At 40.7% G+C, this 144,179-nt stretch overlaps 1 protein-coding gene across 6 annotated transcripts; it reads left to right on the top strand.

The window, feature by feature from the left end:
• The first annotated feature begins 33,999 nt into the window (after nucleotides 1-33,999).
• CPEB2 (cytoplasmic polyadenylation element binding protein 2) lies at nucleotides 34,000-126,225 on the top strand. Of its 6 annotated transcripts, none has more exons than XM_073342478.1 (11): nucleotides 34,001-35,914; nucleotides 38,836-39,126; nucleotides 54,972-55,062; nucleotides 63,648-63,698; nucleotides 78,541-78,564; nucleotides 84,481-84,651; nucleotides 87,048-87,137; nucleotides 104,181-104,299; nucleotides 104,597-104,711; nucleotides 106,494-106,675; nucleotides 122,249-126,225. In XM_073342478.1, the coding sequence occupies exons 1-11, from the start codon at nucleotides 34,751-34,753 to the stop codon at nucleotides 122,474-122,476; spliced, it is 2,526 nt and encodes an 841-aa protein (XP_073198579.1). In that variant the 5' UTR covers nucleotides 34,001-34,750; the 3' UTR covers nucleotides 122,477-126,225. The 6 variants fall into 6 exon arrangements, with proteins under 6 accessions (XP_073198584.1, XP_073198579.1, XP_073198581.1 ...); XM_073342479.1 differs by having other exon boundaries at nucleotides 34,002-35,914; nucleotides 38,836-39,117; XM_073342483.1 differs by lacking the exon at nucleotides 106,494-106,675 and having other exon boundaries at nucleotides 34,000-35,914; nucleotides 122,249-122,360.
• Nucleotides 126,226-144,179: the final 17,954 nt, after the last annotated feature.

The following is a 144,179-nucleotide window of genomic DNA, read 5'->3' as shown; positions in this document are numbered from 1 at the left end:
GCTCGTTGATCTGTAAAGGAGAATGATAAAGGCTTTTCCTATCGTTACATTTGAGAGAAGAGGCAAAGTTACATTCTACCCTTGTACTTATAAATGGGGACTCCCACAGAGTTCCGTGGGCATCAGGCATCATCGGTCTCAGACCCTAGTCCAGAGGATACTGAGACACTAGCAAGTTCTGACCTACAAACAGTTGCTAGAACTAGAAGCTGGACTCTGACAGAGGACTCCAGTCCTGGGATTGGTTGATGGAATGCTGGGGGGTCCTAACTGGTTCACTTCTATTTGAACCAAACACAAGTCTATGCAACTGATTTCCCCTGCATAGGATGGCTTCCCTTACATTACCTGCTCCTACTGCCTGACAACTGGCTCTTGGTTTGCCCTCTGTCCTGGACTCTGATCTCCTGGTATCTAACCTGGCCTGGCTCCTGCTCAGACCACCAGGTCAGACTGCCCATGTCCCAGTTGTGACACTGGGACCCTATTCATATGCAGGAACATGGAATTTTGCATTCAAAGTAAATTAGTTTTGAGGAAGTTAGAAGTTGTCTTTAATATAATAAGAAAGAGGGCTGCTTCTGTCAGGCTGCAGGACCTTCAGGTTCCTCCCTCCCCACCTAGCAAGACTGTTCACTTTATCACCACACCAGCAGTGAATGGGAGAAAGCTGAGCTGCGCCCCATTGTCTCATTGAATCCCAAGGCTTTTTTGTCTCCAGTCTCTGCTGAGGCTAGATCTTCTCAGAGATGAGAACCATAAGGCAAGCACTGGGAAGGGGATATCTGGAGTTTAGGCTTGTGCATGAGGGGGATGGTGGGTTTGCTTTCCTCTCTGACTGCCAGTTGTCTTCCCTGAAACCCTCCTGCCTGCTTTTGCTGCTCCTGCCTTCCTTCGGGGTCCCCCATCCCTCCTGGCTTCCTTGGCTGCCCATGTCTGGAAGTTTCTTTCAGCACCCCTTCCCATTGCTGTTCCAGGCTGCCTACTGCTTCCCTGCATCTCCATGCCCCAGCCAGCCCATTCCCATCTTCCCTCATCTCTCTGCCAGCATTCCCTGCACTCCTTCCCCTCCCGAGTCAACATGCTTTAATATTTAGAAATTGTAGGTACTTAAAAAAAGCAAAATACAACACAACTTTAATGATGGAGGGAAGAGGGATTCAAATCATTCCACAGGAGGCCCTGCCTATCTTAAACCAGCCTTGATAAGAGAAACCATCAAACAATGAGCTGCACCTTGGTTGTGTGAATTAGAACATAGCAGCTATCACCACTGAAATAAACATTGAAGCAGGTCTGTCAGGTAATTTCTATTTGCTTAATCAGATCCTGAAATGTTAATTCAATAGAAATGTATCTTTAGAGCAGTGGTTCCCAAACTAGGGGTGCTGCTTGTTCAGGGAAAGCCCCTGACAGGCCGGGCCAGTTTGTTCACCTGCCGCGTCCGCAGGTTCGGCCGATCACAGCTCCCAGTGGCCGCGGTTTGTTCCAAACTGTCCTGTGCCCTCTGCCATCTTCTGTAATGCAGTTATGCATTGTTGGTACAAAAAGCCAGACCATATCAAAAACTAAAAGTTCAGACATTAAAATAAATTGAATATCAAAAAAAAAAACCACAGGAGCTATTGCATTGATTATATTAATTCATATCTAATTAATTAATTTTATTTCATTTAATTGAAAGTGCTATAGAATTTTCAGCCAGCTACAGCAATTTACTGTAGAATACAGAGACCCTGGCACACAATTTAGGTCCAGCTTTTTGTGGACAGTGTCACTAACTCTTGTGATTTTATTGTGAGTCTTGCAACATTTTATGTTTAATTTACAGTCCCAGCTCCTAGTGACATGACAGTAAAAATAACTAAATAAGAAAGTAAGTTTCTAGTCCTTGTGTTTACAGAGAAAAGATTGAAAATGTGACCCAAGTTCACCTTAAAAAGCTCAAAAACCAGAAGGCAAATGAAAAGAACCCAACACTTATTTTAAATCTCTATTTATTTAAGCCAATCTCATGATTCTTTGAGTACCTGATTCATGATTTGTGAATGTTTGGGGTTGGTGATACTATGTGGCGTACATGGCGGTAGGCAGTCCTCAACTATATTCATAGCTTTTATTATTTGTTTAGCATCATAACTGTGCAGGATGCTCTACAAGAATAAGACACACTGATCCTGACTCAAGCAGCTGACAATCTGAATTAGACAACAGCAGGAGACAACAAAGATATCAGAAAGGAAGAGGTTTACATCAAACTACAGTTATTTGTTTACTTTTGTTGCAAATGTAGATTTTTAGTTCTTTAAAAGAATATGGTCAGTCATGAGAAAAGGAGTAGCTGGAACTGGTAGTGCAGGTTACTGTTGTGGATGTGGTTTGTGAACAGAAAATAATCTTCTATTTTAACTTTTCAGTTTCTTAGACTCTTCTAGTTTTATCACTTCCAAAAGGGTAAATATTTTAAAGTTAGCCTGAAAAATGGCTGTACTTCCGCTCTGCATTACCAAAGCTGTAAGCATATATGTGATACAGCATGACCAGAGGGCACCAGGAGAGTGTTAGAAGAGAGCCTTATTCCCTGTAGAGGGAAGAAAGTTTGCTATAGATTAATTAAAGCATCTGAAGCCAGTCACCTGATAAAACCCCCCTACTTCAATCAGAGAAGGGAAGGCGTTGAAGCAGAGTGGATTGGTGTTAGAGCAGAGAGCAGTTTGAAGGAGTTGAAGCAGAGTGGATTGGTGCTGGAATACAGAGCAGTTTGGAGGAAAGCAGAGGAGAGTTTGGAGAAGTGCTGTGGTGGGCTAAGACGACCAAGACCCTAGGTAAAGAGACACCTGGTTTGTGCAGAGGGAGGGCAGGAAGCCCCACAAGCTGAAGGGCAGAAGAGGGAAGTAGCCCAGAGGAAGGAACCGCTAGTTCAAGTGGTTTACCGCTATCCCTAGGGCCCCTGGGCTGGGGCCCAGAGTAGAGGGTGGGTCGGGTCCCTCCCTCTCCACTCCCCTCCTCTAGGACACTAGTGGGGCAGTTAATACCCACAGTTCAGGGGCGAGAAATGTGTGCCCTGAATCCTCCCCAAGAAGAGAAAGTGTGAGACCCATCAAAGTAGTGCTGGCAATTATATATATATGCATGCAAATACTTTTACACCCACACTGTTCTCAAAATCTGATATTTTCATATTTGCCTTGGGGATTGTCTGACCCACTTTTAAATCATGAAAGTGGGAGGAGGGGAATTAAAGTGTGTGCTAGTTTACATGGCATACTTTAAATATAATACATCCCATTCCCACCCAATGCCCACATAAAATGTTACATCAAAAGAATAGGGTTTTCTTTCAGTAGGAAAAGAGGAGGCTACTAGTTCAGGATCTCTTTTTTTTTTACTATTATTTCTAGTTAGTCTAGCTTTTACTGGACTATCACTTACAACATTGAATTTCCCATTTACAGGCCAAAACTGCACTCTGATGTGCTTCCTTTTTAATCTCAATCTCTCTCTCAATTTAATTTTGAAGTATGAAATCATAATACTCCCAGTATATCTTCTAGTCCTTGCTCTGATTTTTCTGCCCTGGTTTGCACTTTTAATGGTTCATTATTGGAGCTGGGTGGAAAAGAAGACCGATATCTTCAGGGAAGCAATGGTTGCTTTGGTTCCCCAAAGATACTAGCCTTTTTTCCCCACCCTTCTCCACTAATGAGCTATTAAAAGTGCAAACCATGGAAAAAAATTAGAGCAAGGATTACAAAATACACTGTGAGTGTGGAAATCCAGAGGCAGATGCTAATGGAGCTTCCCATTCAAAAATACAAGCGAAAGCAGGCAGCACTTATCCTCTTCATGTATCAAGGGACAGTATCTGCCTATTAAAGAGTGTGCAGTTTAATAACTCAGGATGGACCCTCAGAAAGAAAAGACTAGTTAGAGACATGGGCAGCTGCTTTTAGGTGAGGAAAAGTACAGTATGTCTTCCTGCTGAGTTTCAGATCTTATTCTCGTGAAACTTTCTTTCTTTGTATGGAGCGTCCCATAACTCAAAAAAATGGATGCTCACTGCTATTTTATTTATGACATTTAAACATCACCAGAGTGGTGGATCTTTGTTAATTCTTTTTTGAGACTGGGCTTACTGGCAACACCTGTTACAAATCAGCCAGAAACTAGATGCTACCATATTTCCTGGTCTTCTGGTTTCAGTGGATAAATGAGAGAAACTAGCTAACTTTTTATTTGTTCTGGTGAACTAAGTTGTTATATCATTCCTGTTTTTTTCCTGCCCGCTACTGCTACTATAGCAGACTAATAAAATCATATCAACATTCAGGCAAAACATACGCATCATTTACAACAGTAATTTTCTATTTAGTCTTTGCCTACTGTTCAATGCACTTACCACTTTGGCCCTCCGTTACACTAAATCAACCCTTCAGAATATGTTATGTTAGACCCACCACTAGTGTACACTCACACAAAGTTTGGAGGTATTCCTTTGGTATCGAGATTAGACTGGAAACAGGTTTATGAGCGATCTACAGTTCTCAATTTTGGGAAGATCAGAAGTGCAACAAAAAATAGCCCTGTATGTATTCTAGAATGTGTGCTTCCATCTTGACCTTTGCACAGACATGAAGTACAGAAGTTGTTGAAAATTCAGAAATTGAAGTTATTCAGTTATTTCAAATGTTCAATTTCACGTTTGAGTTTAGGCAGAGGTTTCAGATGGTTCTTTCTTTATCTGAACCAGTTTGGCCATCCCTAGTTTACACATATTAATGTGCAAAGGTAGGTCATAATTTCATCTTTAAGACCCATCTCTGTATTGAAGGTGCACCTGCCTGAGAGATCCTGCAATTGTAATGCCTCACAGGGAGACAATGCATCCCAGAGCTCTGCAGAGTTTAGCTATTGTATCTTTTGACAGGATACAGCAAACTGAAATTGTACTGATACTTTGAAAACTTAAGGATTGCCACTGATTGGCCCATGCTTAGTGATACACCAAAAAGAAGGTTCAGTTGACAATACAACAAAAGTACACAAAAATAGTATTGGTCTTCAGATTTTAGAGAGAGTCCATGTTAAAAAGTAACATGTATGTAAATTGCTGCAGAGTCAATAATTTGTTTTACTCTGTATGCCAAGTGATATGGGTGCCTGGGTGCATAAATGTCTGCTCATAAAATAAGTTAGTCTTCCATATCGTCAAAAGATATTGAGTTTACCAGATCAGGTAAAATGTGCGTTGCTATGAAGTAAATGTGTTTCTGATAGGTTGGAAAGCCTTGCCATGTAGCTGTTGGAGTGCTTCATGAGTAAATTCCTCATGTGGTTGTTGGTATGTAGTATAGGAAACAAGTTGTAAATTATTGTGACTACTAGGTACCAGATTTGTGAGTATGTCTCAGATGCTACTGTATACTGCTATATAGAGTGCACTAAAAAACCTATACTGCTTTCTATTATGTGTGTACGTAATTTAGGAATGACAAATTAGGAAAGAGCTAAATTAATTACTGATTTACTTCCATTGATCCACTATTACCCTGTTGAAGGGCACAGAAGTAGTAAATGCATTAGGCAACAATTACAAACCAAAAACGTAAAATGCACACACAGATGTATGTATTTATATTTTAAAATATATCTTGACGCAGACAGAATTATGCTTACCAACAGAAGATCTGTAAAGCCACAAATATTAAATTTAGCATTTGTTTTATATTTTTATTTATTTGGATTTAATATAACACAAATACAACTATCCTGTGCTCTAGGCCAGTGGTCTCCAAAGTGGGATGCGCGCACTGCAGGGGGTGCGCAAGACTATTCCTGGGGGGGGTGTGGCAGGAGGAGCGCCGCCGGCCCAGTGGCAGCAGCACTCTTAGACCTTTGATTCTTTGGCGGCATGCCAGCTGCAGCTCTGCTCTCCCCACTCTGTCTTTTTGCTTCCCCAGAGCTGGACCTGGGGGTGTGCGATCCAAAAAGTTTGGAGACCCCTGCTCTAGGCACCTTTACCATGACTGAAAAATAAATTTCTGAAACAAGATGTACATAAATAAGCAGTCTCATCTCTCCCAACAATATTAGCCAAACAAAAACACACTACCCTCTCCCATAAACAAAGTTTTCAGCACCTTTCCCCAAAAGCCCACGATTATAGATGAGATTCAAAGCATGCCCTGAAGTTCAACAGATTCAAGCTATTTCAGACTGTGGGAGGCATGTATAAGATTCACATCCAAGGGTAATTCCTGGAGAACACTCAGCTAAGAACTTCCTCTCTTAAATGAAGGTGCTCAGACTTGAGCACCAACTCTGATTGTAAGATTGGTATATTTATATAGGGAGAGAGATGATCTCTCAAATAGGCAAGTCACAAGCCATTTAGCACTGTATAGGTCAAAAACCACTGGCAATCACTGCAGATCATGCACCCAGTTTCTACCAAACACTGACAGCATAAGGGTGACATCCTGGCCCCATTATAGTCAGTGGGAGCTCTGCCATTGACTTCAGTGGCACCTGGATTTCGCCCATGATGTTCAACTGTATCCAGTAAGTCTGTTAGAAAGAAACATAGATCTAAAAGGCACTGGCATAAAGAAAGCACTGTAGCATGTGTCTCCTTCTAACCTCCAGTAGTGGCCCCATTTATACACAGAAGGATAGACAGACAAGAAGTAACCCTGTGGAGCTCCACACAGAGATCCCACATGGAGAAAGAGCAATTGCCCAAAACAATTCTTCTGAAAAAGCTCATCAGAAAGACAGAAGCTGGCTGGAAGCAGCCCCATCTATTCCTACTCTGCTTCACAAGGGATCAACAGTATCAAAAGCAGCTTGACATAAATTTGTATTTTCAAAACCCTTTACAAATGGGAGTTAATAGAACTCCACTTTCAGAGTTTGCCTAATAAAACTGAGTTTAATGAATTTTAAAAAATGAATTTTAGGTCCAAAAAATTTTAAAGTTAAATGTTAAAAAACCATATTTGCTTGAGTACGTGGCAGATTTCTTGTAGAGTTCCCAGCTCTAAAAAATTACACACTAGAGTCTAGGGAAAATGCAGTTTTCCATAGGGGTCTGAGTAATTCAGATGAGTGGTATGTATCAGTACACACTGTGACAAAGCTCTGTCCTTGCCTCCATGGGTCCCGCATTTCCTGGCAGATTTCACTAGCTCAGAGGCTCACCATGACCCTGCACGTAACCCTTCTCTCTCTAGAGACAAGGGTCACAGTCTACGGAGCCATTTTCATCATAAGCCAGCGAGGGAGGTGGGGAGAAGTTATCCTTCCTTGCACAGTCTCTGTTGTCTCCCAGTCTCAGTGATTAATCAGGGGGCAACGGTGGGGGGTGGGGAGCCCAGGCCCACCCTCTACTCCAGGCTCCAGCCCAGGGACCCTAACAATATCAGCTATAGTAGCTGACCTTTTAGAAACATGACATGTGCAATTCCCTCAGCTACTTCCCCCACAGCAGCCCTCACTTCCTCAAGCTCCGCTTCACCCTTACCTCAGGGCCTCCTTCCTTGTGCCTGATATGGTGTGTACTACTTAGCCTCTCCAACAGCACAACATCCTCCCACAGCTCCTGACATGCACACCCACCTGACTAACTGGGAGGCTTTTAACTAGTTTCAGCCAGCCCCTGACTGGCTTCAGGTGTCCCAATCAACCTAGCCTTCTCCCTGCCTTCTGGAAAGTTCTTAATTGGCTCCAGGTGTCTTAATTGACCTGGAGCAGCTGCCATTTCACTTATCCTGGTATCAGGGATTTGTTTAGCCTGGAGCTAATATATCTCTCTCTCACTACTTTTCTATAGCCATCTGGCCTTGCCCCGTCACAATACCTAAATAAATACCAAATATAAGTATACACCAAAAATAAAAATCTACCCCTTAGCATATGTCCACAAACCTAAAAGTAGATTTGACAATGTGTGCTACATGCTATAAAAGATTATATCTACACCATATATTTTGTTGATCATATTGTGTTAGTCATTTGCAGCAAACAGTAGAAATCTTTGGGCCCTAGGAAATCTAAATTTGCCTCTCGGGTTCTTTCACCTTGCTCAAAAGACCAACCTGTCTTCCAGGTAGGTGGGCCTGGTATGTAGCCAAAACACACACATTTCCAGGAGATAGGTATTCCAGATGGCTAGATATATTTTCTGATGGATAAACCCTTTTGTATTTAAGTTCCTTTCATGAATTATAGTACAGATCAAAGATTGTAAGAGAGGGTTTGGTTTCTATTACATTTTTATTTTTTTCCCTTAGTGCACTTATTGTCCATATAATCATTTTGCTTAAAGTTAACAATTCATTAGATGGAACATGACAGCACTGCTGTAATTTAACTGGCTATTGGTTTTAGTCATTATAATTTAGAACTAAACCTGATCCAGTTTTGACTATGCAGTTCAGGCCCACCTCTGATAATTATAATGAATCAGTGTTAAGGAACCAAATAATAGCATGGAACTAATTTAAAGAGGTGCCTCACTTGAAATACAGTTACAAAAATGATGCAGTTTGAAGAACAAGTTATAGTGGATAATAAACTATACCATTAAATGTTATGTAAAGATTCATATTTCAAAAAATATTTCAATGCAATTTTTAAATTTGCACCTGCAATCCTTTGTTTCTTGACAATATCTGTTGAATGGAAAAAAGGCAATATACCAAAGCGCTACGAAGAAACTAGTTGTCTTTTAACGAATTACACATTTTTAGTTATTTACATGCCATGGATACTAGAGGGCTAAGTGGAATCAAATGAAAAGAGGATGAGATTCCAGTCCCACTGAAGTCAATGGCGAAACTCCCATTGATTTCAATGGGGACAGGATTTCACCCACAGCTTTTTGCTTCCAGGTTGTCAGTTCAAATCTGATTCATGTAAGTAGAGAATGCAAGTTATTATCTAACGGCTGACAGTGGTCTATGGGAACTGAGTTTGGTGGTCAACCCAGTTCCCAATTAACGTTGGCACCATAGTTGTCAGTCTCAGTAGAGAGCCAAGAAGTGGTAGCCCTACTGACTGAGGTACCTTTTCACTCCTGAAGGCTGTCCCCTCCCAGTCAGGCTTGAGATGCACAGAAAAGGAAGAGCAGGGAATTTTGCACTGCCATTACCCAGGCTTTACCTATTTTATGAATAAACACAGTACTTTGGTCCCAAGGGCATTACTTCAAGACTTTGTGTAACACCCAAAAAAATGAGGTAGGGGAGAACTTACCCTTCAAAGTGACTAATCATTTGGTGGCCAAATTTTGCCCTATTATGGGCATGCAGCTCCCAATTCAAGTCAATAGCAACTGTGTACATCACATGTAGACAGAATTTGGCCCAATGTTTGCAAAAAAAAATTTAAACAAGTCTAGATTTGCAGTGTTTATGTTTCAAATCTGCTAATTAGTGGCAGATTTTTGCAATATGCAGGAAGTTCATGCCATCTGAGGTAAAGTTTATCACCTTAGACTTCATTTCCTTAAATGTTTTGTGAGGAAGAGAAGAGAGGAAAATGTTGACAACATTTGCAATCAAATTTGCATTGCAAACCATATTGGGTTTTAGTCCCAGTTAAATTAGAACTAACATAGGTTTTATCATAATTTGATAGACCAAAAGAATTGGCTTTGTTCAACATTATCTTGGATATTAATGTGTCTTAAACTGATAACCATAATTCTGGAAGAGCATAACCTTAATTTTTTCATGGATGTTACAACTGAGGCATTACCTGATGATACATAATTAGACCTCCATTTCTTTAAAGCTTTCACAACATTTTTTTCAGGTGTTACAATTGACAGTAATTTTCTTACCAGAAGCATAATAGTCATCAAAAGATGAGACGTACTGTAACATTACTATAATAATTTTTTATCCCTTTAATACAAACTATGAAACCAAGAGTCACAGCTTATTCAGAACCAAATTCAAATGAACCACACCCCTATTTTCATAACATCGAGTTCTCACTCTGAAGTGGCTTCTTGGAATGTTGAATAAAAGCTTTGATGATTGGACATAAGTAGAAGGGAATAGAAACACTAAATATTTATCACTAAGAAAAAAATTGAAGCCAAAAATAATGTATCATATTAGTTTCTTGAAACACATAACATTTGCACCACACCCCATAAAGATCTGAAGATAAGTGAGGAAAGTCTTGCACAATACTGGTTTAGAAAGCAAACAGCAGAAGCTATTCAAATGGAAGTTGTGGGTTCTAAGCACCTCTAAAAATCAGGCCATTAGTGCACAGACAAGCCAGACCCAATTAAACTGAAAGACTTGTGTGCACCTGTGTGTAGGAGCGCATAGTTCTTTCCTGTGTATTTTAAAAATAAACTATAAAAAAACATGAGTTTTCAGGCCCTATGTCTATACTAGAAAACTTGTGCCAGTTACCTATTTTAAATTGATCTTGTTAAACTGGTGTAAAACCCCTAATAGAAGCATGCTTGATCTGATATAGCTTTGAATGAGGTCTTATGCTATGTGAGACAAAGGAGTAAAGTTGCCTCAAAGGCAACAAATCAATTTCTGAAAGGGAAGAGGAATTTAATTTAACTGATCTAAGGCTTTGTCTTTATACAAAAGCTGTACCTCCTTAACTATACCAGTGTGGTTAAAATTGTACAACTGCCCTAGTGGATACAATTATATTGGTATAAAATTGCTTATACCAGTACACATATTCCTGTAGGGGAAGGGGAATAACTATATTGTTACAAAAAGAAAAGGAGTACTTGTGGCACCTTAGAGACTCCTGCTGGTAATAGCTCAGCTTAAGTGATCACTCTCCTTACAGTGTGTATGACAACACCCATAGTTTCATGTTCTGTGTGTATATAAATCTCCCCACTGTATTTTCCACTGAATGCATCCGATGAAGTGAGCTGTAGCTCATGAAAGCTTATGCTCAAATAAATGTGTTAGTCTCTAAGGTGCCCCAAGTACTCCTTTTCTTTTTGCGAATACAGACTAACACGGCTGCTACTCTGAAACCTATATTGGTACAAGGCACACTATTACTAGTTTAACTGCATCCACACTAGGGGTTGAATCAGTATAACTATTTCAATTTAAAAAAATCAAACCCTTAACCAAAATAATTATACCACACGAAACTTGTGTGTAGAGCAGGTCTTAGAGGACACTGTAGAATAACAAGCAACAGTTTTTATGAGAGCCACATGGCACCACATCTATCTTTCCCAGCCAAAGGCTGTCACATTGTGGACTGATGTGTGCAGAGGAAACAGAAATGAAAGTTCTCTGCCCTGTCAGGCAGGAAACATTCTCCTAACGGTTCAAGAAGCAATGCAGAAGGTATGGAAAAGAGGGGAATATGTACAGAATCCCTGTCTGAACTCCAAAGTGTATAAATGAATCACTTTCATAGAAAGCATCATTGAGCTATGAACTGGTCTCTGGTGAGGTATAAGAGAGGGCTGACCTACAGTAGAAAATTATACATAAATAAGCTACTTACACATGTATTAAAGTTGCTTAATTTGAGTTTATTGTTGGCACCTTATCTCTTTATCTATGTTATCAGGGCATGAAGTTGGCAGCAGTTCTGCAGCCCCAGAAAATACCATGCACTTAAGAAATGGCCTTGAAATATAAATTTGCAGCAATAAGTATTTGACTTGTTTCCCTTCCTCTTGTCTCTCTATGTTTTGGAGACACTAAATAATAAGGTCTTGTCTATGCACAAATTGTACCAGTTCAACTAAATCTGTGTAGCAATTGACATGGTTAAATCAGTGCAACCCTCCCTATGTGGACACTCTGAAATCTGTTTAAATCAATGTAGCTCAAGCAGGTTCTTTAGGGTTGCTCTACACACAAACTTGCATTAAAATAACACGTTTTAATTCATGTGCTTTGTTATTTTGGTGTAAGTCTATGTGTGGGCACTTTTTTTATTCCAAAATAAGGTTTATTTCAATTTTGCTTAAGTGAAAAACTGACTGAAAAAGGATTCTTATTCTGAAATCAAAGTGTCCACATACAGAGCTGGCAACACCAGTTTAGCCACATATGCTTAAAAACATGCCTTCTAAGAGATTTCTCTATGATGAATTTAATTCAAAGAATATTAACACTGCAAATAACATATGACTTCAATTCAAACAGATGTAGTTGAATTTACTGACTCTAAGCAAATCTCAATAGAGAGAGGTTTTCTTACTTACTAGTAGTAAAGTCCTTTTAACATTAATGTATTCTGGAGAGTTTGGTGTGGTGAGGTGGAGACTGAGGGGATTCTAAATTTACTTCTTTATTTCTAAATGCTGGGAACTCTTACCATCATAAAGTCATAAAGATAAATCAAAAAAGAATTCTATATCATGTACTTGGTGTTTTCTTTATTCAGCTCTTTTATCGGCTCTATTTCTTAATTTAAATTATTAGAATCAATATCTCACCATACTGTTACTGTATGTGGCTTCCTCTCTTTTTGATATGATGAATACAGCGAAGTTCTCAGTTGTTTGGCACCAGTTTTCCCAGTCAAGTACTTTTTTTTTTCCCCTTCCCCTCTTCAACCCCAAACCTATTCTGGTCCACGTTTCCAGCTGTCCTTATTTTTGCATGAATGCAATAGCTGTGTACATACCCACTTATGAACACAATAAACTGTAGTCAGGTGCCCAACCATCCATTACAATTGCACAAATGTCAGCTTACACATACAAATGCAGATTTATGCACACAACAGAAACCAGCTGAAAATGTGGTACTCTGTGGCTCACACAAATTACAAGGTATATAATAGGTTGGAGGTCTTCTTGTCTTCACACTCTCAAGCAGAAAACAGGTTCATGTAGGAGAGGGCCTTTAGTAGTTTACTTTGTCCACCCAGACACAGCAGAATTCCAATGGGTGGCTGTTGACATCCTCAACTCTTCTTATGGAAATCAACACTGTGGTGGTGGTAAGCAACCATTTCCCCACCTCTCCTGAAAACCTGTTATGGAGAGTAGAGGTACCTGCCCTCTTCTTCTTTCAGAGGAGCAGGATCACAAGGGAGAATGCTAAAGACCAGTATACTATACCTCAATGGTATCCAGCCTGGCTTCTTGCCACCGTATAAGATCCCAATTCCACTCAGCCTTATTTTTTATTTCACCGATCTCAAAATATTTGACAGGTTTACTAAGAAAATCTTGATTTTTTTCCCCCTTCATTCAGGGATTGTAGTAGTGGTAAGACTTGCTATTTTTATTTTAGAGGGATTTTTTTTTTAAACAAAAGGTGGAACAACAACACAGGATTTAGTCAGAATTTATAAATAACACTGCTGAGAATGTAACAAAGCCTTTGTTAATGATCACACATAAAGCCAGTACACAGTGAGCAGTATGTGAGGAGCTCTGTAATCCCATAAAAATACTGGCCTTACTCAACCGAGTTTTGGGGATGAAGAAAAAAAAAAAAGCTTTACTGACTCAAAAGTCATTGCAGCAGTATTAAGCTTGCAGGGTCATATATGCCATTCCTTTCTTGACAGAGACAAAAGGGCAGACTAGACTAAGTCGAACTCAAAATTCTAAATTTGTGAACTTCTATTTAAGTTTCTGATGTTCCAAGAACAGTACTATAGATCCAGTACTTTTGCTGGGACTTCCCCACCATACTCAGGCTTTCACTATTTCTCATTGCTTCCATATCTGCAAGTGCAGTGTACTACAGAAAAGTCACATGCATCATTGTTATTGCCCTACGAACTTATCAGTGTTCATGTCTCTTAATTGTGGTAGCTGAATTCTAAAATAAACCAAATGCAGCACTGAATGTTGAAAAACATTTTAGCACTCAGTTAAACAATTTTTCTTAAAAAAACCTTCATATTTAGAAAAAAAATAAATATTTCACATCCTGACTCCTCTCTGGCAAACCAGATAGGTTTCTTAACTCACAATAGCTGTTACTATATTTAAGAGACAAAGATGCACAAGTGGAAAAAAGATATAAAGGAGTTCCAAACACCCAATAAATTTCACAGCCAATCACAGTGCAATGCATACCTATTGCTTTTTACTTAATTGAGATTGCTCCTACTTATACACCAGCATATACAGGATGGAAGTATTCAAGTCATTACTAAGAATTTAAGTCTAAAAATTTCAGTTCACATTTAGATCACAAGAGGTAGATGTAGAAATGTACTAGATCAGAGAGACCTCACCTCCTACAAGTGCAGAGTATAGTCTTTCAGTTCATCTTCTTCAAGAACTTGAGAAGATAATGTTATAAAATATTATTATTGATTCTCAACCAAAGGCAAATTTGGTTGATATCTGTGTTTGACATAATACTGTTACCCCTTTTGGCAGACCGTGGGGCTCCTCCAGTCATGCGGGGGCCCTCAGGGCTCCTCCTGATTTGGGGGTTCTCCAGTGTATGGGGAGCAGAGTCTCGGGCAGAAGGGGCACGGTCAGCAGGCTAGTCTCCCCAAAGTGGGAATTCACCTGCCGCCGCCCATGGTGGTCCCACTGGGATCTGTTCTTGGACCAATGCTATTCACTATCTTTATAAATGATTTGGAAGAAAACAATATCATTGCTTAGACTATTTGCAGATGACCCAAAAATTGGTGGAGTGATAATGATAAGAAAACACCCATTCTACAGAGTAATCTGGATTGTGGTAAATTGAATAATTTGAATACTGTGCATTTTAATACAGCCAAATACAAGGTCATACATTTATGAACAAAGTCCAAAATCCATCCCCCCTCCCTCCACACTCAGAGGAGGGAGGGGGGATGGATTTTGGAAAGCAGTGACTCTTGAAAGGGACTTAGGGTAATTATTGATAAACTCAGTATGATCTCAGTGCAATGTGGTCGCTGAGAGAGCAAACATGATCCTTGGAAATATAATACAGGGGAGTATCAAGTAGAAGGAGGGAAGTGGGATTACTGCCACATACAGTATTAACAAGACCATTACCAATATACTGTGTACACAGTTCTGGGATCCATACTTTAAGAAGGATGTTTATGTAATCCTTCTGCCAGGTGATGTCAGCAGCAGCAAGGATCAGCTTCAATATGTAGGGGTTCCTCTTAATACTGCAAAACAAAACCATCTCAAGACCCTGTCATAACAATACAGTTAAGAGTAGCCTAGAATTCCTCCTTACCTGTAAGGTATTAAGAAACTCAAATAACCTGGTTGGCACCTGACCAAAAGGACCAATGGAGAAAGAAGATACTTTCAAATCTTGTTGGGGGGGAGGGGAAGGCTTTGTGTGTGTTCTCGTGGGAAGCAGAGAAGCATCAGGTCAGAAAACTCCTTCTCCTATAAACCATCCTAAAAGTCTCTCATATTACAAAAATTGTGAGTAAAAGCCAGGCAAGGCATGTTTTATTTTTTGTTTTGCTTGTGAATTTTTCCTTTGCTGGAGGGAGGTTTATTCCTGATTTTTGTAACTTTGAAACTAAGCCTAGAAGAAGTTCTGCTGTGTTTTTTGAATCTTTTGTTACCCTGTAAAGTTATTTTCCATCCTGATTTTACAGAGGTGATTTTTACTTTTTTTTAAAAAAAAAAATAAAATCCTTCTTTTAAGAACCTGACTGATTCCTTTATTGTCCTAAGACCCAGGGGTTTGGGTCTGTGATCACTTTGTAACCAGTTGGTTAGGATATTATTCTCAAGCCTCCCCAGGAAAGGGGGTGTAAGGGTTTGGGGGATATTTTTGGGGAATAAGAACTCCAAGTGGTCCTTTCCCTGATTATCTGTTAAATCACTTGGTAGTGGCAGCATACCCTCCAAGGGCATAGAATTTGTGCCTTGGGGAAGTTTTAACCTATGCTGGTAGAAATAAGCTTAGGGGGTCTTTCATGCAGGTCCTCACATCTATACCCTACAGTTCAGAGTGGGGAGGGAACCCTGACAGACCCCAACTGAAACTTTGGAAAAACTAAACACCACCTGTAGGCCCCTCTCCTTCTCCATTCACAAGCACTGAGTTTGTGTATAACAAAATAAAACTTTTCTTAATAAAAGGAAACAGCATTATTTTGGGAAAACACCACAACAAGGATTCAAAAATATGCAAACAATAAGTAAACATGTGCCCCACAGTATCTTGAACAGTAGTCCTTTGCCTCAGTTTTCCACCTGGAACTGAGGAAGTCCAACAGAGGAATAAGAATGGCCACACTTGGTCAGACTGTTTAGGACATTATCCTATCTTCCATGATAGTGGCCAGCGCCAAATGCTTCAGAGGGAATGAACTGAACAGAACAATTTATTGAGAGATCCATCCCTGTCGTCCAGTCCCAGCTTCTGGCAGTCAGAGATTCAGGGACACACAGACCATGAGGTTGCATCCCTGACCATCTTGGCTAATAACCATTGATGGACCTATCCTCCATGAAATTATCTAATTCTTTTTTGAACCCTGTTATACTTTTGGCCTTCATAACATCCCCTGGCAACAAGTTCCAGAGGTTGATTGTGTGTTGTGTAAGAAGTACTTCTTTTTGTTAGTTTTAAAACTGCTGCATGTTAATTTCATTGGATGGCCCTTGGTTCTTGTGTTATGGAAAAGGATAAATAACGCTTACTTTCTTCACACCATTCAAGATTTTAACGCCTCTGTCATATCCCCATTTAGTCATCTCTCTTCTAAGCTGAAGAGTCCCAATCTTCTTCTTCATCTCTCCTCATATGGAAGCTGTTTCCTACCCCTAATAACTGTTGTTGCCCTTTTCTGTACTTTTTCCAATTCATATAGATAGATAGATATATTTATTTTTAGGGCTGTCAATTAATTGCAGTTAATTCACGTGATTAACTCAAAAAAAATAATCGTGATTAATCAGTTTTAATTGCAGTTAAACAATAGAATACCAATTGAAATTTATTACATATTTTGAATGTTTTTTTACATTTTCAAATATATGGATTTTAATTACAACACAGAATACAAAGTATACATTGCTTATTTTATATTTTTGATCAAATATTTGCACTGTAAAAATGATAAAGAAATAGTATTTTTAAATTTTCCACATACAAGTACTGTAGTGCAATCTCTAACATGAAAGGGCAACTTACAAATGTAGATTTTTTTTTAATATATAACTCAAAAACAAAATGTAAAACTTTAGAGCCTACAAGTCCACTCAGTCCTACTTCTTGTAGAGACAATCGCTAAGACAAACAAGTTTGTGTACATTTACGAGAGATAATGCTGCCTACTTTTTATTTATGTCACCAGAAAATGAGACCAGGCATTCACATGGCATTTTTGTAGCCAGCATTGCAAGGTAATTACACGCCAGATATGCTAAACATTCGTATGCCCCTTCATGTTTTGGCCACCATTTCAGAGGTCATGCTTCTATGATAATGACACTCATTAAACAAATGCATTAATTAAATTTCTGACTGAACTCCTTGAGGGAGAATTGTATGTCTCCTGCTCTGTTTTACCCGCATTCTGCCGTATATTTCATGTTACGGCAGTTTCAGATGATGACCCAGCACATGTTGTTCATTTTAAGAACGCTTTCACTGCAGATTTGACAAAACACAAAGAAGGTACCAATGTGAGATTTCTAAAGATAACTACAGCACTTGACCCAAGGTTTAACAATCTGAAGTATCTTCCAAAATCTGAGAGAGATGAGATATGGAGCATGCTTTCAGAATTCTTAAAAGAGCAACACTCCAATGCGAAAACTAGAGAACCCAAACCACCAAAAAAGAAAATCAACCTTCTGCTGTTGGCATCTGACTCAGATGATGAAAATGAACGTGCGTCAGTCTGCACTGCTTTGGATCACTGTCAAGTCGAACCTGTCATCAGCATGGATGCATGTCCTCTGGAATGGTGGCTGAAGCCTGACGGGACATATGACTCTTTAGTGCCTTTAGCATGTAAATATGTTGCGTCGCTGGCTAGAACAGTGCCATGCAAATGCCTGTTCTCACTTTCAGGTAACATTGTAAACAAGAAGCAGGCAGCATTATCGCCTGCAAATGTAAACAAACTTGTTTGTCTGAGCAACTGGCCAAACAAGATGTAGGACTGAGTGTACCTGTAGGCGCTAAAGTTTTTACATTGTTTTATTTTTAAATGCAGTTATTTTGTACTTAAAAGTCTATATTTGAAAGATCCACTTTCATGATAAAGAGATTGTACTGGATATACAAAATGATGGGGTCTACATTAGCTGTTACCACTCAACAAAGAGATCTTGGAATTATTATGGATCGTTCTCTGAGAACATCTGCTCAATGTGAAGCGGCAGTCAAAAAGGTAAAAGAAAGTTAGGAACCATTAGGAAAGGGATAGACCATAAGACACAAAGTATCATAATGCCACTATATAAATCCATAGTATGCCCACACCTTGAATACTGCATTTAGTTCTGGTTGCCCCATCTCAAAAAATATTAGAACTGTCAAACGATTAAAAATTAATCATGATTTATCATGCTATTAAGCAATAATAGAATACCATTTATTTATTGGATGTTTTCTACATTTTCAAATATATTGATTTCAATTACAACACAGAATACAAAGTGCATAGTGGTCATTTTATCTGCAAGTACGTACTTGAAGAGAAGATTTCTGATCATAAAGAGCTCTTTAATCTAGAAGGCAAAGGCATAACAAGATCCAATGGCTTGAAACTGAACGTAGACAAATTCAGATAAGAAATAAGGTGCAATTTTTTGACAGTGAGGATAATTAACTTTTGCTATGGATGTACTGGATTCTCCATTACCTGAAGGGTATTTAAATCAAGACTGGCTGGCTTTCTAGAAGATATGGTCTAGTTCAACTAGGAGTTATGGCCTTGATTCAGAAGTTACTGGATAATATTCTATGGCATGAGTTATTGACATAATAGTCCTTTCTAGCCTTAAAGATCTATAAAAGTGAGGCATGTTTATAGTTCACTCTAAGCACATTTTGGAAAACATTGCTTAAGATTTACCTTTATCATCTAACAGAGTCTTATTATTAAAGACTTCGTGAATACTATTTTCATGTAAGTTGGCTATTGTTGTACTTTTGACAACTGTCCTGTGCCCCACATATTTAAGGAACCCTAACTGTGATATAGGAGATGGAGAAATTACATAGTTGATGTGCTATGGTACTAGGCTACAAAGGACCTGCTGTAGAGACTAAAAAGCTTTCAAATCATTCCCTAGTGTTGTATTTGCCGGAAAACCCAGTTGCATTTTATGAGAGATAATGTTTTACCAATTTTTAGCTATTTGGTATATTAGTTTATGATCCTCAAAGAGAACAAAAAACTTTATTTATTACCCTTTTATTAAACCCAACAGAAATGCAAACATTGTAGAACAAGGACAATGTAATTTAAAGTGAATATTTTCATGAAACATATGTTTATTACTGTCTGGTTTCCTGAGAACCTGACAGCCTACTTATATACACTGAATTCTCACTGTTTTCATTGCCTTGATCCACTCTGTTTTAGTCCAGCACATGAATGAACTGAAATATGGAGAGCCAAAATAAATTGCTAGACAAAGGGAAAGGGCTTGTCAACACAGAGACATTTACATAAAAATTATACCACTATAATTATGTTGCTATAGTTATACTGATATAACTCCGCATGTGGACAATCTTATTCCAGTGTAATATATGACATAAGTTAAACTGGAAAAGGACCCCCTCGTACACTGGAATAATAGTGTCCACATGGGGAGTTATACCAGTCAAATTATAGCAACATAATTATACTGGTATAGTTCTGATGGTAAAAATCCCCATGAAGACAAGTCTTTTAAAGTGGTAAAGAGAGAGCAATTATTTCTTAGCCTTCAAACGTTGGTAGGGTTTTTCTCCTCTATAGTTACAACATACTAAATTATGGTAAAGCAGTCACAAAAAGCAATTGTTTAAAAATCTGGAAATTCAGAATTAAAGTTATGCAAACTAGTAACTTTGCCTGATGTCCTGCCAAATTACACACGATCCACTTGATGTGCAATGACATCCAAAATAACTATCACAATTACTCAAGAAATTTTTTCAAATGTATTGAGAAATTTTCAAGTTTTAAGTCATCTTCCCTTTATCCTCTGTGTGTATGTAACAGAAAAACTGTAGAATAGGTAATCTGTAAATATCGCCTATAGACTGTTTTGAGAATGAGGTACTCTGTCAGCTATGTCATTGGGTAGGATGGAAATAGATGTTCGGGTCTCAAATCCACAATGAGAGGGAGAATGAGATTATTAAAGTGGCCCTTGTGCTTTCCATACAAGTCTGTCACCTTGCAGCTTTTCAATTTGAATGTGTGACCCTACTCAGAAACCTATATTCAGAGTTAAATTTTCACTTAAAACCCAAACATGTTAATGTACGGAAATAAACAGTTATGGCATTCAAGCAACCTTAACTCTGCTTTGTAGAGACACCATGCGATTATGACGTAGTTATTTTAGTATTTGTAGTCACAGATTAAAAGTGATTTAAAATAGGTTTTTTGCATTGGTATTTCTCTCATTCTGACACTACAGGACAGAATAAGGTTGTTTTGATGTTTAACTTGGCATATCTTACCTTCACTTGTTTGGATTTCTTTAAAGAGTAATCTTAGCTCTGAATTTCCTGGGTTTGCAATGCTTGCTTTTGTGGCATCTACAACATCTCTGTAATGTAATTTTCTTGGGTGGTTGTTTTTTTGTTGGTTAAAAAATTTGTGCATGAACACAAAACAAGAAACCCAAAAAATACACTAATCAATATTTCTTATAATTTAAAGATATGTAATAATGAACAAATCATTGAAAATATTTTAAAGGCAGTTGCTTAAAGCAGACGGAGAGCACTGACCAGTTAAACTGGGTTTTCAGCCAATTTGCATTATCAGAGCAGCACAAAAGCAGCTACAGTGCACTGCTGAAACTGGCCCTTAATTTGCAATTGCCTATTGGTTTAGAGATCTGTGTCATGGAGATTGTATTATGTGAAAGGAGTGCTGGAGAGAGCCTGAAGTCCCAACATCTCTGCATTTTAAGGAAGCCCTGTGCTTCTGCTTCAATTCTCCCAGCAGTGATGCCTAAATACACAGTGGAGCTGACACAATAGGGAGCCTTTTCAAACTCTGGTGCCAAGCCAGTATGCAGCCATGGAATCTTTAGAGAGCAATGGCAGTTGAGTCAAATAATCTATCCGTGAGAATTCTTAACGTATGTCTAGTCTCCCTCATATCACTGAGTCATTATAACCAATAGAATTGTTGCATGAAAGTTACCTGTAGAGGTGACTGGTTCAGTTATCTCTGATGTCACAATGGTGTTACTTGAGTTACCTGAGCTGTTGTCCCGACCCTAGTGGTAGCCTATATAACAATTAGATACAAAATCATTAATAATGCAGCTTAATTTCAACATAAATTTCCTCAAATATATATTTCAATTAATTTTAACTATGTGAAAAGTTTGAAGAATATTTTTTCATTTAAGATAATTTAGAAGAAAAGACTTAGACTAAATTTCTTAAAGGACTCATTTTAAAATTAATTTTAACTCAAACTAATCAATGGATTTATTTGTAAATCTTCAGAAAATTAATTCTATACCTAGAGAGTAAATGCTGTAGCTATGGGGAGACGGTGCTGTCATTTACCCATAACAAAGAGGTTGAATCCCTGCTTTAAATGCAAAACAGATGTTACAGTTCTGAGGGTGAAGCTGTACTTTTGCCCATCTCTGTGAGCACCCTTTCCAAGTGACAGACCTATACCTGCACTCCTCTCATAATGGAATCCTGTGATTTGTCCCACTCTTAGACTGGACTGACAAGGCTACAACACCCCATTTACCAACCATATTCCCTCTTGCTGGCCCAACTGCATTAAAATCCTGCATAAACTTTTCTTCAGGAGCTTGTGACCAGTGTGAAGTTGCAGTGACTCAGAACAGCCTCTTCAAACAAAGAATTATTTATTTATCCACAGGAACATAGAGAGGAAAAGGGTTAAAACAACAAAAGACCTACATGCATACTCTCCTACCTTAACTTAGCCTTTCCACGCCAGTTTAAGTAGGCTCCACATTACCCAGGCGGTCCCAGCACTGGGGATGAACAAGACAGGCTTTACCCCTACAGCTTCTGCCCCTTTGATGGTCTGGCCCTCCAATCAGTGTGTCTCTCTTCAGTTCACAGGCATTCTTTTTTCCATTTCAAGGTTCCTTTGTTCAAGAGTTCCTTCACCAAGATCTGAGTTTTCCAGCAGAGCTCCTGCACTTGGTCAAACTGGTTTACACATTTCCCCAGAAGGGCTTGCAGTGAGTCTACCAACAGTAGATTCCTGGTATTGTCCATTTGAATTAGAGTCATTGAAGAATTCCTGGAGATCTATGGAGAGTTTCAGCTGAAGTTAAACCTTAGGGTTCCGTAGAGCCAGCCTCACCACAATACTCAAACAATCAGAGATGCGCTATTTCTTCACTATGGAATTCAAAACTTAATTATGGCATCGCAACCAACACCTCCATACTAATAGTAAATACTGGCAGATGTTTGAATTATACATAGAAAGTAAGATGGGAAAATATTGTGTTTGGACAAATGTGGGGCAGGAGCAAACTGTTGTTAGCCAGAGCTTGCAAAGCACAGGTTGCCACGTTGGTAAGTTTGTGGAGCAAGAATTGATGTTGGAAATCGGTGGTGAAGCCTAACAGGATCTTTTTTCCCCCTCTTATGGCAATAGCCCTATTTTAAATATCAGTCATGTGAGCAAAATAACCAATGGTATTGTAAGGGATAACATTCAGGCAATTTTAAACACACATTCACAAACTTTAAGTGCTACGAGGAGTAAGCAGAAGTTGACCGTGTCTATAATTTAGAATGCCATCTTCTCAGACACTCTATATTGTCACGAAATATATTACACTGTTGCCAGAGTTCCCACTCAGAATTGGGGCACATTGTGGTAGTCACTATACAAAACACAAAGGCAGGCACAGTCTCTTCCTCAAAGAGCTTACAATATATTTGCTTCACCAATGCTTTTGTTTGGTCTTCGATAAAAGTTGGTAAATGTCAGTTTCACCATACATACACAAACCAACAAAAGGATTTTCCTCAATAACTGAAATGTATTAGGGAATTAGTAGATAAGGAAAGTAAGAAAAGTGCTGCTTGAGAACTTATTAGAGTTTGATTTAAAGATATTTACTTTGTATATTTGGACATATGATGGTGACAACTTGTGTTTTAACAGTTATAAAGCTTCAACTTTTTGAATTTCAGTGTCATTAAATAATTATTGTCTGACCCACCACATAATTTTCTGCAACTGTGAAAATTTAAATTGATGAAACTCCCTTACCTGGAGTTATTCTGTCACTTTTTTTTAGTACCTTAAACTTACATCACATCTACAGAGTTATAGCCAGATGAGATAGTCACCGTTTACGCCTTTAAACTATCTATGCTGCAAATCTGTCAGCCTCCCTGTTCCTCTGAATGTTTAATCTCAGCTAAAAATTATCAATGCACATAGATAAGAGCAGAGAGATATACTGCTGGCAGTAATGCATTCCACCAGACAGGTTTTATGAATTTTTCAGCTGAACATTCATAGTATCTAGCTGTGACAAAGTCTTTGTTGTTCTTCCCAACCACACGCAGAACATTTTAGAGACAATAGCAAGCCCTTTAAGTTTCCCAAGCAAAAGCTCTATCCAACTTCAAAAAAATAAAATAAAAAAATAATAGGCTAAATAAGGTTTGACACCAAACTTGATCTTTTCCCAGGAGCGGATTAACCATAAAACAAACTCTTTGGTAGTACAGGACCCTCAAACAACAGGGGGGGGCCCAAAATGCAGGACAAATGTCTGACAACCTGCCCCCGAGTCCCAGCCAGTGGAGCAGTGGGGCTCAGGCAGGCAGGCTGCCTGCATGCTGTGGCCAGTGGCCCCATGCCGCTCCCGGAAGCGGCTGGCTGCCGGCATGTCTCTGTGTGCCCTTGGCAGGTGGGGGGACGTGGCTCTGCATGCTGCTCCTGCCCCAGGCAGCACACAAAAACCCGCTGCCCCCCTCCCTCCCTCCCAGGGGTGCTCAGAGATGTGCCAGCAATAGCACAGCAGGGCTAAGGTGGCTCCCTGCCCATTCTGCCCCCCTCCCTCCGTGCCGCTTTGCTCCCAGAAGTGGCTGGCATGTCCCTGCGGCCCCTGGGGGGGGGTCTCCATGCATCACCCCCGCCCTGAGCGCCAACTCCGCAGCTTTGATTGTCCAAGAACTGTGGCCAATGGGAGATGCAGGGGCGGCGCCTGTGGGCAGTGACGCGCAGAGACCCTCCTGACCCCCCCGCCTAGGAGCTGCTGCCGGATGGGGGTATGTACCACGCCGCCCGAGGTATGTGCCGCCCCCTGCCCAGAGCATGCACCCCACACCCAAACTTCCTCCCAGAGCCTGCACCCCTCACCCACTCCCAGCCCCCTGCCCCATTCAAGTTACCTCACTTTATTTTCATTTACTTCCCATTACTTATTATACAGGAGGAGGAGGGTGAAGAAAAAAAGAATGAAAAACAGGGGGGTGATAGAGAGAATGTTCTTTTTCTTGGCTGGGTCCCGAGGGGGCCCCCAAAAAAATGCAGCTGCCAACAAGGCTCCACTAACTCTAAATCTGCCACTGCCTTTTCCCTAAATAATAATTAACATCAAGAACGTGTGCTATATAACTGAAAAACTAAGATGTCCATGTATCCCAGATAAGTGGTTGCACTCACTTATCACACCAGGAGAGGCAAACTGAAGGAATAAATCAATACATTAAGGGAAATAGGACCCCCTTCACTCTGGTCCTCATAAACAGCTTTTTGTAAGGCATAGAATTTTGTATCCCAGGCATGCATTTTTACTTTCTTTCATGGAGAGGTTTGTTCACTTTGGCAGCATTGTGCGTGATGCTTTTGGGAGAAATCCTAATAATCTTCTCTACAAAAAAAAAAAAAACAAACCCACAAACAAAGGGGGACGGGAGGAGCCAGAAGCATACAAGAAAATATTAATGTAATAGGCTGATCAATCTGCATTGTTAAAAGATGAAAACAGAGTAAGACTACTGACTTGCCCTGTGGTACCAAGGATCCCAATCATGCAATTTACAACATACAGGTAGCCCGCCTAATGACATGAGTAGGCCTCATGGGAGAGGGCACAGGGGTCTGCCCATGTATTGTAAACTGCAAGACTGGGATCTGGATTCAGATTTATTTTTTTTTAATTACATACAAACTGCTCTATTCTCTATTTTACCATGCATAATATATATCTATTTGTGGTAGTTCTAACCAAATTTAAATTTGTGTTCTACCTATTCTGAATCTGAATTAATCTAACCAACAGAGGAAGGTTTACTTCCCAATTTCACAAGGTCTGGATCTTTAATAGACTTTAAAAATATATATATATGAAAGATAAGAGGAAAGGCACTGAATTAGTAGGCTGAGCATTAAAATTAAGATAGGCCAGTCCTATCTACCTCAGAAGGATGTGAGGATTAATTAATATTTGTACAGTGCTTTGAAAAAGTGCAATAAAAATACTAAGTAAAATATATGCCGGCATAAATTATGGGTCATGTTTTACTGTGAAAAGCAAAATCCTTGTTTTCCTCTGTTCTACACCAACATTGTATATCAATGACCTACAGCCCCAGCCAGCCTTTTGCTGATAGCCAAAACCCATTTTTATTTATTTAAAAACACACACAAGTTAATTTTCAGATTAAAGGGAAGCAAAACTACCAAACAGTATTGAGTCAGAAATGTTTGTAACCAGATATAATAGGGTGCTGCTCATAAGGTGTGTATGCCTTATGGGGCAGAGGGATAGCTCAGTGGTTTGAGCATTGGCCTTGCTCAACCCAGAGTTGTGAGTTCAATCCTTGAGGGGGCCATTTGGGATCTGGGGCAAAAATTGGGGATTGGTCCTGCTTTGAGCAGGGGGTTGGACTAGATGATCTCCTGAGGTCCCTTCCAACCCTGATATTCTGTGATACAGCACCCCATTTCAAGATTTGGGGTGGTGGATAAGTAAGATGACCCAGGGTCACGTGCCAGTAGTATGGAGGTGGTGTTTCCTCTAAGAAGAGTAGAGCATGGGAAAGACTGAGGTTGGTCTTTCCACAGAGGTGTTTCAGCTGGTGTGGGACTGGCAGAACTCCCTACCCAAAGAAAGCTGGGATAAGAGCCCAGGAAGGTACTGGTGGGTGAGCCCGAGGACAGGAGGTGAGACAATTGGCATCTGAAGGTAGCTGTCAAGCCCTGGGGAAAGGGTAAAATGGAATGGTGAAGCCCTGAAACAACGGTACTTGGGAAAGACTGTGGAAAAACCCTATTCTAAGGGTGCACCTGGTGAAAAATCTTTTAAAAAGTGCCAATCTTTTAAAAAGGGAAGGAGGAGGATCCTGGGAACTATAGGCCAGTCAGCCTCACCTCAGTCCCTGGAAAAATCATGGAGCAGGTCCTCAAAGAATCAATCCTGAAGCACTTACATGAGAGGAAAGTGATCAGGAACAGTCAGCATGGATTCACCAAGGGAAGGTCATGCCTGACTAATCTAATCGCCTTCTATGATGAGATTACTGGTTCTGTGGATGAAGGGAAAGCAGTGGATGTATTGTTTCTTGACTTTAGCAAAGCTTTTGACATGGTCTCCCAAAGTATTCTTGTCAGCAAGTTAAAGAAGTACAGGCTGGATGAATGCACTATAAGGTGGGTAGAAAGTTGGCTAGATTGTCGGGCTCAACGGATAGTGATCAATGGCTCCATGTCTAGTTGGCAGCCGGTGTCAAGTGGAGTGCCCCAGGGGTCGGTTTTGTTCAATATCTTCATAAATGATCTGGAGGATGGTGTGGATTGCACTCTCAGCAAATTTGCGGATGATACTAAACTGGGAGGAGTGGTAGATACGCTGGAGGGCAGGCATAGGATACAGAGGGACCTAGACAAATTGGAGGATTGGGCCAAAAGAAATCTGATGAGGTTCAATAAGGATAAGTGCAGGGTCCTGCACTTGGAACAGAAGAACCCAATGCACTGCTACAGACTAGGGACCGAATGGCTAGGCAGCAGTTCTGCAGAAAAGGACCTAGGGGCAACAGTGGACGAGAAGCTGGAGATGAGTCAACAGTGTACCCTTGTTGCCAAGAAGGCCAATGGCATTTTGGGATGTATAAGCAGGGGCATAGCGAGCAGATCGAGGGACGTGATCATTCCCCTCTATTCGACATTGGTGAGGCCTCATCTGGAGTACTGTGTCCAGTTTTGGGCCCCACACTACAAGAAGGATGTGGATAAATTGGAGAGAGTCCAGTGAAAGGCAACAAAAATGATTACGGGTCTGGAACACATGATTTATGAGGAGAGGCTGAGGGAACTGGGATTGTTTAGTTTGCAGAAGAGAAGAATGAGGGGGGATTTGATAGCTGCCTTCAACTACCTGAGAGGTGGTTCTAGAGAGGATGGTTCTAGACTATCCTCAGTGGTAGAAGAGGACAGGACAAGGAGTAATGGTCTCAAGTTGCAGTGGGGGAGGTTTAGGTTGGATATTAGGAAAAACTTTTTCACTAGGAGGGTGGTGAAACACTGGAATGCGTTGCCTAGGGAGGTGGTGGAATCTCCTTCCTTAGACGTTTTTAAGGTCAGGCTTGACAAAGCCCTGGCTGAGATGATTTAATTGGGGATTGGTCCTGCTTTGAGCAGGGGGTTGGACTAGATGACCTCCTGAGGTCCCTTCCAACCCTGATATTCTATGAAAAATGGAATACGTTTTTATTGTGTTTCACTAAGCAGCCACAAAGAAAGGGAACCTTAATTCCACCTGTGTGGAGTGTGCATGCTTCATGGGACTGACAGAGAACATACAGAGGTTGGGGTGACTGTCCTGGGAGGTGGCCTGCACACGACAGCACCCTACAATACCAAAACTACTAGTCAGCTACCACTGATTAGCTATGTCTGCTTTTACCAATGCAAGAATTTGCTGTAAAAGTAACCTTTTTGCACAGAAGTGCAAGCAAAATCAGTTACCATTTTATGTGCCACCCATATTTAAAATTTTAAGTGTGATTTCCCAAGTAACTAATGAGAGGGATAAAACAATGTATGACAACTGTTGGTGAGTTATTTTCTTATTTATATGCAGTACTACTGCAGTATTTCAATTCTAGTACACATAATGAGGAAGCACTGATGTAATTCTGCATGTACACTAAAATCCATAGTGTCTACATTTTATTTATACCAGGTGTATTATTAATTAAATTTCCAGTAGTGCCAACTACTGGAAAAAGAGAGAGACACACAAAGAGTTCCTGACTCAAAGAACTTAAAAGACAAAAACAAACTGTTCTGAGGCAGTTCCCATCTCAGCACAGTCCTTCACAACCCTCACTACTGAGCAGGGCTTCATAGCCTAGGAGGCAAGCAATGGTCATTCTTTCTTACCCCCTCCCCATTTTACAGATGGGATATGTTGTATTAATTTAGATGGAATGAACAGGTCCAAAGAGTCAAAGGTGTAAACAGGACCCTGGGACTATCACTGTCCAACATTAAAGAGTTGGAAACATGGAAATTGGAAACATGGAGTTGGAAATATGCTTTATGTACCCAATATACACATTATTTATAATTTTATTATGTACACCTCTATCTGATAGACACTATAGATGTACCATTTCTGGTACTGCTATCTCAAAGGCAGAGAACAAAAAGAGAGGGACTTGGCTTGATCATTTGTTTAGGACAACTGACACCTACTTTTATTGAGTGGTTTTATAATTGTCCAATTATTTATGGGTTTACATTTAACACTATTGTCACAGCCAATCCCAGTCAGGGACAAGAGCGATCAGTGTGTTTTAAGATCTCACTATCCAGCACATATCCCACAACTGGATTACATGCCCCGCAACCTCCATTGTGCATAAGTCACCCCCAGCCCACTTCTTAGGCTGTATCACAGGTTCAACCTGAACTCTAACATGAGCTGTCTAGGTCACAAGTCCCCAACTAGTTTCCTGTTTTGGGGCATGGAGCTCTGAGGAGTGTGCAATGCCTGCACCCACCCAGGAAGATGCCTGCCCTTACCTTTCCTAGGGGCCTGTGCAATCTTCCCTCTCCTACAGTCACAGCACATTTAAGTTGAGTAGATGGGTCCCATTTTGAATTCTCACCACTCCAGGAGTGTAGAGATATGTTTGTAGAAGATTATAATTTAGATATGCTTCCTGATAAGAGACAGTATTATGAACTATTACAAAGCTCTGTCCTTGCCTCCGTGGGTCCCGCGTTTCCTGGCGGATCTCGCTAGCTCAGAGGCTCACTGTGACCCTCCATATAACCCTTCTTTCACTAGAGAAAAGAGTCAAAGTCTACTGAGCCATTTTCATCACAAACCAGCGAAGGGAGGTGAAGAGAAGTTATCTTTCCTTGCACAGTCTCTGTTGTCTCCCAGTCTCAGTGATTAATCAGGGGACAAAGGTGGGGGGGGGGAGGGGAAGAGCCCAGGCCCACCCTCTACTCCAGGCTCCAGCCCAGGGATCCTAATAGTATCAGCTATGGTAGCTGACCTTTTAGAAACATGACATGTATAATCCCCTCAGCTACTTCCCCCACAGCAACCCTCACTTCCTCAAGCTCCACTTCACCCTTATCTCAGGACCTCCTTCCTTGTACCTGATATGGTGTGTACTACTCAGCCTCTCCAACAGCCTAATTTCCTTCCACAGCTCCTGACATGCACACCCACCTCACTAACTGGGAGGCTTTTAACTAGTTTCAGCCAGCCCCTGATAGGCTTCAGGTGTCCCAATCAACCTAGCCTTCTCCCTGCCTTCTGGAAAGTTCTTAATTGGTCCCAGGTGTCTTAATTGACCTGGAGCAGCTGCCATTTCACTTAACCTGGTACCAGGGATTTGTTTAGCCTGGAGCTAATATATCTATCTGCCACTACTTTTCTATTGCCATCTGGCCTTGCCCCGTCACAGAACATAGGAATTTGGAGATGTGTCCTGGAGGCAGGGATTGAGAACACCACATTGTGGTCAGCAGTTCACCAGAGACGCTCTCTAGTTTGTTTTATTCCTTTCTCATTCAGTGGTTTGTTATTTAATGAACCCCAAGATCATTACATGGTGTCAGAAGTGCTGAATGAGGAGGAAATGGCAGTGATTTTGAAGGTAACTCCTATATTTGCAACTGAAAGCAGAGATAAAGTGGGGCATGAGAGAATCATGTGGAGCACCAGGCACAGGAGCTTTTGCATGTATTTGGTGAGCACAATAGTAGTTGGGGGGGGGAATAAAAATAAATGGTATTGGGGTTCAGAACAGGAGAAATCATGGTTTAAACATGGGAAGGTTTAAACTGATACAAGAACCAATGCTGAAGTTCTATGCATCAGGAAGACCTATTAAAATTTCAGCAGATGCTTCAGAGTCTGGGTTAGGTGCAGTGATTTTACAGAAATGTGAGGATTGTCGGCAACCAGTGGCATATACATCCAAATCGCTGACTGAGGCAGAAACCAGATTGAGAAGGAGCTTTTAGGAATATTGTTTACCTGGGAGAGATTCAATGAGTATATTATTTATGGCCGGAAGGTGGAAGTTGAAAAAGACCACAAGCCTCTGATAGTGCTAGTTAGCAAATGGCTAAATGACTACATCTTAAGGATGATGAAGGTGCAAAAGTATGATTTGATTGTGACCAAAACGCCTTGTAAATTCATGATCACTGAAGATGCACTTTCCAGAGCAGTGGCTCCCACGACATCAGAGAAGACTTTAGAGACAGAGATGCAAGCCTATGTAGATTTGATTGTAAAGTCAATTCCCATAGTTACAGGAAACTGCAACAAATAAGAGAAGAAACAAAGAAAAATGAATCCTTGGGAATCCTTAAAGAAGTGATAATTAAAGGGTGGCCTGAAGAAATAAGGAGTTGCTGTCCAAGTATGAGAGACTATTGGAACTGCAGACATGAACTTACGGTGATAGATGGGGTGATTTTCAAGGGCAGTAAGGTTGTAATTCCAATGAGCCTCCGGAAAGAAATGCTACAGAAGATCCACGAGGGTCATTTAAGAATTGAGAAGTACAAACAACGAGCATGAGAGGTGCTGTATTGGCCACAGATCAATCACAACACTGCTAATGTGGTAAGAAACTGCTTTTCATGTTTGAAATACATGCCATGCCAATAGAGAGAGCCACGGAGACATCATCCAGTTCCATAAAGGCCTTAGAAGGTCAACACTGACTTATTTACCTTGCAATCAAAGCATTATTTAATAGTCACAGCTTATTATTCTCTGAATCCAGAAATTTGCACGCTGCATGGTACTAATAGAAAGTCAGTGACAGCTGGCATGAAGGGAATCTTCTTCAGACATTGGAATTCCAGATGAAGTCTTTAGCAATAATGGGCTGCAATTTTCCAGTGCAGATTTTAGATAATTTTCCATAGTTTGCAAAAAGAAAAGGAGTACTTGTGGCACCTTAGAGACTAACCAATTTATTTGAGCATGAGCTTTCGTGAGCTACAGCTCACTTCATTGGATGCATACCGTGAGCTGTAGCTCACGAAAGCTCATGCTCAAATAAATTGGTTAGTCTCTAAGGTGCCACAAGTACTCCTTTTCTTTTTGCGAATACAGACTAACACGGCTGTTACTCTGAAACCTTTCCATAGTTTGGAATTTTCATTACAAAACTTCCAGTCCAAATTACCCCCAAATCAAATGGACCTGTGGAAAGGACTAAACAGACAGTAAAGAACCTTATGAAAAAGACTTTTGACAGTGGGGGTGATTTGTATAAAGTGTTACTGAAATACACCCCTGGAGAATGGCTTTTCTCCATCTCAGCCGTTAATGGGAAGAAGCATCAGACCTAATTACCATTTACTGATATTTACTGAAATCTCATAACAATGAAAGACTAAAGAAAATCAGAAGTGGAAGCAGAAATATTATTTTGACAAAAGGGCCCATGAACTCCTCTCTCTTAACCCAGGTGATAAGAGTGTGCCTGAGGAATCACACCTCCAATACTTTGGAACACAGGGTACCATTAAAGAACAGCTGCATCCAAGGTTTTATGTAGCCCAGACAGACCAGGGGGACATATTTAGATGTAATCAAAGGGATCTACAAATAATCCCAAAAAGGTTCTACACATTGACAGTAGATATGGACTCTAGCATTTCCCATCAATGCACAAAGGAGAAAGGGTCAAGGCACAAGAGAACTCAGACTCTAAGATAAGGCAGTTTCTGAGATCAGAGCTGGAGATTAAACATCTTGAAAGACTCATAGAGACTTGCTAACCTGCCTGGAGACGGGAGGTTTGAGGAAAGTGAGTGGTAAAGACTCAGAGTGAAGTGCTGATAACCTCTCCTCTCTAGAGAGTTGACACATTAGGTTTATGGCAATGTACTACAGGGGTTGAAAATTGAATGCATGTGCTATTAGATAGCTGTTAGCTGTTTATATATATATGTATAAAAAAGTCAATTTTTTTCTTTAAGAGGGAAGACATAGAGAGATGTTTGTAGAAGATTGTAATTAGACACTCCCTCATAAGGGGCAGTATTATGAACATAGGAATTTGGAGAGTGGGGGAAGCAGGCGTTGGGAACACTGGATGCCTGTGGGCAGCAGTTCACCAGAGATGCTCTCTGGTTATTTTGATTAAAGTTTTAGTCTCTTCTCATTCACTGATTTGTTATTTAATGAACCCCTAGATCATTACAAGGAGGAATCGGGGTCACAGCCAAAAGCTTCTGGTAGAGTGACCAGATGTCTTGATTTTATAGGGACAGTCCCGATACTTGAGGCTTTTTCTTACATTGGTACCTTTTATCCCCCCACCCCAATTTTTCACACTTGCTCTCTGGTCACCCTAGCTTCTGGTGGCCTCCCAATCTCCTGCTCACCACTGCTTTAAAGCCACCGTAGGCTAACTGGGCTCATTCTGAATAGGCCCCAGGGGCCCAGCGCCCGCCTGCAAGGAGCCAGCCCAGGAAGCTCACGCGCTGATGAGGCTGAGCCGTCGGTGGCCACCAGAGACTGGACGAGTGCAGGGACGGCAGAGACAAGCTGCCCGAAAGCAAGGACTGAGGGGCGGGGGCACCCTAGGGCACTGGCAGCCGTAGCGAGGCTTTGCACAAGGCCCACAAGAGCGGGGGCGAGCAGAGCGTCACGCTTCCCAGGCTGGGCTCCCTCCCCGCAGCGTTGCCCCACCCACCTCCACGTCTCTCTCCTCCCAACCGGCTTCATTTTTCCCACGCCCAGCGGCGCTTGCGTCCTTGCCCCTCCTACAGCAGGCGGCTGCGTCAATGCAAATAAGCTCGGTAGGAGGGGTCTGGGAGGCGAGAGCAGTGACGACAGTTCTCTCCTTCCAGAGCCGGAGAAACAGTCCCTGGCAGAATCCACGGCAGTGGAAGAAACCATTTTTCAGCCTCTCCCACCCTGGCCGGGGGAAATCATCTCGCGTTTTGTTCCCCTCCGGCAAAATAGTTTCTTTAAGGAGCTGTATTCAAGTGTACATCTGCGGCCCACACAAATAAATATGTTCTTGGTTAAAGAAGCAGGCAGGTATACAGTGAATTACAATGTGGGGGAGGGATCGCATTTATCTACCCCTTATTGAAGTGGTAACGCCCGCCCTTTTGGTTGGTGCCGTCGCCCGCCCGGGCCTGCCCGTTCTCGCGCTCTGGCAGTTGGAGCAGCGCGAGAGCAGCCGGCACGACGGTACCGAACCCTCAGTGGAGCCGGCGATTAATGATTAACGAAGACTAGTAGCGTGCGCTCATGAATTAGTAATAAGGGGGCGGGACTCATGATTTATTAATGAGGTCCACCCGCCAGAAGGTGGGGATTGTGACGGGATCGTGACGAACGTTCCGGAGTTCTTAAGGGTGGTGCAGCCGGCTAGGAACCGGTACTGGGAGTGGGGGAGAAGGATAAGGGGCGGGGAAGAGCTGTACCCAGCCTCAGAAACAGGCCTATTTGATGGACATGTAAGAGAGGACGGTGACAGCCTCTCTTCACTCAGTGCCCAAGCTAGGGACCCCCCCCGTCCCCGCCCCGCCCCGGGGATTATAGAGAGTGGCGGGTGACTGTTCGGGGTGCTGCTGATTATTATATGCAGGATTGTTAGAGGCGAAGGACTAGACTATAGGGATTTAGTTTGAGGCTCTTTTAACCCGATGAGGGGGAGTATATAATGTGGGAAAGTTTACCCCACAGTGGCGATTATTGTGGTTGGGAAAGAGGGATTTTATGCTGGAGGTAGAGGATTTTTTTTTAATCACGGGAGGGGTTTTTTACCCCATAAAGTGGCTTGTCAGATGCAGGGTTGTTCCTTCCCCCTGCAAGGGTGGGTATTTACCCCTACCCGGGGTCGGTGTGGGTAAGGGGCTTTCTTGAACGCGGGGCTCGCAGATCTTTAAGCCACTGCCTACAACGACTGGCAGCAGCAGCCCCCATCTACGGCTTGGTGTAGGAGGCGCTGCCTACACGAGTCCTTCTCCTCCCTGGCAGCAGCAGCGCCTCACTCCGTCCTGCCCCTCCTCACCCACCCGAACCGGTTCCTCCCTCAGCAGCGTGTCCGGTGTGTCGCCACCGCCCTCTCTGTTGCTGTCGGCGGCGGCTGCTGCGTAGCATCAAAACATGCAGGATGAGCTGCTCCTGGGGGTGACACAGCAGCAGCCAGGGAGCGAGAGGCTGGGCAGCGGCCCCGCAGCAGGACACCCCCCTCTCAGCCACCCCTCCTCTGACTTTAAACCCAGTCTCAGCCCCCACCACCAGGATTTAAACAAGCAGCAGCCGCCACCGCCCGCTCCTCAGCTGAGCCAGAAGAGGAAAGAGTTCAAGCAGCAGCAGCTCAGCAGCCCAGCCCAGCTCGGCAGCAGCCACCCCCTGACTAACCACCACCACCACCACCCCGACTATCATCGCCACCCCCTTCAGCAGCAGCACTTCAGCCACCCCGCTGACAAGTACCAGGAGCACAGGCAGCCGCGCCAGCTCCTCAGCGCTCACCCCCCGGAGCAGCCGCAGACAGGGGACTATCCGCCCTACCAGCCGCTCAGCCCAGCCGAGCAGAAGGGCGGCGCAGAGAGGGGGGGCTTAGAGCGGCTCCCCCCTTCCTGCCCGGGGGCACAGGCAGCAGCGGACCCCAATGTGGGGGTGGTTGTCTCCTCCTGTGTGAATCCGCCTCCGTCTCCTCCTCACCTGCAGGCTACAGCCCAGTTGCCCCCCATGGAGTCCCCCCCGAACAGCCACTTGCTGGGCAGCCCCGGGACCCTCTTGCCCGGCGGGCTCGGCTCCGGCTTCAGCAGCCTGCAGAGCTCGGAGATCCCCAGCCCCCATCACCAGAGCGGGGGCGGCTCCTCCTCGGCGGCTTCCCCTCCTCCGCCGCCGCTGCCCGGCTTCGGCACCCCTTGGTCGGTGCAGACCTCGTCGCCACCTCCGCCGCAAACGCAGCAGCCTCCGGTCTCCAGCAGCAGCGGCGGCGGCGGCGGGAGCCAGATCAGCGCGATGCCTCCGCCGAGCCCGGACTCCGAGACCAGCTTCTACCCGGGGATCCCGTCTTCGATCAACCCCGCTTTCTTCCAGAGCTTCTCGCCGGTGTCGCCTCACAACCCCTGCGCCGGGCCCTTCAGCAGCCCCTTCTCGGCCGCCGCCCCGCCGCCGCCGATGAATTTACCTCAGCAGCAGCAGCAGCAGCAGAACCGGAGATCCCCTGTGAGCCCCCAGCTCCAGCACCAACACCAGGCGGCGGCGGCCGCGGCCGCCTTCCTGCAGCAGAGGAACTCCTACAACCACCACCAGGTGCGGGGCCCGGGAGCTTCGGGGCGGCCGGCAGCGGGGAGTCCCTCCGCATGGGGGAGAGCGCTGGGGAAGCCACTCGGACCCTGGGAGTGGGGCGGGGGGGACGGGGACGGGGACCGGGACCTCCCCCCCGCCCCGAGCGGTGAAAGCAGCGGAGGTTTTATTTGAGGCCCCCGGCTGAAGTTACCCGGCGGCAGGGACAGCACGGCTAGAGCCGGTTGGTGGAAGCAGGGCGGGGCTCCCACAGCCCAGGCTCGGTCTCGGTACTGCAGCGAGCGCCCTTTGGCGGAGCGGGGGGCCTCGGCCCCGTTTCTCTCCAGCTCTCTCCCGCTCCCTGCGCTGCAGAGCTCTCTCGGTGGGCGGAGGGGATCTGGACCCCGTTCCTCCGGCCGGGGCGGGAAGAGGTGTAAATTAATTCGGTTCGGGTTAGAGTTCTGTTGACTGCCCCTTTCTTCCCGACCCTCTGCCTCTTCTGCTCTGTAGGTGTCAGGTGAGAAAAAAGCGGATTAAGTAATACGACAGGCCCATTGATTCTTAGTGTCAGTTATGTCCCCCAGACTTTGATCGATACTTACTGGGTTGTTATAGCTGCCGTCTACAGGCGTCCTTTCCTTAGCTGTCAACAGTTTTTTGGTTAGTTTTGTTTGTAATTGCATCTGATACCACTAGTGAAAAGGTCACAATTTCAATGTGAAAAGGGACAGGTTTCCCTCCAGAAAACATGTTTGTTGACCTATGAGCCTCCCTGCTTTTTAAATATACTTTAAAATTGAGAACATATAAATTGACTTGCATAGGCAGGTTTGGTGTTAAGTGAGCTTTTTGATTCATCTGAGAACTGCCAAGATGAATAACTTTTATTTAGAGTTACTTGTGTATGTGGCGATGTAGGCAAACAGCAGCTTCACTACTGTATTTCAGATTGTCCCAATTCTCCTGCCTACAGCACCTACTAGTTTAATGGGTGGCATGGAATCCTCATCTCCTATTGGCTAAAAAGGTTGCTTTTCTTCCTGGTTCTGTATGTTGAGAATAAGATAACGTGTCATATTTTGTTCCATGGAGCTGTTCTGCTCTCTCCAGTTAACATATCATACATAGTGTGTGACATTTGCACCATGTTAAGGTTTTTTAGGCCCTTCATGGCTGAGTGTACCATATAGGCCCCATAGTCAGATTAATTTCTGCTTAATTCTAGTATTAAACCGTGTGGCATTTTACCAGGTAGGTAAGATTGGGATTATATGAAGTAGTGTTTATTTTTTTGGTCATTGGCATTCAAAAATTGTATTATGAGAAAATGTATATTGTTTATATGTTCATCTGTGGTGAACATGTTTTTAACATGAATCTTATCACTTAGTTTGCTCTGTTTTTAAACAAATTCCAAAGCAATTAAGAGATAAGACAGCAGCTCTCTCTACCATTAAAATTTGTGAGGAAATCTTTTCACCTCTCACTTCCCTGGCCATAATCCAGTTATGACTTTATGTCAGTTGTAGGTAGTAAACCTAAAACAGTGATGTGAAAGCATAGTTAGCAAGATTAAAGACCTGTTTTCACACTTGACATTATCTCCAAAGTTTGTTTCTCAATAGAGTGCCTGCCTCTCCCAAAATTCCAACACAAAGCATTCAAGTTTTACAACATAATTATCTATAATTATATAGAACAGGGGTATCTATCTGTCTGAGTATCTGACCACAATGGCTTTAACATACTTTCAGGATTATTTTTAATTTTTATGTCTGTACAGGTCCATCAGTACTCATCATATTTAACCTTTTTCAGTATTTGTCATTAGAAGTACATTATCTTTGAGATAGAGGTGTTACATTTGGATTTCAGATTGGAATTGGATTTATAGACCCTCTATTTCATCAAAAAGTGTCTAAAAAAATCCTTTCCAAGAACAGTCAAGTTTTAAATACTTTTATTTTGCTAACTGGACAAACACAGCTCTTTATTATCACCACAGTTCAATGGGTCCACCTCTTAGTAGTATGACAACCATTTCAGTTCACACATTGGTTTTTAGAATAGATTATTATGTATTGAAGGCAGCAGTAGTGTTTTACCCATTTTCATCCTGAAAAGATCTTTACATTTTTTCTCTGGGGTTAGTCTGAATATGTAAATTTTATTTTGTATAATAGCAGTAAGTCCATTGGATATCAAAACAATCCCTTTCTGAAATAATCAAAAAGCCAGATTCCTCAGGCGGGGCAAAACACTTTTTTGGTTCGCTGACTTCTGCACAGCTATGCCAGTTTACACCAGCTGAGGATCTGGTCTAGTTTGTTAGACCAGAAGTTCAAGCTGTAGCCTTTAAAGGCTATTATAATACATTTATATTTTTAGATACACATCCAGGATAGTTACTTTGAACAAATAATTTTGGGTTATCCAGATAGTCTGTGGGATAATCAGTCTTTGTCTTTGTTACTTGAAAACCTTTTCCTCTTTATGTAATATTTTAGAATGACCTATGAATTTTTTTTATCCTGCTACTCACTACTTTCTCCTTTACTCACAAAAAAAACCAAACAAGTGACCTTCATGAAACCATCTAATGCTAGTCTACAGAGACATATCAAAGGGGCCTGCCTATGTGACAGATTAGTTATGTAATGAAAGTGTGGCAGCTTTTATTGTATTTAAATAACTGTAGGAATGTTCTACCAAGAAATGACTGAAAATCCTAATTTATCATTTTTGCAAATCAGTCATTTTGGTAAAGCAGTCTTGTTTTATGGTTACTTGTATTCAGTTTTCTCCTTTGCCATGGATGTCAGTTTATAGGCAAATGGGAACTCCCAGTTTTTGTACTCTTTACAAAAGCCATCTGAGCGTTTTTTGAGGTAACAAGCAAACTAGGAATGTTTCCCAAAAAAAAAACTAATCAAATCTTTTTTTTTTAGCCTCTTCTGAAGCAGTCGCCCTGGAGCAACCATCAGAGTAGTGGCTGGAGCACAGGAAATATGTCCTGGGGAGGAATGCATGGCAGAGACCATCGTAGAACTGGAAACATGGGAATTCCAGGAACTATGAACCAAATTTCTCCTTTGAAGAAGCCCTTTTCTGGTAATGTCATAGCTCCCCCTAAATTTACTCGCTCTACTCCATCGCTGACACCAAAATCATGGATTGAAGATAATGTTTTCCGAACTGACAACAACAGTAATACTCTCTTACCCTTACAGGTAAGAATGGTATGTAACTGGAAACATCTTAATATTTGTCTTTAATTTTGTCTAGCATTGCAAATAGATCTGTTTAACATATTAAGTGATACTGACAACGTTCATGGTGATTTTTGTGAAAAAGTTGTACCTTCTGTTGTTACAAGTGTATTGAAAGTGACAATTAACCAAAATATTTTCCAGTTTATATAAAATGCCAGCAGTAGCCAGAATTATTGCTTACTGACTACATGAGGAAAAAAGGAGGAAACTGAAACAACTCTTGCACAGCAACAAGGGAGCAGAAATGCTTTTTAAACTATCAGAGAGCATTTTTAACATTTGTCAATTTAAAACACTCAAGGCTCCTTTTAAATCTGGGCTGCTTTTATCCCTTAGTTTTTAATGTAGATTAATTTTAGATCTTATCAAACTGTTCTTGTGGACAAGCCTTTTTATACTGTATTTGTGGACAGCTCCGACTCTTTTTTTTTAAATTCACCTTTTCATCTTATTAGCATCCTTGCCAATGCCACTCTGTATATGGGTTTTAGTTTTCCCCTATTGGCAGCTTCTTGAGGGATGTCCATAGTTATTTAATGACTGGACCATAGAAGCCCTTTGATTTAGAGATGTTAAATGCGAAGAGGAAGAATGGTCTTGGACTGAGGGGATCTGGGTTCAATTTTTGCATCAGACTTCCTATGTATCTTTAGGCCAGTCATCTAATCTCTATGCCTCAGGTTCCTGTCTGTAAAATGGAGATATTTTTTTTCTTGAGCCTCTGTCAGGTCTTGTCTAGTTAGTTTGTAAATTCTTGGGGGCAAGGACTGTCGCTTGCTATCAGGCTCCAACCTCAGTTGGTGATATAGCAGCTTATGCATTTACTTTTTTGTTTCAAGGAATCTACATTTAAGATAATCCTTCTACTTTAGAAACTAGCCATTCCAAGTAAGCAGCAGATTACTTTAAGAATAATTCTCTATTTTACACCTTCTTTAGGTCTTCTTTAACTTTAGTACTTTGTCTTGACTTGGGCTTGTAATTTGGGCTAGTATATTAACAAAATAAGGTAACCTGCAGGAAAGAGTAGTTACAATACTTGTTATTCCCTGCATAGGACTGTCATGCTCTTTTATTTAGAATGTATTTATTCTAAACTAGGTCTTATTTTGTCACAATTTTGATCTCTCAACTTTGAACAGTTGCATTTGTGTCAAAAAGCAGATTAATTTTAGTGTAGCTGTGATAATAGCAAAAAATTCAGTCTGGGATTTTTACATAGATCTCCTGGTTTTTGTCATTTTGGCGGTGAGTGGATTTCCTATTGGCTCAACAAGCCATATACCTCTACTTACAAATGGGGCCTGATAGTTACAATACTGGACTTAGTGTCACTATTGATTTCATATGCTTCTGAAGTTTGCTGGGATTGCATCCAATAATGCATTTCTTTTATGGGAAATCCTGCTATCATCCTCTAAAGTCCTATCTCATTGAATAGGCTTGCTGACTGGGCTTAAACAGCAGGGTTTGTATAATTTTCTTGTAGCTTGTTTGGGTGGGATGATGGAAAGGATGCCACTTCTATACCAAACTACAACTTGACTCATTAAAGATAGAGTTTAAAGTTGCCAGCTTGAGATAGCTGGTGCTCTGCAGTGGAAATATCTTTAAAAACCCCATTCTGAAGTAGACACCTGTAAAATAATCAATTTCATGATTTGGGTTAGGAATATTAGTGTTGTATTGATCTGTTTGAACAGCATTGCCACAATATGTTAGAGTGCGTATCCTGCCAAGCACAACAAACTTGCATATACTTCAAATATAATTCAATATGTCTAATAAGTGTGTGTGTGTGTGTGTATATGTGTATATGTATAGCTTACTGAAACTATTAGAGGAAGTCCTCTAATATAAAGCAGCTTGTTTTCAGATCTAAACAAAGTTTGTTTGTTTGTCTTTACTCATAGCATATAGAAAGCTAATAAAACTTCTATTAACTTAAACAATCATAGGTAGCAGAGTAGAGAAAAGTGTCTGAAGTTCAACCATATTTATAATAATTTGTGCTGATGTTTTTGTTCTTGGTGTTCATAACTTCAAAGCAGAATTATAGACGTACTTAAATACAGCACCTACAATTGAACTGGCTGCTGAACTGCTTTATGATAGACAAAGAATTTTGTTTTGTCCAGTAATAAACTAGTGTTTAAATCTCACTTGTTTGCTTTTATAAGAATAGTCAAAGGACAGAGTGTGATCTGAACTCTTTCAGTGTTAACCACTTTTATTGCAGAAACATTAAATAGATGTTTTCTATATCCTTATTAAGATGCATTGAATTACTGTGTTCATAATTTTCAATTTTTATTAAATTCTGCCCTACATGGGGTCACTTCCCCACTACGTTGTCTGATGCATGGATTTTAGGCATCATAATGAAATGGTTAAAAAGAAGCTGAACTTCAGTTTAGTTAGAACTGGTGATGGTGATGCTATCTAGGCTTGTGCTGGCAGTTGTGACACAGTCAAATATCAGTCTACTTAATTTGTACTGTGCTTGCCTCGTTCCATAAAAGGTTGAGGTATTCAGGTTGATGATTCTTAAAGATACAGTATCAGTTTTAGCAGATGCTGAATCAGTGCTTTTATATTACTAAATTTATGCCATCTGCTAAACGTAACTATATTGAACAGACGTATAAAACCTGCCTGTAGTCCTCCTAACCAATGTTTCTCAATCTTAGTAAAGACTCTTGTTGCCCATGTTCTCCCGCATTTACAATTTGCAGACCTTTTTCACTACTATTTGTGATCACAACACCGTGTCGCAACTACTAAAATAGTTTATATAGAAATAGTTAAAATACATGTTTACATCTTGCTTTTAGATATAAACATGATTATGAGCCAGCACCATGAGATTTGCTCGCTCATTGCAGACCACTAGTGGATCACAGGTTGGAAGTCACTTTTGTAAAGAATTTTCAGGCCTTGTTTACAGTGGAGACTTGCTATAATTGTAGCCATCGGTGTGCCGTAGCCCATGTAGCTGCACTTGTGCAAACCACTAGCGTAGACCAGATAAGTCACAATTTGAACAGTTGCAACTTATTCCTTATCTGAAACTTTGCTTTATTCTCAGAGTCTCCACTGGTGCAGCTACACTGGTGGCTGAGATAAGAGCATGTCTCCAGTGTACACAAGGTCAGGGAGTTGATGATATTTCTAATACATAATATTGCTTGGTATTGAGTATCTGTTCAGTTAACAGTATATATTAATGACTATTAAAATGTTATGTTTTGATCATGTAGCTTACAAAAAGGAGGGGAATGAAGACCAAACTTTTTCACTGTTGGTATTCTTTAAGTATAAGACTGAGGCATAAGTTTCCTATGTGCACAAACTGGATAGAACTTCATTGACTGCAGTGAAGTTGAATTCACTAATGGTGAATTGCATCGCTAAGATAGGATTTTGAAAAGTGCTTAATTTTGGCCTAACTACTCACATTAGCCTTAGAGGTAACACTCCAGTGGTAAAGTTAGGCCATCATTGAGCGCTTTTGACAATCCCACCTTTTGGCCTGCTCTGCACTACGGCAGTACAGCTATGGTACTGCAGTTGTGCCACTGTGGGGTGGATACTTCCTAGATTGATGGAAGAGGGCTTTCTATTGATGTAGGTAATCTACCTCTCCAAGAGGCAGTAGCTAGGTCAATGAAAGAATTTTTCCATCAGCCTAGCTGCATCTGTGGTGGAGGTTAGATCGACCCAACTGTCGTGCAGGGTGTGAAATCTTTCATGGCCCTGAGCAGTGTAGTTAGGTTGATCTAATATTTTAGTGTAGACCAGACCTTAAGTTTTACTGGCATAACTATGGCTCTAAGGGGTGTAATTTTTTGCTCTTACACTGGCAAAATTATGCTGGTAAAAGCCCTAGCCTAGATACAGTTATACTGGTATAAGGCACATTATACCGCCATAGTTTATTTTACTTTGACAAACCAGAATAAGCTATACCAGTAAAACTCCTCTACATTGGGGTTTTTGTAGCTTTAAGTATTGTTTACTGGTATAGTTAAAAAAGAGAAACTTAAATATAAACAAGGCCTTCATGTTTATAATTTTCTATCTGAATATCGATAGTACATTATTTTATTTCTAATCTCTTAAAAAACCTTTTTACAAACATTTTTTTAAACTAGTGTAGTACTTGTTCTTAAAAGGTCAATAGTGTTTGTCTGTATGCTCTTGGAAAGAACAAATGTAAATAAAACTTCATTCTGCCAAAATGAATCTGAATTCTGTTCCTGTATCTTTGAGTTCAGGAAATACATTGCGTGTCTGGGTGTCTTTCACATTGATTTGTCCTTCCTGTTTGTTTGGACTGTGCATAGAGTGTCAGTTGTCCTTGAAGCTGAGCTGTGTTATTCACTACTGAAACCTATTGCTGTAATTTGGGATTCTGTACAGTAAGATATAACCTAAATAACTGCAGATACTTCTTCTGGTTGCCTTGGTTGTCAGTCTTTTTTTTTTTTTTTTTAATTCAGAGTCTAAAATGTCAAATATTCAGTGAAATAAAGCACAGTTTCAGGTGTTTTCAGCTAAGTTTGAGTTGTTCTTCACACCAGATATTAAAATATTGTTTTAATATTCTAGAGACAGAATAATTTATCAGTTTGTTCAAGTAACTTAATTTTGGATTCTCAAGATATCAGTTTTTCAATATTTGTAATTGATAATATTTGATAAAATCCATGTTAAAAGTGCTGAGCACCTAGCAGCTCTCATGAAAGTCTGTGGGAGAGTTAAAATTTCAGCACTTTTAGAATTCAGGTAGCTTATTTAGGTGTTTAAAACATGGATTTAGGAGCCCAGCTTTAGGCAGTTATTTTTTTTGAGAAAAGTTGCCTTCATTCAGATTGTACTGCGCTTTAGATCAGTTACCTGGGCCTAGTGCATTTAGGCCCCAATCTTTTGCAGATGGACTGCTGCCCTGTAAGGAGAACCCTTCACTGCAGCTCTGCTTGATGCAGCAGTCCACCTACAAGCTGTCAATTTCAGGATCAAGGCCTTTGAATGGACAATATTTTTAATTTTAAACTTGCATATAGATGTTCAGAATACTGAACAAAATCAATGGACCGAGTCTGTTAGACTTAAAGCCACAAATGTATTAACAAGTTTTTGCTGAACTAAAATACCTATGTTGTTTAACTTACGCAGTTTATAAAATATTGGAAGAATATATTTAAACCAAATCCTTTGTTTTATTAACATATATGCAAGAACTTATGTAAGGGCTATCTTTTGTTGCACAGCAAAATGTTTGTCAACCAGGCTAATGGAGCAATACTGTATACATTATGACAGGTTTCAGAGTAACAGCCATGTTAGTCTGTATTCGCAAAAGGAAAAGGAGTACTTGTGGCACCTTAGAGACTAACAAATTTATTTGAGCATAAGCTTTCGTGAGCTACAGCTCACTTCATCGGCTGCATGAATGCATGTATGCAACCGATGAAGTGAGCTATAGCTCACGAAAGCTTATGCTCAAATAAATTTGTTAGTCTCTAAGGTGCCACAAGTACTTCTTTTCTTTTTGTGTATACATTATAATTCTAGTTACCGAAGAGTTAGCAATAAAAGAAGTTTTATATTGTCCAACCGATCTCATTGCCAAACCATAATTGTTCTCTGAGATTATGAGCTTTTTCAGGTTTAAATAACTAGATTTTACTGCCGCATTTGAAAGACTATTTTATAGGTGATGGTTAGAAAACTTTTCCTGATGATGATCGGTCTAAATTTTGCTTTTCTCAGTTTCAAACAACTATTCTTAGTTATTTTTTTAAACCCCTGAACAACTTCCCCCTTCATGCTGAGACCCTCCAAATGTCTAGTTTGTTGTCCTTTTTAGTTATTTTGACCACGCTATGCATACATAGGTTTTTTTTTTTTAGGCTTTCCTCATGCGTCAATCCTGCCAAGTCTTTAATCATCTTTGTAGTCTGTCTGGATTGCTTCCAGTGTTTCAAAGTCTTTTCTTAACCTGGACCACTTGGGGGTGGATGCAGTGAATGCTATATGTCTGCATAGGTAAATATTTCAGCAAAAATGACTTGTATAGTTGGGTAGCAGAACTGTCATGTTGTTGTTGGACCTTTTCTGTAAATATATGCAGTAATGCGATCTTAACTTGAAAACATGTTTGGTGTTCTCAGGATGACTGCCCCTAGATATCTGCTAAATGTTACATTTGTTAGCTACTTTATGTGGTGTGGGTAGTGGTAACCTACTTTCCTTCCTGAGGTAATTTTTTGTTTCTACTTTTTTGTAAGCCTTCTGTCCAATTTCCATAAAGCTAAACTGTAATGAGCCATAGGCTTTACAGTTGCAGTTTCTCGGTATGTATTGAAAAGCTATTTTATGGATCCTTAATGTCTTTAAGTCTTCAATTATTTTTATTTTTCTAGTTTAGGATATACATTTGATGTTTTTATAATATATGCTTAACTGATAAGATTATGATGGGAAGCCCTCTACCAATGTACATGTATAGAAATACTTTCCTAAAAATGTACTGTTTGTAAGTTGGACATTTCACTTTATTGATAATCACCCATTGTATTCAAGCTTTAACAGAATGTAATAGAAACATACATACGGTTTATTGGAAGTCACTAATTATTTTGTGTATAGAAACTAAGATCTTTTTGAGCTTTAAGCTGGTTAGGAAGAGGATGAAACAGATGGGACAAGGTTAGCTTAAAATAATCATTTAAATTAATGTTTTTGGTGTAGCAAGAGTTGAATTCACTGTAAAATCTTGCTCTTCACCAAAAGATCTTATTCTTAATATAATGAAAAAGACAATGATCTTATGTTTGCTTTATTATGAAGCAGATCATGGTAGGCTTCCTCAGAACGTCAAGATTTGTTTGAATAAGGTTTTCTGAAAGGATTTTTGTATTTTAGTGTACTTTTAACTCATTTGAAATGGCTCTAGAAAAAAGAGGGTTTAAATTATATATGATAACATGAGAACTCCACATCTCTTCCACCCATTTTTTAAATGATTTGGAGAATTCTAGGACAAAATTGCAAATGTGATGGTGTACATAGCATTTTCCTAGCATCAGTTCTTACCAGTTTTGCTGGTGCTAGTGGGAACGTATCAGAAATTGAAAGGAATAGAGGCCCTTGTTTTGAAGTTGTGTATTATTTGGGAATCAAATATGGTCCTTCACTTCCTGGACCATTAGTGATATGACAGGCAGCACACTGCCTCCAAAGTAAGGTTGCACATTATGCTAGCAGTATTATATGAGTGACTGAAGAAAGGGTCTTGTTTAACTCCACTCTAGAAGTAGTAACATTCAGATCTCTTCAGCCAGGAAGACCACACCGAAACATTCTTTTTAAATGTGAGAAGTTGGAGGAAACTAAGAGGTAAACAAACTATGAAAGAGAGATTAGTAGAAATAGGGTTGAGTTTGTTAGAATCAATAAATACATGAAATCCAAGGGGTAGGTAAAAATGAAGTGGCTAACTTGTATATGCTTTTTCAGTTAGTAGTGAAATTGGTGCCTTAGAAAGCATAAAGTCCTGTCCCCCTAACTTTAGATCTATTGAAAAATTTAACCCCTGAAAATGTATTCTGTTAGTGTACTACTTTGCGCTAAGTTGACCGACAGGACTTCCAGTGACATATTGCATCTGATGGTTAGAATAATTAATGCTTCTATGACAGGTTTCAGAATGGTAGCCGTGTTAGTCTGTATCAGCAAAAAAAAACAAAAACAAAAATGAGCAGTACTTGTGGCACCTTAGTCTAACAAATTTATTTGGGCATAAGCTTTAGTGGTCTAAAACCCACTTCTTCGGATGCATGCAGTGGAAAATACAGTAGGGAGATATAATATACACAGAGAACATGAAAAAATGGGTGTCACCATACCAACTGTAACAAGACCAATCAATTAAGGTGGGCTATTATCAGCAGGAGGGGGAAAAAAAAAACTTTTATAGTGATAATCAGAATGGCTCATTTCAAACAGTTGACAAGAAGGTGTGAATAACAGTGTCTGTATGGGGGGGAAATTAGCATGGGGAAATAGTTTTTAGTTTGTGTAATGACCCATACATTCCCGGTCTTTATTCAAGCCTAATTTAATGGTGTCCAGTTTGCAAATTAATTCCAGTTCTGCAGTTTCTCATTGGAGTCTGTTTGTTTTTGAAGGGTTTGTTTTTTTTTGTTGGAGATTTGAGACTTTTAGGCCTAAAGAAAAGGAGTACTAGTGGCACCTTAGATTAACCAATAGGTCTGAAATTGAGTGACCAGAGAGGTTGAAGTGTTTTCATAGATTCATAGATATTTAGGTCAGAAGGGACCATTATGATCATCTAGTCTGACCTCCTGCACAATGCAGGCCACAGAATTTCACCCACCACTCCTAAAAAAGACTTCACACCTATATCTGTGCTATTGAAGTCCTCAAATTGTAGTTTGAAGACCTCAAGGAGCAGAGAATCCTCCAGCAAGTGACCCGTGCCCCATGCTACAGAGGAAGGCGAAAAACCTCCAGGGCCTTCCAATCTGCCCTGGAGGAAAATTCCTTCCCGACCCCAAATATGGCAATCAGCTAAACCCTGAGCATATGGGCAAGATTCATCAGCCAGATACTACAGAAAATTCTTTCCCGGGTAACTTGGATCTTACCCCATCTAAAAACCCATCACAGGCCATTGGGCCTATTTACCATGAATATTTAATTACCAAAACCATGTTATCCCATCATACCATCTCCTCCATAAACTTATCGAGTTTAATCTTAAAGCAAGATAGATCTTTTGCCCCCACTACTTCCCTCGGAAGGCTATTCCAAAACTTCACTCCTCTGATGGTTAGAAACCTTCGTCTAATTTCTAATCTAAATTTCCTAGTGGCCAGTTTATATCCATTTGTTCTTGTGTCCACATTAGTACTGAGTTTAAATAATTCCTCTCCCTCTCTGGTATTTATCCCTCTGATATATTTATAGAGAGCAATCATATCTCCCCTCAACCTTCTTTTAGTTAGGCTAAACAAGCCAAGCTCCCTGAGTCTCCTTTCATAAGACAAGTTTTCCATTCCTCTGATCATCCTAGTAGCCCTTCTCTGTACCTGTTCCAGTTTGAATTCATCCTTCTTAAACATGGGAGACCAGAACTGCACACAGTATTCCAGGTGAGGTCTCACCAGTGCCTTATATAACGGTACTAAAACCTCCTTATCCCTACTGGAAATACCTCTCCTGATGCATCCCAAGACAACATTAGCTTTTTTCACAGCCATATCACATTGGCAGCTCATAGTCATCCTATGATCAACCAATACTCCAAGGTCCTTTTCCTCCTCCGTTACTTCTAGTTGATGCGTCCCTAGCTTATAACTAAAATTCTTGTTATTAATCCCTAAATGCATGACCTTACACTTCTCACTATTAAATTTCATCCTATTCCTATTACTCCAGTTTACAAGGTCATCCAGATCCTCCTGTAGGGTATCCCTGTCCTTCTCTAAATTAGCAATACCTCCCAGCTTTGTATCATCTGCAAACTTTATTAGCACACTCCCACTTTTTGTGCCCAACTGGTTTTTGAATGTTGTTATTCTTGACAAATGATTTGTGTGCATTTATTCTTTTGCGTAGAGATTGTCTGGTTTGGCCAATGTACATGGGAGAGGGGCATTGTTGGCACATGATGGCCTACATCACATTGGTAGATGTGCAGGTGAATGAGCCTCTTATGGTGTGGCTGATGTGATTAGGTCCTGTGATGGTGTCCTTTGAATAGATATGTGGACAGAGTTGGCAACGGGCTTTGTTGCAAGGATAGGTTCCTGGGTTAGTGTTTTTGGTGTGTGGTTGCTGGTGAGTATTCAACTGTTTGAAATGAGCCCTCCTGATTATCACTACAAAAGTTTTTTTTTTTCCTGCTGATAATAGCCCACCTTAATTGATTGGTCTCATTACAGTTGGTATGGCAATACCCATTTTTTCATGTTCTCTGTGTGTATATATATCTTCCTACTGTATTTTCCACTACATGCATCCGATGAAGTGGGTTTTAGCCCACGAAAGCTTATGCCCAAATACATTGGTTATTCTCTAAGATGCCACAAGTACTCCTCATTTTTTTTGTTGATGCTTCGGCTGTGTGAAACACTTGTAAACATTGCTTCTGAAAAGTCAGCTGACAGATCAAGTTTTCTCTAAAATATTTTCCTTATTGTAAGAGTCTTAAAATGAACGAAATTATAGCTTGTAGGGGAATTGAGGGTATCTTTGAGACTAAGTAGATTTGTTGTAAACTTTCAGTTTCAGTTCATTGTGTTGTATTTTGAAACTGCAAAACTATTGAAGCACCAGAAGATTAGATCAAGCAGGATTCAAGCTCTTCTGTATTCAAAACAATGAAAAGCTAATAAGAGAATCTGGCAACTAATTCACTGTGCAATTTTTTTGTAATACAAGAAACTCATTATAATGCTCATGAAAAATTCTTGGCCACCCAAAGTAGTTTATGTAATTATCTTTTATTGGCCCAACTTATGTTGGTGGAAGGTACAAGCTTTTGAGAGATCTTCTTCAGGACTGGGGAAGGAAGCAGAGTGTCTGAGCTAAATACAAATTGGGGCAGATTGACTGACTCCTAAGGGATAACACACAGTAGGTGGTCACTTGAAGTGGGTAACTGAGTGATAGATTGTTATGCATCAGGGGTTAAAATTGGGCAATTAAAGGTAGCAGGAGGTGTGGGGGGTTACAGATTGTTGTAATGAGCCATAAAACCAATGTCCCCTTTGAGTCAGTGGTTTTTGGTGCCTAGCAGTTATGAATGTATGTTCCCAGGATCACCTTTTGAAGGTGTTGTGCAAGTTTCCTTGGAGGATGAGTATAGAAAGATCAGATATAAAGTGATTGCTTTGTGAAAAGTATTCTCCAGTGGGTGATATGGTGTTTTTGTGTGTTATCATTTTCCTGTGTGAATTCATTTGTCGGGACATTTAATGCACTTGATGAGGTATACCACAAGTTGTGATAAGCATATGTAGGACCCATGAATCTTGAAAGGTGTGTTGTGGCAGGGTATTGATCATTTTAGCAGTGGAGATGTGTTTGCAGATTTTTTTCATCTGTTGTTCTGGCAGGGTCTGGTGCCACTTGGAGTTGGTGGTGTGGTCTGTGGGAAGCTTGTATCTGATGATGACCTTGGTGAGGGTGGTTTGAAGGCCAGTAGAGGGGGTTTGGGAAAGATTTCTTTCAGAATGTAATTCCCATCAAATATGGATTGTAATTGTTTGATTCCCCCATACGGGTTCCAGTGTGAGGTGATAGTGACTATTGGGGTGTGCTGTCGATGCGTTTTTCTTTTCTGTATTGAAGTAGGCTTTTCGAGGGTATTTGCATGGCCCATTCCATGATGCAATCTACTTCCCTGGTGAAGAAAAATTTGTTAGTCTCTAAGGTGCCACAAGTACTCCTTTTCTTTTCTCTGGTGGAGTGTCCTGGTTTAGTGAAGATGGCTTTAAGAGTGTTCAGATGTGTATCCTGGACTTTCTCTTCAGAGCAAATACTGAGAATTAAGAGTGCATGTCTGTAGATAAAAGTTTTTGGTATGTCCTGGGGTGGCGGTAAATGTGGTGATTGGTGGGTTCTTGATATGGTTGTTAGTAGGGTTCCATTGTTTAAGCTAATTGTGATGTCCAAGAAATTGATACTGGTGTGGCAGTGTTCTAGATAGTTTGATGGAAGGGTGGTAATAGTTGAAGTTGTGATAGAAATCTATGAAAGAGCTTAGGTCTTCTGTCAAGAGGATGAAAACAACATTGATGCAGGTGTATTGCTGCTTTCGTGGTACATTTTTCCAGAACTTCTTTTCTAATTCTTGTATAATTATCAGCTGCTTGAGAGTCTCAATAGTATATTAGTGTTCAAACGAACGTATTCTGCCATTCTCTACAAGCACAGTATTGTTTACTCCATTTTATTCTCTGTTGATCAGTCTGTTAGCCTCAAAGTCACCTTTGACAAAGTTTTTTACAAAAACGTGAGGCTAACACAAAGTATTATACTTGCAAGGTATCATTCTCTCCATATGACTGATTCAGTCTGTATTGTCACTACTTCAGCAAATTGATGAATGGATACACGAAGATTTGTAACGAGTCACGTAACTAAGCTGAACTTGTGTTAGTGGTCAGAACAATCCCCTTTCAAAGAGCTAGTTGTGACCTTTCCTTCTGGACATCGAGCTTAATGTGGTGACGTACACACAGGCTTCTTATAGCAACACTTTTTGGTGTTCCCTTAGAAAGCAAAGGCCTACACTTGATACCTGCACTCTGTAATGCTGCATTGGCTGCCTATTTAGGGAGTATGCTTCAAACTTTTACTCCAATAGTTCTTACTTGAACAAAGACTTAAAATTGGGCTCCGTACCCAAAGAAATTTCTACTTTTCTTGGGATCGTTAAGTTTGGGCTAGCTGATTACACTGTATAGTTGAGTGTATGGCTAGGAGTGGTCTGTCAATTTTGAATGCTTACTCCCTAGATGTCTGCCAAAGCTCATTGGTTGCATCTTTCAAGGCAAGGCTAAAGGCTTGTGTATTTTGTAGGCTTTATTATGGTGTAGTAGGTTAGGATTTGGCCAGATTAGATATCTAGCTATTTATTTTGGTGCACTAGCTAGTGTTGTATGTTTTTTGTGCAGTGTTGAGATGCTTTTTGCTTTCAAGTGTTTTAAAAATGAATGATAAACATTTCAAGACCACACTGTGGCTGGTCTTGCTCAGGGGCATAGTGGACGCTGTGGTACAACGGTCCTTTCGTCCTTCCTTCCACACTTTTTAAACTTCCTTGCAGGGGCAAGACATGCTTAGGGTAGGTACTTAAAAGGGAGTGATATAAGGATAGGACTGTGACCCCTGTATATTCACCATTGGATATGTTTACAAAGGGGATCCCAAGGGTAGTAGACCCCTATTCTACAGTATTCTTTCCTATCTTCCTCAGGGGACTTCCAGTCAAGTCAGTCAGAATTCCTTCTGGGATTAACATCTTTTCACCACCCCAAAAAGAGCTAGTGTCACAATCTGCCCTTTAACAGGAAGAATTTATTCCGTCTGTCACCTCTATAGTCATGTGGCAATAGTCTAACCAAAAGAATCTAAACTGTAAGACACTTGAACTAGAACTTTGTTACATAGATGTATTAAATGCCACAAGCCACAAATACTTGAATAACTGCAACTAGTTGCATAGTCAGTAATACTGGTTATGAATTTCAAAATCTTACTGGTGTTTTCAGATGTGTTTAAGTATAGTATTCTATCTGTAGCTTCCTAGCCAGTAAATCAGAAGTTGTATGTTAAGTTAGATCAAAAAAAGTCTTTATTTCGCTATCACTGACCATACAATTCCTATAGTTTTCCTGTTGAAAAACAGAGCTGGTTGGAAATTTTCCCCACCAATAATATGCTAAAAGTTGTAAAGCTAGAGGCTGCACACGTTATTGCTTCTGTAGGACAAGCTCATTGCCTGTGCAGGCTTAACTTGTTCCTTTTGTACATTTGCAATAACATTATCTTCATGAAATTATTAAACTTTCTTTCTTGCCTCATTCAGTGCACAAAACAAATGGTGGTCGCTTACTGAGCAGTTATTCAGTATTCTCCTTTTTCACATTGTTCAATGAGTGGACCCGTGCCTTATTTACTGCATGCTATTCAAACCCTACTCTGAAGATGGAATTATTAATTTCCTCAGGGTTTTTTCTGTGGTGCTCATCACTTTGGTATCTGTTTCACAAATAGCAATGAATTAATTTTGTAACACCCCTGTGAATTGAGGGGGTATTCTTATCCCCATTTTACAAATGGGGAACTGAAGCACAGAGATTAAGGTAAAAATTATACACTAACATTGCTCAATTTGAGACACCTAAGACCTGATTTTTTTTTCAGTCTACTTAGCATAATAAAGAACTTTCATATATTCAAAACACAACTCTCCAGACTTCAGTTGCAGCTATGAACATTTAACACTTCTCCAAATGAGATCCAGGATCTTGAGTCACATACCCAAAAAGGAGGAGCGCATAGTTAATGGCCACCTGTGAAATGTTTGCTTTAAGTGACTTGCCCAACATAACACAGGAACTCTGTGGCAGAGGCAGGGAGGAAAGCCAATTCTCAGGGCAGCATTCAACCTCTAATTATGACACTATCCTTCTTCTTCATAATCCTCTGCCTCATTCAATATACAGGTTTCAGAGTAACAGCCGTGTTAGTCTGTATTCGCAAAAAGAAAAGGAGTACTTGTGGCACCTTAGAGACTAACCAATTTATTAGAGCATAAGCTTTCGTGAGCTACAGCTCACTTCCTCAGATATCTGAGGAAGTGAGCTGTAGCTCACGAAAGCTTATGCTCTAATAAATTGGTTAGTCTCTAAGGTGCCACAAGTACTCCTTTTCTTTTTATTCAATATACACCTTCCAACTTTTGCAGCAAATGAAGTGAGAGTCTGTGTTGGGGTGTCTACCACACACAAGGCTTGACTAGGTAAAAAGGGCCAATTAACCTTGTGACAGGCTGCACCTGGAGGAGAGTTAGGGCTGATATGGCTGATGGAACCCAAGTGCAGAGGAGCTGGGACAGTCCTAAAGAGAGGAAGATGGTGATAAGAGAGAGCTGTAAGAAGGATCTCTGCAGTCACTCCCCAGAGAAGAGGGGAGCTGGCTAGAGACAAGGAGGAGGTCTAGGAGGAGAGTAAGCCCTGGGGTCCTGATTTGGATTATAGACTCTGGCAAGAACCCGAGGCGGGGCGGGGGACAAAATAGGCACAGGGAGATGGGAATGCTCCAGTGGTAACCTAAGGGTAGGCCAGAAGATAAGGAAAAGTAGGAAGGAGACCAGGAAAACAACAACAGAGTCTGGGATTTCATATGTCATGGTTGCTAGTGATAGGGTCTCTGAGCTGGAACCCAGAGTGTGCCAGACAGACTTCGAAATCCTGGAAAGCAAAAATTATTGTGGCATGGCCAGAGGGCTAAGCTACAAAGAGGGGAGTGTCTCCCTGAGGATTTGGGTGCAGAAACACCAGTCCGTTGCCTCACAAACAGCCGTGAAACTCATGGAGGGGTTTGAGTCCCTAACAAAGTGTGTGTGTGAGAGAGAGAGAGAGAGACAGCATATGTATGTATTTATATAAAAGCCACGAGGAGGTGTCCCAGAAGTAAGTGGTGAACTTTGTGATAGGATCCTATAGACAAGTCTTCACTATATACACCTGATTCATCCCCAGAGCAGGTCCATCCTGTGCACTGAATGAGGCAAGGGGCCCATGGAAAAAATTTTATGTGGTCATGTAATTAAATATTTATCATTATGCATACACAAAAGGGCTTTGAATTAAGGCTGTACAGTCTTAATTGTGGCATTTAAGTTTTGAGTGTTTGATTTTGCAGACTTGATAAAGTTCTTTAAATGTGTACGTATGTCTGTATAATGTGTATATAACTTGATGTGTGAAGGAAAATATGTTGAACTATACCTTTTCCAGATTCAAAGTGTATCTCTGATTTTATATTTGGATGGCATAAAAGCTAGTTTCAGGAAAGTTATATTCAGACTAACAAGCAATAGTGTTCAATTGCGAGTCCATTTTCACTACCTTCGGCTTTTATACTTCCATCCATCACCACATTATGAGTGCATTACCTCAGAGTAATCTCAGTCTTCCTGTCAAGTTTCCCTGTTTAAAAAGTACAATTTTTGTACTCCAGTACTAAAAAATTTTGTTCCCTTTTAGGATCGAAATAGAATGTATGACAGTCTGAATATGCACTCATTGGAAAACTCTCTTATTGACATCATGAGAGCAGAGCACGATCCGCTTAAAGGTATGTGACTATGCTAACTAAAGAAAATGTCACCCATTCTTTGTTAATTTAGAACTGATTCATTGCTTCTTCAACCCGTAGCAAGCACTGTTTCAAATATATATTATAATCTGTATTATATGCTAAATATATTTATGGTTGCATAACATTTGTAATATTGGGGTGTCTATAGTTTTTACTAGAAATAAAGTAGTTTACTTCAAAAACCTTGCTGACTCAAAAAGTCACTCTTCTGGTGTAACATATTTCTGCCTTCAAGCATTTACAGTGTTGGTATATCCGTGTTGGTCCCAAAATATTAGTAAGACAAGATGGATGAGGGTAATACCTTTTATTGGACCAACTTTTATTGGAGAAAGACAAGCTTTCAAGCTTACAAAGAGCTCTTCTTGAAGTCTGGAAAAGGTACTCAGAGTATCACAGATTACAAGGTAGAACAGATAAGGAGTTAACACATGTTGCAAAAGGCCATTCAAGGTGAAGTGGGAAATTAACACCTTTACCTCGCCCACCTTCTCTCTCTTGGTATGTTTAGAAATTTTTTGTCCACTTTTTTTTTTTTTTTTTTTGAAGATAATTCCAAATTGAGTGAAATGTGAAGACACATTCTTGGCTACTGGTACTAGTGCAGTGGTTCCCAAACTGGGGTTCATGAACCCCTGGGGGTTCATGAAATGTTACAGGGAATTCTGGGGGCGGAATTCCCTGATGGCAGACAGAGCTGTCCCTAGGGATCCTGGGCAGCAGAGGGCCAGCAGACCCCTGGACTTCCAAGAGCTAAGCAGATCAAAGCAAGCATATCTATCACACTGAAGAGATTTAAATTTCCAGACTCCTTATAAGAAATGGAAAAGGAGGTGGATATTTTTTACTGATTTTAAAATTAAATAGGCAGCTCGTATTGTTTATAAATTTATTATGAAGAACAAGTTTAAGTTTAGTTGTAATGTGCATTGTTTGCCTGGACTGCTCAAGACCTGAGTGGTTGCGTAGGAGGAACTCTTTGAGTTGGCTTCTTAAATACCTTCATGCTGTTTCACATCTGATGCTCCTTGATGAAACATAGGAGTCTTGTCTTATAACTGGCTTATTCAAAGTGATACAAGCTATGAAAGTGAGATCTTGGAAGAGTGTTGCCATTTTCATAATGTAATAAAAATACTGTAATGATTAATAATAAATAGTGTGTGATAAGCATGTCATAAAAACAAATTTTATATTTGCAAGATCATTGCTTTTATAATTTATACTCGGGTAAAGGAGAAAATCCCTGGAAATAATTCATTTTTAGGAGGGGGTTCGCGAGACTTGACATTTTAGTGAAAGAGGTTCACAGGTTGTTAAAGTTTGGAAACCACTGTACTAGTGCATACATAAATTATTCTTAATCGAAAGTTAAAATTCCTCAGACTTGTAAGAAATAAGAACTCTAGTTGCATACTGTAGATAATATAAAAGTATTTGAACTGTACTGTAATTATAGCTTAACTACATGTTTGTTTTTAACACAAATAACTCAATTCTGTCCTGTAAACTTTTATTTCCAAAACAGGTGAGATATGTACTAGTTGTACAAGTAACCTGTTTCTTTGAGGTTAAAAGTGCAGCTAGTTCATTTCTGAACTTTTGGAAAGTGGTTTCCTCTCCTCAGGTGTGCTTAATTGAAATCATGGGGCTACAGCAGTGACCTTATAAGTTAACGTTTATGGACTTCCATTTTTAATTCCTGTTTTCATTGTGTAATGATTTAAAAATTAAGCACCAAAGAATTTTAACAGTCTTAATCTAAGCCCAAAGGACTTTAAAAATAAGTTTTGAATAAACCCAAGCCATCTGAGTTGTGCAAATGGAATGTTGTTTCTTTTTTATGCTATGTTTAAACTATTTGTCTTCCAATTTAGACTGGTTTAAAGACTTCAAACTTGCTATGCCTTTAGTACTCACTACAAAACAAGTGCCTTTTCTCATTCAAAGAAATTAGGTTCAGAACTAGGTATGGTTAGAAGTAATTACTGTTCATGTATGGTAGTCTGTGCTCATCCACTCATTTTCTACCCCCAGAAATTCCTAATTATTATTTATCTTACATTAACACGGAGGCCTCAGTTTTGATAAGGCTCACATTGTGCTAGGTACCGTACAAACGCATATTAAGAGATAGTTCCTGCCCAAAAGACCGTAGACAGTGCCTATCTTTAGGCAACCACAAATTGCCACATTTCTACTTTTTAGGTGACAAATCCTCTGTTTTTCAATAAATCGCGTTGCATCTTAGCTACCTGTTGTGTTGGAAGTTTTCAAAACCTACCTAGAAGTCTAGTCTACATTTAAAAAATTATTTCAGTTTCAATCAAAATAACTTGATTCTTCAAACTCTAGCTGGGGATGTGCACTTTGGAAGTGCTGCTGCAGTATAACAACCCTCAGTTTGCCCCACATCTACACTGTCATGGTACTGTGCTGCACTGATTGTGTCATGTCGCCCTCTGGGTGCATATCCCAGAATTCCCCAAATGTCCGACATATTATATGCTGGGCAATTTTCAGTCTTGATTCTGAGATACGTTGAGGGAGCCCGGGGGAATTGGGTCCAATTTGAATGGGAATAAGTTTTTAAACCTACCATGATGTTCATTTTTTCCAGGATGTAAAACTGGGTTTTATTTATTCTACCTAGCCATATCTTAAAGCAAACCCATAACTTTTTGGAATAATCGTCATCAAATTTGCATCTTCACTAAGACTAAAGATAAAATTTTAAAACCAGTTTGCTTAAAGTTAACACTTCTAATTTAAGAACTTCTGAAAACCTGATGAATTCAATGGGAGGCGTAGACGTTCTGTGCTTCTAAAAATTACGTCAGCGGAGGCCTAAATATAGATGTAGGTCTTTAAATCTCTGATCCTAAAGTTTTGGCCTACACATTGCTATATATATAATGGCGTTTTCATAATATGGCTGCTGATGTTCGTAAGTGTACTAAAGCTGATTAACACCTGAGCATGCTTTCTGAAAGTCAAATATAAAGTTGGATTAAAAGGAAAAGCTTTTATTTGAGAGGCAGAGAATAATCCACACTCACCAACTGAACTTAAATTGAGTAGTTGAGTACATCTGTTTGAAGTAAATATTTTGATCAAGATACTGCTTCTCTTTGGGAAATATATTACTTGTTCAAAGTGAAAGGGATAAATTATTAACATAGAGCATTCTTCAATTATATTCGTTGAGAGTAAATGGGAGAAAAAGTGACATCCACTAGAATAGCTTAAAACCTGTCTTCCATCCCTTTTACTTGTTGCAGTCTCTGTGTCATTCCTTTGATTTTTGGCAGGATGCAAGAAGCTACAAAACCTTAGTTTTTGTTAGTTCAGGCCCTACTACAGTGTCTTGGTAGCCAAATTCTCTCTGAGAGTCTTGCCCATCACAATATTTCTCAAGTTAACTGACAAACCCGGCTTGTTTATTTGTAGAATGTGCCTGCTTAATAAAATCTCTTGGTAAATAGTATGGTTTGTTATAACAAGAATGTTTGTTTTTATAGCAAGTTTTTTCAATTGTAAATTTAAACAAAACAATGCATCTTTTATGTAGTACTGCAGTGGTAAAATGAAAGTCCTTGGAATTTTAAGCACGTGTTTCAGATTTAGCTGCTTACAGTGTCTGGAGTATGACTAAGCATCTTGTTTTCGATTAGTGGAATGCAGAACAAACTTTGTATGTACTAGTTTACAGCATTTGTCTTTATATTTTATATTTGAAAATCCATTTGTTAGAAAATGAGGATTTCACTGTGTTTGCTCTTGTTAATTTACAGAACTATGGATTTTATCTAATCTACTTTCTACTGTAAGATAAATTCATATATGTTCTAAGAATTAGCATATGTTTATAAATATGCAGTTCTAGACTTTATTTACTCTAAATTTAATCTGTGTAAAGTCTCTGACCAAAGAAAGATGTAATTCTTATGTAAATCTAAGTCTTTGAAAATTGGATGTTAAACTTTGTAAATTTTTATAACGGTCTTAATTCTATAGAAAAATAAGATGGTAACATTTAACATCTGGATTGATCTTTTATCCATATTGCTTTCTCACCAGGGCATTTCAGAACAAATTATTAGTAAATAGCATTTAAGTTAGAGACTTGACTTTTTTAAGATCAGTAGAATCCGAGCTGAAGACAGTGCGGTCATACACCAAAATTATAAAGCTATTTCTTACTGATTCTTCTATTAACATGTGACTCAAATTGTTTTGAGGAGCACTAGAGAACCTGAGAGAAAAGCTAAGCTGAAGTACCTGAACATTGGTCCCCATGCTGCCTCTTTTAGAAATGGTCTTTTGTGGGGGGGTTTTGTTGGGTTCCCCCCCCAACTGCTTCTTGCTAGTGCCAAAAACACACAGAGAAGACTTAGTTTATAGGTATTGCAACAGCAGGCGATTCAGTGTACTTACGCTAGACTAGCTCATGTTGATAGGCAATTGGGGAAGTAACTATGCTTCTCGTGGAAGTGCATTAGAACTGAGAAGCTAGTGGCTTATGGTATTGCTTTGGGGTTTATTTTTATTTTTGTTGAAGAGCCTGAATTGTCTCCACTGTGGATAGGCTAGTCTTTTTTTTTTTTCCCTTTGTGTGTTTAACGTGTTCTGTGTTGAAAGGAAGCAATATTAGTCTTGAGGCCTGATTCACCACTACTTGCTTTCTTGTAGCCACTTACACCTGTGCAAAATATTACCAAATCAGAAGTAGCCACTCATTTACATAAGTGGTAATATTTTACACCCATTTTGTAAGGTAGTTGTAAACAGGCATTACACATTTTTCTCTATGCTCCTCTGTAAGGGGAAAACAAACTTGGGGAAATCATTAGGAATATTACAATAGTAGATTATTGTAATAGACACTAGGAGATAGTGAGGAAAAGAAAATTACAATATAGGTTTATCTATGGAAAAAAGAGTTTGATATAACTGGAAGCTTCTCTGTATCTAAATTTCTTATTTGTAGTTTCTATTTCTAGCATCTTACTTAGGAGTCTCAACACACCAGAAGAGCTTGCTTTTGAAAGCCACTAGCTGGACCATGCTCACTGGAATGGAGGAGTTGAGGGTGGGCGGCGGGGAGGACTGCAGATTTGTAACTGTTTACAGATTTATTTATTTTTTCCACCATAATGGAAATGAAATGCAAAAAAATTTAGCATTAGTGCAACAATAAGGTTGCAAATTCAAATATTAATGTCTCTACTGAAAGTTAATGTTGCTGTAGTAACGTTAGCAGTGTTGTGTTGCACATTTTCTGTTTCATAAAATACACAAAATGCACAACATACCACCAAATTATGTTGTTGAGTAGTCGTAAGGAGATATCAACTTTAAAATTGCACTTTTACCTGCATATTTTTTTTCATATTATCACTGAAAGACTTGAAAAAATATTTTTTCACTTCATATATTTGACAGCACTTTGTGTGAAGTTGGGTTCACAGTTTCCCTACCTCTGGTTTATGTGAATTTTTCGTGTATCATTCGGGTAAAGATAAACTTTTGAAAATAGCAATATATGGTTGAAAAAACAACAAAAGTTAATAGAGACACTTGGGAAAATGTAGTACTTGAATCTTCTCTTAGCCTTTTCTAATTGACTGATTTCAGATTGACAGTGTCTCTTTAAACTTTCTTTGACTTTTTAGTGTGCTTGACCACTCAAACATGCATTTAATAAGAACCTAATTGTATTGTATTAACATCCACTTTCCAAAAAATTGAAAAGAAATTGGAGAAGGGTTATAAAAAACACACTGATCTTGCAACTGACTCCATGCTAGAAAAACTGTACATTCACACATAATCCCATTAAACCAGTTGCATTCCCTTTGAGTGCCGAGGTTTGCCCACACACAGGAACTTGCAAAAGTCAAACTATAATAATATGTATGCAAAAATGCTATGTTAAAAATGTTCTTAGGGTTGCAAAGTCAAGCATTCCAAAGATAGGAAATGCCACAACTAAGGTTGCCTGTGCAGCCAATGCACAAGATGAATGAGGCTTGGTGAATGAGATAACTGTTCTATATTTTTTTTTATCCTTCTTCAAACAAACACCATCCCAGCCCTACACAAAAAATGAAGTTACTCGTTTCTTCATTAGCTTGTCTGTGGGGCTTAGCAACATAGTATCTTAAATTCTATCTCTCAGTTCTTTCTCAAGGAAAGTATTATTCCTGTTTTACAAAGGGATAACTGAGGTTCAGGAACATTAAGAGTAAATTTGCAAAATTCTCCACTAATTTTGAGTACCCAACTTGACATACCCAGGGACCTGATTTTGTTATAGCACTTGATATGTTCAAAGTACTGTACAGATATTAATTAATCAGTCCTCACAACAACCCTGTGGCTGAGCATGAATATTATCCCCCTCTTACAGACTAGTACTAGAGAACTGAGACAGAAAGGCGAAGTGACTTTCCCTGTTTCACACAGTGAATCAGTAGCAGATCCAAAATTAGAATTTTGGGCTGCCTGACTTTCAATTCTGCGCTCACTTTTCCAGAACATACTGCCTTACTGCCAGAGGGGCTGACCAGCCACAGCTCCCACTGACTTCGATTGTTGTGAATGCCCAACACAACAGAAAAGTGGACCTCAGTTGTCTCAGATTTGGAGCCCAGAAAATGAGGAACATAAAGTGCATCTGGAAAATTTTTCAGTTATTTAAGTGCCTTGCTCATGATTATGTAGGAAGTCTAACAACCCCCCCAACCTCTGTTCTATCCCTAGGTTTGACAATCAGCTGCCTTAACCACAAGACCATCCTTTTTCTTTCTGCGGTTATCTGCCTTATTTACCACACACCTTCAACTTCTAACGTAAATGAGTCGGGGATCCTATGGAATCCTGATTCATTCACTTAAGCACCATGCATTCTGTACACTGAATGAGGAGGGGAACCTGTGGAAAAAGTAGTCTGTAGTAACGTCATTAAAAACTGTATCATAATGCACGTAAACAAGGAAGCCTTAATTCTGGTATTTTCTCATTTTTGAGTACTTGACTTTACAATCAACATTCTTTTTTGTAGTTTTTTTGGTATGTAATTTTCACGTTTGTTTTCTTTTTCTTAAAAAAAAAAAAAAGCCAAAACCAAATTCTATTTGAACAGATTTTCGTCAAAAAGCTTTTCTGGGACACAAAAAGATATCCTCTCGGGCATCAGGAGTATCCCCCTGCTAAATTTCAAAGTCCTGCAGCAAACCATAGAGGCTTTTAGTTTTCCAAAGGAAAAAAGTCTGTATTTTTCTTATAATGGGAAGTGTTAGGCATCTTTAATGTGAGGGTGGCTGCTGGTTTGTGTATGTGTGCATGCATGCTTAAAAGATACAAGTATGCACAAAATCTTTTAATAATAGTTACTCAATAATTGAGTCCTATCCTGCAAGTTCTCTGTATGCACAACTCCCACTGAAATCAGTGTGAGTTCCACATACACAAGGCTGCAGGATTGGATCCTTCATTATGTCTCGGCAATCATCTGGTTGCAGTATAATAATATTGAATGTTCTAATTAAAAATATTATATGATTTGAGATTATAGTTAAGCAAGGCTGTTTTAATATCAATAAAATGTATGGATATGTTGGGATTTTTTTTTTTACTTGTGCTCTAAGGCATGTTGCAGTGAAACAGAGCAGCTATTGTAAGTTTCTGTGTAGGTCAGTTTGCAGTGCTGTCATGTTTGCAGCTTCCTGTGAACAGAAAACTTCTCCTTTTTAATAAAAAGGAGATTAGAATGAGGAGACGTTTTTCTATGCACTTTAAACATCAAGTTTAACTGACAAGACCCTATTTGCTGCAATAAATATTTTAAAATCCTGGTGTGAGTACATGAGGATTTCCTGTAATTTTTACTTTAACACGTTTTTGTATTTTGTAGTTTTACATTTTTAATCCATTAACTAGCTAATAGGAATCTCCAAGAAACTTTTTAAAGAATGTTCGCATTCTAAAGGCTTTTAAAAAATTCAATAATTGAAACATTCTTGTTTTGTTTTGGTTTTGTCAAACTACCTTAGTGGAAGAACAATATATGCAGAAATTATATGAAGTACAACAAGATGCAACTATAAATCAGTTAAAAGCAAGTAAAATGTTTTAATCTGAACTCATAACAGGATTTTTGATACATTGGGTCAGTGGAGAAATTCCAAACTGCAACAGTTAAACTCTGCTAAATAATGTGCATATGAACAAGTTTTCACAGTGAGTATGAAAGAGAATACTAGAGCAGCCAGCACTATTTCTGGGTTGCATGAAACAAAAAGTGGCTTTATCCTATTGGAGCTGATCCCAAAAGCACACTGCAGATCTTATGACCAGAGAATTAAGGTTAAGAAGTTTGTTCTTGTCAACTTTAACTTGGGTCAAGGGTATTGTTGCTAATGTGCTTGGAGTTAAATATTAGCTCTTTATGTCCCCTAGACAAAATGGAAATACAGTATATATTTTAACTGTAGGCAATGATTTTTCTTTATTCTTTTTTAAGCGTAATAGCTAAAATCACGGTACTTTTTTTTAAGGTCGCTTGAGTTATCCACATCCAGGGACTGACAATCTTCTGATGTTAAATGGTAAGCAATAATCTTTTAACAGTTTTTAATTATTTCTAGCTTAGCTTAAATCTGAAATGTTAATGTAAAAATGGAATATTCTATTCTTTTACTGAGTTAACTGTATCCAGAGACTGTGACAATCTTCCAGGGACTGTCACCATCTTTCAGCATTAAATGGTAAGAGTTAATCTTACAACAGCTTTTAATTAGATATAGCTTACTTTAAATTTGAAATTCTCATATGAAAATATACTCTTATTTTCTGTTCCCAAGGAAGTCAATATTCTGTTCACCAGAAAACATCTAGTATTATAGAAAGCAAAAACTAAAATGATAGAAAGTATGGATTTCTGACATGGTATAGTTTGTGTGAATTATGCAACTAAGCCTGTGTTCGTCTGAAGTAACACTTCTTTTGTGTATGTGAGAGGATTTGGAACTAGTTCAAGTTCCTGTGCATATAGCTCCCACTTACAGTGTGCTTGTTTTCCCCCCAGCATCCAGGAATTCAGAAGTTTTATCACTAGTGTCCAGAAGGGGTTGTGTATGCACCCCGCCATCACACTCTCACTCACTCACGCGCTCGCTCGCTCTCTCTCTCTCACACTCACACTCACACTCACACACACACACACTCACACACATCATGAGGGCATAAAGGGCAGAGCAACCCCACCTGCCCCACAGTTCCTTCTAACTGCTCCTCAGCAGAGATTCAGAACAGCTTAGTGGCCTCCGTATGCAATTTGTGATCTACTATAACCCCCAGTTCTTCTTCAGCAGAACTACCACCTAGCCATCTATTCTCCATTTTGTTGTTGTGTATTTAATTTTTCCTTCCTAAGTGAAATACTTTGTACCTGTCATTATTGAATTTCATCTTGTGGATTTCAGACCAATTCTGTGATTTTTTTAAAGGTCATTTTAAATCCTAATCGTGTTCTTCAAAGTGCTTTCAACCCGTCCCAGCTTGGTGTCATCTGTAATTTATAAATATACTCTCCACTACAAGTTATCCAAGTTATTAATGAAAATATTGAATAATACTGGATACAGACTGACTCTTTTGGGACTCCATTAGATATGTCCACCCAGTTTGACTGTGAATTCCTCTAGGAGTTCTTGAACAGAATTGCTACCTGTTCTGATATTGCTTCATCTTACGTAACCTAGAATGAATTTCACTAAGGCCTGCCATCTTGAATGGCCTCAGGTACTCTCATGACACCTTTCTCCAGACTGAGACCTCTTCAGTCCTGGATCAGATCAGTTTATCATCCAAACATCCCTGGTATGAACCAACAAGTAACAGTCCCTTGGATGATCCTATTGTCTCTTCCCTGGTAGTTGGATCGAAACAATGTTTGCTGAGGATTGTCTTTCATTCTGATAATGCACATGAAGACCGTTAATTGCTGACACATGTAGTAAGGGCTGGGGTGCACATCTAAACCAATTCCACGTTTGTGGTCTATGGACATCTGCAGATTTGTCAGCTCACGTAAACATCCTAGAATTTAGGGTGATTCACCTGGCTTGCAAATCGTTTCTACCTCTTTTAAAGCACCAAGCAGTACACATGCTGATGGACAGCTCTATAGCAACGTATTACTTAAACAGGCAAGAGGCAGCAAAATCAGACCTCCTGTGTCAAGAGGCTGTTTCACTGTTGGAATGGTGCATTCTTCACCGTATAGTTCTGACATCTTCCAGGGGAATTGAACCCCCTGACAGATCAGCTAAGCAAAACGAATTCATCTTCCCACGAATGGTCTTTAAAAGATGCAGTACTAGCAGGGTATTCAGGACACAGGGATTTCTGCAAATAGATCTCTTCAGGACCAGAGATTGGAGAGTGCCCTCTGTTTTGTTGTTGAGGGGGCCAGTCAGGGTGCTTCAGCAGACACGTTTCATATTCCATGGTCAGATTATCTAGTCTATGCATTTCTCCTGTTCCTGTTAATCCCCAGGATACTAAGGAAAGTGAGACAAGACAGGGCTCAGATGATCCTAGTGGGGCAATCATGGCCTCACCAATTCTGCTATCCAGAACTACTACATCTCTCTAGTCACGAGTTCATAACTCTCCCACTCCTGATAGACATAATCTTTCAAGATTCTGGGCACATACTCCATCTGAACCAAACATCTCTTCATCTGACATTATGGAGACTGTCTGGTTAACGTCAACAAATAGGGAGAGTTCTGCCAAGGTCCAGGAGATCCTCATGGAATGTAGAAAATCTTCAACCAGGAAAACATACACAGCTAAGTGGAAGCATTTTTCTTTCCGGGTGGGTGAGGCAACTTGGTCCTCTACTGTTAATCCTGTTGATCATATTCCATTCATTCTAGACTCTCTACTGCTTTAAAAACAGTAATCAGGCCTGGAATTTAGCTCAATTTAAAATTCACTGCACTGCAATTATGACCTTTCATCCTCCTGTTCAGGGTTCCTCAGTGTTTTCCCATTGAACCATCACAAAGATTCTGAAGGGACTTTTGCAGATGTTTCCACCAGTAAGAGAGATACCACTTTCATGAAACTTGAGCTTAGCCCTTTCTTCATTAATGGGATCTCCATCTGATTCCCTTTCATTTTGCTCCCTCCATCATTAAGGGTGAATTTTTTGGTGGCAGTCACTTCTGGGTGCAGAGTAAGTGAGATCCAAGCACTCATGTCAAATCCCCGTATGTTTTTTTTTATGCAGATAGAGTAACTATGAGGCCTCACCCTAAATTTATCCCAAAAGTTATTTGTGACTTTCACATTAGTCAATATATACACTTACTGTATTTTTTCCAAAGCCTCATTCATCCCTTGATGCGGGAAAGTTAGATACCTTAGATAATGAGGGGTGGGTGTCTCTTGTATTAACATGAGACTGGTCTGGAGATCTCCTAGACTTTTTATCATGTATGGCAATTTATCAAAGGTTAGACCAGTCCCCGCTCAAAAATTATCTAAATGGGTTGTGGACCATATAAAGATTTCATACCTTGTTAATAAGCTACAACATCCAGGTCCAGTGTCTGCTCATTCTACTAGATCCCAAGCTACCTCAGCAGTGTGCTTCAGTAGTGTTCCAGTAGTTGAAATTTGTAGACCAGCCACACGGTCTTCAATGCCTACATTTAGCCACAATTATACTCTGGTGTCAGCATCTAGAGCTAATACTTGGGCTGGAAGAGAAGATCTTTAGTCTTTTTCAAATAACCACTTATCTCCCACCACCTGGAACACTGAACTACTAGTTAAGTACCATAAGTGGGATTCACATGCACAGGAACTCAAAGAAAAAGGAATGGTTACTTATCTGATAGTAGCTATTTGTTCTTTGAGGTGTTCTGCATTTGGATCCCATGACCAGTCCTCCATCCGTGCAGATCGGAGACTATTCATGGGACTCTGGGCAGCAAAGGAACTACTGAACAGTGGGCAAGCTCGTTCTGCCCTTTATGCCCTCAGAGTGCAAGGACGTGATGGATGCATACACAACCCCTAGTAGACGCTTCTGATAAAACTTCTTAACTTGCGTGGAGGGTGACAGCACTCCGTAAATTAAATCCACATGTACAGAATATATCAAAGAACAACTATTACTATAAGGTAAGCAACTATTCCTTCTTTGAGTACAGGTCTGACTCTCCCTGAGCCATGCTGAAGTTAGAGAGTTCATGTTCATATGTCAAAACTTCATGAACATCTGCTTCTCAATGGAGGCATTCTTCTGTAATGTTATGAACGTTGGTTACATTGCTTTTTATGTCTACAGAAAGAGGCAGAGCTAGAGGATCACGTAAGTGCAATAATAAATTAGAGATTTTACACACAGGTCTTGTGGACACTAAAAAAAAATGTAGACCTGTAATTCTCCATTAGTGCAGCTGCACCAGAACTGACAACAATGGAAGTTGCAGTGTAGACTTGGTACAGCTATTTTTGCTACTATGGCCTTGTCTACGCTGACAGCTGTGTGTAGGGTATGTGTAGCTTTCACAGCAGTGAAAAGCAGGTAGTTAAAAGCTCCGGCATGGGAGAGGCAGCAGGCAAACTTTCCCTGCTGCTGGAGTCTTTCACTGGAGCAGGGAAAGGGTCTGGTGGCAACGAGCTTCCGTAGTCTTTCCCTGCTGCTTTCCCCCCTGCCAGAACCTTTTGCTGCTGCTGGAGCCTTTTTGCTGTGGCACAGAGAGGCTCTAGCAGCTCCCCATTTCTGGAGCCTTTCCCCACTGCCTCCCTACTGCCAGAGCCTTTCTCCGTGATGGGGAAACTTTCCAACAGTGGAGAGGCAGCAGGACTCTACACTGCTAAAAATAGCACTGTAGAGCCAGGGGAACTGCTTGGAGATGTAGACATCTGTGTAGGGTATATACCCTAATGTTCTGGCATGTCTATGTTGCTTAACAAGTAAAGACAGTGAGGCAGTGCTTTTTATACCTGTGCTAAGGGGGCGTGCCTTGCATATATTTTAAATGCTGCTGCTTAGTGTAGACACAGCGTGTGTTGATGCCATTGGAGAATTATGAGTCAAAGCTTTGCTGGTGAAAACATAATCATAGTAAGAAGGCTTTGTATCAAGATTAGAGGCCTTGGGCATGATTTAATTTTTTTCCAGTTTCTTGCACCTTGTGTAGTTGTTGGTACCTGTGCAAAATGTGTATAAAATGCTGCAAAATCAGAATTCTCTAGTATAGTATTTTAAGAGAGTGGAGTATTCTGATTTGGTACTGTTAAACCAGAAAAAGTTGAGCATTACACATGGGGCTAGTCTGGAGAATCAGGCTGTTTGGGTAATGGTCTGCTCCTTTTAGAGATGATTACAGACCCTAGTGGATGACAAACAGCTGCTTACTGTTGAAATAAAATTTACCAGATGGCAGTACAGACCTAGATTACATATAGATGTCCTTGATGTTAAGAAACTTACTCCAGCAACAACTTAGCTTTGTGGTTGTAATTGTTACTGTTGTAACTAAGTGACAGCCTGAGGATTCTAGGGCCCTCTGTTCATTTCAGGTCTTCACTTTTGTTCCAGTGATTTGTTCCAGTGGCTTAAAAATAGCAGTGGAGAGACCAGAAACTTGCACACTAGATATGCCAATTTTGGAAGCTGCTCCGTGCAAATGTCCATTGATTTAAATGAAACTGAGCGGGTGTAAGGGAAATCTCTCCTACTTTGAGCTACTGTCAAATGTTTCAATATAATCCAATGTAGGAGATTCATATTTTTGATTCAACTTTGAACCTGTTATCATCTTTAGAATTTTGAGGCTTCTCTCTTCCCACTATGCTTGCTCTTTTACCATATAAGACATTAGGTTATGCAATAGTATATTTTGTGGATTCTCTGCTCCAATCAATGATCTTGGGAGAATAGACCTTTATACTTTTGGCCTACTCAAACAAAGTAACCTTGTCATAAAGAGAGAGAATCTACATCTGGAGACTGATCTTGTTGTCGATTTAAATTAATGCAATTTTGCTATTGATTCCAGTGGAATTAGAATTGGTTCCCCAATGCTATTTGGAAGTTAGCAGTCAGCATAATAGCTATAATTCTTTAAAAGCATTAAATATATGTAAATTTTATTGCTCTTATTAAAAAATCATTTAAAAGCCTAATTTCATAGATGGCTTTTTAACTGATTTGGTCTTTTTTAATAGAAGGACACTCCTGTCAGGTATTCTAGGTTCTTCTTTGTGTGGCTCTGCATATTCCCAGTTATGGGTAATAGGCTCCAGCGATCGGCACAACGGTAGAACTTTCTCCAAGCAGTGCTCGTTACAGTACACATGGGTTCACTCTTGTCCCTCCTCTGAGCATCTTTGAACAAGCCAAGGGCAAGACTATTTAAGGGGATGCTGCACACTCTACCACATCAGTTCCTTCCAATTACTTGTGCCAGATGGAAGTGAACCACTCTGGCCTTCAGATCTGAGGGGTTTTTTTCTTCTTATACTAGTGTTTTAGATAATTGTTGATAACTTGAAATGTTAGTTTAATTAGCGTTTGTGGTTATAATTAGTTTAGTATAGTTGTTTGTTTCCATGTGACAGTGAAATGGAAGAAGAAAATTTCAGTATTTAATAGACTCTTATCCTGCTCAGCCATCTTTCCAGCACCAAATGACCACATTGATTACCTTAAGGATATGTCTAAATTGCAGATAAAAACCTGCAGCTGGCCTGTGACAGCTGACTTGGGCTCAAGCTAAGGGGTTGTTCAGTGGTTTGAGCATTGGCCTACTAAACCCAGTGTTGTGAGTTCAATCCTTGAGGGGGCCATTTAGGGATCTGGGGCAAAAATTGGGGATTGGTCCTGCTTTGAGCAGGGGATTGGGCTAGATGACCTCCTGAGGTCCCTTCCAACCCTGATATTTTCAAATTCTATGAAAATAGACTGCAGGTGTTCCAGTCTAAGGAAGCTGCCAAGCCTCTGGGCGATTGTCTGATCTGAAGACTGAGGCTTGTTTCAGATCTGACCGCCTCATCTAGTAAGGTTAAGGTGCCTAAAGGATTCCGTGATCTGTCTCTTTGCTGGTTCAGGCTTCTGTCTGTTTTATCAGAGCCTCCTGTTAAAGCTGGTAAGGTGTTTGGAGGCACAGTCAGGTCAATTGGTAATGAAGGAACCTATAATTAAGCCTCAATTCCAACTATGTTGGTTCAGAAAAAGATGAGGGAGAAGACAGCCACTGTTGGCTGTGCCAGATCCCATGAGTCAGATTTATTGGATCCATCAATATGCATGTGTCTTCTGTGATTCCTACTCTGAGACCAAAGTCAGTTTTGCAATTGGCTTCACGTTCCAGGGTAATGGAATGGAGTCTCTCTTCAGATCCAATGATGCCTAAGCCTGTCAGAGTGGCATCATTGCCCACTCCTACTCTGGTGCTGATACCAGATCCAAAAGACAACTATTGCTGTGGTGGCAGATGAGTGTTCATCAGATCTGAGGTGGGGGAGAGGAAGAGACTTCATTGGTTCTGATATCTAAATCTCCTTCACCTGAAAGGAGGGGTAGAGAGGAAGATATTATGAGCCTTTCTCCAGATCCCTCTTTGCCTCCTCCTAAGACTCCTACAGGATCTCCAGGCAAAACTTTCTCACTTTTTATGTCTCTGCATCCTCCAGTGCCATTGCTCTCTCTGGTAAAATTCATAGTGGAACTGAAGTTGGCGCCACAGTTAGAAGAGGATGGAGAAAGAGTTAAAAAGATCTGAACCATCCAGATGTATGCCACCTACTTCTAGCTTTCCTCAATCTTTTGGACAATTTGTGTCTTCTAATCCTATATGTATATTCCCAGATCCCATCGATTGGAGAGACTGGCCTTCCTGGGCTCAGTGACCTTATTGGGCTACCCCATGAGAGTTCTTGACTCATCCACCTTATTGATGAAGTAGAGACATCCTTTTTGAAAAGGATCCAGCTGCTGAGGAATCTTTGGATCCAATTTGACCAGATGCATCTGCAGCTCAGATTGGTGGCCCTTAATCCTTTTTCTGAGGAAGAGGATGAGTAGTTAGTTCACTTTTTGAGCAGGATCAGGTGAATACAGAATTTGTTGCCTGATAAGCATATGGCATTGATTCTGTGTTGTCTCCTTCTGAGGATGTTTTACAATTCCATGAATTATTGGATCATATTGTATTGACTTTGAACTTCCTTTCAGTTGTTGTGGAAGAGGCATCACATCCAGTATTTGACAATTTTGGTGCTCCTTCCAGGAATAGAATGTCTTTACCAAATTGGATGGTCTCTTGTAACCTGCTAAAGTTGTTAGGATAACAAGAAGTAGGGATAACCTGATCTCTAAAAAGCAGACAAACTTTATCAAATACTGCATGAGGGGTTTTAGTATTTACATACTCGCTCCATATCAAATTCTCTGATGGTTGCAGCAGCCAGTAATAGATTTAGGCCTGGTCAAGCCCATTTGACTCCAGATTATAGCGAGAGGGTTTTTTCTTTCTTCTCTGGGGATTAGGGTGGCTAATTAGCAGGCAGTGATGGCCCATTATCAGTTTCACTTGTGGGAGAAAATAGCTTTGTTTGTGCAGAAGTGACGAGATGATCAGAGAAGACTGGCCAGTGAAATATCGGCAGAGGGACAAAATGTGGCAAAACATGCTCTCAGGGCTTCTTTTGATGTTCCTGCCTCTTCATTCAGATCTTTGGCATCTGCTGTTACCTTGAGAAAGCATGCATGGACTGGATACTAAATGTAAAGATAAGCATCTCCCCTTTGAGGGTGATGGTCCTTTTGGTAGTAGAACGGACAAATTACTAGAAAAGTTAAGAGACTTGGTCTGCTGTTCACTTGATTTATATCCTGTTCCTAGAAGGAGACCTCCTACCTCCTTCTTTTCATTACTAGAGACAGATTTATCCTCAGTCTTTGACTTATTTTTCATCTCAGAGATGTTGCCTACATCATTAGACTACATCATCTTTTCAGTCTCAACATAAAAAGAAAGAATTCAGATCTAGGCCTAAATTGAAGCAATCTGCTCTTCCTGTTTCATCTTCACTGACTAAATGGCCCCAGATTTGACATGAGGCTCAAGGGTCCTTCTCTCCCTTTGTCTGGGGACAGATTAATCCATTTTTATCAACAACTGGAGGTTTATTACATTGGATAAGTGGGTCCTAGAAATAATAGTAAAGGGCTATGCAATATAGTTAGAACGGTTCCCTCTTTTCGGTTCCCCTATCCTTCCCTTTTCAGGATTACGAGGTTATTCTTTTGTCAAAAGTTCAGAAATTGCTTCTGATATGTGCTGTGAAAAAAGTACCCAAGTATCTATGGGGTCAAAGGTTTTAGTCAATATTTCCTGATCTAGAAAAATGTTGGAGGTTTATGTCCAATTATAGATTTAAGGAAATGCAACAGGTTTGTTTAGAAGTTTCATTTTGGAGTGCTAACCCTAGCCTCCATAATTGCCTCATCTTCAATTATGGACTTGTTCACAACTCTCAACTTAAAAGATGTTTCTATTCAGCCCAATCATCGGAAATGCTTCCATTTGATTATGGCACAAAATCCTGCCATTTGAGCTCTGTACAGCGCTCAGAGTCTTTTCTGTATTAGCAGTGCATCTCAGAAGATAGGGTATTTGTCTAATCCTGTTTAGAAAACTGGCTGCTGAAGTCATCTAGTTTCCCACCTCCCTTTTTACGGATTTTAGATTCTTTCTGAATGTAAGAAAGTAAAATCTATGCTCATCTCAGGAAATCTGGTTTTATATGGTCTATAATACAGTAGTAGGAAAAGTTTTCCTCACAGAGGAAAGACTTCTGAAGATAGTGTGCAGTCTATTTTAGAGATTTGTCATTGATCCCAGGCAGCGATTTTCTTGTTGGGTCTGATGGGTCTTATGGCAATGATTACTTATCTTATTCTGTTTGCATGCCTCAGGATAAGGCCAAAGCAGCATGGTTGGCTCAATCTTACAAACCAAATCTGGACAGTCTTCATACGTTAATTGTCATGCCTCAGGACATTTTTTTATTCTTTGTGCTGGACAAATTGTGAATTAATCTTTTCAAGGAGGTCCTGTTTCATCTCCCCTTGCCGTCCAGCACATAAAATCTGTTGCATCTAACAATGGATAGGGAGCTTATCTGGACTCTTTTATAGTTCAGTCACTTGGTGTCTCAGGAAAAGAATTTTGTACTTAAACATTTTAGAAGTACGTGTCATTCTTCTGGTTGTCAGATCATTTCTTCATCATGTAAATGGGAAGACGGTTCAGTTAGCGACAGACAATACAATGACTATGAGCAATGTCAACAAATCAAGAGGCACCCATTCTTCTCTGCTAGGTCCTGAGGCAGTCAGTCTGTGATAGTGGTGCATTCTTCACAGTGTCTATCCAGGCGAACTGCATCTAGTAGGGGAGAGCAGTGTGTTCACAGATGAGCTCAGCAGAGGCGGTTCTCAGATGCATGAGAGATCACTAAAGGATCAGGTGGTGCAAGAGGTTTTCTCCAGCTAGGGTCAGCCCCGTGTTAGACCTGCCTGTGACAAGGTTCAACAAAACGTCTCTTTTCTGATCAAGAGTGGGAAAGGGCAGTCACTTGATCTTGGATGCTTTCCTAATGCACTGAGGGAGAGCCTTCTGTATACTTTCCCCTCCTTTCCATTAATTCAGAAGATAAGGGGAAAATAAGACAAGACAGGGCAAGAGTGATCCCGATGGCTCCAGCTTGACTGAGACAGCGGTGGACAAGTTCCAGCAATCGGAGGGAGTCTGTATCCGCCTTCTCTCCCCACACCACCACCATTTCTAGACCTGTTGTCACAGCAGCGGGAAAGGACTCTTCATCCAATCTCTCCATCTGACAGCCTGTAATGTCAGACTTCGACTAATCTAAAATACTCTTGTTCCTTGTTGGTTCAAAATGGGTTGCGTAATTCTAGAAAATAATCTAAGAGGAAAGATTATTACTTTAAATGAGTTAGATTTGCTCCTTGGATGCAAGGCGAATCTGACTCACCAGTTACAACTTCTATTCCCTGTATATTGGAGTATTTTGTTGTATTTAAAGTCTGAGGGTCTCTAATTCTTCTTTAAGAACTCATTTAATGGCTTTCTCATCTTATCATGCTTTGATGGCAGATCATTACTTTTGCACAATACAGCTAAAAGGTTTACAAAGGGGTTATCTAACTTGTACCTCCCCTTGAGAGATCTGTTTCCAACATGGGATCTTAATTGGTTTTAGTGAGGCTTATGAAGCGCCTTTTGAACCTTTGGAAGTGTGTTCCTTATTTTAACTATTAAAACTATGTTTATTGTTGCTATAACATAAGTCAGAAGGGTGAACAAATTACAGGCATATCTGCCATTTGCTATTTTTCATAAAAACAAGGTGATTCTTAGACCTGATCCCAGGTTTTTATCAAAAACAGTATCCGAGTTTCACATCAGTTAGACAACTAATTTACCAGTGTTTTTTCCAAAGCCATGTGCTAATAAAGGGGTATCTAGCCTCAAAAGTATGTAAACCAGAAGAGTTTGAGTGTGTTGTTTAAACAGAACTAAAGAGTTTAGGAAGTCATATAGGTTATTTGTTTCTTATGCTAAGAATCATATGGGTTACAGTGTATCTGCTCAGCCTATTTCCAGATTGGTTAAACAATGTATTCTTGAATATTACAAGTTAACGGCAGTCCCAGTGCCTACTACTGTGAGATCTCATTCCATGAGGGCAGTGGTAGCATCTTTAGCATATCTTAAACATGTTCCTAATGGGAAATCTGTAAAGCTGCTCTTTGGAAGCTAGTCCGTACGTTATGCTTTGTATCTGGTTTCAAGAGCAGATGCTAGATTTGGTAAAGCAGTGTTTTGATTGTTGTTATTTAATTAGAACTCTACCTCCTGAGTGTTTTCAGCAATACTAGTCAAACTACCCACAAGTGCTAATATGCAGGGCCACTTGAAGTGAAGGTTACCTACTTGTAACTGGAGTTCATTGAGATGACTGCATATTCACACTTCCCACTGATCTTCCCCCTGCCCCTTTCTCAAACCCTTGGTTTCTCTTTTCCATTTCCAATAGTTGCTATTCACCTTGTCAACTGTTGGAAATGGGCCACATCCACCCTACTTGAATTGGCCTCATTAGCACTGACCTCCCAACTTGGTAACTCCCATCTTTTCATGTGCTGTGTATTTGTACCTGCCTACTGTATTTTCCACTCTGTGCATCTGATGAAGTGGGTTATAGCTCATGAAAGCTTATGCCCAAATAAATTTGTTAGTCTCTAATGTGCCACAAGGACTCCTTGTTTTTGCTGATACAGACTAACACAGCTACCCCTCTGAAACTTCTCAAAGGAGGAGATCAGTTTGGTCTAGCATGATCTACTTTTTTTGTAAAACCATGTTGTATTTTATCCCAATTACGGTTCACTTCTAAGTCCTTAACTACTTTCTCTGGCAAAATTTTGTTCCAAGACTTTGCATGCTGTTGAGGTCAAACTAACAGACTTGTAGTTTCCTACATCAGTTTTTCCCCCTTTCTTAAAAATAGCAAATCTCCAGTCACAGGGAACAACCCCTGAGTTTATGGATTCATTAAAAATCCTTGCTATTAGGCTTGCAATTTCATGTACAAGTTCCCATAATATTCTTGGATGGAGATTATCTGGGCCCCCAATTTGGTCCCATTAAACTGTTTGAATTTTACTTCCAACTTGGATGTGGTCATTTCTACTTCGATATTCTCATTTCCATTAGCCACCCTGCCACTGCCCCTAACCTTCTCATTGCCTCAGTTTTTTAATAAGGGTAAAATATTCATTTAGGTGTTGGACCATGCCTAGATTATTTTTTAATATCCACCTCATCTTCAGTGCTTAGTGCTCCCATTTCTTCTTTTCTTTTTTATATATGTGGTTATAGAGCCTTTTTACTATTGTTTTTAATTTCCTTTGCAAGGTCCAGCTCTGCTTGGCTTTTGGCAGTTCTCATTTTTCCCCTATGAATTCTCTCCTCCAAGAGGTATTTTTCCTTGCTGATCCATCCCATCTTCCATTCCATTCAGGCTTTCTGGTTTGCTTTAACCTGTTAGATACACTTGCTCATCCAGTTTGGTCTGCAACCCTTTCCTATGAAATTTCTACCCTTGCTTCGGATGCAGGCTTCAGATAGCTTCTGCATCTTGACTTAAAGAAATTCCAAGTCTCCTCCACATTCAGATCCTTGAGTTGTTCAGTCCAATCCATATTCCTAACTAATTCCCTTAATTTTTTAAAGTTTGCCCTTTTGAAATCAAGGACTCTAGTTGCAGATCTCCACAAGGAGAGTAAACAATATGATGGCAGCAAATGTCATGTTAGTACCATGTTTTGTTTTCTTTGTTTTCTCCTGGCTGGGCAAAGTACTCAGACTTTTTGGGGGATATTTTGGCACATTAATGTAACATTAATACATGTATATTAAATATCCTAGCAGATGCACCATTTTCTTGCAACTACATCATTGCTTTTTTAAATAATAGCGGTTTTTTCCACTTCCAGTTTTATTTTTATTTCCAAGGGTTCACATAAAACATAAGGATGTTGTGTGCTACCAAAATGTCTTTCATGAGAAGCGAAAAGATTGTCTTAACAGTATGAAAATTTGAGAACACAGCTGATCTGGTTTGGATGACGGAAGGAAGCAAAACTGAATGAACAGAGCAGAGATAATATTAGCGTTTGTGCCTAAAGGGGCTTATTAGTATATATTAGGCCAAGATACTATTTTTATATTACCCGCGTGTGTGTTTGTGTGCGAGCGCGTGCCACTACAGTCATTGACTCATCACTATGGGCTTGATGCATTTGGATTTTCCCTTACTGATGTAGCTGTATTTGTAAAAGGCAGGGGGAAATACCTAATTCTTCCAGGTGACACTAAAACATAACTTCAGAATGAGTCCGGTACAATATAGCTAGGGAAAAAATGTCTGAGGATTCAAGAGTAATAGGGTTAAATTAGAGGAAAAAGTATAGGGGGAGGCTTTTCAGAGTTCTATAAATAACCTGGTAAATCTCTTATAGGAAAGGGCCTGTAGAAGAAAAGGAGTGTGATGCTAAATAAAATTAAAGACAATGTTTGTGCAAATAGGCATTACTATAATACATATATTAGATAATATCGAAGTGGGGAGAAGAATAAATCAGAGGAGGTTATTTGGTTTCTGAGATCATCTGCATATCTACGGCCCTGATCTTGCATTCTGTGGGTGGATCTGTGCACATAGTCCCATTGAACTCAAAGGAACTCTGAATGGGCACAGAGGGTTCATAAAAATGTTTTCTGTTTAAATAATTACTGTAGTTAGAAAATTTTAATATATTCCCGTCTTGTCATTAAAGAAACTCTGCTCAAGTACTAAATCTGTGAAGAAGGAACTGAAAATATTTTTATAAAAGCATAGTGCTGAAAGACAAATTATATGTAATTTATTACTTATCATTCACTTCTTTACATGTTAGTAGTTTGCTTTTTTTACTAAAAGGCTAGAATGCTGAAAAATAGTGTCAGTGTGTTGTGTGAAGTTTTCTGAATTGTAACCATTACCACAATCTCTTCATGAGTCCTGTAACACTCAAAAATGAGGAAAATCTTGATTTAGTGGTAGTTTATTTAACTTCGTTGCCTTGGCTTTATGCAAGTGTTATGCAATGTTTATAATACAATGTCGTTTCTTGTGACTTGCGCTCTGATTTTGTTTAGTACCACAAGGAGTCTTTTGTTTAAAACAAAACCTTGTGCTTAATTTTCTGCTAGCTCTTTTCATGGAAAAGGAAGGTCATGGCTTATAGCATTTGTATTGTCACTGCAAAGAACTGTACAAACTGTTCCATGGACCAGGATGTTTCTCTAATTCATTTAACTCTTACTACACAGCTTTAAAGCAACATTTTCTCTTTATTAGCAAAACCTTGTACGTTATTTAAATTCTATCATAGAGTCTGAGGCAATGAGCTGAGAAAGACAGAAGCTAAATTAAAGAGGTTATATTAAATGTAATAATACAGAGAGAGAATATAATTAAGAAGAAAATTGCAAAATTATGTAAATTTTTAAAGGAAAGAAATTATCCAAAATTATTTTGATATATGTAAAGCATACTCTTTTATAGCCAGTACTTGGTGCATAGGCAACAAAAAAGTAAAACAGCACAATATTTGAAAAATGGCTTTAGTTTAATGTGATCACATATAGGTATATCAGTAGCAACTTCTTATGCGGATTAGTGCAATTCATCAATTACCCACACAGTTCTTCGTATAATTATTTTTATATGTGGGCATGGTACAGTTCTTTGACATTTTACAATTTGTCCTTTGTTTACATGCAGCAAGGAGTTATGGGCGAAGACGAGGTAATTCATTTATGTTTGCTACAGTACAATTATTCTGATTGGACTGATATTGATTGTGATTAATTACTCCAGATTATTGACTTTAGATTTGTTTTGTCTGCATGTTTAATCAGTTTTTGCAAAAAAGTGGTTTGTTTTGGTCATTGATTTCTTGTGTTAGTGAGTTTGAATCACAGATCTTTTAATCAATTAAAACATATTGTAGCACTAATCATAATTTCACTAATGCTTAAAGTAAATATTCTCTGTGCTATCTTTATTAAAAATATACATAACTCTGATTTGTTTTTCCACAATTCTTCTTCCCTTAACACTTCATATAAGTGATGGTATACACAGCTCTGTTAAAAGAATTGTCACAGGCTTAGTAAAGAATTGTGGAAAAAATTCTGAGAAACCGCACACAGGGGACAAGACAGCTGATGCAAATTGGTATAGCTCCCTGGATTTCAGAGGAGCTACTCTAATTTAACCACATGAGAATCTGGCTCTTTTTCTCTATATAAGCTACATTGAGTGTAATATGTGAATCTCAAGATTTTTTTGATAGATCCAGATATTAACAAGATACAGATATTTTCATGTCTAAGTCACTGGTTCACATCGGTCCTAAGTCAGTACAGACCATTGTCTGATAGCCGCTCCTTAGTTCCCCTTTAGAGAAATGAACTGATGATCCAGTCCCTACTGTTCAGGTATCCATATAATAAAATACCACCATGTTTCACAATTTCTGGAAGTTTCAGCACAGGCCAATTATTATTTAGTGGCATTAGGAATTGAATTACCTTTTTGCTGCTAGTGTAGCATTCAGTAGTCAAGTATTATTGCTAAAGCTGTGTAGAAAAGCTCGTAGTTCCACTAATTGTTTTTTGATTAGAGAACTAAAGTGACCTTTACTAACAGTACAGTACTTTTTTACAGTTGTGGCATTGCATTATTTGTTTTAATTCTATGTATTGTGCTAATTCTTTAAAATTTCCAAAATAAATTTCAATATTGAATTTAGTGGAGTTGTTAAATGCATATTCTTGATATATATTTAATTACTGTTTGATAGCTGCACTATATACATGAATGAGAGAGGTATCTAAACCCCTGGTTTGTTAACAATTACAGCTGTATTTTGAGTTTCTTAGTTTTCATTGTAGATATAGGATATGAAAAAGCAGCGGTAAGGAATGGGAGGAAGCTTTTCATACTCTCCTGCATCAAAACTTGGGTGGGGGCAGAAGGCATAGGAAACTTAAGAGCGGACCCTCCTGTGAATGTTTCTCTTAGGTCAGAGGGGCTTGGAGAAGGGGAGGAAGAGACAAGGAGTTCAGCCTCCAAATCTAGAATATCCCTTGACTCCACAGGGGAAAAAAATGTACCACTGCATATGTGTCTTGCCTAAACTCAAACTCACTTTCCTCAGTGTCAGCTTGACTGTCTGAGAAGCCATGCTTGCCATTGACTGTCAACTCCACTTCTACTTCAAAGATGCCAGCCTTCAGTGCCCTCTAGTCAAATTTTCCCAGAAATGCCTTTTGTGCTTTCTCCCTCACCACTTTATTATGCATGGAAGGAGTTCCATGCAAATATCTTCAGTCATTATATTATCTTCCTTCAAATATCTCCTTAAAAATCACCGCTATGCAGTGCCAGCATAATGTTCTACAGTAGCTAAGCCAGTAGTGTGCTGTGACTGCTGCTAAATATATTTACCTTAATAGTCTGTGCTACCTTATGCTCCCCTTGTCTTTTTGTTGTATCTGCTGGTATCTCTTCTTATACTTAGATTATAATCTGTTTGGGGGCAAGGATCATCTTTTTGTTATGTATGCATGCAGTGCCTTTCATAATATGGCTCTGATTCCTGATTGGGGCTTCTAAGCACCATGAGACAAATAATGGGGTTCCTCAGCCACCTCCCCCAAATCCAGATTCCCTAGTATCCTCTGGCTCTTGAGTGATCCTCTGGAGAGGAATGGCTTCTACGTGGTTGCCTGGCCCCACCAGTCCCCAGTGGTCCCTGAATTCCTCCAAGAATTTTGCTTAGAGTCCATTTTGGTCAATTTCATGGACATCGTATTTTAAAAATCATAAATTCCATGATTTCAGATATTTAAATCTGAAATGTCATGGTGTTGTAATTGTAGGGGTCCTGACACAAAAAGGGGTTGTGGGGGGGTCACAAGGTTATTGTAGAGGGGTTGCGGTACTGCTACCCTTACTTTTGCGCTGCTTCTGGTGGCAGCACTGCCTTCAGAGCTGGGTGGCCAGAGAGCAGCGGCTGCTGGCCAGGAGCCCAGCTCTAAATGCAGAGCCACTGCTAGCATCAGCACAGAAGTAATGATGTCATGGTATGGTATTGCCACCCATACTTCTGTGCTGCTGCTGGCGGGGTGGTGCCTTCAGAGTAGGGCCCCTGGCCAACAGCCACCGCCCTCTGGCCGCCCAGGTCTGAAGGCAGCACAGAAGTAAGGGTGGCAATACTGCAATCCCCTAAAATAACCTTGCAAACCCCCCCCAACCACCTTTTGGGTCAGGACCCCGCAGTTTGAGAAACGGTGGTTTCCCCCATGAAATCTGTATAGTATTGGGTACAAGCACACAAAAGACCAGATTTCACAGTCCGAGACGTATTTTTCATGGCTGTGAATTTGGTAGGGCCCTAATTATGCTGAAAGGGCCTTTGCTAACAGCCAGACTTCTTAAGGTTGAAGGTTCCAAATTGCAGTGTGGGCAGCAGCTTAGTTTCTACAGACTTCCATGTGCAGTATTGTGTTCTTCTCCAGCCTGTGGCTTTGGAGTGGGAAAATCTGACAGAACTGGCTATTGCCCCTCCAAATCCATTGAGTATGGGATCCTTGTATATCCGTTGAACCTCTGCAAAGGGGCTTTTAAGATGAAGGAGGAACTTGCTTTCCATAAAGTTGTCACGTCCTTCTTCCAAAAAAATTATTTAAATAAATGATAATTATAAAAATGAAATGGAAAAAAAGAGTGATCAAGCAATACTTTTATGCAGGGCTTGACAAATCCACTCACCACTAGCAAAGTAGGAAACTCCTGAGAAACTTAGGACTTACCCTAAAGTTAAGCTTTCATTTTACAAAAAGGAAATTTCTGGCCTTTATCACTGCAAAGAAAACTTTCTGAGTAGGAATCAAATATAAATCTCTATGCAGATAGTTCATGTTTTCAGGTTGTGTAAGAGAGAAATCCTGGCCTTAGTGCACAGTCTGAGAAGTTGAGCAGATGCTGAGGAGTTCTCTGAAACGTAATAGAAGAAATCATTCCTTGCTTCCTCCCTCTTCCTCTCCCTCCTCCTTATTCTTCCTGATCACTTTTGTAGCAGCATTCTTATTATATGGCTGCATTTCTAGCCTAATGGTGGAAGAGGCATCCATTCTGTTTGAGTATGCTCTATATGGGAAGGAGAGTGGAATTGCATTACCTTGAAATCCCTGCCTCCATTTGTCCTTATGAGGTGTTAACTCTGAAACGTCTCTCTCACCCCTCAAAATTGCTTTGTCAGAAACTTTCAGAGGTTTCAGCTATTCCCAAACCCTACCGTATACTTTGAGCACTCATAACAAGTAGGATAGATCTGATTAATGACTTCCTAGATAATTTGTCAAGAGTTGTTTTATACATGCTAATTACAAAATCATTCTGCTTTCTTAGAATTGAAACCCATGCCCAGTTCACCAGCATCATTTTATTTTTTCAAAAATGACATTTGTATTTTTAAAATTTGTTACTGAGCATACTTTTTTTTTCTTCTCCCTCAGCCTAATCAAACTATAAGCAATTGTAATATACAATGTATTCATTCACTGGATAGACCCTATCACCACAACTTGAAGATGAGCCCAGTGATGCATGAGAACATAAGAATGGCCATACTGGGTCAGAACAATGGTCCATCTAGCCCATTATTCTGCCTGTTGACAGTGTCCAATGCCAGATGCTTCAGAGGGAATGAACAGAACAGAGCAATTATCAAGTGATTCATTCTCTATCGTCCAGTCCTAGCATCTGGCAGTCAGTGGCTTAGGGACACCCAGAGCATGGGGTTCATCCCTGACCATCTTGGCTAATAACCATTGATGGACCTATCCTCCATGAACTTATCTAATTCTGTTTTGAACCCAGTTATAGTTTTGGCCTTCGACTTCCCCTGGCAACGAGTTTCACGGGTTGACCTGTGCGTTGTGTGAAGTACTTCCTTTTGTGTGTTTAAACCTGCTGCCTATTAATTTAACTGGGTGACCCAGGGTTCTTCTGTTATATGAAGGGGTAAATAATATTTCTGTATTCATTTTCTCACACCATTCATAATTTTATAGACCCCTATCATATCTTCCCCCCTTAGTTGTCTCTCTTCCAAGTTGAACAGTCCCAGTTTTTTAATATCTCTTCATATGTAAGCTCTTCCATAGCCTTAATCATTTTTGTTGTCCTTCTCTGTTCCTTTTTACATTTTTAATATATTTTTTTTGAGATGGGGTGACCAGAACTGCTTGTAGTATTCAAGATGTGGGTATGCCATGAATTTATATAGTGGCATTACAATATTTACTGTCGTCTTATCTATCCCTTTTCTAATGGTTCCTAAAGTTCTTTTAGCTTTTTTGACTGCTACAGCAAATTGAGCAGATATTTTCAAAGAACTATCAATGACTCCAAGATACCTTTCTTCTGTGGTAATAGCTAATTTAGCCCCCATAATTTTGTATGTCTAGTTGGGATTATGTTTTCCAATATATATCATTGATAAAAGCAAAGTAATGAATTTCATCTGCCATTTTGTTGCCCAGTCACCTAGTTTTGTGAGATTCCTTTGTAGTTCTTTGCAGTCGGCTTTGGACAGAACTATCTAAAATAATTTTGTATCGTCTGCAAACTTTGCCACCTCACTGTTTGCCCCCTTTTTCTAGGTCATTTTATGAGTATGTTGAATAGCACTGTTCCCAGTACAGATCCTTGGGGAACACCACTCTTTACCTCTGTTTTGAAAACTGACCATGTATTCCTGCCTTTTGTTTCCTATCTCTTAACAAGTTATTGATCCATGAGAGGACTTTCTCTCTTCTTCTGTGACTGCTTACTTTGCTTAAGAGCTTTTGGTGAGGGACCTTGTCAAAAGCTTTCTGAAAGTCCAAGTATGCTATATTTGTTGACCACCTTCAAATGATTCTAGTAGATTGGTAAGGCATGGTTTCTCTTAACAAAAGCTGTGTTGACTCTTCCCCCCACAAATCATGTTCATCTATGCGTCTGATACTTCTGTTCTTCGCTATAGTTTCAACCAGTTTGCCTGGTACTGAAGTTATGCTTACTGGCCTGTAATTGCCAGGATCACCTTTTGGATCCTCTTTTAAAAACTGGTGTCACATTAGCTCTCCTCTTGTCATCTGGTACAGAAGCTGATTTAAGCAATAGGTTACATACCACAGTTAATAGTTCTGCAGTTTCATGTCTGAGTTCCTTCAGAATGGTTGGGTGAATACCATCTGGTTCTTGTGACTTATTACTGGTTTAGTTTATCAATTTGTTCAAAAATGCCTCTATTCACAGCTCAGTCTGGGATAGTTCTCGGATTTGTCATCTGAGAGAATTTTAGCTTGCATATTCTTTAAGTCTTAACATGGTCACTTAATAAAGAAGATACTTTATTTAAAAACAAACTAATGGTTTACTGTTGGTTTAGAGTAAAGAAACTAAAAAATGTAATGTAATATTAAATGTTCTATCTATAAGCATGGCATCTGGTGATTCTGAATTTCCTTTCTCATTTTGTTTTTTCTTTATACTAATAATATTTTTTTGCCTTCCACATTGTTTTTTCCCCTTTTCCTTGGGTTACATGAAGATCATAACCAACTACAAAATTATTCTTTTAATATTCATTCTTCTTTTTTTTAGGTCGTTCTTCCCTCTTCCCAATAGATGATGGTTTGCTGGATGATGGCCACAGTGATCAAGTTGGTGTCTTGAATTCACCTGCATGCTATTCAGCTCATCAGAATGGAGAACGGATAGAACGTTTCTCTCGGAAAGTATTTGTTGGTGGCCTTCCGCCAGATATTGATGAAGGTGAGCTGGCTGAAACTGAATAGAATTTGGTCTGGGGCGGGAAGAAAGGCTGCTTATTCTCTTTAAAGTTAGATGAATGAATTGAAGTGACACACAGGACCAAATAGATCCTGGTGTAAGTAGGCACAATTCTAATTGACTTCAGTGGGAATTGCACTTCTTATGCTGAATTAGGTCCTGAATGTTACCTGCCTTTAAATGATATTTCTTTATGAAAATTATATACATTGTTTTCAGAGAATAAAAGCAATAATGCTAAGGTGTAAATCTTATGTACATGTTAAAGGCAGAGAACTTTTTTCTTGAGTCAGCTTGTCATAGCTGCTCAGTGTTTCTATTGTTGTATCTTCACCTGAATTAATCAGAATGATAGTTCAGCATAGAACGTTACTCATAAATGGCCTGTCAAGTTACTATCAGAATGAACTGTTGTACCTCAGACTCATGATTTTGGTGGCAACCTTGTAATTTTTTTACTTTGACTTCTTTAACTTCAATTCTTCCTCTCTGGCCCACCTCCCTACATGGCATACAAAGCAACATGCTATTAAAATAACCAAAGTGTGTCTTTCCTGATATCATGAAGTGTAGTTTGAGTAGGTGCCATCCAGAAGTTTTGGTGTTGATATGATTGTTTCCGCTCATGCTTTTGGTCCTGTAGGTTGTGTAGTTCATGTTCCACACCAGGGGTCGGGTTTCTTGTTAAAGGGTAGGCTGTTCATTTGAATGATATATTCCAAATTAGGTAGGTCTCTTCTGCCCATCTCTAGTGGTTTTCCACTAGGTAAATTAGGTAAATAATGTATTCTTATAGTGAATGGGAAAGAACTCTGGTTTACAGGAGTCCATTTTTTTCAATTATAAAAGGCTGTCCAGTCCAAAGTTTAAGAGCTATGGCTAAATGTATAAACAAATGTATATACTATCACACTCATTGTTCTACTAGAATACATCTAAATATTAATAATTGTACTTTACACTTTTATATAATACTTTTGAACCAAGCATCTTAAAAGGGTTTATAAAGATAGGAGTTATCCACTTGTATCTGTAGGGAAACTGAGGCACAGAAAAGCAAAGTGACTTTTCCAGTGCAGATAGCAAGTGATTTGACAGAACATGTTCTAATATGTTGAATATAAAATGAATTGTTTTCTGTTGTATTTGGAACAGCTTCACTAATGTACCTTAGTCCTGATCTGTGGTACTCCTACTAGTCTAGTACTGAGACTTTCCTGAGCAGATATGCACAATTTAGCTCTTATTGACTTTGTTTTGTAATGTATACAAATGTCTGTTGACTAGGTTAAAATTAAATCATAGATTGGATCACAAACAAAATGAGTTTGAAGGTGTCTGAGATTATAATTTGCTGAGGGAGGGGGAAATTTCTTCTGCGTTGCCCCCTGTAATACTTTTGGACCATCCACCAGTACTGGTACAAAATTATTCATAAACCTTAACAGATGAAAACAATCTTTCACTCTTTCTCTTACTCACACTCTCACACACACAAATAAACAATTAACTAAAACAAGATTCAGAACTTCTGTTGGGGTTATTCATTTGTCAAGCTTTGTGTACAATCCTAAATAAGGCCAAACCGAAAGATCCTTTTCTTCTTCTTCCTGTTGATATGCTGACAAGGAGATTCAGAAACTGTAGGCCAAAAATCCCATTATGTGCCTATTAAAGACTGTCACCCTTATTTTTTTACTGCCCTCTTGTGTAAGCCCTTCAAGGGCAATGGCAGATGGGAAGGCGTTACTGGGGTAGGAAGCCATACCAAAGTTCTGCAGTGTGTTGTAGGGTGGCCTGCAGCACCTAACTCCTTGCCAATATTATTGATGCGGCGGTGGGGAAGACAGGTCTGTCCACTGTTATGGAGGGACCACTTCTAAGTATGAAAAGGCAGTTTAGTCTCCATGCCCATTCTGCACTTAGCCTCTGCTGAGTCTGCTAATAAAAGTGCCAGTAACTGTGGTGGTTTTTATGATGTGGACACCTACCCACTAGGATCTGGACTACAGGTCATTGAACACTAAACACCTTGGACCATGACCTCGAGTCAGAGAAAATTAAAATTACTGATCCCCTGTAGCCATCCATATTGCTTTATTAAATGATGCAAAGAAATTTGATGAAACTAAAATTAGGTCTAAACATGATTTGAGGCATGCTTTGTATATAATGTTTCCAATTTTAGGGACTCATCTTTATATTTTTTATGTCATGTTTATTTTATATATTATGTTTTGCAAGAAACTATCAATTTATATGGAAGAAAGGAATAAAGCATCAGCTCTTCATTTGCTTGACAGTGTTTTTCACTGCTCTCTTGAACTGTCACCTGTGTTAATTGCAACTACTGTACCTGGTTTGTTTGGTTTTTTTAGATGAAATTACTGCTAGCTTCAGACGATTCGGGCCTCTGGTAGTAGACTGGCCTCACAAAGCAGAAAGCAAGTCCTACTTTCCACCTAAAGGTAATACAATGAGAAATTTTTCTTTTTGTTTTTTTTCTGATTGTGTAAATCTTCTTAATCTTGGACACCTATTTAACCTCTTCATGCCTTTTTCTCTTCTGAAGGGTTTACTTTTGCAGCCTTTTAGGCTGTTTCTACACTGCTCTACAGGTTGGATTATGGAGGTGTAAATAGCAGTGCACACCAAAGTGCTGTGCTGTAACTCCCGTTGGTGGACACCACAGACACAAACTGTAAGGTTCCTTGCATTAACGTACTCCTGTTTGAAGAGGACTATGTTAACATGAAGTAGGAATCTTTTAGTTTGTGCCTGCAGCATCCACATGGGGTACTTACAGCACAGCACTTTCATACAGACTGCTATTCACACACTCCTAGTCTGAACTGCAGGGCAGTGTAGACAAGCCCTTAGATGCTTAACAGTTAATGCTGCTGTATAAGTAGGGGTGCAGACACAGCTCCTTTTCATACCAAAACTAGAAACTGAGGGTGTTGCCTCACTGCTGGTTCCTGTTCTTTATCAGTTCAGTGCAGGACTTCTGAAGTAACTTTCATATCTGGCTCTTCCAAATAGCAGCTCAGTGCACTGCAGCCATGTTGCAGGGCATGGCCTCTATGGGTTTAACTTTGCATGTAACAAATTTGTTATCCCTGGTCTACACTTACCGTTCTTAAGTTGATATCGGTACAGCAGATTGCGGGGGGGGGGGGAATTCATACCATTGAGCACTGTAGCTATCCCAGCCTAATCCCTGGTATAGACACAGCTAGGTCAACAGAAGAATGCTTCTGTCAAGCTAGCTACCACTCTTCAGGGAGGTGGATTAACTACAGTGATAGAAAAAACTGCTTCCATCACTGTGGGAAGTACTACACAGTGGTGCTACAGCAACCTAGCTATAGCACCTGTACTGTAGATATGGCCTTAGTGTGTTTTCTTAGTTTCTCAACTTGAAATTTTCAAGTGGGTGTATGTTTAAAATTAATGCCTGTGTGTGCATTTTGTATTTTATTGGCAAACTAGAGTCAAACCTTCCAAAATTTAAGAGAGAAAACTTCATGGCAAACCAGACAATGCACAATCAAAAGACTGCTTTAGTGCAAGTCAGAGCATTATAACTCTGAAGGGCTGAGGAAAAAATACTTAACTCTCACTTCTAAATCTATTCAGATTTTAGAACAGAGATTTTAAGTATATTTATAGGCTGATAACAGGTATTTCAAAGTGCATGCTTTTACTATTTGTATGTGATCCCATTGACTAAGCTAAACACAGACAGGCTTCTTTCAGCTCTGTTACAAGCATCCTACTCAAGCAATGCCGCCTCATTTGTTTTAGAGCTAATACAATGATATTTGTATTCATTATCACTACCAAATATCCAAATTGTGGTTTGGATGATACTCAGTAACATGGCCAAGATTATGGGTGTAATGATACGAATTTATTTGAGGGTTGATTTAGGGTACAATATATAGAGTCTACATTTTGCAGCATGGCTCTTTGAGTTCATCATCACCCACACAGTGAATTCTACAGCTAACTGGACATATTGCATTAGCTTGAAGTGGTGGATGGGGAATTCAGAATATAAGGTTTTGTCTGTCTTTGTCTGTCTGTAGATGCACACAATATAAAAATCTGATCCAACTAGGAAAACCATGCAAAGATTCCAGCTTGCACAGAATGCAGTTTCCCATCTCCTTCATGGGAGAGGCCTTGGTTAGCGCATCACTCTCTTGTACTCTGATTCCTACACTGGCTCCCAGCCTGCCTCTGCTGGCACAAAGAAATAAAGGAAGGAATTTATCCCAAGAAGAACCTCCTCCACCAAGGAAGGGAGAAGAGCAGAAACCTCCTGAAATCCACTAGGAATCTGGATTTTACTTGGGAAGCACTCAAATACTGTGGGGATTTTTTTCCCCCATATAATATCCAGGGTAAACAGATCTTGGCCTTGGGTTTTTTTTTTGTCTTGGTATACAAAGCCACTATCATATTAGGTACCAGCTACATTGAAAACTGTATCTCCATTCACAACCCACCAAGACAGCTGTGGCTCTTTGGGGCAATGCCCATGAGAAGGCATGTCAAGGTTCCTCCCCCACTCTGAACTCTAAGGTACAGATGTGGGGACCTGCATGAAAACCTCCTAAGCTTATCTTTACCAGCTTAGGTCAAAACTTCCCCAAGGTACAAAATATTCCACCTGTTGTCCTTGGACTGGCCGCTACCACCACCAAACTAATACTGGTTACTGGGGAAGAGCTGTTTGGACGCGTCCTTCCCCCCAAAATACTTCCCAAAACCTTGCACCCCACTTCCTGGACAAGGTTTGGTAAAATGCCTCACCAATTTGCCTAGGTGACTACAGACCCAGACCCTTGGATCTTAAGAACAATGAACAATCCTCCCAACACTTGCACCCCCCATTTCCTGGGAAATGTTGGATAAAAAGCCTCACCATTTTGCATAGGTGACCACAGACCCAAACCCTTGGATCTGAGAACAATGAAAAAGCATTCAGTTTTCTTACAAGAAGACTTTTAATAAAAATAGAAGTAAATAGAAATAAAGAAATCCCCCCTGTAAAATCAGGATGGTAGATATCTTACAGGGTAATTAGATTCAAAAACATAGAGAACCCCTCTAGGCAAAACCTTAAGTTACAAAAAAGATACACAGACAGAAATAGTTATTCTATTCAGCACAATTCTTTTCTCAGCCATTTAAAGAAATCATAATCTAACACATACCTAGCTAGATTACTTACTAAAAGTTCTAAGATTCCATTCCTGTTCTGTCCCTGGCAAGAGCAGCATATAGACAGACCCAGACCCTTTGTTTCTCTCCCTCCTCCCAGCTTTTGAAAGTATCTTGTCTCCTCATTGGTCATTTTGGTCAGGTGCCAGCGAGGTTACCTTTAGCTTCTTAACCCTTTACAGGTGAGAGGAGCTTTCCCCTGGCCAGGAGGGATTTCAAAGGGGTTTACCCTTCCCTTTATATTTATGACACGCCCCCCAAATCTCAGCTAGGGTGAAACACTGGCTGGGATTTCTTCCTGGAGCTCTAGGAAAACAGAGTTAATAAGACACATGCATCTCTAAATATACTACCAAGTACATAAAGACTAACAATATTTTCCACATCTCAAGGACGATTTTAACCAGTTGATTCTGGGAAACTTTCACGGGAGAGTGCATCAGCCACTTTGTTAGACGCTCCTGAGATGTGTTGGACGTCGAAATCAAAATCTTGGAGAGCTAAACTCCACCGAAGAAGTTTCCTTGACGGTGTGAAGCCACTTCAGTGCAGCATGGTCAGTTTGCAGGTGGAAACGCCGTCCCCAAACATATGGGCGTAGCTTTTCCAGAGCGTAGACAATGGCATAACATTCTTTTTCAGTGACTGACCAGTTGCTTTCCCTCTCAGACAGTTTTTTGCTGAGAAACACTACAGGGTGGAATTCTTGATCAGGTCCTTTCTGCATTAAAACTGCTCCCACACCACGCTCGGACGCATCTGTGGTTACTAGGAATGGTTTGTCAAAGTCTGGGGCCCTTAGTACAGGGTCAGACATGAGTGTCGCTTTAAGCTTGTTAAAGGCCTTCTGACACGTTTCGGTCCACTGAACAGCATTTGGCTGTTTCTTTTTGGTTAGGTCTGTCAGTGGGGCAGCGATTTGGCTGTAGTGCGGTACAAATCGTCTGTAATAACCGGCCAAGCCTAAGAAGGATTGAACCTGTTTCTTTGACTTTGGGACAGGCCACTTTTGGATAGCATCCACTTTGGCCTGTAGGGAGCTGATAGTTCCTTGACCCACCTGTTGTCCAAGGTAAGTCACTCTGTTTAGGCCTATTTGACACTTCTTAGCCTTAACAGTTAGTCCTGCCTCCCTTATGCGCTCAAGGACTTTTTGTAGATGTTCCAGGTGGTCTGCCCAGGAATCCGAAAATATGGCCACGTCATCAAGGTAGGCGACTGCATATTCTCCTAATCCCGCTAGGAGACCATCTACAAGTCTTTGGAAAGTGGCGGGTGCATTTCGCAGCCCGAAAGGGAGTACATTAAATTCATACAGCCCGAGATGTGTGATGAAGGCTGACCTTTCCTTGGCAGATTCATCTAGCGGTACCTGCCAGTACCCCTTGGTTAAGTCCAAGGTAGAGATGAACTGGGCCCGTCCCAGTTTCTCTAATAGTTCATCTGTGCGTGGCATTGGATAGTTGTCTGGGCGAGTTACAGCATTTAGCTTACGGTAGTCCACGCAAAAACGTATTTCCCCATCTGGTTTGGGAACTAGAACCACTGGAGATGCCCATGCACTTTCAGAGGGGCGGATTACACCCATCTGTAACATATCCTGGATCTCCCGTTCTATAGCAGTTTTAGCTTGAGGAGACACCCGGTAAGGTTGGACCCTACTTGGGTGAGCATTACCTGTGTCAATGGAGTGGTATGCCCGTTCAGTCAGTCCTGGGGTGGCTGAGAACGTTGGCGCGTAGCTAGTGCACAGCTCCTGGATCTGCTGTCGCTGCATACGCCCAAGGGTCATGGAGAGGTTCACCTCTTCCACACCACCAGCACATTTCCCTTCGTAGTAAACACTTTCAGGCCACTCAGCGTCGTCTCCTCCCTGGGCTGTAAACTGACAAACCTTTAATTCTCTGGATCGATTAGAAGAGCCGAGAGGTGGTGGGTTGCTCCGTGCCGCCGTCCAAGCTCTCTGGAGGCTTTCATCTGCTTCCTGTTCGGTCTGGAACTGTTCCCTTGATGCTGGAGACATCAGTTCCTCATAGGATTGTGGACCTAGGCTTGGTCCCTCTGGAAGCGATATAGGGGATGGAGCTGTTTCTGTTGACTGTGAACCGCTCTCCGCTGGTGCACTATGTTGGGATTCAGGCTCCGGCTGAGCCTCTTGTGTAGAGTTATCGGCTGTTGCCAGTTCAGGTTCGGTGGGGCCCTCTGGTGTTGAGGTTGCAAGTACTGGATTCAGTGCTGACACGGGGTCTGGTGTTGGTTGTTCGGCTGGTTCCGGTTCTGGGACTGGTTCCGTCTGGGTCTCTGGGACTGGATCCACTACTGCTGTTGCAGACATTGGCCTGGGGTCCGGGTCCATCACCTCTGACCAGGTCCTGATAGAAGTTTCCGGAACAGAGCTAGGCCTCACGGCTTGTTTAGCCTGGCTGCGGGTGACCGTTCCCACCCTCTTGGCCTGCTTCACGTGATTGGCCAAGTCTTCCCCCAACAGCATGGGGATGGGATAATCGTCATAGACTGCAAAAGTCCACATTCCTGACCAGCCCTTATACTGGACAGGCAACTTGGCTGTAGGCAAATCGAAAGAGTTGGACTTGAAGGGTTGAATCGTCACTTGGATCTCTGGGTTGATTAAATTGGGGTCCACTAAGGAAGCATGGATAGCTGACACTTGTGCTCCGGTGTCCCTCCACGCGGTGACCTTCTTCCCGCCCACACTCACAGTTTCCCTCCGCTCCAAGGGTATCTGGGAGGTATCTGGGCCTGTGGACCTCTGGTGTGATTCCGGTGCAATGAACTGTAATCTGTTGGGGTTCTTGGGGCAGTTGGCCTTTACATGCCCCAGCTCGTTACATTTAAAACATCGTCCAGCTGACGGGTCACTGGGGCGAGGTGGGTTGCTGGAGAACGGGGTGGTGGGACGATAAGGGGTCTGGAGGGTTCTTTGGGAGGTAGGTGGGGCTTTGGGCGGCCCCCGGTAATAGGGTGTGGTCTGGGGTGGTCCCTTCTGGTCTCCGCTCCAACTGCGACCAGTTTTCTTCTTCTCTGCCACCTCCACCCATCTGGCTCCAATCTCTCCTGCCTCGATTACAGTTTTGGGCTTCCCGTCTAGGATGTATCTTTCTATTTCCTCAGGAACACCCTCTAAGAATTGTTCCATTTGCATTAGGAAGGGCAAATTTACTGGAGATTCAACACTTGCTCTTGATATCCAGGCATCCCAATGTTTCACAATGTGGTAGGCATGTCGGGTAAATGACATGTCTGGTTTCCACCTTAGTGCTCTGAACCTCCGACGAGACTGCTCGGGTGTTATCCCCATTCTGACTCTCGCCTTGGATTTAAACAGTTCATACTTGTTCATGTGTTCTTTAGGCATTTCAGCTGCCACCTCAGCTAAGGGTCCACTGAGCTGCGGCCTCAGCTCTACCATGTATTGGTCAGTAGAGATGTTGTACCCAAGGCAGGCCCTTTCGAAGTTTTCTAAGAAGGCCTCAGTATCATCACCTGCCTTGTAGGTGGGGAACTTTCTGGGATGGGAAGTGGTACCTGGAGAAGGATTGCTAGGGTTTGTTGGTATATTCTGCTGGGCCTTTATCCTCTCCATCTCCTCCACATGCTTCCTCTCTTTTTCCTTCTCCTCCTCCACATGCTTCCTCTCTTTTTCCTTCTCCTCCTCCACATGCTTCCTTGCCTCCATTTCCCTCTTGTGGGCAGCCTCCTGTACCTCCTTCTCCAGCCACATGAGTTCTGTCTGTCTTTCATGTTCCCTTTGTTTTTCCTCAGCCTGAAATTTGGCTAATTCCAGCTGTAGTCGAGCTGAGGATTTGGTCATTCTAACCTCTCTGTTTTTAACTAACTTTACACCCGAGGTTTAGAAATAAACAAAACGTGGCTGTAAAATTTTGCTGTGCTGGAATAGAATACCTATTCTCTGATAGTGACTGTCAGCCTACAGAAAAAGACAATTCCCTTGTCTCTGCTCTGGGCCCAAATTAAAGCAAAAAACCTCCAACTACTTGGAAACCTGCTTACCCAGCCCAAAGAAAAAGCAAATGGGTAGAACACACACCCCCTATTTACTTTTAGGAAGAAAAGAAAAAAAAACCTCTGGGTTGGAAGACTGTGAATTTCCCTGCAGGAGTTAAGTACCCTGCTTCCAGGCAAAGAAAACCTGCAATTCACAAGATAATCCCCTTTTGTCTCTGCTTGGCCACAAAGCAGAGAAAACCAAGCTGCTTTCAGTTTCAAAGCTGCATTCTGGACTTCCTTTCCACAGGAAAAAAAAATTCTTTTTTAAAATCTGTATTTCTAGTTCAAAAAATCTCAACTGGATCTCAAAATGATTTCAGGTTAATCCCACCACTATGCCACCATGTCAAGGTTCCTCCCCCACTCTGAACTCTAAGGTACAGATGTGGGGACCTGCATGAAAACCTCCTAAGCTTATCTTTACCAGCTTAGGTCAAAACTTCCCCAAGGTACAAAATATTCCACCTGTTGTCCTTGGACTGGCCGCTACCACCACCAAACTAATACTGGTTACTGGGGAAGAGCTGTTTGGACGCGTCCTTCCCCCCAAAATACTTCCCAAAACCTTGCACCCCACTTCCTGGACAAGGTTTGGTAAAAAGCCTCACCAATTTCCCTAGGTGACTACAGACCCAGACCCTTGGATCTTAAGAACAATGAACAATCCTCCCAACACTTGCACCCCCCCTTTCCTGGGAAATGTTGGATAAAAAGCCTCACCAATTTGCATAGGTGACCACAGACCCAAACCCTTGGATCTGAGAACAATGAAAAAGCATTCAGTTTTCTTACAAGAAGACTTTTAATAAAAATAGAAGTAAATAGAAATAAAGAAATCCCCCCTGTAAAATCAGGATGGTAGATATCTTACAGGGTAATTAGATTCAAAAACATAGAGAACCCCTCTAGGCAAAACCTTAAGTTACAAAAAAGATACACAGACAGAAATAGTTATTCTATTCAGCACAATTCTTTTCTCAGCCATTTAAAGAAATCATAATCTAACACATACCTAGCTAGATTACTTACTAAAAGTTCTAAGACTCCATTCCTATTCTGTCCCTGGCAAGAGCAGCATATAGACAGACACAGACCCTTTGTTTCTCTCCCTCCTCCCAGCTTTTGAAAGTATCTTGTCTCCTCATTGGTCATTTTCGTCAGGTGCCAGTGAGGTTACCTTTAGCTTCTTAACCCTTTACAGGTGAGAGGAGCTTTCCCCTGGCCAGGAGGGATTTCAAAGGGGTTTACCCTTCCCTTTATATTTATGACAAGGCATATAAGAGCTGGAGATGTAAAGCATTCTCAACTGAAGGGAATTAACTCTAGAATGAGCCTCCAGAGGAGGTTGGCCTAACTCGGAGTCTAAACACCTTTAAGTCATATATGTGTTCAGTGAAGTTTTTTCACCATAACTGGAATATTTGCAACTACCACACCAACCAGGGCTTCCTATATTCAGAGAAGATAGAAGAGGAGAAAATTGCATGAAGTCCATTAGGACCTCAATATATTTACCTAATTAACTTGGGAATCACTTGGATACGATCATGCTGGGTACTCAAACTCTAGATAGGGAAATGGTACATATTATATTATTCATTTGATATTCAATAACACGTGTCTAACTGTTTTTCCACCTATTAAGGTTTCTGTGTAACTTTCCGTTTACTGCAGTACTCAGTATTGTGTTGCCACAGAATTCAGGGAACCTTACGGCAGAAGTTAGTATTGATGTGCCTTCTGGGTTCTGGAAGCAATTTGCAACATGTTAATACTCCAGCACACTTAAAATGTAGTCTTGTCTTGTCGATGTAGACAGGACCAAACCACATTACCAATCATTCTACAGCCCTGTAAGCTTCAGTGCTGTACACAGTTTGGTAAAATAGTTCGGTTCTGACTAGAAATGCATGTTTTAATTGTGTTTGGGCACTATTGTTATAACTGGTTCCTTCAACATGGCAGATTTTATAAAATAGATAAGTCCTTTGGCTGCTGAGTGGTGTAATTTCAGTAGAGATATGTCTTAGGTACGATAGGTGTACTTATTCACCCCTGTCAGTTTTCTCACCCACGTGTGCTTGCTAAGTTATCTAAACCATTAAATATAAGCTAAATACTATACCGGAGAACCACAGAATTACAAACACTTCAGGAATGGAGGTTGTTCGTAACTCTGAAATGTTCGTAACTCTGCTAGCAAGGGATGTGAAGGGTAACAAGAAGGGTTTTTCTACAGGTATATTAGCAACAAGAAGAAGGTCAGGGAAAGTGTGGGACCCTTACTGAATGGGAGAGGCAACCTAGTGACAGATGATGTAGAAAAAGCTGAAGTACTCAATGTGTTTTTTGCCTCGGTCTTCACAGACAAAGTCAGCTCCCAGATTGCCGCACTGGGCAGCACAGTATTGGGAGGAGGTGAGCAGCCCTCAGTGGTGAAAGAACAGGTTAAGGACTATTTAGAAAAGCTGGACATGCACAAGTCCATGGGGCCAGATGCAATGCATCCGAGGGAGTTGGCTGATGTGATTGCAGAGCCATTGGCCATTACCTCTGAAAACTTGTGGTGAATGGGGGAGGTCCTGGACGATTAGAACAAGGCAAATATAGTACCCATCTTTTAAAAAAAGGGAAGGAAGAGAATCCAGGGAACTACAGACCAGTCAGCCTCACCTCAGTCCCTGGAAAAAACATGGAGCAGATCCTCAAGGAATCAATTTTGAAGCACATGGGGGAGAGGAGGGTGATCAGGAACAGTCAACCTGGATTCACCAAGGGCAAGTCATGTCTGATCAACCAGATTGCCTTCTTTGATGAGATAACTGGCTCTGTGGATATGGGGAAAGCAGTGGACATGATATACCTTGACTTTAACTTGCTGGCAAGAATACTGTGGGAGGCTGTATCAAAAGCTTTGCTACAGTAGTATGGATTTGGATTAATGGACTACGAGGTGGATAGAAAGCTGGCTAGATCATCGGGCTCAACAGGTAGTGATCAAAGACCCGATATCTAGTTGGCAGCCGATATCAAGCGGACTGTCCCAGGGGTCAGTCCTGGGGCCAGTTTTGTTCAACATCTTCATTAATGATCTGGATGATGTGATGGATTGCATCATCAGCAAGTTTGTGGATGACGCTAAACTGTGGGGAGAGGTAGATATGCTGGAGGGTAGGGATAGGGTTCAGAATGACCTAGACAAATTGGAGGGTTGGGCCAAAACAAATCTGAGGTTCAACAAGGACAAGTGCAGAGTCCTGCACTTAGGACGGAAGAATCCCATGCACTGCTACAGGCTGGGGCCCGAATGGCTAAGTGGCAGTTCTGCAGAAAAGGACCTGGGGAACAGTGGACGAGAAGCTGGATATGAGTCAATAGTGTGCCCTTATTGCCAAGAAGGCTTACGGCATATTGGGCTGCATTAGTAGGAGCGTTGTCAGCAGATCGAGGGAAGAGATTATTCCTCTCTATTTGGTGCGGCCACATCTGGAGTATTCTGCCCAGTTTTGGTCCCCCCCCCTGCGCTACAGAAAGGATGTGGACAAATAGGAGAGAGTCCAGCGGAGGGCAACGAAAATGATTAGGGGGCTGAGGCACATGACTTATGAGGAGGGGCTGAGGGAACTGGGCTTATTTAGTCTGCAGAAGAGAGGAGTGAGGGGGGGATTTGATAGCAGCCTTCAACTACCTGAAGGGGAGTTCCAAAGAGGATGGAGCTAGGCTGTTCTCAGTGGTGGCAGATGACAGAATAGCGAGCAATGGTCTTGAGTTGCAGTTGGAGAGGTCTAGGTTGGATATTAAGAAAAACTATTTCACTAAGAGGGTGGTGAAACACTGAAGTGGGTAACTAAAGAGGTGGTGGAGGTTTTTAAGGCCCGGCTTGACAAAGCCCTGGTTGGGATGATTTAGTTGGGGTTGGTCCTGCTTTGAGGACTAGATGACCTCCTGAGGTCTCTTCCAACCCTAATCTTCTATGAGTCTATGAACAAAACGTCATGGTGGTTGTTTCAAAATTTTACAACTGAACATTGATTTAATACTGCTTTGAAACTTGACCATGCAAAAGAAAAATGCTGCTTTTAACCATCTTAATTGTAATGAAACAAGGACAGAAACGGTTTCCTTACCTTGTCAAATCTTTTTTTAACTTCCCCTGTATTTTTTTAGTAGTTTGTTTGTTTAACACAGTACTGTACTTGGTGGGGTGTGGTTTTTTTTGTTTTTGGCTGGGTTTTTGGATGGGGTGTTGGGTCTCTGCTGCTGCCTGATTGTATATTTCCAGTTCCAAATGAGGTGTGTGGTTAAGAACATAAGAATGGCCATACTGGGTCAGACCAAAGGTCCATCCAGCCCAGTATCCTGTCTACCAACAGTGGCCAGTGCCATGTGCCCCAGAGGGTGTGAACCTAACAGGTAATGATCTAATGATCTCTCTCCTGCCATCCATCTCCACCCTCTGACAAACAGAGGCTAGGGACACCATTCCTTACCCATTCTGGCTAATAGCCGTTAATGGACTTAACCTCTATGAATTTACCCAGTTCTCTTTTAAACCCTGTTATAGTCCTAGCCTTCACAACCTCCTCAGGCAAGGAGTTCCACAGGTTGACTGTGCGCTGAGTGAAGAAGAACTTCCTTTATTTGTTTTAAACCTGCTACCCATTAATTTTATTGACCAATAAGATCGTAACTCTAGTGTTTGTAATGCTGAGGTTCTACTGTCTGATCTAGTGGTGGTTTTAGCTGGGGTCCATGGTTGCAGTTGCACTCACAGAAATCACGATGGAGGGGTGGTTGGGCAAATTTGAGGGAATGGCATTGTGACCTAGTGAATGGGGTTACACTACCACTCAGATTTGTCCCAGGTGCCCCTTTATCATGACAGAGGGGCAGCCAGGCCAAACCTGAGTGGCACTGCAGTCCCTTGTGCCAGGCCACAATGCCACTCACTCAAATTTGGCCCAGGCACCCATCCATGGTGGTGGAGGGGCAGCTGGGCCAAACCTGAGTGGTATTGTGACGGCACGCTCTAAGTCACAATGCCCAGAGCAGGGAGCTGGGCCCAGCCCCACAGGACAGGAGGGTTTGCTGCACTGCAAGTGTGGGATGGGCTTGCTCTCTCGCCCCACACCCTAGGGCCTTCCCTTCACACCAGGCCAGGATTAGGGTTGCAGTGTGATGGGGCAGAGGGTACCTGCAGCTGGTTTCTATGGTTTTATTTGCCTATAAATTATTACTAGGTAAATGATGAATGTTGCTGTTAAAGCTTTATCTGACCCAAGCTTTATAAACAACATAGTTCTTCAAAGGGAAATATTATCTGTGGATCCACCCTTCAGAGTTTAGGGGAATCCTTGGAGCAACTTCAGTTTGGTTAGCTTTACTTGGAGACCAAATTGTAGTTCTAGCATTCATTAGCTTTCTGTCTATGTCAACTCTAAATTTCAAATAACCTTTGATAGGATTAATTTAATTACGTATTATTGTTTATTCGCTCTTATTAGAGAGTGGTGACGGATATTTTAAGCTGTTTGAACCTGCGCCGATTAAGTTAGTAGTCTCTGTGGTGGTGAAGTCCAGCTTGTCAGCATTGGAATCCTATTTAATTTTCCAAGCTACGTTTCCTTCTTTCCTTCCAAGCTCTCTGTTTAAAGAAAGCCTTATGGGGGCCAAGTTCTGTAGCAAATATTTCTTGCTTGAAGAGAGTACACAAAAGCCCTCATCCTTCAAAGTGCTGAGTGCCTCCTGACAGATGCTGAGCACCCTTTACTCCCAGTTACATCAATAAGAGTTGATGTCATTCAGCATTTAATAGTAGGCATTCAGCACCTCAGATGATTAGGCCCAAATCTCAGCACGTCTTGGAATAGCTAGGCTTCTTTGAAGTAGAGAGATGTCTCCTATTAAAATAAGGGTTCAAAGTCCATAAGTGATCTATTAACTGCTGTATAGTGGGAATTTGCTTTCCTGCTATCCTATATTTATTCACCAAGAGCTCCTATTGTGCTTTAGTTGGCAGATATCCTTATTTATGAAACAGTACCCAAGTTCAAGTCACACGGGCTGATGTGAAGATTCTGGTTCCATTGTCATTCAAATGAAGTTCAAAAATACCTTGCACAATCCATGTCAATCCATATGAGGCATCTTAATATAGGCAGGGTTGTGTGTCACTGAGTGTTCTATCTTGTTTACAGTTTGATGCCAAACAGAAAAAAAATCAAGTGTGTTGTATAGGAGAGAGTATATCAAGCCCTCTCTGAACTATCATCACCATTCATCTCAGTGGTGTATGGCAACCTAGTTACCAAAAATCTTCACTGCTCAAAAGGAATCCATTAAACAGAGGAATATAAAATGTTCTTTGTTTCTGGTTGGAAGGAACAAAAGCCCCAAATGCATCTAGACTTTTGTTACATTTGTAACTCTTATCTAATACCTATATTATTATATCAGCTTGAATTTCTTGAATACAAACAGGAATATTTTGGGGGGTAGGTCAAAAGTTGTGCAAGTATTTATAGCCAACCTAAGGTCAGGAAGAAAAGATTAAATTTGTATGGAAAGAACTACAGGGCCTATTTAAAGGAACCAACACTTAGGTTGGATATTAGGAAAAACTTTTTCACTAGGAGGGTGGTGAAACACTGGAATGCGTTGCCTAGGGAGGTGGTGGAATCTCCTTCCTTAGAAGTTTTTAAGGTCAGGCTTGACAAAGCCCTGGCTGGGATGATTTAATTGGGGATGGGTCCTGCTTTTGAGCAGGGGGTTGGACTAGATGACCTCCTGAGGTCCCTTCCAACCCTGATATTCTATGATTCTATGATTCAAATCTTCTTTATCTCCCAAATATCCAGTTATTCCCAACTTAAATTTTTGATAGGCTAAATTTACCTCTTAACGTAAGAACATAAGAGAGGCCATACTGGATCAGACCAAAGGTCCATCTAGCCCAGTATTCTGTCTTTCGACAGTGGCCAGTGCCGGGTGCCCCAGAGGGAATAAACAGAACAGGTAATCATCAAGTAATCCATCCTCTGTTGTCCATTTCCAACTTCTGGCAAACAAAGGCCAGGGACACCATTCCTGCCCATCTTGACTAATAGCCATTGATGGACCTATCCTCCATGAGTTTATCTAGTTCTTTTTGGAGCTCTGTTATAGCCTTAAACCAGGGTCCTGGTGACAAGAAGTGTGCCAGGATGGGAAATATGCCTCTTCTGGTTTGGGAGAGAAGGTTAGCTCATAGGAAGCCACCACAGACCCAAAAATAGGAAAACAAGCACGACACCAATATGGCTGCATTAGAAGCTCATGAATGTCCTGAAATTAAAAAAATAAAAATAAAAAAATAAATCCAACAGAAAGTGGAAACATGGACAAATTGCTAAGGATGAGTACAAAAGAATAATGAAAGCATATTGAGACAAAATGAAAAAGGCTAAGGCACAAAATGAGTAATACCTACAAGGGACAAATAAGAAGAGGCTCTATAAATACATTTAGGAGAAAGATGAAGTATAGGTCCTCTACTTAACAGGGAAGGAGAGCTAATAATAGATTACATCAAGAAGGCTGAAGTGTATAATGCCTATTTTGCTTCAGACTTCACTGACAAGGTTCACTGCGACCAGAACCAGATATATTAACAAAAAGAGGGAAGGGACACGAGCCAGAAGAGGGAAAGAACAGTGTAAAGAATAGTTAAGTAAGTTAAATGTATTCAATTCAGCAGGACCTGATGAAATTCACCCTAGGGCACTTAAGAAATTAGCTGAAGCAATTGTGAAACCGTTAACAATTATCTTTGAGAACTCATGGAGGCTGGGTGATGTCACAGAGGCCTGGAAAAGTGTAAACATAGTACCTATCTTTAAAGGGGGGACAAAGAGGACCCAGGGAATTATAGACCAGTGAGCCTAATTTTGATACCTGGAAAGATAATGGAACAAATTTATTAGACAATCAGTTTATTATCACTTGGAGAATAATAGAGTGATAAGTAATAGCCAATATGGATTTGTCAAGAACCAGATCATGCCAGACCAACCTAATTTCTTTCTTTGACATGGTTACTGTGTTAGTGTATGGCAAATTGGAGGACTGGTCTGTAATCAACTAGATGAAATTCAGTAAAGACCAGTGCAAAGTACTATATTTATGAAGGAATAATCAAATGTAGAACTACAAAATAGGGAATAACTGGCTAGGGAGTAGTAGCGCAGAAAAGAATCTGGGGGTTATAATGGATCACAAATGGAATATGAGCCAACAATGTGATGCAGTTTGCAAAAAAGCAAATATCGTTCAGGAGTGTCACATGTAAGACACAGGCGATAATTGTCCTGTTCTACTTGGCACTGGTGAGGCCTCAGTTGGAATACTGTATCCAGTTTTGGGTGCCACACTGTAAGAAAAATGGGGACAAAATTGGATAGTCCAGGGAAGAGCTACAAAAAAGATAAAAGGCTTAGAATACTTGACATATGAGGAAAGGTTAAAAAAATTGAATATGTTTAATCTTGAAAAAAGAAGACTGAGTGGGTCACCAGAAAATAGTCTTCAAATATGCTAAGGGCTGTTATAAAGAGGAAAGTGATCAGTTGTTCTTCATATACACTGAAGATAGGAAAAGAAATAATTGGCTTAATCGGCAACAAGGGAGATTTAGGTTAGATATTCAGAAAGAAACATTCTAACTATAAAAGTTATTCTGTAATAGGCTTCCAAGGAAGGTTTTGGAATCCCGGTCACTGGAGGTTTTTAAGAATAGGATAAACAAACACCTGATAAGGATGGTCTAGAGATATACATGGTCCTGTCTCAGTGCAGGAAGGTGGGGGAAGGACTAGATAACCATTTGAGGACCCTTCCAGCCCTACATTTCTACGATTCTGTCAGAGGGTAGTGCAGACTGTCATAGGTGCAGTTGCTGACAGCATATTTTATCCATCAGCAGCAGTGCTTGAACTCTCCTTCTCTATTGTAGGATAAAGTATTACAGAAAAGTAGCATCTACAAAGAAGATTTTATGTTCACCTAAGTCCCCTCAATCAGCCCTAAGCACCCAGTTCTCCCCCAAATATTCAGACTTGTGTGTGTGTGCGCGCTCGCGCCCCTAAAGCACCAAGCTTCTCACCCACCCAGTCAAGCAGAATTATGTGCACCTGTTCCCCAAGCAGGCAAGCAAGGAAGTTTGTGTGAACCTAGCCTGTCATACAATCCGGTTTCTATGTGCTCAGGCCAACAGTCAACAGTTTGTGTGCACAGCGCATAAATTGTCAATTATTACAGGATTACTAATAATTATCTTAAATCCTGTCACTTCTATAAAAAGAAAATCTTTTCAGGTTGCACCTGATTTACACAGGATACACTTCTCTATCAAGTTTTGTGTAAAAAGAAAAAAATGTTTTTAAAGAAGTATCGCTCAACAGGGAATAGGAGAACTGAGAAGGAAATATTTCAGCCAGAGCCCATTTTCAAAGAAATCCTGTTTAAAAATTTACAGAGTAAAAGTAACTAAAACTGCATAGAAAATGTATGGCATAAAAACGAACTAAAATTTTCACACTGAATTGTTAACGTATTTCAGAAAAAAACACTCTACTTTAGAGAAAAACTAGACATTTTTGTGTTTCTAAATATATTTTAGAACAAAACCCTAACTGTGGAGTTGCTCTGGTTTAAAAAAAAAAAAGTAATTATTAAATTAAATTTATTAAACCAGAACCATTAAAATGCTTTTCTAGTGGCTTCCCCCCCCCCCATAGTATTAATTATGCATTTAAATTCCTATTTGTATAGTATTCGGGAGGCTTGGTAGGTCATTTATGCAACAGAGTACTTTGCTCTGATCTCTTGAATTGAGATTAGCCTTTTTGTGCCAAATCAGATTTTCATCATATAATGCCTACTGCTAGCAGTGAAATGTGTTTTTGGGTCTTAAGTAAAATGTTGTCTTAAATGTTGTAGTGTGTGATTGATGGTCTCTTTTAGAAGAACACTAAGGATTGAGCTATTGATGAAGAATTTTGTTACAAAGAGATTTCAGGTTGGTATTAAAGTAATTGGCTATGGAGGTTATTTACATAGATGAAGATGCTGTCTGACTTCTAAACAGAAAATTAGTTCCACATTGAACCTTGCTTTTCAAATAAATACGTTCACATGGAGAAGAAACTTTTTGTGAAGAGCATAGGAGAAAAAATTTCACACTTTCAGCTAATTTTTTGTTGTTGTTGCTTCAGGATATGCGTTCCTCCTTTTCCAAGAGGAGAGCTCTGTTCAGGCACTGATTGATGCCTGCATTGAAGAAGATGGAAAGCTCTATCTATGTGTTTCCAGTCCTACTATCAAGGACAAGCCAGTAAGTAAATAGTAGATGTCCTCCAGGCTATAGCTGCAATCTGTCTAAAGCTGCTCCTGAGATGATGGTGAAAATAATCAAAAGCAAACTACCGTTGTTAGAGTTCAACATCTGGGACAACTGAATGACTTAAAAAAACGCAGTATCTTGAATTAATAGGATTAAAACAGAGCAACTAGACATGTTCAGTTAATGAGACTGTGACTAGCTGACAGTTTATATAGACTGATGAACATGCTAAGACCGTAATGTGATGAGACTTAAAGTAGCATGCAATTTTCTTTTTTTATTAAATAGGTTCAGATTCGTCCCTGGAACTTAAGTGATAGTGACTTTGTGATGGATGGTTCACAGCCGCTTGATCCTCGAAAAACAATTTTCGTTGGAGGTGTCCCTAGGCCATTAAGAGCTGGTAAGTATAAAACTGGTATGTAATGTGGCAATTTTTAAAGGTATATTATTGTCTGTAATAAATTGAAAGTTACATATTGTGTAAGATTTATACACAAGAATATTTGGATGGTAGACTGTGAAATATCTCCCCGTATTTACACGCACTCTCCTGTAGGTTCTCCAGGTGGGCTTTGGCCACAAAGCACTACTCATCATTTATATCTACTTAAAATCAGAACTCATCAAGAACTTCATGGTTGTATCCAAGTTAAAGCTATAGGAAATTCCTTGATATTACTTGGCAAAGTTTTAATATAAAATGTATCACTCAAAGGTTGGTTTTGTTTATATATATATAAAAAAAAGTATAGGTTGGAGGGTCCATGCCCCCATTACTGCACTTGAACTTGCTCAGAATTTTACTACTGCTGTTCCAGTCTTACTAGTAGTCTATTAGAGCATCCCATGGCATCCATCCAGTCAACAGTTTGTATGAAATGGAATCATAGGGCAATGTGCTAGAAATCCCAGCACCTACTAGAGGGACTGCAGGAGTGCCACTTATGATACCAGAACTTGTAATGTAGCATAACTCCATCGCAGAAAGAACAGCAGTCAGAAGGAAGACACACGACCTCCACTAATCCATCAGGAAACTGAGAGCCAAAAAAGTGACAATCTAAGATCTGGGTGTAAAAAATCTTCTTCAGTTTTTAATTCTTGGGCCTAGAATTTCCTGGCCTCATGGAATTTTTTCATTTGCAAAAAAAATTATCTTTAGCCATAATATAAACACTATGCTTGTTGTCACTGCAGCAAAAATATAGTATGGCCTTTTTCTTCTTCCAAACAGTACTGTGATTCTTTTTCATCACTTCAGTCGAAATGCTTCCAGTTACTTGGTCAAAGTTCATTGTTTGAGTAAACTAAACAAACACTCTACTGCTTGTCATATTAATATCATCTGCTGAAACTGAGCTTCTGTGGCATTAATGTGATGACTATCTTGTCTTCACTAAAGTAGTAAGACTTTTAGCTCACTTTACTGTATTTGCCAACAGATGTGTTTATTTAAAATAATCACTGTTATTCAACAGCCCCATCAGCTGACAGCTTCATACCCTATTTCCAAGTGCATCAACTATGTCCTGAAAGTAAAATTTCAATACATACAGATTAAATCACCTGCAGTAACTGAACTGGACATTTAACTGCCATGAATGGTTTTCCAAAATATCTGATTTGTACATTTGAAATTAATTCTTATGAAATTCTGTTCCCACTCACAAAGTCCAGATAAGCAAACTTTGTATGGGGGTTTGAAGAATAGAAGCCCCTACACCAAATGGAGGCAGGATATGGAGCATTTATACAGCCAAATAATAGTGGCCTGCTACAACATGTACACAAGGATTTTGTAGGAATTCTACCCAGTTCACAGTCCATGCATTCATTAGCCCCTGAGTCTGCCCAGAAATCCTTTTTCACATCCCATGAAGGAAATCCTCTTGGAGTTCAGCCCCAGGGCACACCGGGCTACAGTGACTCATGGTTCTACTGAGTTTTGACTTTATAAAATCACTTGAGAGGGATGTGGCCACTGTTGTGAAAATTGATATTTTAAGTATTCTTATGAAATATTCCATATATACTTCCTAAATTATTGGTTTGTATTTTACAGTACATATGACATAATAAATGACTGATTTTTGTTTTCTATTATTTTTCAAATAAAAATACATTTAACAGCATTTACATTGCTTATTTTAAAATACTGTTGTATTCTTTTGTTCCTCCATAGTGGAATTGGCTATGATAATGGACCGTCTCTATGGTGGAGTTTGTTATGCAGGAATTGATACTGACCCTGAGCTCAAATACCCCAAAGGTGCTGGGCGTGTTGCATTTTCCAATCAGCAGAGTTATATTGCTGCCATTAGTGCTCGGTTTGTTCAACTTCAGCATGGCGATATCGATAAACGAGTAAGTTGTAGAGAATTAGTTGTTTAAAACATTTATTACGTGCCTCTACAAATGAGTGGCAAGGTATAAAACACACCTCACAGAATTCACTGAAGTTGCATTTGGTTTGGCTTTGATACTAACTTCTTAGTTACATTTTTTTTAATAGTCATGTAACTGCTGAAGTTCTAGAAATTAAAACCTTAATGTGCAATATATATTCAGCAAAGCAGCAGTTTGTTCTTGTGACTTACTCTATACCATATATTCTTCTTCTAGAGACATAGCTCCTTTTTTGACATCAAGGTCAAAGGGCTTGAAAAATACACTGTTTTTCTTCCTTTTATTCAAAGTAAACTAGCACGGTTTTTGGAATCTTCTACCATTCTGACACTTTTTTACACTGAGACGCCTTAGGTTTGATTTTCAGAGCAGCTTAGTATCTGCAGTTTCCATTGGTTGTAGGTGCTCAAAACTTGTGAAAATCTGGCCCAATGGACCTCAAGCTGGACACCCAAAATCAGATATTGCCAACTCTTAACATTGTAGAGACAGCTTTTTAAATGTGCACCGGTGAAGTGCTGTCTTCCTGAGTTTGCAGATGGACAATTCCTGTGTATCCAGGGCTGCTCATAGCTTCCCAAAGCAAAAATCAAAATGATACTGATAAGATTGGTCAGTTTCACTACTGCTATTTAGAAGCATGTGGGCAGCAAGGAAACTGACATAAATTATGTCAGTTTAAGTACAGTATGTTGCTGCTTTGGAAAACTATTGGTAGTGGCAGTTGTTGGAGCTTTATCACGGAGAGGGTGTTCCCAAAAAGGAATCTGGGTAAAGAGGAGGAAGGTTAGAGTAGTGGAGATTCCCTCTCCATTATAGCAAGCCAAAGACTGAGAGAAAAATAGTACCTCTCATTAGAACCTCCTGGCTGTGGTGGGGAGAGGGAATGCCTTATTCCTTTCAGCCAGGGGTTCTCAAACTGGGGGTCGGGACCTCTCAGGGGGTGCGAGGTTATTACGTGGGCGGTCGCAAGCTTTCAGCCTCCACCCCAAACCTTGCTTTGCATCCAGCGTTTATAATGGTGGTAAATATATTCAAGTATTTTTAATTTATAAGGTTGCACTCAGAGGCTTGCTATGTGAAAGGGGTCACCAATACAAAAGTTTGAAAACCACTGCTTTAAGCAAACCGAGAAGACTGAGGAATAGCTTCACATTTTTCATACATCTATTAACTAGAGAATGAAGTAGAAGTTGAAGCCCTCAGGTAGGGTTCCTTCCCAGCAATTCTGTATGTGGGGCAAGAGAGTGGACTGGACTTTTCATGAAGGCATTAATTTTATTGGTCAGACCTCCCCTTCTCATCTTCCGTATCCATCTCTGGCTAATAGGTTTTTAGCCCTTTGGCTAATAGGTATTTATGTGGGAAGAAGAATAACCGTGTGGTTTGGGTTGTGGGCTGAGACTCTAAAGTCCAGGGTTCAATTCCTGCTCTGCCACAGTTATCCTTTGTGATCTTGGACAAGTCACTTAATCTGTGTCTGCCTCAGTTCCTATCCCCAAAATGGGAATAATAGCACTTCACTACCCCACAAGGGTGTTGTGAGGATAAATACATGAATAATTATGAGGAACTCTGATATTATGGTGATGCTGGCCATAAATGGGTAGACAGTAAGTTTATCATGCCATGGTGATAAATAATAGTCATTTAACTTTTCTAAAGGAACATTGAAGGCATATTGTCAGATTATGAATCCTGTTTAAATATTCCTTAGCTGTGTTACTGGGAAACTGAAACAGGAATTTCTGAATGGCTCTACTGGATCAGACCAATGGTCCATCTAGTCCAGTATCTTGTCTTCTGTAATGGCCAGTGCTAAATGCTTCAGAGGAAGATGCTAGAATCCCACATGAGGCAGATCTGATATAATATGCCCCATGAAGTTCTCTTCCTTATCCCCAACAGAGATGGCTCTAAGCACTGGAGAGAGAGTGTGAGTGTGTGTATGTGTTCCAAAACACTTTGCTTGCATTAACTGATATAACTTTGGATATTCTTGTTATCCGTATAAATGTCCATGCCCTCTAAGTTCTCCGCTTCTGTGACATACTGTGGTAGTCTAATTCCACAGTTGAATTACGCCGTGAGTGGAAAAAGTATTTCTTTTTACCAATCTTGAATTTACTGCTTTTCAGTTTCATTGAATGTCACCTGGTTCTTGTGTTGTGAGCCAGGGAGAACCAAAGCACCAGTCTATCTTCCCTGTACCATTCTTTCTTTCATGTACTTTTATTTTGGGTCCTTTTTTATTCCTTGCCTTTCTAAGGTAAACAATCCCAAACTTTTCGATATCTCTTTATATGAATTTTTCCATGCCCCTGACATTTTAATTTCCCTTCTCTGAATCCTCTCTAATTCTGCTATACACTTTTTGAGGTGGATATTCCACTCAGTATTCCAGATGAGGAGTACAGCATTGATTTATAAAATGGTACTATAATATTTTCTGTATTATTCTTCATCCTGTTCCTTATGCATCCTAACACCTTGTTTGCTTTTGTGACTGCAGCTGTGTCATGCACAAAAGTCTTCATTGATCTGTCACAATGATGCCCAGGTACCTTTACTGAGTTAATAAAGTAATTTACAACCCTGTAAGGTGAATGCATAATTCAAATTTTTCCTTCCACTTTGTGTTTGCTTTGCATTTATTTACCTGGAACTTTGTCTGCCACTGTGTTGCCCATTCACCTAGTTTGGTTAGGTCCCTCTGAAGTTCCTCACATTCTTCTTTGGATTTGACTAACTTAAATAACTTTCTCATCTACAAATTTTGCCACTTCTCTGCTTAGCCACATCATTAATAAATATTAAAGAACGTTCCTAGTATGGAACCCTAAGGCACCCTCTGTTAGCCTTTCGCCATGATGATAATTGACCATTTATTTCTATTCTTTGTTCCTTATTTTTTAACCAGTTTTCAATCCAAGACAATATGCTCCCTTATATTTCCATGGCTACTTAGCTTCTTTAGTAGCCTTTTGTGAGGGACCTTTTTGATCGTCTTAAATAAATGTCAGCAGTTTCTCCTTTATCTATTACTATATTGATCCATTCAAAGAATTCTAATAGATTAGTGAGACATTATTTCTCTTTGCAGAAACCATGCTGGTTCGACTATATCATATCATATGATCTTCTAGGTATTTTATTATTCTGGTTTTAATTGTAATTTCAATGAATTTACAAGGTACAGAAGTAAGGCATACTGGTCTGTACCTGGATCACCCCTGGAACCTTTTTTATGTATTGGTACAATTTTTGCTACCCTTCAGTCCTTAAGCCTACTTTTAATGAGAAGAATGCATGTTCTTTGCTTGCAGTTCAGCCACATCATCCTTGAGCTTCTTCAGTACTCTTGGATGTATACCATCCTGACATAGTGACTTACTGCTTTTTAGATTATCCGCTTGTTTCGACACCTCTTCTTCTGATTTCTCAATGTCTGATAGTACCTTATCTTTTATTTCCAGAAAAAAAGGAGTTCTGGTGTAGTTATCTTCCTAACATCATCTGAGGTGAAAACTGATGCAGAGAAATTATTTAGCTTGTCAGCAATGTTCTTATCTTCTTCTAATTGCCTCCTTTGTCCCTTGGCGATACAGAAGATCCACTGATTTGTGTGCCTGCTTTATGCTTCTGATATACTTGAAAAATCTCTTGGGATTTTTTTATATTTCAGCTATTTCCTCTTCAAAATCTGTTAGTCCTCCTAAATTCCATTTTACATATTACTTACTGCAATTTAATCTCTGAATAATTGGAACCTTGAATTTACCTATTAAACGCTTATGTTTGTTTTTTTGCATTTTAGTCTTCTGGATTAATGAGAATAGATTAGTAAATTTCAATTTTGTTTCCTAGTCAGTTTCACTTTCAGATTGTTGTTGTGAAACCTTTCAGAAGTGGTGTGCCGAGTCTTCATGTATTCACTTTACTTTAGGATTTCGCATGCCAGTAATACATTTTAACGTTTTTTAGAAGGTCTCTCTCTATAAGTCTATATATTATATAACTAAACTATTCTCGTATGTAAAGTACACAAGGTTTTCAAAATGTTCAAGAAGCTTCATTTAAAATGCTGATCTTACGCTGAGCGGGGGCCTGCGGCCGGGACCCCGGCTGGCAAAGGGCCGGCAGCCAGAACCCCAGACTGGCAGCGGGCTGAGTGGGGCTGGTGGCTGGGACCCCAGACTGGCAGTGGGCTGAGCGGCTCAGCCCGCTGCTGGTCTGGGGTTCCATTTGCTGGGGTCCCAGCTGCCGGCCCCGCTTAGCCCACTGCCGGTCTGGGATCCCGGCCCTGCCCACATAGAGTGGGTACCTACCTTCTCCCTGGTTCTATCCCATTCTCTTTCTCTCTGCACTGAGCTGAGGGTGGGAGTGCACTGAGCACAGGGCTGGGGGTGAAGGAGCAGGCTGGGGGTTGGGGTGTAGGGTCTGGCCAGGAGCTAGAGTGAGGGAGGGGGCTCAGGATTGGGGCAGGAGGTTTAGGTGTGGAGTGCTTACCTGGGCAGCTTCCATTTGGTGCAAGGGGTGCAAGTGGGAATGTAGGGGGGGATGCAGGAGCTCCTGTTCGGTGCTCACAGTGGGGGTGGGAATGTGGGGGGTGCAAGAGTCAGTCACATGCTGAGGGCATGTGAGGAGGGTTCAGGAGTCTGGGCATGGGGTGTGGGGGAGCTGGGTATGTGTGGGTGGGTGCTGGTGTCAGGGCTGGGGTCATGGGGGGTGCAGGGGTCAGGACAGGAGGCTGGGGTGTGTGGGGATGCAAGGGTAAGGGCAGAGGGCTGGGAGTATGTGAGGGGGGTGCAGGAGTCAGGGCAGAGGGCTGGGAGTGTGGGCCTGGGTCGTGGGGCTGCTCCCAGTGCCCTGCCCAGAGTGGCTCACGGCAAGGGGCTGGAGGGGATATGCCCTGATTCCGTTCCCACGGCCCCGTCCCCACCTCTTTTCCGCCTCCTCCCCAGAGCAGCGAGCATGCTGCCGCTCCACTTCTCCCCCTCCCTCGCAAGTGCCATCAGCTGATTAGTGGCATGGAGGGAGAGGAGGAAGGGCAGGAACCCAGCACGCTGGGGGAAGATGCAGGGGAGTGGGGGGAGCTTGCCTGCCCTGCAGCAGCAGCCAGCAGAACCAAGCTTCTTCACCCTGCCCCCGGCAGTGCAGGGGGGCGGAGAAGAGTGGGCTGGGGCGGGCAGGATTTTTAATGGCACACTGCTGCCTGCCGGCGTCCTGGCCGCCAGCCCCGCTCAGCCCACTACCAGCCTGGGTTTGGCAGTGGGCTGAGTGGGGCGGGCGGCTGGGACCCAGCAGGCAGCAGCGTGCCATTAAAAATCGGCTTGTGGGCCATCTTTGGCACACATGCCATAAGTTACCAACCTCTGTGCTATAGTATTGGGGTGTAAACACTGCAGAAGAATGTTTAAATGCTAACACACTGCTAACATTTTTCTTCTTCTCTATTAGAACATATTTATTGTTAATATTAGATTTTGGGGAATCTAAAATATGGGCCTAATCTTTGACATGTCTTTAAAATGAAACAAATTTTAAGCAAGATAGCTGCTTTGATTATGCGACTTTAATTTGATAAATCTGGTATCAGACCCATAGAGCTATTGTAAAATTTATATTGAAATGCTATATTTGTACAGAAAATAATGAAGCTAGTGATGGCCACATTGATCAGTAGTCTAAGATAGCTTCTCATTTTTTCTAAAGGAAAACAATATTCTAGTACGATCAGATTATGTACATAGTGTGACAGGGTCAGGCCAGATGGCTACAGGAGAGTGTGTTTTTTTTTCCTGTATGATTGATTTTAAGTCATTAACTCTACATATATTAACAGAAGACAAATGTTCATCTGATTCACATCCTTATCCCAACATTTTTATACCCAGTACAAAATTTTCCATAAAAGGTGTTGAACAGCCTACAACAGATCAGATGGTAGACCATTGCAAATATGCCAAAAGTGAATAGATATGATTTAAGAGTGTGTCTATTTTTTAGTCACATTCAAGTGGTTCAAATGATCCGCAACATATCTATGTTCAGGAAATTTAGATATCAACTGGCATTTAAAGGCCTCCCATTTTGCATTGTGTTTATATTTCTGGTCTGGTGTCATGATGGTCGACTCAGCCAATATAGAAGGCAGATATGTTAGTCCCAGATTAAGCAGGTCCATTTTCCCTGGGTAAAGGTAACGGGGCAGTTCCAGAATAAGAAGGAACTTGCTGGAACAAATTCAGGCTGGCAGGCTAATTAGGACACCTGGAGCCAATTAAGAAGCTGCTAGAATCAATTAGGGCAGGCTGGCTAATCAGGACACCTGAGTTTAAAAAGGACCTCACTTCAGTTTGTGGTGTTGGTGCGAGGAGCTAGGAGTAAGAGGCACTAGGTGCTGAGAGTGAGAAGGCGTATTGCTGGAGGACTGAGGAGTACAAGCATTATCAGACACCAGGAGGAAGGTCCTATGGTGAGGATAAAGAAGGTGTTGGGAGGAGGCCATGGGGAAGTAGCCCAGGGAGTTGTAGCTGTCGCGCAGCTGTTCTAGGAGGCACTCTAGACAGCTGCATTCCACAGGACCCTGGGCTGGAACCCGGAGTAGAGGGCAGGCCCGGGTTCCCCGCAAACCTCCCAGCTCCTGATCAGACACAGGAGGAGTTGACCTGGACTGTGGGTTCCACCAGAAGGGAAGGTCTCTGGTCTGTTCCCCTACCCACATGGTGGATCAGCAGAGACTGCAGGGATTGTTCTCCTTCCTTTTTCCCATGCTGGCCAGTGATGAGGTAGCTGAGTGAATGGCAGGTTTGAGCCACTAGCAAAAGTGGCCAAACTGAGGGCTGCCGTGAATCGCTGAGGCAAGCAAATTCGCCAATAAGCGCAGGACCCACCAAGGCAGAGGAGGAACTTTGTCACAATAGCTAAGTTATGTAATCTGACCTTATTATTTTATCCTGCTGATTCTACTGTTCATAACACTCAATTATTCCTTCATTTCAAATTAGTTAGTTACATTCCCATGTGTTTGTACATTCCCCTGCATAATGGGATCCCAGTTAGTTCGTTTTGTTTGTTTGGGGCTTTTATATTGTGCTTTCGTCCAAATACTGATATATAGAAAAGAGTACTACTTCTAAATACATAAAGGGAATTAAATCTCATACTTTCGACAGATGCTTGTGTACACAATTTTCTGAAGGTAATAAAATGTTGTATAAAAACGGTATAATACTGGATCACAGTTTCTGAAAGCTTTAAAACCCTTATGTTTTACGTAAGTAGTACACTGAGGTTAAGTAAGTTTTTGGACCAGGGTGTATTTGAGAGATATCAAAAGGCAAAGAACTTAATGTCTTTGTTTTAAATTCAGTGTCCTGTATGAAGAGTGTCAGATGCATAAAACATTGCCTATTTGTTTGCCACATTAACACCTGGTTAATTATGGCTGTTGGACTGTTAATTTCTGGCATTACATTTCACATAAGAAATCAGTATTTCTAACTGTACTCTTGCAGCTGTTAAATGTTTCAAATATATAAATTCTCCATGCTGTGGCTTTGATTAGTTTTTTCACTGTAACTATGGTAAATGAAAGTGTAATGAAGCTGTGAAACTAATTCACTAAACTAGGAAGCAGAAATCTCCTGAGGTTTTCATTTTTTTAAATGAAAGATGAATTAGGCCACTAGAAATTAGTTGTCCAGAACAGATCATCGTATGTCCTCAGTGTCTTTTATTGTTCATTGGGTATGTATTTGAATGCAACTTGAATGCAATTTTAATTAAAGGGAGGTTTTCTATCTTTCTCTTCCGCCTGTTTGTTACCAGATGATTTAGCTTAGGAACATCACTTGCAGGAGCATAGGGATAGCAATACAGGATCAGACCAGTGGGCTATCTAGTCTGATGTCCTGTCTCTGCCACCAAGAGAAGGTCCTGAGGAGGGTTTGGGCACAATTATGGAATAAATGGCACATAAAGGAAATATTACCTAACCCCTGCCAATTTAGAGGTTGACTTCTGCATTGAAACATGAGGGGTTTTATATCTCTTTTGACTTCAAACAAAAGGTCTGCTTTATTGCTTTTCATTTTCATTGATTTGTCCCTTTGTTCTTTTGCTATGAGAGAAGGTAAATCCAAGCATCCAAGATACCTTCTGTGTTTTGTATACTGCTGTCATAATCCCCCTCGTTTTTTGTCTCATCCTTAAACTAAACATTGAAGGAAACAAGGTTGTGTGGATGTAATCCAGAGGCATAATTTGGGCCTCTCTTCTGCTATTGCTTCTGAATAGGCAAACCCTTATATCTATGCTGAGTTCTATTAAAAGTAATGGCTCTGTGCACACCCATTTCTAATAGAAAGATTGGAACTTTAGCCAGCAAATCTTACTTGTGGTGTTGATACATGAGCCAAAAAGAATACAGCTTGACTTTGAGACCTTATGATGAGTTTGCACGGCTTGTAGTTAGAAGAAAAATCCTTTGATATGTATAGTGAACAAACTTAATTTGGGACACTGAAATAAAAATAATGCTCCTCAAAATGCCATTTTTACTGAATAGTTTTTCAAAGTAGGTCTTTTTAAAGATTTTTTTCTTCACAATGTAGTTTTTACCCAATCCAATAAGCTGCTGTTGAGAGAATTAATATTTTCAGTTCTACATTTACTGTTTCCAAATTGACAGAAATATAAAACTTCATGAGGATGACTTTTTGTTAGGTTTGGCCATTTGTTAATGCTGTCCTTATCTGATTCTTTGCCCCATAGACTTGTGAGATGTATCAAAGGTAATTTGGGTTGTTGTGGGGTTTGTTTTTTTTTGGTTGAATTATTCATATAAAATAGTGCATGGAAATATTGGTCAAGCTAAAGAAATGCAATATTTTTTATAATTAATTTTCTAATGCTATTTGTATAGATAGCCACTGACCTTATAAAGGAAATTTAAATATACATTTAGATTTTAATTTTTTCTTGTGTTGCTCTCTCTTGCAAGGCTGCATGGCCTAGTCGCAAGAGTCAATATGGCTGCTCTTCCTCACAGGGCTGCAGGGTTTGGAGGTGAGAAGAGGATGGTCCACCTCCTGTGGGGGGGGAAGGTGGCCAGGGGAGGGGGCCCAGACCCTCCCAACTCCACTGGGTCCTAGTCCAAGGCCCTATTAGCAGCAAGTGTATTTGCCTCTGAGTCAGTGGGGATCCGTCCAAACCACACTGACTTAACACCCGGTCCTACAACCAGATCAATGTCTAGCTCCCCTGGGCTACTTCCTACTGTGTCTTCCAGTGGTGTGGTCTCTGGCCTGTGAAGCTCCCGATGGTTCCAGTGTCACCTGGGTGTCTGCAAATGGCTGTCCTGATCTCGGCAGGCTTGGCCTCCACAGTCTTAGGCTCCAGCAGCTCCTGGGCAGGAGCCTGGAGCGTGCATCCTCTCACTTCGGTGGTCAGCCTTGACTGAGCTGGGCTGCTCCCTTTTATACTGACGCTCCAATTGGAGTATTCCCAGCAGAGGTGTGGGGGCGTGGCTTCCTCTCCCAAAGTACGAGGTTAACCCCGACTTGTCCAGTGCCGGACAAGTGCACCCTGTCACAGTGAGCAATATTTAAATGTAATTAATTATTTTCTGTTAGCTTCAAATTAGATGACTTTTCTTAAGACATTAAATAGTTGCTGATAAGGCTGCTCATAAGGACTGATACCTATGTTTTTGGAAAAGGGAAAAGGAATGGTGGGGGAGAATCCTAAAATAAATGAAAAGCTTGACAAAGAACATCATTTTGCTCATGAGTCCTGTTTCTACACTTGTGAAAAGAAGCTTTAACTTCTGAATAGACTGTTCTCTTTCATGGCATTTAGGTCACCAGAAATTTTGAAGGGCCTCTGGGTGCCAAGAAGGCAATTGGAATAGCAGAGATCCCTCTGTGTGTGTGTGTGTGTGTGTGTGATTTTATATAATATATATAAAATATGAAGGAAGTGCATATGTTTAGCTTGGAAAAGAGGAGATTAAGGGGGAACATGATCGTTGTCTTCAAATACTTGAAAGGCTGCCATAAAAAAGATGGAGAAAAGTTGTTCTCTTTTGCCACAGAAGACAGGACAGGAGGCAATGGGTTCAAACTAAAACATAGATTTAGATTAAATCTCAGGAAAAACTTCCTAACTGTAAGAACAGTAGGACAATGGAACAGATTGCCTAGGAAGGTTGTGGAAATTCCTTCACTGGAAGTTTTCAAAAAGAGAATGGATAGCCATCTGTCTTGGATGGTTTAACCCCAACAAATCTTGTATTTTTGTAGGGGTTAGAGTAGATGACCCTTGAGGTCCTGTCTAATGCTATGATTCTATGAAGTGATATAATTTAGGGGGAAGGAGTTAGATACTTGAAGGAAAAAATAAAAATCTAAGGTAAAACTGATGTGGGCATGTGCTCACAGATTTCTAAACAGTGGGGGCAGAGAACAACAAATACCTAGATCAAAACCACAGTATTTGGATACAGTGTACACCCACAAGATTTCAGCTTCCCAAACATCATTTGGATATAACTACAATTAATCAAGACTCAACATAAAGGTTTTTAGAACATGAGGGCAATCATGGGGAAGCTTGTTACTAAACAACAAATAACCTGCTTGGGTTTTTTCCTCTAGCTATTTGCTCTTCAAATTCCATTTGATCCCTCTTAATTTTCTTCTGACATAGTATCTGATGTAGTCTTTGGTCTTTCATTAACATTGATTTTCCATTTTCTGAAAGTTTATCTGTGTTATTTAAGTAACCTCTTGAAACTTGCCATTTAGCCATACTGATTTACTTTCTGGCTTCCTGCTTTCCTTTTTCGTTTAAATCTGCATTTTTCTGAGTCTTTTTTTTTTTCTTTTGTAAGTAGCATCTGTGCTAAATGTTAGGATTGTAACTTTTTTAGCTTTGACTTTAGGGTCTTTTTGAAGTCCCCTTTTTCAGCTTGTGGTACCTTTCTCCCCTCAGTTATGTTGCATTTAATTTTATTGTGTGTACTGTTACTTACTGGTTCAACTGTAGATGTTTCTTGGACCAACTCCTGTGTGTTACTGAGGACTAAGTTGAGATGAGCTTCTCTTGTTTACTCAGTAACCCTAGCAGTTCCACAAACCAATTATTTAAGAAGGCGTTGATTTTTTTTTCTTGTCCCACTAAGATATTTGACAAGTTTATATGAAGGTAGTTGAAGTCTTCATTTAATATAATTTTATTAGACTTTATTATGGTCTTTGAGTTCAGAACATTGAGAGAGATCAATTTCCTCCTTCTGGTCTGTAGTAGTACAGACCCTGCTTTGTATTCTTATAACTTGGAGTTATAACTTTTGGGTGGTGAGGACTGTCTGAATAGATTCTATGGAATATTTTAGATGTGGCACTCCTCTCCTGTTTCTACAATCTAATATGTATTTCTTATATGATTTATACCCAGGAATTATAGTATCCATGTTTGGTTTCGGTTTTTGCATTCGTCCATGTTTCTGTAATTCTGTTATGCCAAGGTCCTCTTCCATTGGCAGACTTTCTAGTTCATATAATTGTGCTCTTCATCTTGCATTCTTGCATTTGAATATAAATATTTATAGTTTTTGACCACGTGCCTATTTTTATTTAACTCCTCAGTCTGACATCATGTTGATTTTAACAGAAATTACCTCTGTGAACTTGACTTCTGCCTGACCCAGTTTAGCTGTTGTTTCTGTTCTATCCTTTACTTGATACAGAGATGCCTTTTGTTTTCCTTAACCCCTACCCCAAGCTCTGCTTTGAACAGTCCCCCAAAATATCATTTTATGTTCCAGCAGGCTGATTTCACTGTGATTAAGGTGAAGCCCATCCCTTCTGTATAGGCTCTCCTTTCTCTAAAACGCTCCTCAGGACCTAGTAAATTTAAAGCCTTCCTCTTTACACCATCTTCTCATCCATGAACTTCAGGGTCTCAATGCTCCCTGTTTAGCTGGCCCCAGCCTGTGGAACTGGAGGCATGGCATAGAAAGCTATGACAGTGGCTCTGGACCTATGCATACTTCCTAGCAATCTAAATTTAGCTTCCAGGTCCTTACTCATACACTTCCCTACATCATTGGTATCATGGTACAGGTATTATGACCACAAGCTTGTTACCAGTATTCTCTAGATGTTTCATGAGATTTTCCACCTTTGCATTCAGTAGACAGATAACCAGATGTCACAATTACCATATACCCAACTATCTATGAGATTGTTTACACAGCAAGGGAGAGCTTGGCAAGCGAGGGTGTGTGACTCTCCAGTGCACTAGCTAGCCATGTATTAAATGCTGTGTGATCCCTGCTACAATGCACCAAAATGTTGCATCAGCGTGCACTATGGAACTTTTAGTACACTGTACTGGGGTTCAGCCTGCAGATAGTGCGCAGCAAACTAGTGCTCTATAAATTATACCAGGGCTTGCTGCACGCTAACTCAAAGTATAGACAATCCCTAAATTTCTAATGGTTGAATCCCCTATGACCAGAGTTTCTTCATTTCAACTGTGTAATCCCATCCCCAGGAGTGATCCTCTCTGTACATGAGGAATGATCAGCCTCTTCTATCTCAGTTGGAAGATGCATCCTACCTAAAGCAGTGTATTTTCCTGCCACCTAAGTTGCCTCCCATCAGGAAATTTGGGGGAATCCTAGTGAGATGGTCCACTATGGAATGCATCTCTACATCTCTAGATACAGTTTTGTGTCTTTCTGACACTCCGTTTCTGTAACTCTGGCTTGAAGATGGTCGGTTGGCCTCTCTCTGAGGTATGGGCTATCTTTACTGGTTGGATACATATACCGTACTTGCCATACATTCTTCATTTATGCAGTAAACCAGGTAACATCCATCCAGTCTTGTACATCCATAGTTACATGGGTTTGTATTCTAACTTGGTACTAGATTATGTTAGGTGTGATCTTTCATTGATTAGAAGGTGATTATTTTAGTGGGCTTTTTTCCTAATTATCTGAGTCATCTTTTTTTTAATTATGCACTATTTTCTTGCTTGTCTCAGTTTTTTAAAAAGCCCAAACTCATATTAATTGGCATGGAGATGAGGAAAAGGAGAAGAGAGAAAGTGCAAACGGTTAAAAAGAAATGCTCTCCTATTCTATAAGTTAATACACTGATTCAGTATTTTCATGGTTGAACTGAAACCACTGAAGGGTTTGGGGTTCTTTCAGAGTTTAAGGAGCCATTGGCACACATCTGATGACAGCACTCTCCCTAACAATAGATAGTCAGAGATCCTTGAATTTTGAAGTTCAGCCCACACACACTTATTCTTACTGAAATACACAGTGCTTCACTTGTTGCTTTAAATTATAAAGATAACTATTGCATGAGGTACCTATTCATATTAAAAGCTTTGAGTTTAACTCCTAGAAAAGTGACTTGTTGCAGTGATACAGACTGTAGAGCTTGCATTAAAAATACAGGTTAGCGCAGTGAGTGTACTTCCTATTTTTTTCCCACAACATTTTTTTATGTACTGTAGACCAGTCAGGAATGATGATCACTCGTGGATCACTTGGGGAAAAAAAAGACTTTTGATGTAAAACATTTGGGGATTAACTTTAAGGATTGCTAGTTCCCCTTTTCTTTTAATTTGATTAGCATTTGTTGTAAGAATAGTGCGTTTCTGACTTAAAATTAACTTCATTTTCAAGAGTTTACATCGATTACTCACATCAAGTGATATAATAACTTTAGCTATCTTGCAACAGAAATACTTTTGCCTACTTATTAGAACACATTTTTTAAAGGTAAGTGGTGTGCTGATTAATATTATGCATCTGAGTGGCAGCTTTTTGTCCATGCTGCATCCAGTTTTCTCATATGTTTAAGGATAAATTTTAAATACTTTATTTTTAATTCAAGTTTTTACTGTTTCATTCAGCAGTATGAAACTAGTAGGGTAAGGGTGACTGCTTAGCTCCAGAACGGATACCATCTTTATGTAGCGTCTTACTAATGTTAAAGTATATAGATAAACAATCCTTTTATCGCAATCACTTTGTGAGTATGAACTGCGGCAACACTGTGTTTTGACAGACAACAAGCGGTATGTCCTCTTTATAAAGTGAGGAAAATGTGGAGAACAATGCTTTTTTTTTTTTTTTTTTTAAAGATGTGGTCAATTTCTTTGTATTTTGTTTTGAAATTCTTTTTCCTCTGTGTTACAGTTCAGTTACACAGACCTAATGCAAATTAACCATTGGACACTTGCCATTTTTCCACTCTGACAGTCAGATGTGTTCAGGAGTGGGGAAACTGTCTATACAAAACAGGTGTCTGGTAGTCTGAGAGTTGCAAAGATGGCATTTTAAATGTTTTCCAAAAAAAAACCCACCTAGAAATACAGTGTATTAACTATTTTAACTTGTACACAATAGATTGTTATAGAAGGAGTTAAAGGAATGTATCACCAAGGCTGGTGGCCACAAATTTGATATGTCTTATTCCTGAAATGGCTGTTAATTTGCACAAATTATCTGTGCAAACAATCATTTGTGTTTCTAAAACAGGATGTGAGCAAGCTGGTAAGTGTAACTCTGGTTTGCATACAAGCTAGATTCTTGCATGATCAAATAATTGTGTGCAAAATTATGTGTGCATAATTAATGTACGTCTATGCTGCAGTTAAACACCCACAGCTGGCCACTGTCAGCTGACTCAGGCTATTTAATTGTAGTGTAGCTGTTTGGGCTCAAGCTGGAGCCTGGGCTCTGGGATCCTCTCTGCTTGTGGGGTCCTGGAGCCTGGGCTCCAGCCTGAGCCCAAATATTTACACGACAGTTAAAAAGCCCAGAAGTTCGAGTCAGCTCACATGGGCCAGCAGTGGGTGTTTAACTGCAGTGTAGACATACCCTTTAGAGGTCATGTTGAGGTCCCTTTTGAACATTGATATTTTTCACAACCAGTGCTTCTGTATTAACCTTTATCAACAATATAGATTAGCCGGATACTCTCAAGCAGTCCTTTATAACAAACTTAGTATTGTTCAAAGTGTATGCTCCTTGAAGCATGTTTGAAAGCACTGAGCACAACATTTGCTCAATAAATAGTAGAAAGTAATGTGTATTGTAGGAGTGAATTTGGTAAAGGCAACTGGAAGCAAAACAAAGTGTGTGTAAAATGATTTACACACACAATCTTTTTGCTCCCAGTGAATGTTACTGGGCAATGTGAAAGTGACCAAGGCTTCCATTTCCTTTTCTCCTCCTGGTTTAATTTACACTTCACCATGTAAGGGCTAGACTGCAATCTCCACTTGTCCACAAAAACATTTGTGTATTTCTAACATTATGATCTGGATATGTGTTCCTGTGGCATATCTCACTGTAACATTGATTTTTGCACTTTTTTGTTTTGTTTTTGTTGTGCAACCATAAAACAAATTGAAAATGCTTAATCTTTTCTGATGCAGAAATACAAGACATTAACTAGGGTTGGTTGTTTTTTGTTTTTGTTTTTTTCCCAACAGGTGGAGGTAAAGCCATATGTGTTGGATGACCAGATGTGTGATGAATGCCAGGGTGCACGATGTGGTGGAAAGTTTGCTCCTTTCTTTTGTGCCAATGTCACTTGCCTGCAGTATTACTGTGAGTTTTGCTGGGCAAACATCCACTCTCGTGCAGGACGTGAATTCCATAAGCCATTGGTAAAAGAGGGGGCTGACCGCCCACGTCAGATCCACTTCCGCTGGAACTAAGCATGGTGAACCAGCGTCTACATAAGGAAAGAAGGGTGCATGTGGCTTACTGTGTTTGAAGATACTGACATGCAGAAGAAATAAGTGCATTCTTCTGCTTTTCACCCCAGCTATCAATACATGCATCTTTATCAGCAGCCAAAACACTACAAGCCTCTTGTTTTTCACCAAAACCCTACATCTCAGGCTTACTAATTTTTGTGATATTTTCATGTTAAAATAAAATGTTCTTTTGTATTTTCTCCAAGTTATTTTTATATGTAAAGTTAAAATTAGATATGAGAAAATGTTTTTGCGTAGGGGCACAAAGTCTGCTGCTATATTTAGTGGGTGAAGCGTGCACTTATTTCTAAACATGGGTTTTTAACTTCAAGATCTGCCCCAGTAATTTACCAAAGGTAGCAAAATAGTGAAGATGGAATATGTCTGCTACAAAAAGCTTATTTTTATTGTTGTTGCTATTTTCAGTGTATACATAAACTAAAAATTAGGGTTGATTTTTGCTCTCCATTTTGACTTGCAAGAAATAATACCTCAAGATAATCTGATTTATTAGCTATTTTTAAACACTTTTAATCACAAGCTGTATTAGCTATGCTGCTATATAGGTGTTATGTGTAATGCCACCTATTAATACGGGATTGAAACATTTAAGAGACACTGCATTACAGATAAAATGCAGGCAGCACAATATGGCCTGAACTGCCATAGTTTTAGAATGTGAAAAAACTGCATGTTTACTTACCTGTATACACCATATGCATGCACTAGTACTGTTAATTGCAAATGTTCAAAAAAGGCTCTCTTGAATCTAGGTAGCATGAGCAAATTACAAAATTTGTTACAAAAAACAAACTTGCATGCATTATTGTGACTCAAGTAAAAAAAAATGTCCATGTGTACAATATGCAAATTAGTTTTAGATTAGAAAGTGCAGCCATTTTGTGACCTGGTCGGTAGTGGAATTCGATTTATGCAGACTGGATGTAATATTGTAATCCCTGTGCAAATTTGTGATGTGTGGTTCTAATTAATGTGGGTGATGTAGTATAGACATGAGTTTGAGTAAAACGCTAGAATTTTACACAAAAAAAAAAAAAGTTAATTTAAACCCCCTTGATTGTTCATGGTTAAGATTTCCTCTACAAACCAAAGATGGCCAGCACACTGCTAACCAGTCACCAAATGTAAAACCCATGCAAAATACATTTTTAAAAAGTATGCTTATATAAGAATGCATTATGCTTTAGTAATTAAATCTAGGTAAAGTCAAAATGGAGATGGTATAATATACAGTCGGCTAGTTGCATAACAAACTAAATTTTACCTTTAAGACAACAGTGAAATCTGACTTAAAAACTTGCTTACATGTGTGACCTGTGTGCATTGTGGTCTTCTGTCAAACTGGGGTCACTGTTGCATGAAACGTAGCTACTTGACAGGCAAGTACAGTGTTTTTATTTTGATGAAGGAGTTCTAGTAATGAACTCCTTCATCAAAGTAACTTGCTTGCAAATTTTGAAAAAAACAGTTTGGACAAAGGCAATATTTAATACATTTCTTTGGTACTGAACCCTAATGGACAAAAACACTGCTAATGATTCTTCTATCTGAGAGCATTTTTAATGCAACTAGCCCCTACATTTTAATGGAACAAAGAGATGTTTTGCAGTCTAAGCAAGCACCCAACAATGGTAAATGTTAAAATGCAGAATTAAGAGTCTGACTCTAAAGAGATGAAATTACAAGGGTATTGCTCTTTGCAATCCCTTGGGACAATCTTTCTTGTAAGCAAAGTGTTGATCTTATATTGGTTGTCTACGATGTGCTTTTTTTGTACTGTACAATACGTGGTTCATGTCTAATTCTGCTGTTTTATTGTGGTTGTGGTTCAAGTTTTTAATGTTTAAAATTGATGCTGTTTTAAGAAGAGCTTTTTACTAATTTATTTGTCAGTGTTCCCTATTTGTTACTTAACCATGATCCTCCAGATTTTTGGAGTATTCTTTTCTAACCTAAACCCTGCCAAACCTTGATCCATTTTTGACATTTGTTATGCACTATTTTTATATCTCTGTGAGAGATTTTTCCAACAGTCAGCTATTTTAAGGCACACTTTTTTTGACTGATGACATCTCCTTTGCTATACCTCAATTTTTGGAATTTAGAAAAGAAATCAGTAGTTTTGCAATGTTAATTACTTAGGTATAATTTAATTCTGCAGATTTTTTTAACTTTATTTTCATATTTTCTGCTTAATGTTTAAAATTTGAAGAGCCTTTAAGTATATTAAATAATGAACATTCATATGAAAATAGTACAAAATTGAAATGATTGGAGATGTTGGAAAATAACTTTCCCTGTTAAATAGAACTATTTAAGCTGTAGGGGAACAAAAAAGGCTACCCTTTTTGGCATGGGTAAAAGTAATTGAAATGTGTGGTTTTACTTGTCTCTTCGTTTCTGGAGCAACTAAAGTTACAATTATCGTATCCTGCACCACAACCTTTCTTTTTCTTTTCTTTTTTCCTTTTTTTATCTACCAAGTTCTTATTTTCTAACTGTTGAACACTGTATTTGATTTTTTTACAGATCATATTTATTTTACTATTTTTGTAGAAGATTGTTAGTTAATTTTGATTGTATTTTTGTAATTTTGAAGCTTCTTCACTTTTGTTCCCCAAATGTGCATAGTGCTGCCCACGAGCATGACTGTGGAGGAAAAAAACTTAAAAAATCCACACTTTTTGTTAAGAAGGAAACATTTAGCATTTATATATTTGTGTATGGAAAACACTTGATATTTTATCCCTGTTGCATCTGGCTGCACAAAGCCTCTCCTCAAAGATGCTACAAAACTTGAATATAACACATTTTGGAAGGCTGACTAACCTCGATTCTGTGTTGTGATGTGCAATACTGTTTCTAATGTTTGTATAAAAAAAATAACAGTGTAAACCTTTTTAATGCAAATTTATTTTTTTCATTGCATATTTTGCAGATTTTATCCACAGTGTCATTTTTTACTGTCAGAAAAGATACCCCTTTTGTCATTGCAACTATTTTTTAAATCCAGAAATCTTTGTACTGATGTAAATGATTGTAGTTATTTTGGATAGTGTTTTGCTAACAAAAGGAGAGACTTTTTTCATGCATATTTCTATTTTGTTTTTTTGGTTTTTATTTTATTTTAATAGTAGTAAAATACTTGGAATAATTTTTCATATTCTTGTCATTAATATTATTTTGTATTTTTATGTGGAAATATATAATTTTATGATGCTAATTGCTAAAGTTTATTTTATGTTGAATTATTTTTGGAGCTGAAATCTTTGTAATATTAAAGCAACTAGTTTCTAATTCCGAGTTTCTGTATAGAATCGCACAAGTGGTTTATGGAGTGTTTGGATTGTAATTATAAATGGTTCTTTGATATGCAAATTAATATTTTCAGTTGATTTTATTTTATATTCCTATTGGGGTGTTAAAGCAGTTTTTTATTTTTTTCTAAATAAAAAGAGAACCCATGCTTTTATGGACACTAGGTAATCGCCTTCAGCTTAAAAAATTTTTGTTAAATATTTAGTTTGTTTTACTGTTATCTTCCAGGTGTCTAAATCTCCAGTCTGTCTGTTGTACTGGTAATTTAACTCTGTAATGGAATAGTTTGCTGCCAACTATTTATATTAAGTAATTTTTAAATATTTGTAATATTGTTGACTGACTAATAAACTATTAAGTTATTGGCACTTTTCTTTTTGTGATTTTTGTCTTGTAAAACTCGAAAAAAGGTATTAGCAGTTTATTATTGTATTAGAGTTGTTAGGACTTGTGAAAAGAATATTTACGCATGTTTTGATGGCAAGTTGAAGTCTATTCCCTGTTTTCCCACTACCAGGGTAATTTTTTTTTTTTTAATCCTGCAGATGTGTTCCAAACTTCATTCATCATAAAACAATATAGTAAACAGAGCTTCATATCATAACATGAATTTGTAAGCAGAACTGCCCACTGGTTTTCATGAGGAATCCTATTGCCAAATATAGCCCCGATAGCAATGTGAGAATTACACATATAAAACAAAATATTAAGTTTCTCTAAAATAATGTGTAATTCTGCCACCGATGAACTGACTTAGCTAGAGGAGAGCAGAATGTAGGTAAAATGGCCTAATGTTTTCAGCTGGTTTCTCTCAGAAAATTGATACATCCAATACACTTACAAAGCTTGTTTTTAGAGGAGACCGATATTTGTCTAGCATTGTCTGGCTTAATGTTAAATTGCAAAATTTGTCAGCATTTATATAAATGAACAAAAGAACCATGGTCTGTGGGGCTCATTTGTCCAATCCATCCAAAGGCATAAAAGAGGCTGCAGCTTCATAATTTAGAGCCACTCTGCTTCACCTCATCCTCTAACTCCCACCTGTGCCTCCCACCCCAAGAACAACCCTGTCATGACCCCTCAATCTACTGACCTCTAGAATGAGGGGAAATGACCACAGGAGACAACGGAGTTACCTTCCCCAGATCCAACAGTGGAGAGTTCTCCTGCAGATGCGGAATTCCGTGCTGACTTTCGTCAATTGATTTAAAACCACTTCATGCAACATACATGACACACAGAGACTTTAGCCAATTGGATAATCTATCCCTTTATCTGTATCTGCAACCATATAATTGAACTGTAGATAAACTTTCTAAACTGGATTCTTTTTCTCATTGCATATTATTATTTTATGGGTTTTGAACTTTAAAATGCACTCTCCAAATCCATTGATTGACTTCTCCCCCAATGTTGATTGATATCAAAATTTTGGTTTTGTTATACGTTTCTCCCCTTCCTTACTTCACTCACATATACCATGAACATTTTTATTCTTGCCTTCAGCTGTCTCCTTCACCATGTTCCCCTTCTTCCATGTCTCCTTTCGATGTTTTTAAATTATTTATTAGTACTACCATAATGCTTAGAAAACCTAGTGATGGAGTAGGACCCCATTGCTGTAGGTTCTGTTGCTTGTTTTTGTTGTTCTTTGGGAATTTTCTTTGGAATCGTTTGTAAACAGTTCCAGAGCTAGTTGCACCTATGTCCCCTTTCTGATCTCTCTGAGTGAATCCCCTCAGGCTTTGTCAGGCTTTATCCTTTTTACATATCTTGAGGTGGAATTCTATAATTCTTCCACTCTTAGACCAGGCACTGGGCTACAGTACCCTGTGTAACAACCATGCCTATCCAGCAGGTCCAACTGAGTTCCGCTACCTACGGTTCTTCTGAGAGTCTGTGACCAGTGGAAATCAGTGACAAAACAGCCTTCTTAACAATACTTCTGTTTAATAATATGAGCAAAGCATTTAGCAAAAAAAGATTTTGAAACAGCAGTCTACACGCTTCATCTTGGCTAAAGAGTTAAAAGATGCCTTTTTAAACACCACTACAGTTCTTTTGATATTTTGTGTTTGAGTCTTTTACTATCCAGGCATTGTCTCTTAACAATTCTCAAGTGTTTGCTGAGAAGTGGCTTATCAGGAGCCATTCTTCCTCTCCCTGCATGCTTTTTCTCACAACACCCTATTAAACTAAACCAATATATCAATACAGTAAACATACCAAAAATCAGATCAGTGTATAGTATTAATTACTTATTTACAGAGTAGCTCCAAATCCATCCCAGCATCTTAACTCATGGATAAAGGGAATGCCATAAACAGAGGAGATGAATGGCAGTTATCTTGCTTCCTATTTCTAGTTTTTGTTGTCATATGAGTAAAGGATTTATTTTCCGTAGGAAGAATAGACTACCATTGCCATAATTATTTTCACTTGATTTCTGTTGTCCGCAGTAGGTTTTTAAAGGAAGCCATTATTTGTTCTGTTAGCACTTAATTGTTGCCATAAATCCACAGATCTTACTACTTGTTATATTGTGATGCTATATATGTAAAAAATTAGCTCAATGCTGTGTTCATCTTTCTCCAGTTGTGTAATGGTCGGTTGTATACAGTATTACTCCCTTTGTATTATTGAGGTGCTGGTTGCAATTCCATAATTACGGTTGAGATCTGGTTTTCACTCAAAGCATGAATTCAACCTTTGTGTGACAAATACAGTGTATCCTTCCCAAACTTCTAGCATTTATTGGGTACAGAATGAATTTTCTGAGAATTTACAAGTAAATCTGTGAATTAGGGACACCCAGAGCTTGGGGTGGTGCCCCGGATCATCTTGACTAATAGCCAATGATGGACCTATCCTCCATGAATTTATCCAATTCTTTTTTTAACCCAGTTATATTTTTGGCTTTCACAACATTCCCTGGCAACAAGTTTTACAGGTTGACTGTGCATTGTGTGGAAAAAGTACTTCCTTATGTTTGTTTTAAACCTGCTGCTAATTCAGTTCATTGGGTGGCCCCTGCTTGTGTTATGTGAAGGGCTAAATGACATTTCCCTGTTCACTTTCTCCTCCCTGCTCATGATTTCATAAACCTCTATCGTATCCTGCCTTAGTCATCTGTTTTCCAAGCTGAACAGTCCTAGTCTTTTTAATTTCTCCTCATATGAAAGCTCTTCCACACCCCTAATAATCGTTGTTGCCCTTCTGTGCATTTTTTCCAATTCTAACACATCATTTTTGAGATGGAGAACCAGAACTGCACACCATATTCAAGTTGTGGGCGTGCCATAGATTTATATTGTGGCATCGATATTTTCTGTTTTATCTATCCTTTTTCTAATGGTTCCTAACATTCTGTTAGCCTTGAGTGCTGCTTCTCTCTGATAGGATTTTTTTAGGGAAGTATCCACAAAGCCTTTGGAGAGGGACGTTGTCCCAGGCTCTCTGAAAGTCCAAGTACTCTATATGCACTTACTCCGCCTTATTCACATGGTTGTTGACCCCCCCCCCAAGAATTCTAATAGGTTAGTGAGGCATGATTTCTTTTCTTTATAAAAGCAGTGTTGACTCTTTTTTCCAACATATCATATTCATCTGTGTATCTGACCATTCTGTTCTTTACTATAGCTTCAACCAAATTGCCTGGTACTAAAATGAGGCTTACTGACCTATGATTGCTTCTGAAGACTTTTTTACAAATCAGCATCACATCAGTTATCTGCCAGTCATTTGGTACAGAGTCTGGTTTAAGCTATAGGTTATATATCACAGTTAATAGGTCAGCAATTTCTTATCTGAGTTCCTTCAGAAGGCTTGGGGGAAAATCATCTGGTCCTGGTGACTTATTAATATTTAATTTATCAATTTGTTCCAAAACCTCCTCTACTGACATCTTAACCAGAGACAGTTCCTCAGATTTGTCACCCAAAAAAATGGATCAGGTGTAGTAATTTTCCTCTCCCATCCTCTGCAATGAAGATCAATGCAAAGAATTAATTTAGCTGCTCTGCAATGGCCTTGTCTTCGCCGAATGCACTTAGAGCACCTCGATCCTCCAGATTGGTTGTTTGGCAGGCTTCCTGCTTCTGATATACTTTAAAAAAAATTGCTGTTAGTTTTTGTGTCTTTTGCTAGTTTCTCTTCAAATTGTTTCTTGACCTGCTTTATTATACTTTAATACTTGATCTGCAAAAGATTATCCTCACTAGGATTTGAGTTCCAATTTTAAAGGATGTCTTTTTCATCTCTGGCTGCCATTTTTATTCTGTTGCTTAACCATGGTGGCATGCTTTTGGGGAGAGCGTTTTGGTCCTCTTACTGTTTTTTATTACTTTGTGTCTACATATAGTTTGAGCCTTCTATTATGATATTCTTAAATAGTTTCCATGCAACTTGCAGGCACTTCACTTATGTGACTGTTCCTTTTAATTTCCATTTAACTAGACCAGAAGTGGGCAAACTACAGCCCATGGGCCGTTTTAAGCCATCCGCGAGCTCCCGCTGGGGAGCAGGGTCTGTGGCTTGCCCCGCTCCATCCGGGGCACTGGGTTGAGAGCTGCACCACGCAGCTCAGCCCCACTCCAGCCGGGGTGCTGGGTCGGGGCCGCAGCATGTGGCTTGGCCCTGCTACAGCACTCTGGCCAGGGCGCTGGGCCAGGGGCCACACCAATGGGAGCTGAAGGGGCGGTGCCTGTGGGTGACTCAGCATGTAAAGCTTCCTGGCTGCGCCTCTGCCTAGGAGCCAGAGAAGGGACATGCCACTACTTTCGGGAGCCACTTGAGGTAAGCACCACTTGGAGCCTGCCCCCCTGAGCCTATCCCCATGCCCCAGTTCCTACCCCAGCCCTGATCCCCCTCCCGCTCTCCAAACTCCTTGATCCCAGCCTGGAGCACCTTCCTGTTCCCCAAACCTCTCATCCCCACCCCACCCCAGAGCCTGCACCCCCAGCCAGAATCTGCACCCCTTTCCCAGCCCTGAGCCCTCTCCTGCCCTCCAAACCCCTCAGTCCCAGCCCAAAGCACCCTCCTACACCCCAAATTCCTTATCCCCAGTCTCACCCCAGAGCCTGCACCCCCTCCCGGACCCCAACCCCAATTTTGTGAGCATTCATGGCCCGCCATACAATTTCTATGCCCCGATGTGGCCCTCAGGCCAGAAAGTTTGCTCACCCCTGAAATAGACTCCTCATTTTTGTGTAGTTTCCCTTTTTGAAGTCAAATGCTACTGTATTAGGTCACTTTGGTATTTTTCCCCTACAAGGATGTTAAATTTAATTACATTATTGTTGCTATTGGTCAGTGGTTCAGCTATATTCTTGGACCAGATCCTGTGCTCCACTGAGGACTAAATTAAGAATTGCCTCTCCCCTTGTGAGTTCCAGCACTAGTTGCTCCAAAAAGCAGTCATTAATGGTGTCTAGAAATTTTATCTCTTCAGCCCGTCCTGAGGTGACATGTACCCAGTCAATTTGGGAATAACTGAAATTCCCCATTATTATAGGGTTTTCTGGTTTTGTAGGCGCTCTAATCTTCCTGAGCATTTCACAATGAAGTAACTCACCCAATCACCACTCTTCCTTGTTAGCTAATTTACATGCAGAATTTATGGTGACTGACTCGGTGGTATGAGGGACACTGGGCACATGTCAAGAGTTCTTATTGGTTGCTTACTTGGCCCAGTTGTCATTGCTCTTAAAGATTCCGGGTCTGCATAGTAGTTTGGTCATCCAGGCTTGAAAGGCTCCCTATAGTTCTGCTCCTTGTCTCCATGGTGCATTGAGGCAGCACTCCTGAGGAACTGAGGCAGTAGTACAGGTGAAACCCTTAAAGCAGAGACCATAGGATTTGGGCCTCTCCCTGCTCACCCTTCACAAAGTCACCAATGCAGCCTTTTAAACCAATAAATCAATTATACATTAAGTCCACATTCACCAGTACTCTAGTTGCTTTGTGCTGCCCTGATGACAAAAAGTAACCGTATGCCTGGTTTAATTGGCGAGGACACCAATCTGGTTTGTGCTACATTGATGTATCTGTCCTTAAAAGTTGAAATTAAAAAAAAAAAAAAAAAGATTCATAGCTGATATTACATGTTTTCAAATCATTAAGAATATCACACAGTAAGATTCTCTTTGGGTTTTTTTCTTTAATGTTCATGTAGTAATTTTTTTCAGTTTAAGGATATTTAAACTTTAAGGAAATTCCCAGACAAAAACTATGTTAAAGATGGAATAAAGTTGAAAGTAAATATCAGTAATTTAAGGGTAAAAACATTATAGGGATGTTGTGCCTAAATATGTGATGCCAGCCAAAAACCATATTATTGTGATTAAGGTATTTTAATACTAGTGATCCTAAATTAGGTGAAATTAACTTTTGAAGACTGATTTTTTTTCATATTTCTCTTTCCCCTTATGACATCACTGCAGGACATAGTAAATGCTGTTTGGGTGCTCTAACGCTGCATTTCTCCCCTTAATGTTTGGGTTTCTAGTAACCTTAGCTCTGAATGTCCTGTGTGGTTTTTTTTAATGCTTGGCCTTCTGGTAATTACAGCATTCTTTATACAGTGTTTTTGTTTTTTTGCCCTTCAATTATTGATAGATACTCTCAACCTTAACCCCATATTAACACAGCTTTTTGTCTGAGAATATGCTATGGAAAGATTTCATTCACCGCTCTAAATTTAACCCCTGTTGTAAAATCATTCTGGCATAGGGAAGAACTAGAAACAACATTTGTGAAGTTTTATTGGCAGAAGTGAGACAAAAGTTAAGGACTTGGCAAGACAGACCCTACTGCTTGTGTTGCTTATCCCCTTAACTGCATCAGGCAATAGCCCAAAAGCCAGTCTAGCTATTTTAATGATCATTGTTTCCAGTGAAAGGTGTATATACACAGTTCTATGTTTTTAGAGTACAGAGCATTAGACTTTCTTCTGCAGCACTTCTCATTCACACCAGACTGAATTATTTGGTCTTCAGGACTGTATTATTTCATCATGGAAACTGCCAAAAATGTTGGGAGATGTACAGTAGTGTTTGCCTAGATATGAATGTATCACACAGCATTGGCTGGCCTAAGAAGTAAGTATGTGTCGGTGGGGGGAGAGGGGCTATAATTTTTTTACCAACAAGAGATGCCAGATTGTTAAAGACAAGCCCACACATACACTGGTAGACATAAACCCATGCACTAGCTATGTGATTGTGAGGATATAGGACCTTAGGTACTAACGCACAACTTTGAAAATGTGTATAGATATTAGTATTTGTGTTATGGTGGCTTGGAAAGTTGTGCAAGGTTAATGGAGAAAAATGAATGGCAGTGGTCTCTTCCTACATAGTAAGTGTGCTGAGCATGAACTTGTCATTACGAACACAATCTTCAGGGAATCCGTCAAATATAAAACTTTGCAGATACATCTGAATTTAAAGCACTGGCACCTGATTTACCATGACATTATACAGCAATGGGACATCAAGATCACCAGAGCAATGTGAGGAGCAAGCTGTTGGACCCAACCACAAGATGACCAGAGCCATTTTCATTTTACATGCCCCCGCAGTGAAACAATGCTGAACAGATTAAACAGAAATTGAACATAGCAAAGTTGAAACATCCATTTCATCAATAAAAACTGAGGGGAAACATAGAGGGAAATTTTTAAAACATTACATCATCAGCCAATAACACTCAAAAAGTGGAATATATTCAAATCGGCCATCCTTCAAGCCTTAGAAGAAACTCTAGTCAAAAAGTAACGATGATACCTAGATGGGTTTGATGAAAATGTTGATGATGAAATCAAAAAGATCTTCAAGGAAAAGAAAAATGTGTTTGTCCTGGCAAAATGAGAATCAAGCAACATCAGAGAGAGACAAATTCAAGTACCAGCAAGCAAGGCTCAAATATGGCTTCATATTCTGTATGATAACTGGTGGGGAAAAGAAAGCAGAAGTAGTACAGTATTATGCCAATACTAACAACAGAGTTTTATGACTCCCTAAAGGCCATTTATGGCCCACTGTAATCAGGACCAGTTCCATGGAAGTGTTCAGAGGGCATGACCTTAATCAAGGACAGGAGAGGCATATCTGAAAGAGTTACCGAATCATCCCTCTACTGTTAATCCATAAGTGCTAAAGGAACAAATACATTATCCCATATATGAAGAAAATTGCCCAGTTACTAATCATTGAGGAAGTGCAAAAAGTTGTCCAACAAATGAAGCCAGGTAAATCACCACACAAACACAGTATACCACCTGAAATCTTTAAATGTGAAGGCCCCAAAACTCAACTATCTATATGAAATTAAGAATAATTGGAAACCTGAGAATTCCTCAGGATTTCAAAGATCCAATCATACTTACACTTTTCAATAATAACAGGCAATAAACCTGACTGTGGCAACTACTGGGATATCTCCCTGCTATTTGTAGATGGTAAAATCCTCACTTGTATTTTGCTCAATAGGCTTGTCAAAACGGTATCAGAGAAGTGTCTACCAGAGACCCAGTGTGGATTTAGATCAGGTTGGAGCACCACAGGCATGATTTTCACTTTGAGACAGATTCAGGAAAAACAGATTGAACAAAACATGGAACTGTATCCTGTCTTTGTTGATCTAAAAAAAGGGTTTGACACTGAGCAGAAATGACCTCTGGAGAATTTTAGAAAAGTTTGGCTGGCCACCAAATTTGTGAACATCAGACATCACTTCTGTGAAGACATGACTAATCAAGTACTATCCAGTAGTGGCCTCTCTAACCTATTCCCTTTAATGGTGGGTGACACAACGCTGCATGCAGGCTCTGGTCTTCTTCATAGAAGTTCTGAATTACTCAACTGACAACCTTCAAAAGAACATTTACATAAGGTACAGAACTGATGAAAAACTCTTCAATCTCTAAAGACTTGCTGCAAAGCCAAAAGTTTGTTGAGGAACTCATGTGAAGACCTTTTAGCAGATGATTGTGCTTTATTATTCAGTCATAGTGCAAGTGATCTACAGCTTATCCTTGTCAGGATCGCAAAAGTAATTAAACAGTTTAGAGTTGCCATCAACCTAGAAAAAAACTGAAGTCTTCTTCCAACCAGCCCCATCAACCACTACCACTTGAGCCATGGACATGTAACCCTTCTGCCCGTCAGAGTTGGCAGCAACAAGGGCCGGGTTCAATATCTAGGGGTTCCATTCCAATAACACAATGCAAACCGGCTCGAGCCCCCACCCAGTGACCTGGGACAAATATATACCACCCCCGCTGAGCGCCTCCAAGAGGCAATACTTCCCCTCTCGCAAGCACATAGTCTGAGTGTAGCAAAAGTCTTTTAATAACAGAGAGAAACAATGTGGCATTATGTTGGGGAAACACCACCAACCGGATTCATAACACAACCCATGAGCAAAAACAACCCCACCCCAGGCAAATTGGGGCAGGCCCTTTTCCCTTTGGTTCTTGAGTCCAGCAACCCCAAAAGTCCAATGCCCCAAAAGTCTCTGTCCCTGGTCAGGGCAGCCCCAGAGTTCGAAAGTTTATCGGTGGAGCTTTACCTCCCAACCTGGGTGGAAATGGGACGGGGGTAAGAGGCACCTTACGTGATCTGAAGCTGACCGCCCCATAGCTCCATAGCGGCGCTCCGCTCCGCCAGCCGCCCCACAAAACTCCTTCGCGCAGCTGCACTCCGCTCCACCAGCCGCCCCACGAACTCCTTCGCTCAGCTGCGCTCCGCTCCGCCAGCCGCCCCACGAACTCCTTCGCTCAGCTCCACGGCCCACAAGCAGCTCCTGCCATCCACACACTGCTCCGTGTTGAACTGCTTCACCAGCCGTCCCGCAAACTGCTCCACAATATATCTTCAGGCTCCCCCACTACTTAACACAACACTCAGTGATTTCAGCGCTTAGGTGAATTCAGCTTATAGTAGGGGAGCCCCAGTGCTGGTGCACTGTCAGCCCAAAGTGAGCTCAGCAGCCTATAACTAGACTTCTAATGAAATCAAAATTAGCTCTGATATTCCACAGTGGAGAGAGGAGGAAGTGCAATCAGCATGTAAGGCCCTCACCAAGGGGCCCATGCCACCAAGTATTAATACTTGTCCCCAGCCTCTTTCCATTCACACAGTTTTGGAACCCATGACCCTTGCCTAGCGAGTGCTACTTAGATGATGGTGAATCCCTCCATCGTAACAAAAGGCCACGTACAGTTCCAAGCACAGTTCCCATAATCAGGGTAATAACAATTTATTCTTCCTGCCCCAATAACAGAGACACTGGGGATCCCACAGCAGCCAAAGTGACCATTTGGGCAGCTATGGTCTCATTCTAGGTGTGGTGGGTGTGCCTATGCAAATGAGATCGGCCCCTGAAGTTCTTTTCCACAACTTGCCACACCTCACCACCAGATGTCAGGGTGGAGCTCATCCTGACACTGCTTACATCCTCCCCCCAGCCGAGACTTTGTCGTCCCGACAAATCACACTCCCTTTATACCAACTCATTGGTTTCCTCCAAAGAGCCTCAGGAAGCCCACTTTAGCTTCCACAAGCCTGTGTGCTAAATGTATTGGCTCCTCACTAGTCACCCCAGGTGCATCATAAGTTAACCGTTTCACTGGTCTTATCACCCTGTCTCGTCTATTGAGAATCTCTGTTGCCGAAGTAAGGGGAACATCCTCTTGAGTGACGGATGGAGAGGCTTCCCTGGAGGGTCCCTCGGCTACTGGCGTAGGCCCCTGCACTCCTAGTTCTAACGCTGGAGGGTCCAAGGTGCCCAGGACATCCTCTACCTGTCTGTCCCCATTGTCCAATAACCTGTGTGTGTCATCACAGGGGGGTCTCATCAGCAGCACCGGGGTATCAGAAAGGGGCCTAAATAGTTCCGCCATTGGGTTTAGGGCGGAAGAGGGAAAACTCTCGTTTGGTTCAGCTGATCGAGACTGAAATCTTGTCTCCATCCCAGGATACACCAGGGTTGTGTCTTCCTCCTCAGACTCACTCTCAGATGTGCAGAATAGGGGTAAGTTAGCTGCAGGGGGCCCACTGTCTGTGTTGGATGGCGGCTTTGGTCTAGCACCTCTGTTCTGCCCGGCGGCCCTGCCGTGGCCCATCTCACAAGGGGTGCTTACCAATTCCCCCACAGGGAGCAAAAGGTTTCTATGCACCGTCTTCATTTGCCCTGGACCGTCTTCAGGTTTGATCTTGTAGACCGGCAGATCTCCCAGCTTTTCCATCACCAGGTAAGGTATTGCCTTCCATCTGTCAGCTATCTTGTGTTTGCCAGCAATACCCAAATTTCGCAGCAGGACTCTGTCCCCCGGCTGGAGCTCCTGCGAACGCACTCTAGCATCATATCGATGTTTGTTGCGGTCTGCGTTCTTCCGAGCCGCAGCGGTAGCTAAGCGATAAGCATCCCGCAGCTTTTCTCTTAGTCGGGATACATATTGCTGATGAGTTTCATAGCTATCTCCATCCTCTGATACACCAAAGCACAAGTCTATGGGTAATCTTGGTTCTCGCCCAAACATCAAGAGATATGGGGTGACTCCCGTAGCATCGTTCTTTGTGGCATTGTAGGCATGCACCAGAAATGCGACATGCTGGCTCCAGGTTGCCTTCTGCTCTGGTCGCAAAGTTCCCAACATATCTAATAGGGTTCGATTGAACCTCTCTGGCTGAGGATCACCTTGGGGGTGATAAGGCGTTGTCCTAGACGTTTTAATTCCTGCTATCTTCAGCACCTCCTTCAGAAGGTGACTCTCAAAATCCCGCCCCTGATCAGAGTGTATCCGAGCCGGGAATCCATAGACTGAGAAATATTTGTCCCACAATACTCGAGCAACGGTGGTGGCCCTCTGATCACGTGTGGGATATGCTTGTGCATACCGTGTAAAATGGTCAGTCACTACTAGAATGTTTCCAACACTCCTCTTGTCTACCTCTACAGACAAGAAATCAATGCATACCAACTCCAAAGGTTTGTTGCTGGTGATGTTCTTGAGATATGCAGCCCTCGTGGGCAGAGTTTTCCTTTGAACACATCGAGCGCAAGTCTCACATTTCCTGCGAACATCTTCAGCCATTCGGGGCCAATAGAACCTACTACGAATAAGTTCCAGGGTCCTCTCCATCCCTAAATGCCCAAAGTCATCATGCAGGGCCCTCATGGCCAGGGCTCTGTACTTTTTTGGCAGTACTAGTTGTGCTCGTTGTTTTTGTAAAGGGTCAGTGGTCATTCGGTGTAGCACTCCCTGAATCAGTTTTAGTTTGGTCCATTCTCTCAATAGTAGTTTACCCTCCGGGTTAGGTGGGACAACCGCAGTTGGGCTTCGCCCCTCCCTTTTGGCAAGTAGTGTATCACGAATGTCAATATCTTGCCGCTGGGCTTCTTGCCAGTCAGCCGCATTGAGCATGGGCAAAGGAGATTGGTCTAATGCAATATAGTTCACCGAAGCAGAAGGCATGCATTCAGGGGGCAGGCCCAAAGCTTCTGCAACACATCCCTGAAAGTCTTCATGGGCCTCTGGCTCTCGGCGACTCACACTGCAAATAGCTCTCACTCCATCTGTGGGTATCACAGCAACTTCTGGAGCCTGCGGACGCCTGGACAATGCATCTGCATCTACATTGCTTCTCCCTGATCGGTACTGAATGCTGAACTCATAGCTAGCCAAGGCGGCCACCCATCTCTGCCCTGTAGCATCCAGCTTAGCACTTGTTAACACATAAGTCAGTGGATTGTTGTCTGTCCACACCTGGAACTGAGCACCATACAAGTAGTCTCGAAATTTCTCAGTGATGGCCCATTTCAAGGCCAAAAACTCCAGCTTGTGGGTGGGATAGCGAGTTTCACTATCAGACAATCCTCGGCTGGCAAAGGCTACAGGTTTACATTTGCCTTCCACTTCCTGGTACAGGACTGCTCCCAGACCCTCCAAACTGGCATCAGTATGCAGGATAAATGGTTTGCTTGGGTCAGCAAAAACTAGGACTGGAGCATGAGTTAGGCAAGTAATGATTTCTTGAAAAGCCCTTTCACATCTCTCATCCCACCGTGGCCCAAATGGTGCAAAGGGGCCATTGTGTCTCTGCACAGGAGGCTTTGGGGACCTCCCCTTATTCTTGGACTTAGATTTGTTCTTGCTGGACTGATGTCCCCTGGTAAGATCATTCAGAGGCTTTACAATCGTAGCATAGTTTTTCACAAATCTGCGGTAGTAGCCACTAAATCCAAGGAAGGTCTTGAGTTCTCTGTAGTTACTTGGACGTGGCCATGTAGTGAGTGCTTCTATTTTATCAGGATCAGTACTCACACCTTCTTGGGACACAATGTGACCCACATACTTCACTGAGGTTCTGCAGAACTGGCATTTGTCAATTGAAAGCTTCAGACCATAATCCTCCAACCTATCAAGCACTTTAAGAAGTCTTTCTTCATGCTCCTCTAAGGTTCTTCCAAACACAATCAGGTCATCCAAATAAACTAACACTTGCAGTAAATTCATGTCTCCCACAACTTTCTCCATGAGACGTTGAAAGGTGGCAGGTGCTCCAGAAATCCCTTGGGGCATGCGTTCGAACTGATAAAACCCTAATGGGCAGATGAAGGCTGTCTTCTCCTTATCTTCTTCTCCCAGAGGGATCTGGTAGTATCCACTTCGAAGATCCAACACAGAGAACCACTGGCTTCCCAGCAAACAGTCTAAGGCGTCTTGCACTCGAGGCATAGTGTACTGGTCGACCACCGTACGGCTGTTTAGGGTGCGGTAGTCAATACACATCCGGATTTTCCCATTCTTTTTGCGGACTACCACAATGGGTGAGGCGTATGGGCTGCGGGACTCTGTAATGATGCCATTCGCAGCCAGCTCCTGAAGATGATGTCGCACATCTTCCATCTCAGAGAGAGCAATCTTCCTAGATCTCTCCCTGAAAGGTCGAGAGTCATGTAGTCTGATATTGTGCTCTACTCCTTTTGCACATCCCACATCCCACTCATGCAGTGAGAACACCTTGGATCTTTCACAAAGTTTCTTCCTCAGGCGATCTTTCCAGTCCTCGGACACTGGTGAATCTCCAAAGTCAAACTTTGCTGGGTCTATTGCCGGAACTGGAGTTTCATACTGGGGTTTTACAATCGACTCAGGCTCAAAGAGGTCTGCTATCTTTTGTCCTTGCTTCACAAAAATATCACGACTCGTTTCATTAGCAATCAGTATAGTCACCCTTTCCTGGGCTTCAGCAGGTAGGGTTATGACTCCACTGGGGACCAGCACTCCTTCAGGGAGCTCTCCTCCCATCGGCTGCTCTATCATTGCTAACGTCCCTTTACTGCCTTTCAGACAGGTACTCATGACAAGCACTTCTTGCTCCGTCCTTGCAGGCACTACTAAGGGGGTTGTGCCCGCGTACTTCAGTGCCCCAAGCGGTAGCTCAGATGTGTCCCTTTTAGCGCTCTCAATTTTCCTATAGGCTTCAGCACAAAGCGTATGGATCATCAGGGTATTCAGGTACTGGTCCCCAGACCGCCTTCTGCAGTAATCCGCGAGTACCTTGAAGAGACTGGAGTTGGTCCCTATCAGCACAGACACATCAGAAGTCCCTTTAGGGTCAGGGCATATTAAGGCAGCTGTGTCTACCTCTTCTCTCACCCCAGCAACCTCCTCTGGGAATTCCAGGTGCACTATGACATACCCTTGATAGGGGTATTCATCCATGCTGAGGCCACATAGGCCAAGGCCAGTCAGTGGCTGTATAGGCAGGTGCCTAAGCATCTGTTGGTAGAATGACTGAAATATAATAGTCACTTGAGATCCAGTGTCAAGCACTGCTTTACACTCCACCCCTTCGATCCTCACCATGACCTCTGCTCGAGGCCCTATCAGTCCTGCAGGGATCCCAGCTGGACAGTCTTTTCTGGGGGAATCTTCAAATCCTGCAGACCTGGGGGGTCCCCGTCCCCAGACCCTCTGGCAGCTACCGGATCTCTCCCAACTGATCCTCAGCTTTCCATACACTAAGGAGGGGTTTTCTTCATTACGGCACTTGGCAGCACTGTGTCCATCCTGACCACATCGGTAGCAGAAGAATTGACCTTTCCCCCTTCGCCTGGGGGGGATGGTGGCTCTAAGTGCGGGCTTCTCAATCGCCACAGTTTGAGGCTTCTTATTCCTAGAAGTCTTAACTCGGTCAACGGTACTTTGCAGCTCAGCTATCCGTTCCGTCAGGACCTGCATTTGTTGGGCAAGTTCCTCTCTGGTGCTCACCATCAGTACACTGGCCATTTGCAGTGGTGTTGTGCTGGCTGGCTCCGATGTTTGGGCTTCCCAAAACTCACTGGCGGCCTGCCTTTCTTCCTCCTCTCGGACCTCTTTTATCAGCTGGGAGTAACTTGGGGGATGTTCCCGTCGTTCTCTTAGCCGGAGATGAAGTAGAATCGGGTTCTGATACTGAGTTCCTCTTATAATTTGAGCCAGTCTGGTCTGATCCATCTGCTCAGCAGTCACTGCTCCCCTCATGACAGCTCTCTGAAGCAGTCTCTCCAGTCTCTGTATGTAGGCTGAAGCCTTCTCGCCCTTTTGTTGTCGGGAATTAAGGAACTTACAGTAGCTGTCTTCAGGGCCCTCTACGCTCCCAAAGTTGTGTTCAAGGGCCTCTAGGCAGTCCTTCACACTGACCCCAGGGTCAATGAGCTTCAGGGTGCGAATCACATCTAATGCTGGGCCGCCAAGGCTCTCTATAAGGCATCTTCGCTTCTCTGCATCTGGTACGGCCCACTCTTGCAGCATTTCAGTGGTATGCTCTAACCAGGGTTCAAACTCCTCCTCCCCAGCAAATAATCTTAACTTACGACAAGAGTCTGACTCAGCATGGGGCAGCACAACCTTTTCCAATATTTGCCCCAGAGCTTTTGTCCAATCATCAGCCGAGGCTGCAGCCTCCGAGCTAGAAGCTGCTGAGCCAGGGCCCAACAAACCTGACATATTAGCCATTATACAAACAGTAATTTCCTCAAAATATAAGCACAAACAAACAAAAAATATAAATTGTTTCCCAATGTAGTGGATCACTCGACAGGTGCTTGCGAGGGGTACTGACCCAGGCGATCCCGGACGAGCCCCCAAAAATGTAACCCTTCTGCCCGTCAGAGTCGGCAGCAACAAGGGCCGGGTTCAATATCTAGGGGTTCCATTCCAATAACACAATGCAAACCGGCTCAAGCCCCCACCCAGTGACCTGGGACAAATATATACCACCCCCGCTGGGCGCCTCCAAGAGGCAGTACTTCCCCTCTCGCAAGCACATAGTCTGAGTGTAGCAAAAGTCTTTTAATAACAGAGAGAAACAATGTGGCATTATGTTGGGGAAACACCACCAACCGGATTCATAACACAACCCATGAGCAAAAACAACCCCACCCCAGGCAAATTGGGGCATGCCCTTTTCCCTTTGGTTCTTGAGTCCAGCAACCCCAAAAGTCCAATGCCCCAAAAGTCTCTGTCCCTGGTCAGGGCAGCCCCAGAGTTCGAAAGTTTATCGGCGGAGCTTTACCTCCCAACCTGGGTGGAAATGGGACGGGGGTAAGAGGCACCTTACGTGATCTGAAGCTGACCGCCCCATAGCTCCATAGCGGCGCTCCGCTCCGCCAGCCGCCCCACGAACTCCTTCGCTCAGCTGCGCTCCGCTCCGCCAGCTGCCCCACGAACTCCTTCGCTCAGCTCCACGGCCCACAAGCAGCTCCTGCCATCCACACACTGCTCCGTGTTGAACTGCTTCACCAGCCGTCCCGCAAACTGCTCCACAATATATCTTCAGGCTCCCCCACTACTTAACACAACACTCAGTGATTTCAGCGCTTAGGTGAATTCAGCTTATAGTAGGGGAGCCCCAGTGCTGGTGCACTGTCAGCCCAAAGTGAGCTCAGCAGCCTATAACTAGACTTCTAATGAAATCAAAATTAGCTCTGATATTCCACAGTGGAGAGAGGAGGAAGTGCAATCAGCATGTAAGGCCCTCACCAAGGGGCCCATGCCACCAAGTGTTAATACTTGTCCCCAGCCTCTTTCCATTCACACAGTTTTGGAACCCATGACCCTTGCCTAGCGAGTGCTACTTAGATGATGGTGAATCCCTCCATCGTAACAAAAGGCCACGTACAGTTCCAAGCACAGTTCCCATAATCAGGGTAATAACAATTTATTCTTCCTGCCCCAATAACAGAGACACTGGGGATCCCACAGCAGCCAAAGTGACCATTTGGGCAGCTATGGTCTCATTCTAGGCGTGGTGGGTGTGCCTATGCAAATGAGATCGGCCCCTGAAGTTCTTTTCCACAACTTGCCACACCTCACCACCAGATGTCAGGGTGGAGCTCATCCTGACACTGCTTACAGACAGTACAAAACTAAAGAATGTCAGTCACTTTACGTACAATGGTAATACCATCTCAAGTGAGCATTCCCTGGATCAAGAAATATCAAACATAATACAAAAGACAGAGAGGGTTTCAGAAGATTTAGCCATAGGATACTCAACCAGCATACCATCAAACTGTCAACAGAAATAATGATATACAATGCAGCAGTGATAGCATCCTTTTTTATATAGGTATGAAAAACAAACAATTACCATAAACGCATCAACTTGAAAAATTTCACAGACACTGACTTCAATCTATTCTGAAGGTATGCTGGAAAGACCGTGTCAAATATTAACATCCTTGAAAGGGTAAAATCAACTAGTATCCAGGCAATGATTATCAAAGCTCAGCATAGATGGGCAGATCATGGTAACAGAATGGGTGGTGACAGACTCCTGAAAAAAGTCTTCTATGGTGAGCTAAAACTTGGAAAGTGCAAGAAGGGTGCTCAGTGTAAATGCTGCAAAGACACCCTTAACAGAATCACACTTCATGACATAAATGTTGGTAACTTCAAAGACACAGCCAAGGACAGACCTGAATGTAGAGGAAATATCACTAAAGGTTGTAAACACTTTGATAAAGGCAGATGCAAAAAACTGATTAGAAAAGGGCCAAACATCATGCCAAGTCTTCAGTCGGAACCTACAGATTCCTAGGTGACATCTGTTCATGACCTTGCTGCTCATAGACTAGACTATAGAGCCACAAGAGAACACACGAGATGCTGTGACATCGTCAGATATGACAGACAGCTGTACTAGATAATGGAATATGTGAGTTATCTTCTATAACCAACAAAATACATTTGTATATTAATCAAAGGTGACATTCACTCTGTATATCAGAATTGTGTGAAAGTTGCCACCATAAATAAAGCTCACCT

This window comes from Lepidochelys kempii, chromosome 4 (assembly GCF_965140265.1).
Source record: "Lepidochelys kempii isolate rLepKem1 chromosome 4, rLepKem1.hap2, whole genome shotgun sequence".
In the NCBI taxonomy this organism is placed as follows: Eukaryota; Metazoa; Chordata; order Testudines; family Cheloniidae; genus Lepidochelys; species Lepidochelys kempii.
The sequence above is the reverse complement of the archived record's forward strand: the minus strand, read 5'-3'. Positions and strand labels throughout refer to the sequence as shown.

Coding starts and splice junctions, on each gene's coding strand:
- CPEB2 (XM_073342478.1), top strand. CDS start 34,751: ATGCAGGATGAGCTGCTCCTGGGGGTGACACAGCAGCAGCCAGGGAGC. Junction 35,915..38,835: donor ACTCCTACAACCACCACCAG/GTGCGGGGCCCG, acceptor TTTTTTTTTTAG/CCTCTTCTGAAGCAGTCGCC. Junction 87,138..104,180: donor GTCCTACTTTCCACCTAAAG/GTAATACAATGA, acceptor TTGTTGCTTCAG/GATATGCGTTCCTCCTTTTC.